Source organism: Prionailurus bengalensis, chromosome C1 (genome assembly GCF_016509475.1).
Source record: "Prionailurus bengalensis isolate Pbe53 chromosome C1, Fcat_Pben_1.1_paternal_pri, whole genome shotgun sequence".
Lineage (NCBI taxonomy): Eukaryota > Metazoa > Chordata > Mammalia > Carnivora > Felidae > Prionailurus > Prionailurus bengalensis.
The window spans coordinates 72310926-72455104 of record NC_057345.1 but is presented as its reverse complement, the minus strand read 5'-3'; the positions used below and the strand labels follow the sequence as shown (position 1 = coordinate 72455104).

Here is a 144179-nt window from a genome sequence, read left to right as displayed (position 1 = left end):
TTTTGTTTTGGGGGGGCTGGTTTTTTTTGTTTGTTTTGGTTTTTTTGAGAGAAAGAGCATGAATGGGGGAGGAGCAGACAAGAGAAAATCTGAAGGTGGCTCCACACTGTCAGCGCAGAGCCTGACACGGGGCTTGGACTCACGAACCATGAGATCATGACCTGAGCCACCCAATGCCCCAGTTATTAAATGTTTTTAATATCCTATTAATAATAAGAGTAATAGCTAACATGTATCAATAGCTTACAAAATACCAAGCATTATTCCAAGCACTTAAAGTGCTTGGATCAGCATTTAAGATTTCTCCCAACAGTCCAGTGAAGTAGATGTGACAGTAAAGCCCTGCTCTAAGTGGGGGCACAAAAAATTCCGTAACATGACATGGGTTTGCATTATTGCAGGCTGAAAGAAATGACAGGTGAGCTAGTATACCTAGCTGTCCAGGAATTCCTACTGTCTAACTTTTTTTTTTTTTGATGTTTATTTATTTTTGAGAGAGACAAAGACAGAATGCGAGTGGGTTAGGGGCAGAGAGAGAGGGAGACACAGAATCGGAAGCAGGCTCCAGGCTCTGAGCTGTCAGCACAGAGCCCGATGCGGGGCTCAAACCTGAGCTGAAGTCGGACACTCAACCGACTGAGCCACCCAGGCGCCCACTACTGTCTAACTTTGGAGTCCCAAGTCCATTCTGTAGTTTGGCACCATGTGGTGGCAGATGTCCACTCAGGCTAAAATGTCAATGAGACAGTTCTGAGTCAGTCCTGTATCTGACTTGTCCTTCTAGGATAACAGAATGAGTCCAAAAATCTAGGTAGTCAGTGCCTGTTTCATCAACCTTATGTGCGATTAACCTGCCCTCTGCTTCCCCACTTCTGAAACAGCCTGAATTTCTTCCCCAGCTTCACCTTCCCTCTCCTATTCTTCACCAAGAGTTAAGAATTTGAGCCCACATGGCCACTTTTGAACAGGGGCTAGGTGGAGAATGGAAGTGGTCATGTTGATAGCATTGCTGATGGGATTTACTGTAAATCCATTTTACAGTAATGGATTACTGTAAATGGAAAACCCAAGACTCAGAGGTTAAAGCTTATTCTTAGGTCAAATTGTTAAATGAGAAATGATAGAGTTTGGATATTTTCCTTCACTTGATTCCTCTCTGCACCTGGGATTATCTTTCTATTTAATTATTGCTGAAATTCTTCTAGCCTTAAAGGCCAAGTCTGTGGTTGATTATTGCATGAGAACATAAGCACAGTTTCAGTCATGAAGTAAGCCCTCAATAAAGACTGGGCATTGAGGGGCACCTGGGTGCTCAGTCAGTTAAGCTTGGGACTCTTCATTTCAGCTCAGGTCATGATCTCATAGTTTGTGAGTTCGAGCCCCAATCGGGCTCTGTTTAGACAGTGTGGAGCCTGCTTGGGTGTGGAGCCTGCTTGGGATTCTCCCTTCCCCTCTGCCTCTGCCTCTGCCTCTCCCCCTGTCCTGCTTGTGCTTTCTCTCTCTCTCTCTCTCTCTCTCTCTCTCTCTCTCAAAGTAAACATTTAAAAAAATACGTATTAAAAAAAAAAGATTGGGCATTGAGATGAGGTAGGAATAGGAAAGCACTCTAGGTTGAAAATTTTATAAAAATTTTTAATTTTTTAGATTGATCTCTTTCAATCTACAGCAAAAACCCTGACTGATAGGATGATAAATATTAAGAGCTAAAAACCTAGAATTTAGCATGAGCAAGGCACTATTGTAAACATAACTGTTAACATTGAATCCTCACAATCCTGAAATAGGTACTGCTGTATTTCTTTGACTCTAAAATGCATTAATGGTAAGATGTACATTTTATGTAACTTTAAGAAAGAAAAAAAAAATACTGCCAATTAAATTAATGACCTAATGCTTTTTAAAGAACTCAATTTAGAATGTTTATACTTACATAAAGAGCTCTTTTAGGCATTTGATTTCAACAAATCTAAGACTCCATCAATTTGTACGACACACTATTTTGTATACCACCAAGAACGAAAAACACAGCTTAATTAATTGTGTGACACATCCTGACTTGAGATGGTGAAATATGAAACAATAGTGTAGAATTGATGTAATGTGGTATTGAGATAAATTTTTATATCATTCTATGCTCATATGAAAAGATAAACGTAAGTGAAATTAACTGGGTAAGGCATCCTGAAGCTTCACGACAATCAGGACAATGATTTATGAACCAAAATATTGAAAGGCTGCAGTTGTCCATTTGTGCCACCAGAAACAGCCACCAAGTCCACATTTGCACAGGCAGTGACAACTGCATCGTGACTGTGGCCTGGCCAAAAGCTATTTTAAGACTAAAGAGTTCAGAGATGTTAAAGTGTGGGCTCTAGAGTCAATTAGGTGCATCACCATCATCCCCCTTTCGTATGATACAAGCAAGAAACAGATCCAAACACATTAGTCACATGAAGAGGAAATAGGTAAACAAGGATTCAAACCAGGGCCAGGTGGGCTTCAGAGGTCACATTCTTAACTTTTAGGCCACATAACCTCCATGGGCTCCGTCTGGGTGATCAGACTACTTTTAACATTTTTTGGAAAAGGACAGTTTCTTTACAATTTGTGAAACTGCTTTTCTTGGAGGTTTTTCTCCTCAATGATGGACAGCAGGCTAAGTTTCTCCCCATGTGTTTAATGCCTCTTGGGTATTTCATCCATGTTACTCACATATTTTGCTGGTTTGGGCATAAAAACTTCAATCGTTTCAGTTTGTTTCAAACCAGCTGTTCATGCTAATGCCGGTTTCTTTCAGTGGATTCCAGGGTCTGGGTATCAAGTCTGTTCTACTGTCCATTATGAATTGTGAATTGTACACTACTCATTTGAGCGCTGCTCAAAGCAGTTGTAGCAGACCTCAGAGAACGTGGCTCCCCAGGACTACCTGGGTAAGGGTCCCACGGGGAAAGGATGTAAGGACGCAAAGGCAACTGTCAATGATTATCACATTGACTTTATGTCAGGTTGCAGGGGGAGCATGTGCTGGGCGTGCTGGTGACTCCCAGCTGAGAGCTGTTGAGGCTTGCCTCTGGACAGGATAGACTTGGGGAGTCAGGACAACCACAGAGGAAGTATAATTTCGGGACCTGTTGGGAATTGGCTTCAGAAGTGGAAATGGGATGGTTGGAGGAAATCTGTGAACAGACCAGAGCAGCAAATGAAAGGCCTTGTAAACAGGGAAATGTGCATTTTAATTATTTTGTTTTGTTTTGTTTTTTCGTGTTAACTCTTAATTCCATAGAACTAAAGCCACTTTCCAAGGAGAGGGAAGTACATTAAACCATGTGATTTTTAAAAGGGAAATTTCTTACCTCCCGGAGGTAGATAATGCAGGGACTATCAAGTGGTGGTTTTGCTTTTTACTGCAGAAAAATGTCCCTTCTCCCAGGTTTCTGCTAAGCACTCTAAGTTATTTTTACTGTGAGAAGAGACTGTCACACCACCTCTTGGTATCATGATTTCTGTTGGCCCCTCAAACAGTCGATTCTAGGTTAAGCCCATATGGTATGAATCTGTGGTGAAGATGGTCTCCAAAGCCCAGTAACTTCTCATTTTTCCCAGAGCCCTGTGGTCCTGCTCCTGACTGCTGCTCTGTGTTCCTAAAGAAAAACAGTAGAGTCCAATCTCTGTTTTGAAGTTTCGGTGGTTGGTTGACCAGATGCTGTGATGCTGTGCTTCAGGGTCCCCGCCAACACAGAAGAGACAGCAACTTTTTCCATGTTCCTGACAGATTGGAAGGTGTTTTTTCACATTCTCTGCTTCAGATCTCTCCCTGGAAAGGTTGGTCGGTTGTTCAGCCAACATCTTTGGCCTCCGCAGCTACTGCAGCTTAGGAGCCTGTAAATAGTTCCTGCCACATTTGGACCCTCACAAACAAAACTTCTAAGCATTGGAAATGGAAAACTTGGGGTGGTGAGGAAAGCCAAGCGAGAGCGGGCATCCAGTCTTCCAGCTAATTAATTAATGGGACTCTGCAAGAAGGAAGCCACTGTTTGTGGCTGACCTGTGTATGGATAGTCGAAGGGAGAACAGGATCCAGATGTTCTTTTCTCACTTTCCTAAGTGGAAAGAGGAGCAGTTGTGAGGTTTGGTTTGTTTTTTTTTTCCCCTAAGCAATCAGATTCTCTTTTTCCTACCAAACTCAGGTGCCCCTTAGGAGTGAGAGGGCAAGCAAGTTCTTTCTTAGTTCCTTTCACAGATCAAAAAGTACTTGCTTTGAAATTCTATAATTGAGCCCACACAAAAGTACTTCATTATCATCTGTAATCTCCAGTAGTCCCATTTTGTCTTCCTCCAAAGAGCAGTAATGAATCTAGAAAGCTTAGGCCAAGTGATGGTACAAGTATGGATTATATTAAAAGGTATAGTGAAAATCTGTTGTTTGCTCCCCAACGTGCACCCCCCACTTCTTTCTGGTAACCATACCTTGAGTTCTTCTTGGAAACTACCAGCTCCCCTTTGTTCTCAGCCATCTGGTTTGGATGGGATTAAACCCAGCCCTAGCTCCTGGGTGGGTTTTCATCAGCCTAAAGAGATCAGAGTGCGATCGAATGTTTGGTTCCAACTGTGCAGGTGGCCTAAGCTGGTGCAATCTGAGGGAGCTACAGAACAGGCCGGGCATGGACTCTCCCGAGCTGTAAAAATGTAAGGCTAAAAGTGGGTTAGCCTGTTCTGCTTCCGTAAGGAGAGCCAGCCTGAAGCCAAGCCATCTATCCCTGTGGAGTGGTCAGATGCATTAGCCAATACATTCCTTTTCTGTTTCCTTATTCAAGTATTTGTAAGTTGGGTTTTCTGTCAACTATATCAGAATTTGAAACTAGGAAATGAAGTGTGGCAAGTTATAGGCCCTTGATTATGGAATTGGCTGAATCAAGACAGGAGAACCTCTATCCTAGGCTACAGTGTAAGGACTACATTGGTCCATAAAAGAAAAATAATCTTAACTTTCCCTTTAAAGATATTTTATAGCTGTTGCACACAGCACTTCTGTGACATCCTATTTGTAGAACTTGGCCCTGTGGCCACACCTAGTTACAAGGAAATGGAAGAAAGTATTTACTCTGAGTGGCGATGTGACTAACTAAAAATTGTGGATCTTTTTACTAAGGAGGAGAATTAAATGGGTATTGAAGGACATTGGGTATTGAAGGGTATTGAAGTCTCTTCTGTAGTTGGCCATTGGCAACTCTTTGTGGGACTGTAATAGTTGTCTAATGTCTATTGGGACCCTCAGTCCATATGTCTTCCTGGGCTGTAGCATTAAGGGACTTGAACAAAAAGTTCAGGCTGTAGGATGCACTGATTCTAGGTTGAAGCTTTGTAAATCTTACAAGAAAGAGATTTACTTTGAAACAAATGCCTCTGAAAATCAAGAAAGAATGAAATTCTTTGCTATAAGAAACACTTTCTGCTTGTGATGGGCAGACCAAGTATATGGAGCTCAGTAGTTTGGATTCTTGACTAAATGGAAAAGCCAGATTCCTTCCTACAGTTAAGTTAGTTTGAGCAAAACAAGGAGGAAAAGTGCGATAAAGTGCGATAATTACAGTCATCCCACACCTGTGCTGTAAATGAAACGCTATTAATCAACTAGATATCTACTTTTATTACTAACCCATGGAATTGACCAGTATATTAATCAGTGTTCTATAGAGAAACAGAACCAAAAGGGTATATCTAGATATAGATATAGATATAGAGATAGAGATAGAGATAGAGATAGAGATAGAGATAGAGATAGAGATATAGAGATATGTAGAGAGAGAAGTAAATTTATTATAAGGAATTGGCTCTTGTGATTATGGAGTCTGGCAATTCCAGATCTGCAAGGTGAGACAGCAAGCTAGAAACCCAGGAGAACTGATGTTTCTGTTCAAGTCTGAAGGAATGTTCCAGTTCAAAGGTGGTTAAGGAAGGGAAAATCTTAGAGGATTTTTGTTCCACTCTGGCCTTCATCTGTTTGGCTGAGACCCACCCACATTGGGAGAGCTATCTGCTTTACTCAGTCTTCTAATTTAAATGTTAATCTCATCCAAAAATACCCTTACAGAAACATCTAGAATAATGTTTGCCCAAATATCTGGGCACTCATGGCCCAGTCAAGTTGACACATAAAATTAACCATCACAACCAAAAACACACAGATGGGAGCCAACTAAACCCATGAAGATTTGTATCAGAGAAATCCCCAATGACAAAATCAATTGCCCAATCCCTAAATCAGTCCTCAGAACCCCATCCCCCACCACACACACACTCCAGTGTTACACCAGCCAGCAGTGGCTGCTAAAGCTGTGTGGTCCTCTAAAGAGGTTCTCTTACAGAAATAATGGACAAGGGAGATCTTCTTGGAGAATGAAATTAAAGCAACCCTGACCTTCACTTCACTGCAAAATATAGGGAGTCTTTGCCATTTCTGTCCCAAAAGATTATAATATGTTATGAGGACTGATGGCCATTGGATGTTTTACATTCTCTGCTTTGCAATTTGGAATTTTTATTGGAGTTCTGTTTTCTCTCTTCTATTATATATAGGGTGTGGTTAGGCTTATTATTTACCCACAGATCACTGAACCATGAAGAGGTACTTAACATGATTTGTACATTGACATAAATATTGGACTTGGATCTAGCTTTAGTAACTGGATGAGATTTTATATTATCTCCCTCCGGGAAGGGAATGTGGCCTGTAGGTGTGGAAGCTGTGGGATGATGTTAGGTGGCCAGAGGTTGGACTGTCCAAAACTGCTTAGTCCTTCTACCCAATACCCCACATTTCCTTCAAGAGCTTCTTTTCCTCACTCTCAGCTGTATGGTTTGGCTGGGATTGATACTCCTCCCCATTCCACCCTCTCAGCCAAAGTAATTGGCTCAGGAATGGGCATGTCAGTCCATCTCAGGATGAGCCCCTGGATTTGTACTAGGAATGCTAGAACTCAATCTCTCTTCCTCACTGGGCTAATTTATGGCATGTGCGCTTTAGAACAGCTGTACCCATGGTCCACAAGGGGAGCCAGCCTGAGAATCAAGCTAGAAGCAGAACTGAAGAATGATCCTACTAACGTTTACCTGTCATTTCTGCAGTCCTTCTGGAGTGCTTTCCTCTCATTTGCAACTGCCACAGTAACAAAAGTTTCCCAAGTGATAGAATGTGAGGAAGTTCAAATGTGCTTGACATCTTTTTGAAACAGCTTGACATCTTTTCCAAACCACTCTCCCCTGTAGTCACCTCCAATGTGTGACTGAAGTCTGCAGAACCACAGCATCTGGGGATCTGACACCCAAAAGGATTAGAGAGAGATCAATCCAAGGCCTTCCAAGATGACTTAGGGGGTAAGCAAGGTGACTTTTAGTTGACTCATGAATATTTTTATTTTCATAAATATAATGATAATGTGAATCCTAGTAAAATATAAATAGCATTTTCACATCAAACTTGTGATTTCACAGGTTTTATGTAACGCTTTTACTGAAGGGGAAATTGAAGCTTTGAGAGATTAATGGCTTTTTTAGGGATTGCCCAGATGGTGAATGAAGGGTGAGAGATATTAAGTGTGGAATCTTATAATTGGGAGGGATCCTGGAGATCATGGAGTCGCTTCCCCACCCTTGCCCACCTCTGATGTCTGAATTCCCTCCACACCATCTCTCACAAGTGGTCATTCAGCCTCTATTTGAATACCCCCATGGATGGGAAGCTTATCACCATTGGAGGCAGCACATTCCGTTTTGGCAGTTCTGAGAGAAAATTCTCCCTTATACTGAGCCACGATCAGCCCCTTGAAATTTCTTTCCATTTGGTTCCAGTTCTTTCCCCTGAATCCACTCCTTATGTTCAAATGTTCAAGTCAGTTACTCTGCCCCCACTCCACTTCTCCCTCAACACACACACACACACACACACACACACTACACACACACACTTCATGGAATGTGGTTTTGAATCACTCAATTATTTGCTCATCATTTTTGTTTTGATTTAACACTCAAATGTCTTTTTTGTTATTAAACCTGTGTGTCTAGAACATGACTTACTATGTGTGCAGTGTAGACTACATCAGAGTTATCCCACCTTTGTCCTGGACCTTATGTTTCTATTAAGGCAGCTTGAGATTACCACATCCCATGGTTGACCATTGAGTGACAGCATCCATCTTTTTTTTTTTTTTTTTTTTTTAACCATCATTCTGTAGTCAACAGGCTGACTAACTGAACCTTACTTAGTTCACGACCTATAGTTTATTCTTATACCTTTTCATTCCAGTCTATTGATGTTTTTATCTTGATTCTATCAGCAATTTATTAAAAAATAGAATACTAGAACATGAGGGCTTCCCTTGACACTTACCAAAAGTAGTTTCAGGATACATAAAAATGTAGCAAATGAATAAAATAATGAACTTATAGAATCTAATATCCAAGAGATTGATGTAGACTGTAAACATTAATGGATTTAACATAAATGAATGAATAACAAAGATTATTTAGATTATTCAACTTTTTAAATATAGTGGCCCAGCCTTGTCTACCTAATGTCCCTGCTGGTCAATATCAGAAGCAGGACATTGAGTTACACTAGTCAAAGGTCTCAACATGGAGTTTTTTCCTTGTTTCCTTGTTTCCTTTATTTCCCTGCTGCAGAAATAAACCTAGTTTGGGCCCTAGGAGCCAATCTAGTATACTGATTAAAGGAACTAGTTTGGGATTTCAAAAGAACTCATTTCAAACCCTGACTCTGTGTACTAGTTGTATATTCTCTCAGAAGCTATACAGCCTCTTTGAGCCTCAATTAACAAGGAAACAATATGGTACCCATCTCAGGCTTATCAGAACTATACAAAATAACACATATATAGCATCTGGCACATGATAAACATTCAGTACTGTGGCTATGGTTGTTTCTAAATCTGTTGATACACACAAAATAATTAGAAGAAATTGAAAGTAAAAATTATTTTCTCCATGAAGAAAGGAGCTGTCCATCATGACCACGAATGCTTTGGTTTGGTCAGTTTCTGTCCTGAGGTACTTCAATCAGGATACTCTATTAGTTTGGTAAAGAAAATTCCTAACCTTCTTAGGGCTTCCTGTTTGGGGAGCGTCGAGAGGTTTGGGGAGCAGCTTTGATGAAGGAGCCAGCAGAAACCAGCTGGAGCTGTTTGCTTCACAGCGGGCTAAACATAGTGCTATCTGGAAGGCACAGGAGTGTCTCCTCCATTAGGAGGCCACTCTGAGTGTCCTCTCCAGAAGTATCAAAGTCCTTCTAGAGTTGCCATTCTAAGGGCCTTTGAGGGACTAAAGGACTTAGGAATACAGAGACAGAATAGGAACAGTAGATGGGTGTGTCTCCCCTAATGTGGGGGTTTTTTTTGTTTGTTTTTTTCAACCTGCGATTTGCCATCCTACCTGAATGCAGTTTTGAATGTAAAGAAGTTGCTGGATGCATGTGTCTGGGCAGGCACAAGCGTCTAAGGATTGTGCTTTCAAACACTGATGGGGCTTACCAGAGTTGGGCGAGGGTGGCCTCATCTGATCTGAGGATTATTGTCAGGCAGGAGGGTTTTAAAAATTTAAATCCCAGTTTTTTAACATGCAGGAAAACACCTGGCTTCCTACCCTGTGAAATAGATGGCTTCAGTTGGCTTCCTTGTTTTTTTTTTTTTTTTTAAGAGTTTTTAGATGTAGTGGGTTATTTTCCTTCAGCAACAACAAAAGAGCAGTCAGTGCCTCTTTCCATCTATTGGCCCCACTGTTAAGACTGGCAAAGGCTCCCAGATTTATACCTTCTCGTGACCCCCTGATTTACGCCAACTCCCCCACTCGCTGCCATTCCTGTAGCATTCAGTGCTGCCTTCTTGAGACAAGGGTACTAACAGTTTTTTACTTGGAGGTTTTACAGTATTTAATTAGTCATTTATCTCTCGATATTCAAAGCTGGTGTGTGTGTGTGTGTGTGTGTGTGTGTGTGTGTTCACGCGCATGCACGGTTTTCCCTTTGCCACATTGTTGTGTTTCTTTTCCATTTGCACAAGGTCACATTCAGAGCTCTTCCTCCCCAAAGGGGAGGTTGCACATTCGTCACTTAATCTTCCTCTCATTTCCTTCTGTTAGGATCACATAGCCCTTCCTGAGGTATTACCATTTTTCCATTTCTTCTTTGCTCCCTCCTTTTAATAACTCTGGGAGACAGGGAGGTACCTTGTAAAGTTAATTTCCTCTGAAGCTTTCAAAGCAAAGGCATCTCTCAGCCCAGACACCACCATCCCTCTCCACCCCTCAGCGACGACACACTCCCCTCCTCAAAGCCTTAGTCACCCTGGGTTGTGCCCGCCGCTCAGGACTGTCCGTGCCCCGGCTTCGTCTCTGGGGCACAGTGAATTGCTCTGTGTAGTGGCTCTTTGGTCTGGGCGTGGGGACCCTAGTGGGAAGAATCTCCCCATTTATTCGCTCTGTTCCCTCCCCTTTTTTACCTCTTCACTGTGCCTCTCCTTCCCCTTCACTGCTTTCTGCTTTTCTCTGGTACTTTCAGGACTCAGGGGCTGGCTGCCTGCCTGTCCCAGGGATGGCATTTCCTCTTCAAAGGTCTGTGGCCTCAGCCACCCAGCTCTACCAAGCACACAAGCCTTTGGAATTGCTGTGGCTTTGCTGCCTGCCTACTTGGAAGGCAAGGGCAGTTTTTTAAACACCCCTTTGGTTTCTTGGGGTGAAGCTTTCCTCAATCCTATTTTATTTATGTGAACATGATCTGTGGCTTTTTAATGTTTGCTTTTGAATGTTTGTGTTAATGGACTCAACTGAAAGCGTTTCCTCTTACCGGAGAGAGGGCCGGCACACAGCTGGGGGCCAGGCCGCTCAACTCAGGCGAAACCGTCCCAAGAGGAACAAGTTACCAGCCAAGGAAGTCTGGAGGCTCCAAGAGGAATTCACTGAGGCCTTCATGGGCAACAGCGGTCAGAGCTGGGATCATAGGCTAGGCCAACAAGGTTCAAGCAATTCCTTGGATTCACGAGGGCTAGACTGGAGACCCCTATATTTTTGTAAATGCGTTTTTTAAATTGTGCACTTATTTACCACAACTGTGTGTGGTTTTCAAGATGATCTTTTGCCCATATTCCCAGCTTTCTGAGTCTCTTCTTGGTTGTATTAAGAACTCCAGGTTGATCCCTGAATCATCTGTCTATAGGTGACCTGTCATCTGAATGTGTAGCAGAATCCCAGCTCCGCCTAATGTGCTCCTGTGTATTTTTCTCTTCTTGTCTTGCTGGTACCTCAGACGGAAACAGAAACACAGACACAAAGGATCTGGTGGAATGCACAGTTTTTCCATATCCAGTGACTGGATAGCCCAGCCCTCACTGGAGTGAGGAAGGGAGGCAGGAGAGGGGTAACTGGGACCACACTGTGTGGAAGGAATTCAATCCTCAAATCTGCCGTGAGGACCAAAGAAAAGAGTAGCAGGGCGGGGCCTAGTCAGGGCTGGGCTGTCCTCAAGGGTGGACCCCACCATCCCACCACCACCAACCCATAGCCTGTATAGCCTTGGGTCCGTTGGCCCTGGAAATCTGTAAGCCCTTGAACCAAAGGTGGGCTACTTACCTGGACAATCTGTGTGAGGATATGGCATGATGAGGAACACTTCTGTCTCCAAACAAGCTGGAACTGAGCTGAGCCAAATGGCAGGTCTACCAGGAGTGTTGCCTAAGTTATTAATCTCCTCAAATGAAGGAGGTGGCTGTTGTCACACAGTAGAATAAACTGCAACAGAAAAGAATTGATGTGGTCCTCCACAGGACACAGAAGTGACAATTGAATCAAGCCAGGGTTTCTTTATTTAAACTATGAGTTCAATGTTGGTGACCCTCTCTGTTTAATTTACCCCCTCTCCTTGGGCAGCGTCTTCTAACTCCTTGACTTAATGCCCACCAGTAACTCCATATTCTGAATCTGCTGAGCTGCAAACCAGACAGCTAACTTGCCATGAGAATCACACATGTACTCAGTGTGACCCACAGCTTATTTGTCCTTTTCTCCACCTGCCTCCAGCCACCTCCTCCTGGGTTATCCATTGTCATCATCAGTCATCCAGTTGCTCATACCAGAAATAGAAGAGTTATCTTTGTCTCTTTCCTTTCTTAGAACCCTTCAATCACCTAATCCTGTTCATTCTACCTCCTAAATATCTCTTTACTTATTCTGTCCATATCTCTTTATCTCTTTGGCCACCAAACTAGTCCAGGCTATTGCTTTTTCTTATCTAGCTGCTTCCTTGGTCCTCTGTCTGTTGTCTTGACTTCTGGTCTTAACACTTGCAGCCCATTCTCTCTACATACCGTTTTAGAACGGTGTGTCTAAAATGTAATCTGAGGGGCGCCTGGGTGGCGCAGTCGGTTAAGCGTCCGACTTCAGCCAGGTCACGATCTCGCGGTCCGTGAGTTCGAGCCTCGCGTCAGGCTCTGGGCTGATGGCTCAGAGCCTGGAGCCTGTTTCCGATTCTGTGTCTCCCTCTCTCTCTGCCCCTCCCCCGTTCATGCTCTGTCTCTCTCTGTCCCAAAAATAAATAAACGTTGAAAAAAAAATTAAAAAAAAAAATGTAATTTGATGTTTCTTGCCTGCCCAAAACCTTTGAGTAACTTTCTGTTGCTTTTTAGATAAAGCCCAGAGTCCACGTTCCAACCTTGCTTACTCTTTCCCTCATCGGTTACCAGGACAGAGACCGTGTCTTTCCATTTCATTACTGTTCCCTCAGCACGTGGAACAATGTCTAACAAAAGGTTGCTCTCTATAAATAGTGATTGCTGGATGAATAAATGAGTAAACAGAATTTGTATATATTTAAGGATAACCCAGGGAGAAGGGAGAATGATAGATCAATATTAAAACCTCTCAGGATAATTGTTCTTATTCTAAGACTTAAATATTTTAATCCCAGGGCTGGAAAAAGGGAAAGTTCTTGAACAAGCATTGCACAAAGTATGAGGAATAGGATGGTCTCCTTTATTCTGCTCCAAGGGCTCCCCTTTTGGATGTGAGGAGCATACTGTCTGTCAGATTATCTGTAGTGACCGTGGGGACTGGGCAGATTCACAAGGTGAAGGGAAGAAACGGCAATTGTAAAGTTTAGTGTAGGGGATAGTTTTGTTTGTTTGGTTTTCAGCTGACTAGCATCCATTTCACTTCCTTACAGTACTACAGTTTCCTTTTGAAGAAGGGTCTCTTTCCTGTTAGATTCAGTCTGTTGGGACTATAATGAAGAGGCTTTCCTCCCTTGAGGCCCAAGTCAAGCCAATAAGATCCTTTCTCCCTAGAATTAGTCTCTTGAGCACAGAGATCAAGAAATTTGAAACATTGGCTGTATGGAGGTGACCTCCCAGCCATACCATGCTAGCTACGAAACCACTATGATATTCCTGGGGCCCAGTCGTCCATTAATTAGCTCAGTGGTGGGCTCCCAATAGTTGTCTAATAAATTATTTTTCCATAACTTGAACAGAGTTGTTTCTGTTACATGTACAAGTGTGATAATGGTGGTACAAGGGAACATTATCAGAATACAGTTCTGACATTTTTTAATGCTTTTGGCCAAAGCCATTACATGAATCCCAGAATAAACATCTGGTCCAATTTGACCTTGGGAGTTGAATTATGACCGACTTTCCTAACATGGAAACGTGGAACATTCATATGTGGATCTTTGCAGGGATCAGTAGCTCAAAATATCACTGTTTTGATTGGTTATCTCTATCTAAAAGAAATAAACCAAAAACCACACCTTCAACTTTGTCTTTTATTATAGCCATAGTAAAAGGAAAGACTAAAAATGATGATCAGCCTCACTACTGACCAAACACAAATCAAAATAGGTATCAAGCTCTTGTTAATCAGTTCTGCCAAAATTTTAAAAACTGGCAATATCCATTGTTGATGAGAATGTGAACAAAGGGCACTCTTTCATAGTTGCAGGAAGCACAGATTGGTCTTTCTTTCTGGAAGATAATTTGGCATTGCCTATCAATATTTAACGTGTACATATCCTTGACCCAGCAGTTCTCCTCTTAGAAAAAAAAAAAAAAAGCAAAAGTATACAAGTATAAGAATATTTACTATGACATTAATGTGTACTATCAAAATATTAGAAACAACCTAAATGTTCCTTAATTGGCTGAATATATGATGGTGTATTTGTACTAGGATTTCATGATTTATTCAGAAGCCATTATACAAAGAATGTGGTAGGTAGGTAGGTAGGTAATAGAAGTAGAACCCAAATATTTTAGTGATTGCAAAAAACAAGTTACAGAATAATGTGAATTTAAAAATGCTTTTAAAAAACATAAAGCTCGGGGCGCCTGGGTGGCGCAGTCGGTTAAGCATCCGACTTCAGCCAGGTCACGATCTCGCAGTCCGGGAGTTCGAGCCCCGCGTCAGGCTCTGGGCTGATGGCTCAGAGCCTGGAGCCTGTTTCCGATTCTGTGTCTCCCTCTCTCTCTGCCCCTCCCCTGTTCATGCTCTGTCTCTCTCTGTCCCAAAAATAAGTAAAAAACATAAAGCTATACATAGACTTTATGAGTGTATGTGTGTATATATATATGTAAATATGTCTGAATGTGCATAGAAAAGATCCAAAAGTGTCCATACTGAACAGTTACTGGCAGTTACGCTTGGTGAACTGGGGGAGAGAAGCAATGGAATAGGAGGGAGAGAAAGGGAAGTTTGATTTTATATTTTACATCTTTGGTGTTACCTGAATGTTCATTGCCTTTGCATTACTTTCATAACTTAAAGTTGGGTAACTTTGGCAATTTAAAAGAACAAAAAATGAATAAAAGCTACTAAAATGTAAAAAAAAAAAAAATCAGAAACCAAGCAAAGTAACCTTTCCAGAGATTTTGACCCACTTGTCTGGACAAGAGTGTGGTCGATCCTAGTAGGTAGAAGCTGAGGGACCAACCATACCCAGGATACAGCCAAGTTTCTGTAAGAGAACCACCCAGGCAGGCCAGAGGAGCTCCTGGCCTTACCCTGGGCTGGGTGGAAATCAACCCCTACAGGAATTGGAATTGCGCATTTGATTGTTTTTATTGGCCCTGCCCTTCTTGCCTTGAATACCTCCTTCTTTTGTTCGTGAACGTTTAATTTGTCATCTTGTTTATGGCTGAAGCAAGATTCCTGTCTATCTAATGAACTTAATGATTCTGACGTGAGTGTCTAACAGACAGTAATTAGAACCTCTTTGGCTCACTGAGATGTCATAATACCACCAGGTGCCTGCTTTTCATGCTGCCTTGTTTGGGCAGAAAGTTTATTTATTTGTATTGTACTTTATTCCAAAACACATTGTATGTGAAATACACTATTTTTTTTTTAATCAGAAAATGGGGAATGAAAGAAAAATAAGGATATAGAATCAAGATTGAGCCAGGAGTGAGGCTGCCACACAAGCTACATGCTACCTAATGATTTATGTACTTAATAAGTAAGGGTGGGGTGCAGATTTGGTTCTGAGTTTCCTAGCGGCCAATGCAAAGTGATCCTAATGGCCAGTGCACATGATCCGGTACAGAATTAAAGTAATAGTCTTGGTTTTCCTGAGCAATGAAAAAAGACAAATTTCTTAGAGTATAGATATATACATATACATACATATACATACATAGTGAGGACGTTGGCTGAGAAAAAAAGTATAGTCTATAGTCTCGTGAACTTCAAAGCTGAATCCTGACTAATGTCCATCAGCTTATGGACATTCCTCTTCCTCTTACTGTCCTCTTCCAAGGCTGCAGTAGTTTCCTTCTTTCAAGTGGAACCTTGAGTCACTTTGACCCCTTGAATTCTTGTCCCTCCTTTCCAGAGGGATGCTTGTCCCTTCCCCCAAAACCGTAAGCCTGGGAAGAATGCTACTTTGTTCAAGTTATTCTTGATTATTTTGGAACTTCCTAAAGCTCCTGTCATGTGGTTCCAAGTTGAACCATAGTCACTTTAGACATGGTTTTGTTTCCACAATGATGTGTGTCAGCAACCACAGAGTGAGCTTCTTGTATTTTTGTATCAATATGATACCCTTTGTTTATTTGTTCCTCAGAGGTTTCACTTTCGCTTATGTAATGGGCTATGGCATTTTTCAGTCATTACCTCATGCTGGGATCTCCTTTTTCTTTGTACCTCCTGATGCGTCATAGTCTTGACTCTGCTCCCTTGGATCTCTTAGATACAATGCTCTGAGCTAGTGGGTGGGAGTGGGTGGGAGCCAGATTATATGATGACTTTTCCACCCTTCCCTCTCACAAGAGCTGCCTGGGTTTGTCACCAAGCCTTTTCTCTGCTCAGTCTTTTGGCATCTTTCAGAAAGCATACTGGCTTAAAACTGTAGCCCCTACCAAAAGCAGTTGGTTTAGATGGGCCTGGAACACTCCAAGCTCTACTTCTGGGTTGGGCACTGGGCAGGCACATTCTCCTGAACTCTGGAGCTACAATGACTATTCCCACAGAGTCTGTAGCTGGAAGTGGTCAGTCTCCAGTGTGTACCCCTGTCCAAACCTATGTTACAGGAAGATCTTGAAGGTTTCAAAATGTCTCAAAATTCAACCAGTCCTTTGCTTGGGGCTCATTTTCCTGAACTCCATATTCTCATACACAGCTGTCTACTTAGAGGTGTAATAGGTATCTCAAGCTTAATATGCCCCAAACAGAACTCCTGCTTCGTGTTCCCACCTCACCCCCACCCAAGTGTTACTCTTCTACTCTTCTCCATCTTGGAAAATGGCACCACTCTTCACCTAGTTGCTCAATCCAAAAATAGGAATCCTGCCTGATTCTTCCTTTTCTTTCCTTCACCTTTAACATCACTTCAAATACACTGTTTCTACTTCCAAAAAATAGCTAAATCCAACCACTTTTCTCCATACACACAGCCATCATCCTGGTCCAAGTTTCTGTCATCTTTTGCCTGGACAACTGAAATCACTAAGTAGGCTCCTTGCTTCCATTCTTGCCCCCACTACACTCCATTCCCACACCACACAGTAGCCAAGGTGACAGACAACACTGCTCCTACACTTAAAACCTTCCAGTGTCTTCCTGCTGCTCTCAGGGAAAAAAAGGAAAAAATCCCATTCTCCTGCCCTCCTCTCAGATTACATCTCATACCATTCTCCATGTTACGCACTGATCCCAACACACTGGCTTCTTTCTCTTCCTTGAAAATGCCACATTATTCCTCACTCAGAGCCTTTGCACTTGCTATATACTTTGTTTAGGATGTGTTGTTTCACTTGACTTATCATTGAGGTCTCACTTCTTCGATGAAATCCAATCTCAAAATATTTATTAAATAGATATATTTACTTCCTTCATCTCACTTCTTATAATCAAAAAGTATTTTAAGTATTAATTTGTTTACTTATTTATTATTTGTCTTCTTCATCCAGAATGCAAGGTCAATAAAGACAAGAATTTTGTCTATTTTGTTCACAACTGTATCTCTGGTGAATTTTTTAAATAAAAACTGACATGTGTCTGTTCAACTTAACAAACATGTATTGGGCATGTACTAGATACCAGACAGTTGCCAGATGCCTTAGATTCAATGATTAAACAAGCCTACTTCTTTTCTTTAATTCTGGAAATATTTTAGCTATTTTCTCTAAATACTGCCTTTCTCAGATTCTATTTTTTTTTATTCCTGACCTCTTTAACATCTCATTTCCCATTTCTTTGCCTTCTCTTTTTTTGCGGTAGCCTGAGTAATGTCTTTAGATTTATCTTCCAGTTCTCTAATTCTCTCTGTATCGGTGTCTATTCTACTTGTACTCATTTACTGTTTCTAATTTTAATAATTACATTTTATTTTCAGAAGTAGCTAGTGTTTTTTGCAATTCTGCCTGGCTTTTTTGTTTTTATTTTTTTAATGTTTATTTATTTTGAGAGAGAGAGCACAAGCAGGGGAGGGGCAGAGAGAGGGGGAGAGAGAGAATCCCAAGCAGGCTCTGTGCTGTCAGTGCAGAACGCAACATGAGGCTCAATCCCATGAACCGTGAGAGCATGACCTGAGCCAAAATCAAGAGTCAGACACTTAACCGACTGAGTCATCCAGGCGCCCCTGGTCTTTAAAGAAAAATTTTTTTAATGTTTATTTTCTTTCTGAGGGAGAGAGAGACAGAGCACAAGCAGGGGAGGGGCAGAGAGAGGGAGATACAGAATCCGAAGCAGGCTCTAGGCCCTGAGCTGTCAGCACAGAGTCCGATGCGAGGCTCGAACTCACAAACCGTGAGATCATGACCTGAGCCGAAGTCAGACACCCAACTGAGGCACCCAGTCGCCCCACCCCTGGTCTTTTTAGATTGTGTTTATTCTTCTTTCGTTTCCCCTTTCTATTGCTTTAAACAGTTTAATCAATTTATATTTGGTATATGATAACTGTTATATAATGTCTAATTCTGTTCATTGTGATTTCTACTGGCTTTCACTCATGGTAGCCTGCCTCTTAGTGTGGTTTCTCATTTTAATTGTAATCTCATGTTCAGTAGGACTTTATCTGTTAGACTCCTGTGAAACCTTTGGAACTATCCCTCCACAGAAGATCTGTTTGTGCCAGTTACCCTGGTATGCTACAAATCTGGGGACAATTTAAACTAATTTTACAGCTGAAGTCTCCCAGACCATGGAGATAGTCTAAATTCATATCCTCCACTTGTGTGAAGGAAAGACTGTGTTTTAAAATCTTACGAGTTCGGGGCACCTGGGTGGCTCAGTCAGTTGAGCGTCCGACTTCGGCTCAGGTCATGATCTCACTACTTGTGGGTTCAAGCCCCGCGTCGGGCTCTGTGCTGACAGCTCAAAGCCTGGAGCCTGCTTCGGATTCTGTGTCCCACTCTCTCTCTGCCCCTCCATCGCTCATGCTCTGTCTCTCTCTCTCTCTCTCTGTCAAGAATAAATAAAACATTTAAAAAATTTTAAGGATTGTTTTAAAAAAATAAAATAAAATCTTACGAGTCCAGGCCAAGACAGATGAAGTTTCTCATTTTTCATTGTAGATAGGCAGGCTTTTTTCTCATCTATCCTTTTATTTCATATCTGTCCCTTTGTGAATCTCACTTGTATGCAGAATTCTCTATTCCAACACTCCCTCTTTTGAGAACACTAACTTTGGTCTCCTGGCTCCCATAAAGCCCCCAAAACCAAGCCTTAAAGTCACTTGGATAGGTAGACTTTCCAAAGCAGCAAAGATCCAGTGGCAGTGGACCACTTTGAATCCCAGTCATGGTGTGTGTGTGTGTGTGTGTGTGTGTGTGTGTGGTGTGTTGTGAGGACCTCCCTAATTTGCATGAGAGTTTGTACATCTAAAAGTATATTTGTTATATTTTATCTACGATATCCAGATGTTCTGTCTTATAGCTAGAAACACAATACTCTGCCTTCTATGAACTGTGATATAGTTCTGGGAGACAGAAACATCCATTCATCCAACCGTCAACATTTTTATTGGTTTTTCTGTGCCAGACACTAATAACCAGGTACACATAAAAATATGCTGAGAGGCATGCCCACAGTGATATGAGGATATAGAGGTAAGAGAGACCAATTCTAATGGGGGTTCTGGAAAGTCTGCAGATAAAAATGTGTTGGAGCTGGATAATAATAATAATACCTAACTTTTATCTCAGGCTTTGTCTGGACCAGGCACTGTGGCAAGTACTTAAATGTGTGGTCACATTATCCTTACAAGAAATCATCAAATACGTGCTATTCTTAGCATCTCGATTTTACAACTGAAACATAAAGATTTTGAGTCATGTCCCCAGTAATTGGCAGTGCCTGGATATGAATTCAAGCAGTTTGAGTCCTGATCCAGGGCTTTTAGCTCCTATGCTATATTGTGCTTGAACAGACAGGATTTGGGGGAGGGCGTTCCATCCATACACTGAAGAAAATAATGCCTATATCATAGACTGTTGTGAGGATTATTTGAGATACTGTAAGGAAAACCACATGGTAAGCACTCTGCAAATGCCTACTTAGTTTTCTCTTTAACTTTGTACCATCAACTTGTCATAAATTCCTTTAGGGAAAGGGCAATACTATATACATGAAGATAGCGTCACTCCCACAGAACCTAGTATTGATAAGTGATTAATCCCTTTACTGATTTATTAATTGAACTAATGTATTACTTTGATAGTAGCTTCAGTACTTAGAATTGAATTGCCATACTGTTCTCAAAGCACTTTTATATCTATCAGCTCAATTTATCAGCACGTCAATTCTTGGAGTTAGGGCAGATATCTGGCTTAGGTGATAAATGTGAGCTTTTCTGAGATGGGAGTAGCTTACTCTTGGGAGAAGAGTAAGTATGAACTATGTGCAACTGGATGAGAAAGAACCAGAAAAGACTCTGACTGTGGGGCTCTAGGCAGCCTCAGGAAGGAGGTACTGGCAGAAGGCCAGGCTTCAAATGATCTCTCTAGTTCTAATCCTGTCATCAGCCATCTGTGAGAGCCCAGATGTAAGGTATGCCCTCTCTTGGAGTCTTAGCTGCCTCACAATTCAGCCACTTGAATGCTTGAAGTGGTCTTGCCCATCACACGTTATCGTCGGTGTTCCTCTTTAGACTGAGCTCTGTAAGAGCAGAGAGTCCTCAATCGCTGGTTATAAAATCCAGCATCTAGAACATATCTGACACAGAAGGTGATCAAATATCTAGTACATAAATGATGTGTGAGTTATTTGGATAAAAAGGAAAGAAGAGAGGAGAAACGAGGTCAATGTCATAGATTCACATCTAGGGAGTGGAGAGAGGAAGCAAGCAGGAAACAATGAGAAGGCTGAGCCAGAGAGATGGTCCTGCCAGAACGGGGCACTCAGTGAGCTAAGTACGGTCAAGTCTGATTATGAAGCACTTTAAGAGCAGGGGGCTTCCCCACTGGCTTTAATCACAGCCTGTCCTTTCCTTTTGTTTAGCCCAACCTTATTTTAAAGGGAGCACAAACATAAAATGTAGCACTGGCCCTTCCCAAAGGAACACAAATTCCAGATAGCTGAGCAAGCTGAATTAGTGGAATGTCTACCAGTGAGATTTTATACTGGTGAGGAATTGCAGAGCACTTTGTGAACATGGCCCAAATCAGCTTTCATCTGCAAAATAAGCCTCCATTCCTCTGGGGTTGCCTTTCTATCTCTCTTCAAAGTCCTAGGTCAACGTTCACCCTCTACACTGGCTTGAACATCTATATGCATATCTAGCTTCACCTAAAGGGGCAGTTTGCCCCTCCTCTTCACCCTGTTACTTCCCTTTCCTTCTCCTTTGCTCAGGGTCAACTTCAGCAAACCCTCCACATACCAGAAAAGCCACAGGCCACCAGGAAATAGTCTGTTCTTTTGTCTGGAATATTACAATACAGGGCTAGATTTGGCCCAAGGAATGGCATGATTAGATCAGCAAGTCAACCCGAAAATTATAGAAACAGGATGTGCTTACCCCCCATTACAAAGGGATGCTGTGGTTCTTTCCACTTGGTCGGATGACCCACATTAAAGCTTTCAGATCCTGGGTGCAGGTAGAGTTTTTGGAACCGACAAGGATGGGGATCTGAATGCACATCCCAGCGGGGAACCAGCTACCAGCTATAGTTCATCTCACGTCTGTAGTGCATCTCAACGTCTCCTCACCCAGCTATGAAGATGACCTAATTGTGTACAGACAACAGCAGTTGTACAGGGAAAATAATACAGTAATGCAAATATTCAAACCAAATTGGAAAAGCAAAGCAAGAAGGAGCCAGAAAACATTAGATCATTCAAATTGCAACCTGGCCAAGACAGCATCTGGGCGTGCACCCTCTGTCCAGCTTTTGTTCACATCCCATCCCTAATGCTTCTTTGCATTTATAGAATAATAGCTCGGTATTTGCACAAAACCCTTTGTGTGACTACATTCTAAAGAACAAAGTTCTCACAGTGTGCCTTCAGAAGGGTCAGAGTATTCCCCAGTGGAATGCTTTAATAGGCTTCCAGGTCAGAAAGGGCCTTTCTCTCTCTGGAAGGAGGGGTGGGGGAGTGATGTACCTTTGGCCAGCATATATGTTTTAATTGTGTGACCAGGGCAGCCTGTGCTCATTTTCCTTCCTCACTGGGTCATTTCCACCTTAGTTCTGAAAACAAAAAACAATTGATTAAAAAAAGAGCCTTCCTGACTGGAACCTTGGATCCTCTCTTTGGATTTGGACAAGAAGCAGGGATGTTCCCACTCTCCCCACACACTCCCACTCCCTCTCCTCTCAACCCTCATCCACCCCCCTCCCACCCTTTTCCTATCGTAAACCTGGTTCAAGTTCTGCCTGAGAGTCTGAGGTATAACCTGGTCTCTCCTGGTGCACTTATTTGGGTATCTCCGGTGAGTGGTCCCCACCCCTTCTACGAGGAAGTCACTCCTGCACAGGCTCTGGAGTCTGAAGCCCTGGGCAGAACCTGGCTCTGCCACTGCAGGATCTTGGACAGGACAGACTACCTCTGAAAGCTTTGGATGTCTCGTGGGTTAGAGCAGAATAATACTAACTGCCCCCTGGGTCTGTGAGGATGAAATATTATAAAGAGCTTCTCAGAGCACCCAGCACCTACCAAGTATTCCAGAAGTGACAGGTGTTCTTGTTATCCCCACTTGGCTGTCCCTCAACCTCCTACCCACCGCCTTAGTAGACCATCAGGTACCTCAGCACGAGTCCAGTGAGGAAGCAGCCAAGGAACATTTCTTCAGGTTTTAGCACCCGGTCATAACGAGCTTCTCTGGTTCCTGAATGTGCAACCCGGAAAATGGCATTTACCTGGTGCATTCCTTCCCCCTTCAGCTAGTGAGTGCTGGACCTCCTATAGGAACAGGAGCAAATCACGGCACAACCCCACCTGACTAGTTGCTTGAGATGTCTCCGTCTCTGTGGCGTCTGCATTTGTCAGGACCTAGAAAGCCTTAAAAAAAAAAAAAGAAAAAAAAAAAGCCAGGGCTCTGGGGAGAAGAGAGAATCCGAAGGGAAAGCAGGGACGGCAGACAGACCGCCTTTACCTGAATCACTCCAGTGGATGCCTCCAAACCCAGCGGGTCCCCTGGAGGCGCAACCGGGGCGGAATAACCACACAGGTCACCACAGGCACATGGGTTCCCCAGCACCCTGGCAGCCAGGCGCCATGCGAGGTAGAGTAAAAGGAAACACAAGTCCTGGGTTCAAATCCCTCCGCTCTCCTTTTCCAGCCAGTCACTTAGGGCAAGTTGCTGTCTTCTGGGAGGGTGGAGGCTTTCATTTGTAAAATGGGGCGAATTTCACGTGCTGAAGGAGGCTCGGCCGGAGGATGGAATGGAACGCACCGCCCTGGGAGTGCGGAGGGAGCGCGGGGATGGCAGGGCTGGCCGCCCGCCTCGCCTCTCGTCCCCTGGCCCCGCACGGCAGAAACCGCCCTCTCCCCACAGTCACACGCTGTCCTGCGGGGAGCGTCGCGGGGACACGACCTGGCCTGGTCGCCAGAGCCACTCTGGGTTCCGCAAGGGTCCCCGCGTGGGTCAAGGGGCAGCAGCGGGAGATTCTGGACGGGGACTGGCGCTCACGCATGGGGCAGTGGCCATTGTCCCGCAGGAGGCCCGCGCCCAGGGCCCAAGGATCACTGAATCGGGCCCCTTCTTAGTCACAAGTGTTGCAACTCAGTTTGTGTTCTAAGAGCATTACAAAGGAAAGAGAAGAAAAAATTTAAAGGAAAGAACCGTGTGTAGGTTTGTATTTCTCACCGTGGGATTCGGTTCAACTGTGTACTGGTGAAGGGTTTTTTTTGTTTTGTTTTGGGGGTTATTTCGTTTTTTGCTTTTTTTTTTTTTAAATAACTTTTCAAGCTGTGTACTGCAGTGGATAAAGATTACACCATGTTTGTGTTGCAGTGTTGCTATGGAAGAGCATATGGTTTTATTTGGTGGAAATGTGCAGAGAAATTGAAGGAAGTCATACGCATGCACGGCAAATACTGGAATTAAGGAGGGCTCCTGACGATAACTGGGATACTGGTCCACCTGCTTGGGTGGTAACCCAGGAAGCAAGGGAAAGAGTCAGACAGCCAGAAGTTTAATCAGATCTGCCACTTGCTTGCCAGGTGACTTTGGGCAAGTTACTGGGCCCTGACTGACCTTGTTTTCTTCCCTGTCTCTGAAACAGAGAACATTACCCTTACTGTGCATTGCTCTTGCTAAGAGACAACAAGGTAACAGGTCATGAGCACCATAGTAACTGCTCAGTAAATGGTAGCCACCATTAGGGAGTGGTGAGGCAGTCGCATTTATGCCCCAAGGATATGGGTTCAGTGATCAAGCTATCTTTTGGCCTTTGAAGTTTGGAGCGCTTTGGGGAAGCCAGGGGTGTTCCGTGCTGGCCAGACTGGGGTTTGTGTACATTTGTCATCAGACTGGACAATTGCTGAAAAATGTATACCTCAGCTGTCAAGGGAATTAAAAAGGTCACCCCCTGCAAGCAGTAAGGTCTTCCTGAGTCTCAGCAAGTTGGCGACACTGTCGGGTGGAACAGTGCAGCCCTCTCAACATGTGGTTTTGAACCCCGCCCCCCACCTTCATGTTGTCAGCGCTGGTCAGCATAGGCCTCAGCACCTCTGAGAGACAGAAGACTCGTCTCCCAAGTGCTCACACCTGCTACCTACCCTGAATGAACCCTTTGGGAGGGAGGATGATTATAATTGTAATGTTTTAAAATCTTCCTTGAACTATTGAGGTTTAATTCATGTAGATCAAAATCTGCCAGGAAAATGCTCCACATGCACTTTGCATATGCATTCTGGAAGATTCACAGACCTGTTGAAAGGATGCCTCACACCATACCCCCAGCCCCTTTCTCGAGTACACGCACTAGAGGTTGGCAGAAGACGCTGAGAACCTGCGCGAACCTTTATCAAGTTACTGGATCTAACTGGGCCTCTTGTTTTCTGATCTGGAAAATGAAGATACTGGATTAGGTGATTGCCAAAGTCCTTCTAGACTCTAAATGGCTATGACAGTATATCATTCATGCGTCTTGAATAGAATACAAGAGGTTTCTTTCAGCATTCTAGACTGTTGATGTTCTAACCTACGTTAGGAAAGGATGAGAAAAAAGTCTGTATCCTCCCTCAACCTGAGTGTTCTAGTTTCTCTCAGCTCCTCGAAGGGCCTTCAAAAAGAAGCATCTAAAATACAGTGACTCACCCATGCTTTTCATGGGCATGGGGCCTTGCCCCAAGCCGGGGACTCCACAGTTGGGCAAACTGTTCCTCACCCTGTTAGGACATGTGTAGGGCTGATTGAATGGACTTTTGTCTTTGCCTCTTTCTTAACACCTTCATTATGACTGAAGTCACTTTTTTAAAAACGAATAAATGGTGGAAAAGGGAAGGGGGACCTAACCAATTTTGTTTTTAAACTACACACCATAAAACTGTGTCATCATTCTGTGTATAATTCAATTGAAGTGTTTTTTTCTAACAAAATTAAGGAACATATGTTCACTCATTCAGTGTACATAATAGAATGGTCAGGGTATGTGTTTAGACAGGAAATGTGTAAATCTCGTTTTATATATGTATTATTGCTAGAATCCTAAACGTGAAAAAAGTGTCTGGCAAATGGGTACTGTACCATCATTTCCTTAGTGCAATAAATATCGCCTCTCACATTAAAGACATTAGCAAGTTTAACTGGCTAATGATGTTCACTGTGTGTCTAATGGTAGGATTACTAATGGATCTCAAAGCTCATACCTTTTCCCCTTCTTTCTGACCCCCAACTATTTTGGTCTTGGGTTACACAACGGCTGAGGCAGGGGAATGAAAGTCAGCTCACCGGTTCTGCTCCCAACTGTGCCATCAACCAGGTGTGTAACTTTGGACCAGCTTTTTACCTCATCTGGACCTAGGTTTCCTCACATGAAACGCAAAGAACTCAGTCTGGAGCCATCTCTAAGATCGCTTCTGGCACTGACAGTCCAGGATTGTGCCATCCTCCAGCCTGGAGAGGTTATCTGCTGCCAGCTACTGTTGACTCTTGGAACTTCTGTTCCCAAGAAGCTGATTCCAGACTCTACCAGCTCTAAAAATCCTTGGCCCTTGCATTCTGTACTGTTCTTTCTAGAATCAAGAGTGCAGCTTTTGCTCAGACTTGGGTTCAAAACCACGGAGTCAGTAAGAACCTCCTCCCATTTCAAGATGAATTCAAGAACCAGAGTCCTTCCTAGGGTAGGTAGATCATATTTCTTTTGTGTTTGCTCTGTCACCTGCTGTTTGCTTATCTTCTGTTCAATCATTCGGGGTGAACATTCCATTTTTTGCCCTCTTCAGATTCCAGCCAGTTGAGCTTGTAGGCCCCTAAGAAAACTTTCCCTGTGGGCATTTCTCATCTCTATTCTCTTTTTTTAGAGAAGTTTCCAGGAAGGAATGTGGAATACAGCCAAACAGAGTGGTAGGTAGTTATTCGGGAGTGGCCTCCCCTGGCCCCTGGGCCAGAGAAACAGCAGCCCCTGGTGATATAGACTAAAAGTTGACTCTGGCCCTGGCGGACCATCCTTTGTCCTTAACTAGCTGAGGGAGTATGTGCTCCTCCTTTGTACCTTTCCCCTTTGTCTGCAGTGGGTATATAGCACCTTTCAATAAGTACCAGACTGAAAAGTCACTAGAAACATGCCTTATACAGTACTCTTACTCAGCAAAGAAAATCTTTACGAAGAAATTAAATGGAATATTCTTTCTGGACTTGGATAAGGTTTGTTTTCAACTTCTCCCATAAGCTCTTTACTCTTCTTTTATATGCTTATTCTCTCTTTCTCTCCTTCCATGTTCTAAGTGAAAGCCAGGGGATGATTTCTGGATTATCTTGAGTTTTGAGTAAATTTTTGCTGCTAAAATGACTAAATGAGATCGGGATACCCTGCAGCCACTAATTGCTTACAGGTTGTCAGGTAGAGACGAGCTCTTCTGGGAGGCCCATGCAGTGAAGCCTTCCAGAAGAAGGCCTTTGTGGGGAGAAGGAACGCAATGGGCCAAAGGGAGAAGCATGGTATTATTGTGGTAAAGCAGAGTCTGCCATAGGGCACATCCTTTCCTCCCCCTCTTCTGCTGGACCCACTGCAGGCAGCATGTGGTGCTTGGGAAAGGCCTTTCTGGAAAGGCGAACCACAAGAATGCAGTCCTGCATGTTGCCTCCTGGGCCACTCAGGGCAGTGATGATTGGCCGCACGCGAATGTGCCGATTGGTTCTGCTGCTTAACAGCTCATATCTGGAAATAGATACTCAGGTCATTGCCAAACTAAGGATGGGGGAAGGTGGAGGACTGATTTGACAGGGATTTCAAATTCGTAAGTGGGCAACTCAAGCTGAACAGTGCGTCCAACTTTGCCCCGTTAGTATGTTGTTCCTACCTTGTATGTGACATTTCCTTTCCCAAACTGGTATTTTGCCCTGAATCGTAGGGCATAAGAGTGCAAACAAACAGATGGTATACATTAGCTACATCTCTTTTCTTAGGCCCTTTGCTGATATTAGTTAAAGCTGCTTAGCTCTTTACTTGGAAGTAGTTTTGACTCCACTTTAGAAGTAACATTTGCAAAGGGAATGCAAACCAGTGCTTTGTCATGATTCCTCATGTTCGGGGAATTCGAGATTTGAGTTCTTGGCTGAGTGAAGGAGGCCTCAAAAAGCATGCCTTACCGAGCTGTGGCTGCAGAGATGCTGATCAGAGGGCAGGGCTCCTGGGCCTTTCTCCCCTCCGCTCGTTCCGATGCAACTTTCTGCACAGACCTCGACACGAGGCTGCTGGTTTTCATCACTTCTTCAGCTGGAGGTGAATTTTGGCTAGTTGCGGACTCTTTAAGGCATTTACAAAGCCACCGAGAGGAATTCAAGGGTCGTGAGGGAGAGCTAGAGAGACTGGGCACACCACACACAAGACCTCCAAGCAGCGGGGACCGTCTCAGCAGCAGCAGCAGGCCTTTAACTTATTCAAGGATATTGTTCCATGTCAGCTGCAGTTCAGTGACATGGATGAATCTCACCAGCATAAGGGGGCATGGAATGAGCCAGACACAAGAGTATGTGCAGTCTGATGCTTTTCATAAAAACTCTATATAAACAGAGGAACCTAGTCTGTTTAGAACCCAGAAAAGCGGATACCCTTGGTGAGGGGATGAGTAGTGTCTGGAAAGGAGCCGGAGAAGGATTTCCAGGGAACTGGTAATGTTCCATTTCTTGATCAGGGTGCTAGTTATCCAGGTGTGCTCAGTTTGTAAAAACTTACCCAGCTGTAAGCTTACAGTATATACACTTTTGTGTATGTGCATTATATTTCAATAAACAGAATTTACTAAGAAGCAGGTCTATGTACAGTGACGTGAAACTATCTCTAAGGTATATAGTTAAGTGGGAAATACGCAAAACAGCAATATGTAGGATATGCTATTCATGGTGTACAAAATGCATGTAGGCATAATTGTGTATGGAAGGATACTGGGAAGAGCGGCTGCCCTGTGGTGCCTGGAGACAGATGTAGGAGGAGAACTTGCTTTTTACTCTATGTCTTTTTGTGCCTTTTTGTATCATGTGTATGAGTATAACATTAAAATAGAGTTGAAAATTATTCATTAAAATATTAATTAAAGAAGCCATTATGCTAAGTGAAATAAGCCACAGAAGGACACGTGCTGTATGATTTCACTGAAATGAGGAACTTTAGAGTAATCCAATTCATAGAGACAGAAAATAGAATGGTGGTTGCCAGGGGCTGGAAGGAGGAGGGGGATGAAGAGTTTTTGTTTAATGGGTCCAGAGTTTCGGTTTGGGAAGATGAAAAAAAGTTCTGGAGATGGATGGTGGTGGCGGTTGCACAAGAAGGTGAATGTACTTAATGCAACTGAACTGTATACTTGAAAATGACTGGGGGCACTTGGGTGGCTCAGTCGGTTAAGCATCTGAGTGTTGGTTTTGGCTCAGGTCATGATCTTACGGTTCATGGGATCGAGCCCCGAGTCGGGCCCTGCGCTGTCAGCATGGAACCTGCTTGGAATTCTCTGTCTCTCCCCCTCTCTGCCCCTCCCCGACTGGTGCTCTCTCTTACTTTCAAAATAAATAAATAGACCTTTTTAAAATGGCCAAAACGGTAAATTTTATGTTGTGTGTATTAAAATTGAAAAATATATTAATTAAGGCTAAACAGTCATTTTTAAATGAAGGTAAATTTATATGTGCTGACTCAGTCATTTGCAAGCTGTGTGACCTTAAGAAGTTACCTCCCTGTGGCTCCATCTCTTAGTTTCCTATTCTAAGATAGTATTAGTGCCTATCTTATGGTGGTTGTAAGAACCACGTGAAAGAATACATGTAAAAAGCTTAGAATAGTTCTTGCAACATAAGTGCTTAAGAAATGTTATTATTATCATCATCATCATTTGTGGCAGGATTCTCTGTGTTATGCCTACCATCCCATTTATATTTTGGGGAAGAATCTGTACGTGCGCACACAGGTGCCCCTAATGTGTGCCTGCTTGCATCCATCACATATCTTTCAAATACCTTCATTGTGCTAAGGGTTGGGTAGACAGTGGTGAGCATAGACTGTTGGGGCAGGATGGTGGTGGTGACAGGATTCCTGTTTAACTAGAGAGGTCACAGGAAATCTGTGAGTAGGTGACAATTCTGAGCAGACATTAGCAGAATACTGAAGGGGCCAGCTTTCCAAAGACTAGAAGAGCTTAACTGACAAGGGGGAAGTAGACTATCACGAGATCCCAAGTTTGAAGGCCTCTTGTATAAGGCGGAAAGTAGTATGAGAGGAGATTGGAATGCACATAGAAAATTCTAGAAAAATGGGGATTAAACTGTTAAGAGTGGTTTCTGCTGAGGAGTGGGTCTCAGGAAGGTATGGGGAGGAGGGTGTGGAGTGGAGAAAAGGAATTGTACTTTTCACCTCATTTCCTTCTACACTGAATTATTTGCCATAAGCATGTATTTTATTATTTTTTTAAAGCTGGTTAATAAAAAATTAAGAAATTTTAATGATTAATAGTAAGGAATCTAATAACCTTTCTTCTTTCAAGAATCACCTCGTCTCAACTCTCCAGTTTCTTTTCATGAAATGAGAGAGTCATGTAATTTGTATCTGCTCATTGGTCTGAAAATAGGGCAGACGTGGCCTTCCCTTATCTATGCAGCCATCTTTTTCTTTGAACAGGGAATACTATTCTTCAGTGCCTTTCAGTGAAATCCTTGAATCATCTCTTCCGTTGGGAGTATTTTTACTTAAAAAAAAAAAAAAGGCTTCCAAATTCACGGAGGATTCTTACCTTGTGGTCACAGCAGTGACAGACTCACACGGAGGCAGGTGCCTGCCTTTTCCAACTGAGTGGAAGAGGAGAGGCAAAGAGGAGGACTAAGAGGCTGAAGTAGAAGGAGGAAATCAAGCACCGTGCCGGCCAGACATCCTCAAGGTCCCACAGGGCTGAGTGCTTTCCTGCCCTGTGGCTCACTCGGGGGCCCAGTGCCTTATTGAAGTTGGGCAGGAGTGAGAGTTCCCTGGGGTGCCTGGGTGATTCAGTCAGTTATGCATGCGACTCTTGACTTCAGCTCAGGTCATGATCTCACAGTTCATGAGTTTGAACCCCGAGTCGGGCTCTGTGCTGATAGCACAGGGCATGCCTGGGATTCTGTCTCCCTCTCTCTCTGCCCCCCCCCCTTCGCTTTCTCTCTCTCTCTCCCTCTGAAAATAAATAAAAATAAACTTAAAAAAAAAAAAAAAGAGTGAGAGTGAGTGTTTCCCTGAAGAGTGTTCTGAAAGATAGAGAGAGGTTCACCTGGTGCAAACAGAATTCCAGCAATGGAAACACTGCTTGGACTCAACTCTTTGAATCAAGGCAACTGGTGATGTGTTCCAGCTCCCAGGCAGTGTTGGTGGGAGTTTTTATCTGGAAGTCTCCTGACGTTTTCAGTCCTCTAGAGGGAACTGGAATCAGAAAAGAGGAAAACAGAGCATCTGATCTGTGCTTGGCTTGCCTTGCTGATAAATTTCATTGCCTACATGGCAGCGGGAAAAATAAGGTGGACAACCAATTTGGAACTTGGCACAGGACTATTTGTATGCCCAAATGCTCATGCTCCAGATGTCTCTTCTCTGTCCGCTGTGTTTATTCTCAGTGCATTTTGATACCCGTTTCCATCCTGGAGAAGTACTGTAGTTGAAACTTTGTCTTTGGCATCTGGCCAGGTGCAACACTTGAGTTCCTTCTCTTCCCAGTCTTGGCACTGCCCTTCCACTGTATGTCTACCATGTCCCAAGTCCTTTTCATCCAGACAACTCTATACACAGGAGAAGACGCCTTCCTTTCAGGTTTAGCTCATACAGTCCTATTCCAGGAAGACTTCCTCTGTCCCCCATCACCTTGTTTAGAAAACTCACTCTTTGCCTACCATGAGCAATAGTAGCAATAATAAACTGGTATTTATCAAGTGCCTATTGTGTGTTGGCAGTGTTCTAAGTACTTTACGTGGATTAACTCATCTAACCCTTCATCATGACTCTCTGAAGTAGGTTATTGTCCCTGTTTACAGATGAGGAAACCGAGGCACAGAGACAAAAGCACCCATGGCTTCCTTTCTGCCCAGGATCTCTACTCTCTGACAAAGCAAGCTATTCTCTGTGCATTTAGATGGCCCCTGCCAAAGGGGCTTGGCCCTTGATGAATGATCTTCCCTTGATCTCCTTTCACATCCTGGGCAAAAAATGTGTCCCCATATTCTTCCTGCCAGCTCCATCTGTGAAGCATGTGGGCCGATGTTTGAATAAGAATGACTAAAGGGGAAAGCGATTTTATGAACTTCAGACTGTGAACTCAAGGAAGAGAGTGAGTCAGGCCTCCACATTCCTGAAATACTTTCAGGAGGCTCAGTGACCTCAGACAATAAGAACCTGAGGCAGAGCTCTCTGGACATCCTTGGGAGGCCCTCCCACATGGTAGAACGTGAGGGGAGACACTGTGCACCTGGTTCCTATGTGCACTGTGTGGGGCTGAAGATCATTAGCCAGAGCAGCCCAAGGCTGTCCAGAGCACCTCCTCGCTTTTGCCCAGGCTGTTCCCTCTGCCTGGCATGCCTTTCCCTAAGCTCTTGTCAGCTTGTCCTCAAAGGCTCAGCTGATGTGTTGCCTCCTCTGACCGCTCCAGGCAGAAGTAGAGGCTGTGCGGTCTGGCTCCACAGGGCTTTGTGTGTACCTCTCAGCCCCGAACTCCTGGTGCCTAGAGGAAATGGCTTTCAACATGTCTACCCTATACATAGTCACACATACTGAGCTTGGTGACAGCTCCACGGTTGAGGAAAAAGTCCTGTCCTGGGAGGTGGGAGATGTGGGTTCTAGTCCCATCTCTGGCCTTGACCTTGCAGTGTGAACTTTCACACCTCACATTCCTCATGAATTAAAACTATTTGTTTTGATCTGTCTCTCCCACAGATGGTCACTTCCCAAAGTGCAGGGACCTTTAACCCCTGATTTTGTTCTCAGTGGGAAATATGCACAATAATCATGGACAAATCTTTCTCTTCCACCCCTTTCCGTACCAAGTTTAACCCCCTAGTTAGTATGGCGTACAAACTATCATCCACTAAATCAAAAAAAAGGTGATTTGGGGGTGTCTGGGTGGCTCAGTGGGTTAAGCTTCTGACTTTGACTCAGGTCATGATCTCGTGGTTTGTGGGTTCGAGCCCCATGTCCGGCTCTCTGCTATCAGTACAAGCCTGCTTTGGATCCTCTGTGCCCCTCCCCCACTTGCACACTCTCTCTGTCCCTCTCAAAATGAATAAATAAACTTAAATAAATAAAATTTTAAAAAGACGGGTCATTTCTTTGTGTGCACGTTTCGGGGGAACAGAGCATCCAGAAGCTGCACAAGTTATACCACACAAGTGAGTCGTGGAGAATGACTCAAGATGAACCACATGGTACTTCAGGAAGCCTTCCAAGATCTTTTGAGCAGAAAAGAGTAAAAAGGTTGTACCTGGAGCCCATCCTGTGGATGGAAAAGCTGAGAGAGTAGATCACAGGCACGAGAATTCCCTTAACAGCTGCACCCCTTTCCAAGAGGACCAGTCATTGAAGGATGGAATGAGAGCATCAAACTAAGTAGGCTGTGAGCCCTTGGCCTAAAGGCCAAGATTTAGATGCTCTAGTCCCTGATTCCTTGGGAGAAGTGCTTTCAACTGTTTCCCCACAACATTCATTAAACCTACGGAGATTGGCAACAGCACCAATGCCAAGGGAAAAGCCCTGTCTTAGAAGTCTCACCTCAGCTGTGACATGAGGAGATTGGGCTGGTAAAGAGGTTAGCTCAGGTCCTATGACTCCCAGCCACTTCTGCTCTTCTGTGTCATCTACATAAACATTTCTCCAGTGACCAATCTGGCACTTGCCCCAGCCTCTATTTTTGCCATTAACGAGGCTGTCACCTCATAGTTGCACTCTCCATGAGAGGAAGGAAAAAGTGTGGGCAAATGCAGGTACATATGACACATTTTCAATCAAGCAAATGGGATTTTTATTACCTAATGAGTTTAAAATCCATTTGCAAGCTAGACAAGGGAGGTCCTCTTCCCCATCCCATTCTTGCCTCCTTTCTTGCCCACTGGCCCATCCCCATCTCCTCCTGCCCCCATGATGGTCTTTCCCTCATTCTGGCTGACCAGCGGAAGCTGCCTCAGGAAGCTCAGCTCTGCATCCTTACTGGAGCTGCCCTGGTTCTCCTTGCTGCACCTGCCAGATGCCTTCCACAACCTCCCAGGTAGTTAATGATCTCCCCTTGGGCAGAAGAGCCCTTTAATAATTTACCAGAGTAGATAAAGAAAAAAGCATAGTTCTCTACTTGGAGGCCAGTTCAGACGGTATGGATGGGGTTAAGATTGACTTCAAGTTCAATCTCAGCTTTTTTGTGTAGGAACCCTGCCTTATAACCATGTATATAGAATCTTATCAAAACCTTCAATTAGATATTTAAACACCCCAGCCTTACCGTGTGATCGGCACTTTAGGGCTCCTTCAATTCTCAGGGGAATATGTGTGTGTGTGTGTGTGTGTGTGTGTGTGTGTGTGTATAGACACCGAAATACTCTGGGACAAAATGAGATTTAAACATTTAAGGAACTCTAGAGAAAGAAAAGTTATTTTGCATTTTCTGACTTCTTGGGTTCTTTATTAGAATTTGAAAATCATTTTTTGCAGGGAATTATATGTTTCACTGAGTCAAAAGTGCAGACTTTGAGAAACAGCATCGTACAGTGGTAAAAAACAAACAAACAAAAAAACGGCAACAACAACAAAAGAAAACACATGCTTCGGAATTAGAAACCTACCTTGAGGGGCGCCTGGGTGGCGCAGTTGGTTGAGCGTCCGACTTCAGCCAGGTCACGATCTCGTGGTCCGTGAGTTCGAGCCCCGCGTCAGGCTCTGGGCTGATGGCTCAGAGCCTGGAGCCTCTTTCAGATTCTGTGTCTCCCTCTCTCTCTGACCCTCCCCTGTTCATGCTCTGTCTCTCTCTGTCCCAAAAAAAAAAAAAAAAAAAAAAAAAAACGTTGAAAAGAAACCTACCTTGAAATCTTATCTTCAATTAAATGTGAAACCTTGAGGAAGTTATTGAGATTCTCTGAACTTCATTTTCCTTATCTCTAAAATGAAAATAATAATTCTGTCCTTGGGCTGTTTTTCGGGAATCATAAATTTGTAAAGAATAACCTGGCACACAATAGACAATAAATGATGAGTCCTCCTCTTCCTCCTCCTCCTCATTGCCTATATCCAGAAAAAGTCCGAATTTGTAAAGCCATGAAAAAAAAAAGAACTCCCTCTCAAAAGTATAACAATGAAACTTAATAAGGATAAATATAATAGACTGTAAGACTACGGATTCACTGGTGGCCCCCAGTGAATCACCTCCTGGTACCCAAGGAGGTGCAGTTCTCTCCTACATTGACTCTGGGTTTGACCATGTGACTTGTTTTGGCCAGTGCGACATTAGTGAGTCTGAAGTACTAGTGGGCTTAATAGGTGCTTGCACATCAGGACCATCCTCTTGGAACATCTCCTCTTAGAAGCCAACTGTTTGACTGTAAGGAAGCTCAGTCTAAACAACTGAACAATGGGGAAGCCACAAGATGAGAGCCCATCTTGGACGTTTCAGCCCCCACCCAAGCTCCTGGCTCAGTGAGTCACTGCATGAATAACCACCCAGCTGCACCTAGCCAACAGACAAAATTGTGACAAATAATAAGTCCTTGTTGTTTTAAGCCATCAAATTTTGGAAGGGTTACGCAAATGCCAAAGCCTAAATTTACATTAAGGAAAGGCAGTAACACAAGTAGAAGTGGTGGGTTATCCTTACAGAAGGTCATCTGAGGAGACCTTAAGATGTCAGTTAAAAATTATTATATTAATAAGTATTGACATACTGCCTAGAAATTAAATACAAGCTTAGCCTGCTTTCATTAAACCAATGAATCGGCTGATGGACCATACAGTTATTACAGCCTGGTTACCAGGCTCTGCGCTGGTATGTGGGGATACTAAGCAAGTGAAGACCCAATTCTCCTATATCATGTTGTCTCTCGGATTCTGAAACTTGTCTGCACTTGTGCTGGGGGCTGGAAAGGCTAGGGAAGAAGTGCTCACTATTTAGTAGGGAAAGTGGATTCGTGAATAAAAGTGCGCTTAGAGTCCTGAAGGGAGCTGATAGGCTTCCTGGCCTTGGCACTCGGGAGAGATCTAGAGGGCTCTGTGAATCCACCAATATCCCCTTTTTAGAGGGATCTTGACAAACTCAAGTGTATCTGGAAGCAAGCAACTAGAGAATGAAGACCCGAAGACTAGACCATGTGAGGAATAATTGTACCCACTGTAAATGTTTAAGGGAAAAACAAAAAAACAAACAAAGGAACAAATAGAAGAAAAGAAAAAAAAGGCTGGGAATGCAGGTAGGGATGGAGCACATAATTGAGAGGACCACATTCATTCCGAGGACTGCCAGGAGGACAACCATTAACCATTACTAAAAGTTATAGGGAGAAGGATTTCACATTAGTATTCAGAAGAACAGCTCACACTTCTGGAGGCAGAGCGGATACCACCTCTGTGAGTGAGAAAAGCATGGGTCACTCCTTGCCAAGTTATGTGGGGGAAAGGGTTCTGGGGGTAGGTGGAGCCAGGAACCTCCAAGTCGCTCCCAAGTGTAGCGTCCCCCAGTTCACCTCTGGAGTTCTGTCATTTTTCGTCTGACTGAATACTATTAAGTAAAACAGATGGTACGTGCCCACCATTAAGGAGGGGGAGAATTGTCCACCAGCGATGACAGGAGACTGTGCCCAGAGATTAGGAATATGAGAATTCAAGCCTCAGAAACCCATAGCCGCTGCCTCTGATGTCTCTCACCACTTTGAAGGGATTATGAGAACTTGTGTTTTCCGGGGATTATTTATCACACCCTGGGGGGAGACTCAGAGGAGCAGGTCAGGCAAATATGAGCCTGCAGATTTCGCAAGCATGTGACAGTTGAGGATGTACAAGTGAAGAGAACTAAGCAAGTATAAGGAAGCCATCTGGCATTTCTGACTGGGTAGTACAGCCTCGTTCCAGAACCACCACTGAAGAACCTAACTGGCTCTCTCCTGCTTCTCCCACCGTTAAGCCTACAAAACTATAGAGGAGAAGATCTTTTCAAGAATGTGGGTCCGATTTCCCATCAGTGGGTCCTGTGGGTCCTGTGGCACCAACAGCACCAGGACTAGAGGTTCATAGGTCTGTGGGAAACAGGAGATGTGGGCAGTCAAGTTTAGGATTGCCTGGAGGCCTTGCGATTATGGATCCAGTCCAGGGATGTCTTTCACCTTAGTGTCACCGGCTTTGGATGGGAATAAAAGGAGATACTTGCAGAGTGCCCTCTGACCAACAGTATCTTGGGTTCCCACGGTCTTGCACACCCGTGCCTTTGCACATGCTGTTCTCACTACTCAGCTTGCCTTTCTCCCTTCCCCTTTTCTTTTTTTGTTTTTTTTTTAATTTTTTTTCCCTTCCCCTTTTCTACCAAGACCTGACTTCCAGATTGTACTCCACGTAAAACCTTCTCCAACTCTCTGAGGCTGAGGCAGCCTCACACCTGCGTTGTTTTTCAGCACAGCTTACTGTAACTAGACCGTGAGGCCAGGGGCTGCGTCTTGTTCATCTCTTTGTTCCCCGAAAGAAGTAGCACAGAACCTGGAATGTCTCAGATACTTAGTACACAGGGGTCGGAGGTATGAAGCCCATTCCTCTCCCTCCGCACACATGTGGCATGCTCACATGTGCTGTGTTCTGTGCAGGGTTCATGCCTGTGTTATCATTGTGGCCCATGTCTCTAAAGTTGGAATGCAACTCTCTGGTCAGAAGTAACTTCATTCTAAAGTAAACAAAACAAAGGAAAATGTGATTTCCATTTGCTCCATCCACTGCAGCGAAGCCCTGGCCTCTGGGGGAGGGGATTGGTCTAACTGGGACCGCCCGAGCAGACCAGGAACCCTCAAGGGAAAGAGGCCCGTTGTAGCAAAAACGCTTCAAGCTACTGACCCAGCACAAAGACTCTACTGTGGGGAAACTCAATATAAGGGTGTGCCTTGCTCTACGGGAACGCGATACAGAAAAATACAAAGTCATAAAATAGATAAATCTGGGCCGGTTATTGACTTTACAAGAGAGAACTTGCCAGCAGGCTCCTCTAAATAGCCAGCTCCCATAGTCCACTTAAACTGTGATTTTATTTTCAGAAGTTTGATATTACACACCGGTTTTCAGGAGAAACATAAATAGGTCCCCAAGGAGCCTGGCGTCACAGCGTGTCTGGCCAGCAGCTCCTTGACCAGGGCTTAAGGTGATCGGATCTTGAGTAAGTGCTGTAAGTGCTAAAGGCTCCCCCTCCACGTCTGCTCGTTGAGTCTGACTGTTTCCAAAGTTGGGTGTAATAGGAAGAAGCAGACCCAATCTGGACCTTCTTACCTCTATTCAAGTGGGCTGACTGAATGCTGTGAGGGGGACGTAGAATTTGTCTCAGCTAGTCAATTCATTCATTCATTCATTCATTATCATCATTCATTTATTATCAAGTTTATTGTGCACTTTGTATGTGCATGACACTGTGCTAGACACAGCAAAGTAGAGAAGGACTATAAGATGTGTTCCTGTTGGGGCACGTGGGTGGCTCAGTCAGTTAAGCGTCTGACTCTGGCTCAGGTCATGGTCTTGCAGTTCTTGAGTTTGAGCCCCACATCGTGCTCTCTGCTGTCAGCACAGAGCCTACTTCAGATCCTCTCTCCCCTTCTCTCTTTGACCTGCCCCCACTCTCTCTCTCTCTCTCTCTCTCTCTCTCAAATAAATAAACATTTAAACAAATCTTGAAGAAAGATGTGTTCCTGCCCACTGAGAACTCACACACTACACTAGAACTAAGTCTAGTTAGACAAGCCCCTGGGTATCATCGATTCTAGAATGTACATATTTTTACGCTTTAACAGCTCTGTAATCAAGATACATTTGACTGCAAGCATGCAACTATGACATAGCTGGCCATAATTGGCTGGGTTTTTCTTAAAGGTATGTAAAATGATGTTGTGTCTTGCAGTCATCCATGTCTTAGATGATATAGGGTACGTGAAAGTGCTAAGTAATGGTTTAATACCACAGGACTCCAAGTGGAGTTTGATAGTTGAAGAATAAAATTGGGCCCCTGTGTGAGTATACCTCGTGGATTTCCCTTTGCAGAGAATGTATATCATAAGTTTAAAACAATGCCCCTTTTCCATGGTTCTCCAGGGAAGCTGGGCTGAAGTGGCCTTGCCCTCCCTCCATTCTGGGAGTGAGGCGTGTGTAGCAGCCTAGCCCCGATTCCCTTGCATGCAGGTCACAGGAAAACCAGAGGAGCAAAGTAGCAGGGACAGGTGTCGGTAGCAGCCCTTGAGGAATGAGGACACTCTTCTTGATCCCGTGATTCGTAGACGCAAGTCCTTAGTGAACTGTACCCTCCGGGACCCAGCACTACACCTGACCTATAACAAACAGGAATTATAAACCACAAGGCTGTGTGTGCGTGTGTGCAACAGACAGATATAAGTGTGTGTGCAGATATAGGTCAATGAATGAATTTCTGTTACTGAGGCCAAAAATGCAATACAAAAACACTTCAGTGTGACTGCTAATCTTGATTTTTTGGCCCAAATTCAGAACAGTTTCTTACAGTCTATCTAATGTTACAGGGGATTTCTTCCCTTTCTTTTTTTGGCGTCACCATTCCTCACCCAAAAAAAAAAAAAGCAGTGGCTCCTGTTGCTGGCCCTGTACACTTGCCATGTTCCATTTATTTCAATAGCTGTGTTCCCACAACATGCCAAGAGACCTAGTTTCTTCTGAGATTGTAGAGAATGTACAGCTTCTAGGCAGATGACGGGGAAGATGACTGCATGGGGGGGGGGGGGCTCAAGAAGTCCCTTGGTGCATATGCAAATACCCAGCATGCTTTAGACCAAATGCATCGACATAATAAAAAAATCCAAATCCTCTAATTCATTGATGCAGCACAGAACGACCATGAATTACTTATTCACACTTGCCTATACAGAATGTGAGGACTCCTGGCTGTTTAGTTAATGCCTTTTCTCGACATTCACTTTGATTGTGAGTGCAATTATGACAGTTCTTTCGTGTCTGGAGGAATAGATGAGGTTATGGAGCCAGCATGGAGCTGTCCCTGTGGCCTTTTGCTTGCATGTCACATTACCACAGCCTTTAAAATCCTGGACAAGAAGACTGTGCGCGGCTAGTGGTAAGGATGAGCATTATTCTAGGAGGAACCGGAAGCCATTAAGGGACTGGCCTCCTACTGGAATCTGACCTGTGGCACAAACACAAGAGCATCAGATGGCAGTAACCAAGTTTTCCAGGTCGCTTCTCTCTGGGCTTTTTGCCTTTGCCACCGGGTCCAAGTAGTCACTGGGGCTGCCTTGGGTGACCCACCGGTGGGTCAGGCCCAGGCTAGGTCCTGTCAGCCTGGGGTTATCCTGTCATATGGAGGCTGTTGTGTGGGGGAAGCAGACCGCTTTTGTCTCCTGGGGGTATGGTGCACTTCACCATTTCCAGCTCATATCTGGTGATGTCAGTGCTACCCCACCCTGTGCAGGCTGGCAGCTCTTATTACTGTGCGGGTGGGGGATTTCCAAAGGTAACACCCATGGAAGGGACAGGCGTGTCCCCATCACCAGGACAGGTCTCCTGTAGGTCCCTACTGAGGGCTGCTTTTCCTCTTCTCAGCCACAAGTGCAAAAGTGAAGATGCAAAGTGGCTTTTAGTGCTCAGGTCTTGTCTGAGGCTGTGCATTTGCTGACTCTGATAGTATTCGTAGGCTTTGAATACTTTGGTATTTTTCAACTTGGGACATAATTCCAAACAGACTCCTATTCATCCTTCAAAACTCTGTTCAGATACTGTGTCCTCTGTGAAGCTTTTTCTGACTACCATCTGAACTCTCATATTCCTAAGTTTCTGGCAGTTACAGTGCACTAGAATTACTTGTATATATTACTATCTCTGCTAGATGTGCTACCCTTGAGACCAGGGACCGTGTGTCATTATTTCCTTTTTGTTACCCATGTCTAGCTGAGCCATAGCCAATCAAGTGCATGTTTTTGGGTTTTTTTTTTAGTTTTTTTTTTAACGTTTATTTATTCTTGAGACAGAGAGAGACAGAGCATGAACAGGGGAGGGTCAGAGAGAGAGGGAGACACAGAATTCGAAACAGGCTCCAGGCTCTGAGCTGTCAGCACAAAGCCCGACACGGGACTCGAACCTGCGGACCATGAGATCATGACCTGAGCCGAAGTCGGTGGCTTAACCGACTGAGCCACCCAGGCGCCCCAGTGAATGTTAATAACTGAGTTATATTCCTGCCAAATATTTGTTTGTTGGTTTATTCATTCACATCTAAAAGTACTTTCTTCTCCTTTGGAAATGGTTATTGCTACATTATTTATAAAACTTACAGACATCAAAAAGGGCCAAGTATAAAATCATCAGTTAGGATGCTTTTAGCTGTAAGTAACATTTGGCTTAACAGAACCAGCTTAAACAGTAGGAGGTTTATCATCACACCAAGCAAGAGGTCTGCATTTCAGGTGAGCCCAGCTCTGGGTGATTCAGCAGCTTAGTGATCTCTTTAGAGACTCAGGGGCTTTTCACCTTTCTGCTTTGTCATCTTCAGTGTGTCAGTGATGCCTCCTCCCTGGGCTGGAGACAAGTTATGCCCAGGAAAGACAAAAGGCATTTCCTCTCCCAGTCTCTTTTTATTATCAAAGGCCCTTTTCTCAGAACCTTTCCCTACCCACACAGGATTTCTCCTTGAGGATCACCAATTAGGACCTATCACTGATAAGAGAATGAGACTCAAGTTGGCTGAAGCCAGTTCTGATGCAATCCCTCAGGTTAGAATGGCAACAGGGGATTTCCTTTCCTGGTCAAATGAGAGAGAGAAAACTTGAAAATGAATTATGGCACACGGTTCTTGGGATCCAGCCCTGTGTCCGGCTCCACACTGTCAGCGTGGAGCCTGCTTGGGATTCTCTCTCCTTTTCTCTACCCCTCCCTGCTTATGCTCGCTCTCTCTGTCTTTCTCTCTCAAAATAAATAAACTTAAATAAATGAATAAATAGATTGTGGCATATCAATAATACAAGGAAAATCTATAAAGCAATTATAGCGATTTTGGGAGAACTGCATATATCAACATTAATTGACTTTCAAGGTATAGTAAATGTAAAGCTCTATATATAGTCTAATCTTTTTTGTTCATAATAATAATATTAATAAATGCAAGTTAGTCACTCCCCCAAATCTGTGAATAATACACATCATGCACTTAAACGTATGTGTGTATGCATGTGCGTGGGTGCACGTGCATGTGTGTAAAGGGGAATGTTTCCTAGGGACCTTCATTTTTGACAGTCTGTATTTCTTACAATGTTCTTGCATAAGTATGCCTTCCTTTTGTTAAGAAAAAAACCCCAGACATTAAAGAGAACACTGTAAATAGCTAAGTATCATTCTGAATGCAAGAAGTCAATTAAAGACATAGGCTCCTTTCCAAGAACAAACTAATTTGGAATATAGGAAGGACCTCTCTCAAGTTTTGCTCATGAGCCCAGAGTTGAAACTCTCTCCATGAATGAGCAACGTTTTTTTTGTTTTTTGTTTTTTGTTTTTTTAGCTAGCAAATCTCCTTAACAGAAGATCCAAATTTTTACATGCTGAATCATTCTCTGTTTGCCGGAGAAGGGCGTCATCCTTGCAGCGGGATGCTGACGATCCTGACTCGCCTATAGAAAATCCATTGGCCCAAGTCTTCCCAGGAGCCACGTTGACACCAAAGAACCAGCCCCAACTTCCCTGTAACCCAAGTGCTTTGCTGTGTCCAAATGCCCCCGTCAGAGATAAGCCTGAAGAATAAATCCTCTGAGGTCCACCTTCCACTCTGCTACTGGCTAGCTAACTATAACTACTTAGACGTAAGTTCTCAGTCTCTCTGGAGTTTATTGAATGTCTCTGAAAAATGAGTATTATTTATGCGACAGCACTTGAAGGAAGGACTTTGAGTCTTTAAAAAAAAAAAAAAAATTCTAGAGCAAAATCCTGGCTATGGGTTGTGATTCCCCTTGGAAGGCTCTTTGGTCACTACAAAAATGGCTGGTTAAATTCAGCAGAGGTTCGGGATGCAGGGTATATCTCTGATCAACTCATCCGGTGTCGGTGGGAAAATGTGATATGATATTTTACGTGGAATGGGTATACTTCTACTCAAAAATACACAGACCATTACCGTAGAAGGAAGCTGGGAAGTGACGGCATGTTTATAGCCCCATGGCCATCTGAAATGAATGACGTGGCCTCTCTTTTTCCTGTGCTTATAGCACGGTTCCCGTGCTAAACATTACTTTTCTAAGCACTTCCAAGGAGTGTTCTGGGTTGTGCCAGTAAAGAAGGAACCTGTGTTTTTTAAAGATCGTCTCTTCCCCGCCCTTCACCTCCCCCAACCGCACACGGACACATACGTGTCTCTTCTCCTCAGTCTGTGCTGGTGAACAGCAGAGCACGCGCTCCGAGGAAGCTGGAACACTGCTCTCACCATGCAGAAGCTGCCATGTAGAGAATGCAGTCCACTGCTGCAGATCTACGAATTTTTCAAAAGAAGCCAGAAGTTTGGACTTCTTTAAAAAAACTTCTCAGCTTTCAAATATTGGCAACAAAGCTCAGTTTTTATAAACCCTGTGCCAGTTGAACAAAACATTGTCTATTGGCCCAATCCTGCCCAAGCCACCAGCTTGGGAATTCTGCCCTGGGGTGATTTAGAACAAACTTGCTTTCTCTTCTCCACGAAGATCTGGAGATGTTAGAACACAGTTCTCATACTCCTTCCAATTTATTCTTAGTTGGTACTCATTCATTGACCAAAACCCTTCAAGGAGCTTAAAATCTCATGGGAGCAGTTAAAGAACGAGTCACAATATAGTGGTGTCAGTGCTACAGTGAGGATTTGCATGAAGGGCCAGAAGAAGGAGTGCTCTTTGTCTCTCTCGGGGTGTGTGCAAGTGATGGATTGTGTCCTGCTGTATCCAGACAGATTTACAGAAAGCTTTTCTCTAGAGGTCTTATCAGGATCTCTCTCCACTCCCCCACCCTGAAGCCATCTTGACTAAAGTAGATCCTGCCAGTTCCGGAAGGACCTTGCGGTCAGTGTACCAGGAGCGTTTCTGAGAAGCCCACAAATCTGATTGATGTCAAATAAATGCTGGAGCCCTTCCCCACTCATGCATAGGCACAACGACAGGCCTGGGAACGTCTTGGGTATAACTAGCAAAGCTTTTCCCTTTTCTGACTCTGCTCAAATTCATCCCGTTTTATTTATTTATTTTTTAATCTTTATTTATTTTTGAGAGAGAGACAGAGTACGAGTGGGGGAGGAACAGAGAGAGAGGGAGACACAGAATCTGAAGCAGGCTCCACGCTCCGAACTGTCAGCACAGAGCCTGACACGGGGCTCGAACTCACGAACTGGGAAATCATGACCTGAGCTGAAGTCGGCTGCTTAACCAACTGAGCCACCCAGGTGCCCCATTCATTCCATTTTAGAGAGTGGACATGAGCTTCTTGCCCCCAAAAGGTTCTACTACACAGGTACTATGATGGCTAATTTTCTGTGTCGTCTTGGCTAGGCTATGATGCCCATTTGTTTGGTCAAACACCAGTCTCAATGTTGCTGTAATGGTATTTTAAAGATGTGATTGACTTTGAATAAAGCAGATTACCCTTCATTATGTGGGTGGGCCTCATGTAATGAGTTGAAAGCCTTAAGACAAAACACTGAGGTTTCCCAAAGAAGAAGGAATCTGGCCTCAAGACTGCACAATAGAAACCCTGCCTTGTTTCCAGCCTGCCTGGCCTGACCTATGGATTTAACTTTTACCTGAGTTTCCAGCCTGCTGGCTTCCCCTAAGGATTTTGGACTTGTCAGCCCCCATAATCGCATGAGCCAATTTCTTAAAATAAATCTCTCTTTCTCTTGATGTGTGTGTGTGTGTGTGTGTGTGCGTGCACACACATATACATGTATCCTATTGGTTCTGTTTCTCTGGAGAACATTAATATGGATAACCTCTTCATGATACGTCTGAACCCAAAGTAAGAATATAAGCTGTTTCAAACACTAATGATCTGTAAGACTCTGAACCCAGGTAGTGTGGGTGTCTTTGACTTCTCTTAATGGCTGAGATGAGAAAGGTATCACTGGTTATTTCAGAAATTTCCAACTCAAGCACCAAGGCCTTTGAATAGTTTCTGACCTATGTATCTTTGAAAAAACTACTGAGATGACCACTCCTCCAAGAAACCTCTCTCATCCCAGCTTCAGAGAGTTGGTAGCTTTCCCCTCAACCATCCTCTGTGCCCTATTCTACTTCGTATAATGTATTTTGTGCTATGTGGTATAGACTACTAGTTCTCCCCTCTGTAGTAATAGGATCTCTGATTTTTAGCTGGGGACGTGGCAACCCAGGATAGGAACTACACTTCCTAGCTTTCCTTGCAGCTAGGTGAGGTGAATTGGGGAACAGAGGCCACACATGGTGAAAAAGATAGCAGAAGCTTTGGTCCTCGAAAACTTAGGGCATCACATCAGCCCTGTACAGCCTACCTGGATTTTTCACATGACAGAGGAATAAACCTTTGTGTTATTTAAGCCATTTCTTATTTAGCTTTTTATTTGCAGCTGAACCTAACCTTAATTCATCTTTGCTTACATGTATGTCCCCAAAGTGAAGCAACCAGGCTTCTTCATCAACTAGTCCATAGCACTGTACGTGGAATATAGTGGTGCCAGGCAAGTGTCTATTGACTGGATGTATGAATAGAAGGACGGATGAATGAGGAACAACCTAGGGGAAAGCCCAAGGGGAGGTAGGAAGAAGACATTGTGCTAAGGGAGGGGTGCCTTCTACATAATGCAGTTTTAAGACAGCATTAATCTAAATTAATGAACATCTGCTTTATGCCAGGCACAGTATCAAGTGATGCTTTTGTAGTGGTGAAAAAGCCAAAAATCTCTCATCTCATAGAGGCTATTCTGGAAGGGGGAGACATAGTAAATAAATAATATCTGGTAGGCCTAAGGGCCGTGGTGAAAATAAAACTGCTTGATGTAATGAACTACTTTAGACTGGGTGGCAAGGGAAGGTCACTGAGAAGGTAACATTTATGCTGAGACCTGCATGACAAAAAGAAGTGTAGATTAAGGGACATTGAGGCAAGAGGGGCATTTGAGGCAGAGGAACAGCTAGTGCCGAGGCCCTGAAGAGGCACTGATGTGGCTTAGTTCAAAGAGGAAAAGGCAAGTGGGATTGTGGCAAGGGCGAGTGGGAAGAAATAGGGAGGGTCTAGGGCCTGTGTACTTAGTAAGGAGGGAGTTGAGTGTTATTCCAAGAGTAATGGGCAGCCATAGAGCTTTTAAGCCAAGGGTTGACGTGTTCTGATTCACATTTTTGAAGAATCACTCTGGTTCCCATAAGGAAAATGAATCTTTGCAGGAAACCAATGATGTTTGGGTTATGTATGCTATCCAACAAACAACACCCAAAACTTAGGGCCTTAAAATAACCGGTTAGTCTGCTCACTATTTTATGGGTCAGGAAATCTGGGAAGGACTCAAATGGCTATTTTATCTCTGATTCACAAGACATCAGCAACTGGAGCTGGACGATCTACTTCCAAGGTGGTTTCTTCGTGCACACGAAGATTCTCCCTGACCTTTCTCTTTCTCCTCATGTCTTCTTATCCTCTAGGGCCTGTCAGTGTGGTATGGGCTTCTCACAGCCTGCTGGTCTCAGGGTCATTGTGCTTCTTACATGGAAGCTCATTTCTAAGAGAAATGAAGTAAGAGCTTCTAGTCATCGCCACAGTTGGAACTAGCACCACAGTACATTGCTTCCTGGATATTCATTGGTTAAAGCAAAGAGCCCAACCAGATCCAAGAGGGTAGAATAAACCCCATCCATGCAGTAAGGTCACATTGCAGAAGCGACAAAGATTAATTTTGTGGGGTGGAAGATATTACTGCAGCCACCTTTAGGGAATACAGTATGTCACAAGTGAAGCCACTTAAGTAATTCAGGGAAGAGATGATGATGGCTTAGCTTTGGATGTTTGCACTGGGCATGTGAAAGGGGTGGATTCCGAATATGTGAGCAGAATATCTGAGCGTCGTAAAGCACTAACAAATGCGTCTGGGTACTTGCTTAATTGAATTGCACTTTATAAGATTAGGTGGATAAGCGTTGCCCACCACCAATAAAGCTAAGTTACAAATAAATTCGTTCTATCCATAGGACACATACATCATTGTCATGCTTCACAATGCGCCTTGTTTTGAAGAATGAGTTATTTAGGGCAGGGATTTAATGAGGCCCAGATATCGGGCTATGCAGGAAGATGAAAGCATGAACCTATAGGCTGAGATCCAGGGATTGCCACATCCTATAACCATGAGTACTTCAGAGACGAAGAAGGGTCAAATAACATTACGGTTTTCAAAGGCTTCCTGGAGATGAGTGCATTGTGCATTTGCCTACAGAAAGACCCAAGTAGCTTTCACTTCATACATTCAGTTGCTTGAGGAGATGAAGTTTTTAAGGTACGGAAGTCAGTGCACCAAAGAGAGCATATGAAAAAGAATATTTATGGTGGAAAAAAAACAGCTGGAAGCTATGGTTCCATTTTAAAACAGGAGAGATCCATCCAGACACTTGCCCAGAATCACCTAGTTAATTAATGGCAGAGCTGGTGCTAAAAGACTCCCAGTTCCAGTCTGGGATTCTTGCCCCTGCATCACCTGCCACCCTGCTCAGAACACAGCTTTGTTGTGTCCTGTGGTCCTACTGGACCCTTGCTGTGGCTCCACTGACTTACAAATAGGATCCAGAGGGCAGGAGAAAAGACAGTGTACGAAGCAAATCTAGTCTCTCTACTGGAAAAATAACTCTAAAATATACTTTGCTAATTTTGACTCTGTGGCATCTCTTTGTGGAGTGGATAACACATGTGTTTAAGTGAAGATCATCACAGTGAGACCACTTACGGTGCTAAATGTCCCATAGACTATTTCTTAAAATTCACTGAATTCCTGAGATTCTGAGGTCACCCTATGACTCTCAGTTCTTACATCTCTATTAAAAAAGAAAAAAAAGAAAAAAACAGCTCAAGACCACCAGGGTCTTTTGGATTGGAAAGTAAGAACACAAATCTTTACTGTATGTGGAGGGGCACATGTATATTATGATGCATGTTTATATATGTAACTTCTATTTCATATGTGCAAATGCCTGGTGTTGGATTTTGTTTTCTCAGTACTTGAAGTAGGCAGAGCTCCACACTGCACGTAGATAAAAGTTCCATGTTCTAATTTACATAATTTTATTCTCACCTACTTTGAATTTGTTTACTTTTTTTATAGCCAAATAAAATGGACATAATTTGTACCTATTTGTCTTCACTAATTGAGCACTAATTACCACTTTATGCATCACTCTTATTGTATTTACTACAATAAGGTTAAGGACCCAGAGATCCAGTATTTTCCCATGTCTGGTTTTGTTTCACGTTTGAGCTTATTTGTATACCTATTACATCCTTACGCTCTTAAAGGATCTATAAAATATTGCTCCTTGATCTCTATGTAAGAAGCAATTTGCTGGGCTTTAGTGTTGGAGGAAAAGACCTCAGGATTGGTGCCTGGGAATGTGAAAATCTTTCCCGTGAATTTGGATGTCTGCTCAACAAGATTGCACCACAAAAACCTCACACTTTTATTGTTTCGCGTGTTACATTGCACTGTTAAGTTTAACTGCATCGGAGAAGGCACAGGTGGTGTTTAAGTTCCCAAATACCTTAAAATTTCAATGCCGCGGGCAAGAAACAGACAACTGGGTAGGCACAAGTTGTAATATTTCAGGCAAGACATTGCCAAAATCAGAAGAGCCTTTGCCCATACATTTTACCGTCACATTTCTATGAACCTTTATGCATTTCAGTAAGGCTTTTAAATAGATTCTTAGGCAGTGCTTTCCTGTAGGTCTTCATTAAGGCATTGATATTAAACTGTTTTGAAAAATCACTTTTTACAGGATCCCAAGAGCTGTCCCCCTTCTCTTTTAAAGCACTTTCTCGATACCTAAAAATTCAAGTACTTTCTTAACCAAGTGCAGACTGAAATATTTCACTATGGATTTGAACAGAAGCCAAGAGCGTCGATGAAAGGAAAACTTCTCTATAAAAGGTTTATTGTCAGTGCTTTCTAAAGAGGTAGATTCTTCTAAAACAGGCTACCAGCATTTTCACAAACATTGACGCAGCCTTCTCAACCTCTCCTAGACCTAAGATTGAGGTCCTTTTCTTTTAGGAATGCTCTGCATCTAGCCTTTGACCTTCTGGATAGCCAACTCTATCTAACTGCTCCCTCCTCCAGCAGCATAACGTATATTATAAAAAGGAAAGGGGGGATGGGGTAGCTCGGTCCTCACGCTATTGGAAAAGTACTTGAAATTCCTTGCATTCCTTTGCATTTAACGGCATGTTTACCTAATCACTGGCTTATTAGGATTAACACAAGTCATTGCTTCAAGCTCATTCAGTGAAAACAAACTGACTCCTATAGACTCCAAGACTTTTTTTCTGCTCCCAACTAAGGGTGGATCGATCTTTCGGTAGTTCTCCTATGCTTTCAGAACAGTATTGGGAAAATATAAAGTTATAAACAAGTGACCTTCTATAACACATTATCCAACCAGACTTAATCTTGCCCATGAATTTAGATATGGGCAGCCTGGGTTATGGACTGTTTCATTCAAGTTCCTCTCTTCTTCCAAGGTGACAAGCATAATAACCTAGTAATTTAAATGATAAGTGACCCTACTATACCCACCTTACAATGATGGAGTGATGGAGACCCTTAGGCTTTGAATTCTTATGAAAATAAAGCATTATTATTTTTTTTAATTTTTTCAATGTTTATTTTTGAGAGAGAGAGAGTATGAGCAGGAGAGGGACAGAGAGAGAGAGAGGGATACACAGAATCAGAAGCAGGATCCAGGCTCTGAGCTACCAGCACAGAGCCCAACGCGGGGCTCAAACCCAGGAACCATGAGATCATGACCTGAGCCCAAGCCCGATGCTTATCCAACTGAGCCACCCAGGCGCCCCATAAAGCATTACTATTTAAATCACAAATTTAGCTTCAGATTCCTTGTGCTTCCTAGGATGCCTAGTGTTCAACATGTTTTAAAAACAGATTACTTTACATGCAGAGATTTTTCTCAACTGAAGATAAAAGCAGTCATTGTCTTACTTTTGTAGGTTAGTTCCCTGCTCTTATCCCAAGCTCCTAGAACAGTTCCTGGCACAAAGTAGGCACTCAAGTAGTCCTGGTTGAATAATCGAAAGAATGCATAATACACTAAGCTTTTGCCAATGACTTTGGATAGTCTCTGAAAATATCGAATGCCACACACTCAGATATTAGGTAAATATTTCTTTATTAAATGATTAATTCCATAAATAAATTCTTTTCACTGAATATAAAATTAAAATCATTTACAAATTATTCCAGTATTACATTTCCCTTCCCTCCCCAAAAGCTACATTTCGATAAATAAAAACATTCAGTCTTAAAACACCTGATTTCTGTTTGCAGTTTAGAGTGCAGATAGCTGCCTCTCACGGTCACTCACAGAGTGTCCCCTTCAGGAAGGGATGGCACCCCCTCCCATTTACTTCTTTCAAAAGATGAAGGCTTTAACTGATCAACTAATCTTTTTTTTTTTTTTAACAATTGTAGAACCAAAAGGAAAAAAAGCCTAGAGAAAAATATGCTTACCAAATAATTTACAAACAGAAAACAGAACGTCATCAACAGCACAAGCTCCAAAATGAAGCAGTAACGTGGGCTCCAATATTATGAAGCAAAGTATTCTCCCATCGTGGCTGCATTAGTGTCCGTCCATCTGCACCAGCACACCTGGCAGTTTCAAAATACCTTAATACTACTCAAGAATGAGCAATGCATCCCTTCTACAATGAGTCCCTCACCCCCACCGCCCCCACCCATATCTCTGTGATTCTGGCACTCTTCTCCCCCCTCGTTTGTTCACCCTCACGCTGGAAACCCAGGTGGCATTTAGTCCCTAAATTTGTGAATGTCATTGAACAGCCTGTAGAAGGGAAACACCGCCTCGTTGGCATGCGGGCAGTTGTAGTTGCACTTGCAGGACTGGATCATCATGACGTTCTTGGAAAACGTCTCCCCATCTTCGCAACGGAAGCGCATCTTCACAGTCCTGGTCTGCTGGGGCGTGCAGCAGCGGCCGTCCACGCACGAGCCGCAATACTTGGGCCGGTATTTCTTCACACTCGAACATCCAGCATAAGTGAACTTGACTGGTTCGGGGGATTTCTTGGTCTTGCTGCATTTCTTGCCCTTCTGTAAGAAAGAGGAAAGAAGGAGAGTTAGGAACAGTGTTTCTCTGTCTCGGAAGAGAGGTTCACATCTCGCCCAGCTGCCAGGCAACAGTCTCCAACAAGCACCACCGGAACTTACTTTCAGGCTGCTGTACATCTGCTGTCCACAAGGCCGCACTTCACAAATCCGGGTTTCCTTCACCAGGCGGCATTCAAGGTTGTCATTGGTAACTCGTGTGGAGATACCAGTTCCACAGGTCTTGGAGCACTGGGACCATGAAGTTGTTTGAACGATACATTTCTGGCCATGTAAAGAAGGGTTGTATAGGATTCGAGGTTCCATTCCAAACGCTAGAGACAAACAAGAGGGAAAATTTCTCAGAGGCATAATGACACCAACAGACTCAAGGAGTCGTTTCTACAAAGCTTCAAACTAGGAATGTATTTCAGTACAAGGTCTTTCAGGCTCAGTCTCAACTTACCTGGGAGTCGCTTCAGGGAGCCGCCTTTTCCAACTGCAATTAATTCATTGTTCCTGGTTAACTCCACCTCCGAGGCATCAAATGCCAGCCCCTTGCCCAGGAGGCCATCCCGGTCGTCCGCGGGGTCCTTGGCACCATCCTCGTCACAGACCCATTCCTCACAGCACTGCCCGGTAACTTTGACTAGCCGGGGGTTGGGACAGCCCAAGTTGGGGAGAGAGAGTTCTTGGGGACACAGAGGAATGCAGCCCACAGCGCCGTCGATACATGTGCACTGATGTTTACAGTTGGGCTGGAAACTTTCCCCATTCTGGTAGATTCTGGAGTTATATTCACAGGGTCTGCCCTCTGATTGAGCTGCAAAGAGCACCGAAAGAGAAAGGGAAAAGAGGATAAAGTTAAGATTCCCAACCACGGCCTGAAACTCATACATATTTTCTGCTGTTAAATTCAATTTATGGTAAAGTTCCCTACAATTCCTCGGGGACTCCAGACCAGAACAATAAGTTAGTCAGGAATCACTTTTCCGTATGCGCTTTTCGTTGGGCCCAGACACACTGAATTGCATTCCAGACTGCTGAAATCATGTGCCTTTCTGCCAAGCTACCAACAACAAAGCATCACCATACATGGTCTCAAAATTACTAAACTTCTGGACTACGGGGACTATTATTTTTTTAAAGGGGCCAAACCACAAGCATCTTACCTCTGCAGATCCCCTTCGGAGCGGTGGAACTGGCGCCGAAATTGCATTCCAGCCCCTTGGTGTGGTCGCAGGGCTGCATTTTGCTGCAGTCCTCGTTGAGCTGCTTGGCGCAGACCTTACAGCAGCCGCAGCCGTCCCGGACCAGCCCGACTCCCGGGGCGCACTTGGGCGCCTCCTGGGGGCAGTGGCAGGCGGCGGGGCAGGTGGAGAGCGCCTGGAGGGGGGTGGGGGGACAAGGCACGCGTGAGACTCGGCGCGGTGAGCAGACGAGCCCAGAGAAGGGAGGGTTCCTCCGACCCTGTCCGCAGGGGGTCTCTGATCCCGTCCAACCCGGCCACCCTTGGCGGCTGCGGCTGCCAGCAGGCCCCCCGACGCGTCTCCAGGGGGGTTTGAAGAAAGAGCTAACCCGAAACGCCCCCGAACTTTTTAGTTTAGTTTTCTCTGCGGGGTGCAATCTGGGGAAAGGGGAAGGGCCTGGAAGAGCGGATGGGGAAGCGGAGGCAAAAGAACTCACCAGCCTGGCCAAGTGGAGAAGGGTGACGGCGAAGGCGAGCGTCCTGGCGGTGCGGGAGCTCATTGTGGCGCGCAGGAGTCCGGACGAGCGCGGAAGCAAAGACGCCGATACACGGGTGCGCAGCAGTCGAGGTCTGGTGCGTGGATCCGGGAGACGGGACAGGCTCCGGCCCGTGCGGCGGGGTGGCGGGCCCGGTGGCAGGAGGGCGAGGGCTTGGGCGGCGAGCGGGCTGCAAGCGTCCTTCTCTTGAGGTCCTTCCCGAGGAGGCGCGAAGGGCGCGGGTGCTGCTCGGGGGCGCTCTCGCTCGCGGTCTGCCCAAGCGTCCAGAGCCCGCCTTTTATACGGGCCGGCCGCGGCGCCGCGTGTTGCAGTGACGTCGGCTCTGTCTGCGCGTTCCAGAATTCTCAAACATCTCAGGAATGCTGGTTGGCGCGGGCTGCTGCCAAGCGCCTCCCCTGGCTCCGTTGCACCTTTTTTTTTTTTCTTTTTTTTTTTTTTTTGTCCTGGACCCGTCTAGAAAACAATCTACCGTTTTTTCCACTTTAAATAATGACTTCGATTGGGAGGGCTCTTTCTGGCGTGATGGTGGTGATGGTGGTGGAAGGGGCAAGGGGGGGCGAGTTCAAAACTTTGCCTGGACTGGGAGGGTGGGAGGACCTGGGAGGGAGGAACAAAAGTAGTTTTGTTTGGTGATGCCGAGTTGACCGGGCAGCCTTGGAAGCCCTCACCCGGGAAGGCAGCGAGCTGTTTGCTTGTTTACAAAGAAGGTGAGAGTCAAGTTATCTACGGAGAGGCGAACGGGGAGGGGGAGTGTGTCTGTGAGCCAGGAGTCTATTTGTGGATTTCATAGAGGCATGCTCGAATCAAGTCCCAGCTTTGGTATGGTGTTTATTAGCCAAGTTAAGTGTATTGCAAATTAATACCCGCAGTGGCATTTATGAATGGGGGGGGGGGTGGAATCAGCTTCCCCCACCGTCTGGCAGATTCCCAGGCAGAGGTCTTCCCCCTTCCGCCCCCCCTCCCTTTTTTGGTATGTCGTACTTGTTTGTTTTTGGAGGTTCCCACTTTAGTTCCAGCCCACTGCCTGGGTTGGAAGTCCGAGAGGAAACAAACGCAGGGAGTTCTCCGGGAGGCTGACTTCTACTTCCTCACGGATGCGGGAGACAGGGTAAGCCCTTCCAGCCTCCCTCCCCGGTCGGGAGGCGTTGCTAACTAAGCAGCCAGCCAAAAGCCGAGGGGACCACCTTGCAGTAATTTGTCCTGAGATCATCACCTGTATATACTGCAATGCCAAACTAGATTCCAGCACCATTGGGCCCATTGGGTCTAAAGCTAAAAGTTTCGTGGGGTTTTTAACACTTTTCCTTGGGACCACTTAGAAGCCTCCCATTTCAAATGGATTGCAATGCTTTTCTAGCCAAGTACCGAGGAATACGAGATTTTCGGATATACTGTTCTGTAATAAAACTGTTAGCAGAATTTAAGATCCTGTTTTACCTGCAACACATGCCGTAGAAGACCCCCCACACTGTTTGCTTTAACATTATCAGTATCATTAGTGTTACTGATAAATTCTCCCTCAAAGTTTCAAAAACTATATTCTTGTGCAATGTTAATAAAAACACAAAATTATGCCAGTCTTTTATATGTGCTCTAGAACTTTTCGTCCTTTCTAATGTGTTAGGGCTGTTCTTCACAATTTAGCAGTCTTGCTTAAGAAGTCCCTCAGTGCCAACTTTTCTGTGAATTACTCTGATAAGTACAATGAGAAGCTATTGCAATGAAAACATTATCCAATAAAGAGAACTGTGGCAGGAAAGAGTTAAGTTTCATTCATTCAAAAGTGCCCTTTCATAAGTCTAAGAGGCTTTGGCTTGTGGGAGTAGGATCTCTAAGGCTTTGTTGGAGGGTTTGGGGTGCATGGCTTACTTTTCAGGACTTGTCAGGTGTTATGCAAATAAAGAGGAAAATCTGGGCCCTACTTGGTACTCAAGACAGTCCATCCATTATTACTTAGAAAACGTTTTTTTCTTGCGTTAAAGCTTCATTATCGTTTCCCTCTTAATGAAGTGACTGGGGATGGGGGTGAGTAGGCGCAGTACAGGGTGGGAGGAGGTCGTGGGGAGAGAATGGAGAGGAGTGTTCCTGGCTTCTGTTGTGGAGTCTTTTCTATTTGACTTCATGGTTGTAAGTATTTCCAGATGGTGAATCAGACACCAGACGTAACAATATTTCCATATTTGGGTATAGCAGTAGCCTGCGTTTTTAACATTTTTCTGCCTCTGTTATCCAACCACAAAGCATTCTTGACAGCTTCAAATGTTGTTAAATATAGACTTAACTTCTGTTCCCAAAGCAGGAAATTCTTTGGAATTCCTTGTTTTTCACGCAATCTGTCTATCATGATTTAAAATAAAATTACAATGGATGATCCAACTGGCCAGTGTATATACCTTGCTTGCTCCTTTATTGAGGGGGACGGGAGATATGCAAAGAGATTCAGTCTGCCGCACAGCTTTGAAACACAGGCCATTCCAGAGATTCCTTTAAAAATCAGATTAAAGTTTTCTAACAAGGGTGTGTGGGTTTGTGTCTGGGCTTCAGTTGGGGAATCTTGGAGGATGAGTTTGCCCTGGAGGAGAAACTTAGAGAACCTTACCATCAGCCGCCCATTTAAAGCTGCGAGTATGTTGGGGTGGGGGGGTGGGGGGGGAGCTGGAGCAAACCGGGCCAGGAGGTGGGGGAGAGGGAGAGACTGGAGCAACCTATGTGCACAGCCTTTCCATATACTGTGTCCTGGTGCGCCTGCTAGTAAACGACGGCATCGGACCAGAGGAACAGCAGCTCCTCACGTCCGGCTTCAGGACGGTCCAGAAACCCCAGACGTCCCGTCGCCTTCTCGCCTTCTTCGCTCAGGGCTGCAGATCAGTTCACGTTGACAGATTAGAGGAAAATGTGCAAATGTTTATGGGTAAGTGTCTTCGGATGCTAATTCTGCATGTTTCTTTTGCTCTTTTTCCTCACTGCCTCCCTGCATGCGTGCCCCATGATGGAATAACGGGCCGCCTTGTTTCCTTGTGCTGCAAGGCACAGAGAAGGAGCTGCTTGTTGTCTTCAGCAGCTCCCAGGTTTGAGCTGAGTGATGGGGACATCTCTCACTCGCTGCTGCCAGGGAATTTTAGGTCACCAAAAGAAGGGCTCACTGTCTGGCGGCAACTGAGAATAAGAATCACCCTAAAACTGACGACTCCGGTTTCCTAGCCCTAGACCAGTGGTTCTCAAACTTTGGCGTGTCTCAGAATCACCTGGTGGACTGATTAAAAGACTGATTGCTGGGCCCTACCCCAGAATTTCTTATTAGCTACATTTCTAACAAGTACGCAGGTGATGCTGCGGCTGGTGGTCCTGAGAACCACAGCCTTGGACGGTTAGGAGTGCTTCTAATAGCCGTGTACATGTGCGTGCGTGTGCTCTCCTAGTCAGGTGCTCTCGCCCGCAAACCCAGACTCACAACTTACACCTGTTACAGCCACTTGAATGAACAGGACAATTTGTGGTGACGACGAAAGGCCGGCTTTAAGGTGGCGCCGCCGGGCCATCCCTTCCACCCCGCCGCGTTTCCCCACCCCCACCCTGGGGAGTGATGGCAGGGAGCGCCACAGGTAATCCGGCTGACCGCGGGAACTGGACGGCTGGCGCGCGGGGAGGGCCTCGGCTGCCCCGTGGGACCGCTGCGGAGACCGGGTGCGGGGTCCACGCGGCTGGGGGACCCGGGCTGGGGCGGTCCGCGCACCAGGCCGCTCGCTGCCCGCCGCCCCCTGCCGGCTGCCCGGCCCGCGCGCCCTGAGTCGCCGCGGTGGGCAGGACTCGAGGTTTCCGGCGCGCGCCGCCGCAGGACGTTTCCAGCCCCGGCCCATATTTGGTGAAAGTCTTTCAGGACTCCGTCATCCAGCTCCGGGGGGCGGCGGCGGCGGCATTGGGAGCGGGTCCGGCGACGGCGCGGCCGCCGCGCTGCTGCTGAGTGCCTGGGCCTCCGGCCGCGGGGTCTCAGGCGCGGCGGCCGCGGGATCGAGCGCGCGTGGGAGACGGCCGCGGCCCAGGCCCAGCCCCAGCCCGCACCCCGGCGAGGGCCGAGGCCCAGCCCGCGCTGCGTGGGAGGCTGGCGCAGAGGGCGCCGCGGCCGGATTATGTCACTTTTCCCGTCCACCCCACTGTTGACTCTTCCTCCCAGCGGGGCAGCGAGTTGCTGCGTTGTGCCAGACTTAGAGGGTACGCCCAGGCGCGGGGGTGTGGGCTTGTGTGTCAGAGGGTGGCGTTTGCTCAGGCTTCGAGCCCACCCGAGAGCAGAGACGTGGAATCGACTCTGGAGAGAAGTCCGAAAGGCCTGGGTCCTATTATCTCTAGAAAGGAAGGTAGCTGGAGCTCGCCTCTCGGTTTCTTTGGGTCTTCCACAGCCCCTTCCTCTCTTCCTCGTCAGTAAATTCCTAGGCGGGGGGGTTGGGGGTGGGGTGGGGGGCGGATCCCTGGAGGGGAAGTCCTGGCTCTGGCGTCCACTAGCCTGCAGCCTTCGGTAAGCTGTCCATCCTTTCTAGACCTCGTACCCTTCATCAGTATAAATTGGGAAAGGAGACCAGTAGGTGGTAGAACGGGAGCAACCCCTTTCAGAGCTAAATCTCTTGCCATTCTCTCCTAGTAATGACAGAAGCAAACAGTACCACTCTAAGTCAGGCACCGTTTTGAATGACTCCTGTATGTTGACTCATTTAATTCACCAGTGCCCCATTGAAGCAGATCTTCTTGTTAACACCATTTTCTCTCTAAAGAAATGGAGGCACAGAAGGTAAGTGACTCACCAAGACACTCACCTGGGAGGTAGCAGAATTGGGCCCAGGCGTCTTGGTTCCAACAAGCCTTGTACTTAAACATTGTGCATACTGCCTGTTCCCCATCACTTCCTTCAGGCATTCAGGCCTGTCCCCTTTCCTAGAACTTTACCTTTATTTAACTCTATCACAACTTACCCAGATATTCCAGGATAAATGCATCGGATAGAAAAATAGTTGATAAATTAACTGAAGCTATGGTAACCTCTGAGGAGGGGAGGGGAAGGGGTGTTGCATTTTAATGGGAGAAGCCTTAATGCACATACGTTCATGTAGTACGCTTTTAAGCACCTTGGCAGGCTAGTGGGAAAGACATCTAGGACCTTTGGGGTTCTTCTGATATCTCACAAGCCACATTGATCGAGGAGTCTCAACGTCTGGAAGAAGGCTTTCGCTGGTAGAAATTGCATTTGTCACAGAGATAAAGTTTTCAAGGTCACTTACTTGATTGTTCATCAGTCTGAGTGTTCCTTATGGGCTGAATATGCTATGAACCTGTTTTTTGCATTATACATCATGAGTATATTTATCTATATATCTGAGGACAAATTGTTTATTTCCATTGAACCCTGGATTTATTCAGAGCTCATGATGTGTCATGGCACTGTGGTAGGAATTAGTGACATCAAAAAGAACACTTTAACATTGATGTTCCCCTGGAGGATTCTGCAGTCTGTTGCTGAAGTAGGTACAAAGTACTGTGTGGACACGTCTCTGCATGGGGAGTGAGGGTGGAAATACTTGGAGTCTGAAAGGATGAGCAAGAATCTGTATATGTGCTGCCGAAGCGAGCACAAGATGAGCAAGAATCTGAAGGACATTTGAGACAGAGGGAACAGGGTCTTGACCATGCATGACGATGGTACACCTAGTGTGTCTGGACTACAGGATTCCTTTGGGGAACTGGCAGCAGGTCTGCTGGGACCTTCTACAAATGGCCTTACCTGTTATAACACTGGGACTCTGGCAGTCAGGAGCCATGTGAGGCTTTGCCTTGGTTTCATCATCTATAAAATAATGGGGTTGCCCTGGCTCAGGGTATGTGCACTAAAGGGCTCACAGGGATCAGCCAGGTAAAAAAAATGATGTTTCAGGGATTTGTGGTAGCTGATACTTGGCCTCAGCGTCGAGGAACCATGGTGATAGTGGGGACCAACCTTGGGTCCCCTTGGGGGTGCTGAGAAGTTGATAGGTGAAAATGTAGGTCCAGTGTTTGCCCATTTTCTCATTTTTTAAAAGATACCAGGGATCTGGATTTTTCTGTAAAGTCCTTTAATTTTTTACATGTTGGCAATTAATTAAAACAGTTAATCTAAGTTAAAACTCCGTCTAAGTTAATCCTAGGCAAATCAAGGAAGGCAATGTCTGGGCCCTGCCAGTTGTGATCTCTAAGATGAATGACCCTAGAGCCTGTCCTGCTCCAGCATTCTGTTACCCCCAGCCATTCAAAAAAACATCAGAGAATAGCACCCTGGGCTCCATTAATTGTTAGACTGACTGGACTTTCATTTACTTAAAAAATAAGGGCTGCCACTTAACTCAGTTGTAGGAGTTTATACTTTATCAACAAAATTGGAATGTGTCTTTTTCTTATTTTCTACTTTACTTCCAAACACTACTGGATCTCCCTTTCTTCTCCCCCTGAATTTATGTTGTAAGCCGCTGGCATTGCCTTGGCAGCATAATAGGAAACACTTTTTTTTTTTAGGGCATCTGTATCCAATGGGAACTATATCTGTTTATTTCTTCCACCTGGCGTCTGTCCACAGGAAGCCAGGCATTTCTAACCCCCTTACCTTACAGAACTTATTTTGTGGTAACACAGAAACATTTTGTTGGAACGGACTAGAAGGCACCTCTCCCACTCCACCCTGCAACCCATCTTCTAAACATGATTGAGCAATATGATATGTATTATAAATCACTATCAAATGGCTCCAGATTTAGGTGATTAAGAATTAACCTTCTCCTCTTGTGTTTTATTTCCAGAGATAACCTTGTCTCCTAATTACCCACTTAAAACCGCACATACCACATTCAGAATTTAGAAAAGGTTTGATTTGGGCACAGTACTTGAGCACACAGATAGATCCTACAGAGAAATTGAAGCAATTTATTCTTGCCAACTTTTTGCAGGTCCAAAGATTAAATGAAAAGGAGCATTCTGGCTGTGGGGCTGATTATGTGAAATAAGACGTAAGACATGTTTAATGCTCAGCAGGATGCTTGGCACATAGTAAGTGCCTAATAAATTCCAATTACTGCTACTGCTAAGCCCCATCATTACCTTCACTTTTACTACAATTAGCATAGAATGAGCTAGTCTTATTCCCTAGAGAATATTCTGCATTCTTTGAACTAGATGAACTCAAGCTGTAAAAACATTTGATAAGTGGTATATAGATGAAGTGATTTAAAAAAAACCCATGCAGCCCAGTTTTCTGGCTTGCACTGGAGCCCCAGTGACCATTTAAGAAAGCGCCCAGGCTTTGCCTATCATGGAATTGCAAATTTGCCTACAGGCGATAGTGAGCTGAGGGGCTTTTGGCCTTGGTTTCCTCTCCTATAAAAAATAATGGGATTGCCCCAGCTCAGGAATCGTGCACTCAAGTGGTCCAGGGACCAGCCAGATACAAAACACCATGCCTGAGGAGTAATGCCAGCTGACACTTGGCCTCAGCATACAGGAGCCATGGGGATAGTTATACCTATGGGTCTGGGTTTTACCTGCCAAACACTAGGGAGTTGATACATATAGCTGAGTTAGTGATTTTATCTAATGTTTATAACCTTGTTGGCTATAGTATTCCATCTTAGGTCCGTTTAAATGATGAGAAAACTGAGGCTTAGCTAGAGTCAGTAACTGGTGCAAGGGCACAGAGCTATCGAGGGAGAGCAGAGTGTCTGTTTCTAAAGGCTTTTCTTTTGAGGGAGAACATGGGGTTTGCCTTCTGTGAAACCCACCTAAAAGTGTAGAAACTTGCCCTCAACTTCTTGACTTCCCATTAACAACTGACTGTGGTTGTTACTTAAATGTATTTCTTTTCTTTTTTTTTTTTTTAATGTTTATTTATTTCTGAGACAGAGAGACAGAGCATGAGTGGGGGAGGGGCAGAGAGAGGGAGACACAGAATCCGAAGCAGGCTCCAGGTTCTGAGCTGTCAGCACAGAGCCCGACGTGGGGCTCAAACTCACAAACTGTGAGATCATGACCTGAGCCGAAGTCAGTCGCTCAACCGACTGAGCCACCCAGGCGCCCCTTTAAATGTATTTCTAAGTGTGTCTTGGGTTTATTTGGTTTTCAGTAATTGTGGGCCCCAGTTTCTTCATGAGAGGCTGGTGATGAATGAGTTAAACAATAAAAGAGGGTTCCCTCCACACACAGCCCCTTGCCTAAGCTTGCTCCTATTTCCTCTGAAGAAAAAGAGATGTGTCAGGACAAAGGAGGAACTCAGAGATTGAGAGATATTTCTACTGTAACTTAGTCATCACCATCAGTTTTGTTACTGGAGGCAGACAGACCTGCTCCCGCTCACAACCATTGGTCACCCTCCAACAGTTACTAAGCACAGAGCCCTCCAGGCACCCACTGCGAACACCCTGTATCTCTGAGACTTGCACAAAGTGTCTCTCAGCCTTGGATATGAGGGTGGGGTGGGGTGCCAAACATTATGACAATAAGTAAAAAGCAAAGAGCAGTTTGACGCTAGTCCTAGGCATTTAACAAAAAATCTTGAACCCCCTTTCCTTTGAGTAGGCTTTAGCTTTCAAAAAACAAAAACAAGACAAAACAACAAGAAACCCCACTGTTTTTCAACAATCTTTTTTGTAGTTTCTTTTTTCTTTCATTCTTTTAAAACTGAGATACAATTGACGTATGGCTTTATATTAGTTTCAGGTGTACAACATAAAGATTCAATATTTGTATATATTGGGAAATGATCACCACAACATATATGTATAGGTAACACCCACCAACACATATAGTTACAGTTTTCTTTCTTGTGAGGTAAGCTTGTAAGATCTCTCTTAGCAACTTTGAAATATACAACACGGTAGTATTAACTATAGTTACCATGCTGTACATGATATCTCCAGGATTTATTTATTTTATAACTGGGAGTTTGTACTTTGATCACCTAAACAGTCAATTCTTAATGGACAAAGATAATATGTGTTCAGTGCTTGAATTTCTGAGACTCTGGGAAAGACCACTGGGGAATTAGAAGGTGTAGACTATATACCGAAACACTGCAGATCCAGAAGATTGATAGTTCAGGTCAATCCTATGCATGGTATGCATGCCAGACTTTGTGCTAGGTGGCGATACAAAGAAGAAGAATATCTAGACTTTGTCATCATGGCTCTCACAGCCTGGGAGAGATGTGGATGTTTATGCAAATAATACAATACATTGATTGGGGCCTCTGGATGGCTCAGTGGGTTAAATGTCCGACTTCAGCTCAGGTCATGATCTCACAGTCTGTGAGTTCGAGCCCTGCATCAGTCTGTGTGCTGACAGCTCAGAGCCTGGAGCCTGCTTCAGATTCTATCCCCTCTCTCTCTGTACCCCTCCCTTGCTCATGCGCTCTCTCTCTCTCTCTCTCAAAAATAATAAACATTAAAAAAAGTAATACAATACAGTGATTGGTGCTCTAGGTACAGTGCACCCAAATTCCTTTGGGGATACAAACAAGGGATGTCTAATTTAGAATCCCACCCTTTAAAGATGTGAGGACTTGTTCAGTCTGTAAATTTTCATGGCTGGGAGGGATCAGGCACAGTTATGCACAGGCACTAACATCCACATTCCCTTTGAAGCTGGCAATTGCAGAAAACATGCACATCTTCGTGAGACATTAGCTAACACCTAAAAGTGGGAACCTGAAGATGAGCCTCTTAAAATGCATTGATTACAAACAAGAGCAACCCTTTGGGTGCTGTTAGATATTCTTATCACTATGAATCTTTTTTTCTGAGAGGGGAGGGAAGGGAACTGACATTTACAGGACACCTGACAGGAGCCAACTGCCTTAAAGGTTATCTCATTTAATGTTCAAGAAAATCCTCTAAGGTGAACATTTTAACATCTTTCTAAGCTTAGTAAGTGGGCGTTCAGAGAAGTTAAGCAACTTGCCCAAGATCAGGCAGTTAGGATGTGACCAAACAAGCATTCTGACCCAGTCCTGTGTGACTCCAAAACCTGTACCGTTTCTACATTTCTGCTGCACTGTCCTGACTCCCTGAATTTCCATTCCCTGTATGAGTGTTTGCTCCTTCTCTGTTTTCTTATATTATTACTACCTCCCCTTCATAGAGCCAGCCTTTCCCTTTCTCTTAGCACTTTCATGTTTATTGATGTTGAAGTCTTTGAGCCACTGGTGAGTCTAGCTTCTAAAAGGAGGTACAGACTAAAGTGAACGAGATCATTACCATCTTGTCGACATTAACACCACATCGTTAAAATCAGAGAGCAAGCATGGTGACATTAACCTTCACGTACATTTGCTTCCCTGCTTAGCACTGTGTAGAATGATTTAGAGGTATGTGATATGTGATTTCTCCTATCTGGGGACAGATGACAAGTTCCAAAGGATGTGTGTGGAGTTTAATGAGAAATAATGATGGAAGTATGATTTAGGGATTCTGTCTTTGAGAGACAGAGGGAGGTCACCTGCATGGTTCAGTGGGTTAAGTGTCTGACTTCAGCTCAGGTCATGATCTCGTGGTCTGGGAGTTTGAGCCCCGCTAAAAGCTCTGTGCTGACAGCTCAGAGCCTGGAGCCTGCTTCATGTTCTATGTGTGTCTCTCTCTCTGCCCCTCCCGGGCTCACGCTCTGTCTGTCTTGCTCTCTTAAAAAGAAACATTAAAAAAATTTTTTTAAAGACAGAAGAGAAGTGCCATGGCAAAGGCTGCAATACAGTGCAATACAGGCTCCGTAAAGGCAAGATGGTAACAATAAAAGGTAACAGAAAGAACAAATACAAAGAGAGTGGAAACTCAGAAGGAAGCTAGATGACTATATGAAGAAGGTCCTGGGCCAATACACTGAGGCATATTTGCGCACACACATTCACGTGCTCCTGTGTTGGGGAAGGTAAGGATGGGAGAGTTGAAATGAGAAAATCATAGTGAATTATGACATTCCCATGGATTCATTTTCTTTTCCTGTTACCACAATTAATCTGGATTTCATTCACCTTTCTTTCCTCTGGGCTTTCTCCACCTTCTAGGTCATCTTTCTGCTATTTTGAATAGAGAAATGCTTTACTCTCAGTCCAGGAAAGGTGACCAGAAAGGACCTACTTTCACAGCTGGGCTGTTTGTTTGCAAGGGCTTCAACCCTGAAAGCACGGGCCACAGAGGGAGGTAGGGATGAGGATGGGAATGGGGGCAAACTCAGGGAAGACTTCTGAAGTGGCATAAATAAGAATTGAGACAATTTCCACTTGAAGTCACCTCTCCACTTATGAGTCATTAACCATCTGGAACCAAGTGCAGTTAATTTAGCACCACGCTGGAAAGCTTATAACGTGAACCACATTCCAGGGCCCGGGCATCCAGGTTTTAATCCTTTGTAAACGCCTCTCTTTTGGAACACAATTTGGTGTCAGTACATAGGAACTAAGAATTGTGCCAACTGGTGAGTCATCGCTCTCTGCTTTCTTCCAGAGCACTGTGGGAAAAGGATGGGCAGACTGGGTCAGATAAAACCCAGTCCCACCCAACCTCTCACTGAAGGCTGGAAACAAATCCATTTTTTAAATGTTTTTAAAATCTAATTGGACTCAGAAAAGAGATAATAAGCCTCTGTCCTTTGGTTTCAACTTGGATCTGAAGCCTTGTTTTGTTTTCTAAGTCTCTAGGCTATCACACTGGGTTATAACTTTTTTGTTTGTGCTTGCCTTTTAAAGGACATTTATTGGGGCAGTTGGGTGGCTCAGTCGGTTGAGCCTCTGACTCTTGATTTCAGCTAGGATCATGATCCCAGGATCGTGGAATCCAGCCCCAAGTTGAGCTCTGTGTTGAGCGTGGAGCATGCTTGGGATTCTCTCCCTCTCCCCTGCTTGTGCTCTAAATAAATAAATAAGCAAATAAATAAATAAATGGACATTTATTAAATCATTAATGATCGATTGCACTGTGGTAGGTTTTGGGGATACAAAAGCGTGGTTCCTGACTTTGAGGACAATACAGGCTAGAGCTGTGAGGGCATGCCTAAATATTGTGTGTGTAAATACTATGTAGTAAGTCTTTTCTTGAAGGTACAATGGGCACAATCTCTTCTGGATCTCTGTCTGAACATGGACCCATGCTAGGGATGAGGTTTTCTTATTGCACTGGACGGTGTTGCTCTTGGAATTCCCAGTGCTTCCTCTGCAAACTTGGAAGAACAAACTATATTTTTCTCTGCTTGAACTTAATTGACTATGCTTATGATATAGTATCAGCATAAGCCTTGGGAGTCCCCTAACACTCTCTCCTTAACAAAGGGTTGGATATTTTTGTCTTGAATACCTTTCCACTTTTGGTTGGTAAGCTGTCCAGGTGTTTATAGCCTTTTGCGTAAACTTGTGTCTTCTAGTGTTCTAATGATAACAAGTGGATATGTAAATTAATTCTTGGTCTTGGCTGAAATGGTGCATGGTGAATCTAAAGATTTCTGTTACATAGTTTGAAACATAAGGCCAGTTCTTTGAAGCCTTTTTCTTAGGCAGTTGACCACAATGGGAGTGGACAAGAAGGGAGGGCATATTGGGTAAGAGGACTGTACTCCAGGATTCTATTACATTTGGTGACATTTTAGAAAACTGTTTAATTTGATTCCACTATTGTTTGTGACTTGCCATCTGGCATTATTTCCTTTCTTCTGTTTTCTTTGGCTTTAGTTTTCTCTTATTTGTCAAGTTTCTTAATGTGGAGGCTGAGGTCACTGATCTAAAGATTTTTTTTTTCTTTCTATTGTAAGCATTTAGCACTCTAGATTTCTCTCTAATCCCGCTTCAGCTGCATCCCACAAATTTTGATATGTTGTGCTGTTATCTTCATTCAGTTCAAAGGACTTTCTAATTTCCTTTTTGATTTCTTTTTGACTTCTGGGTTATTTAAAAGTGTTACCCAACTATTTGGATATTTTTCAAGTAATATTATGTTACTTATTTTGAGTTTAGTTTAATTGTAGTCAGAAAATAAACTATGTTTAAGACTTGAATGTTCTTAAATATTTTGAGACTAGTTTTTGGCCCAGAATATAGTCTATCTTGAAAAGAATACCTATGCTGCTGTGGACAGAGTGTTCCATAAATGTCAATTAGGTTATGTGGTGTGATAGTGATGTGCAAGTGTTCTATAATCACACTGATTTTTGTCTACCTACTCTTTGGGTAATTAAAAGAAGAGTATTGAAATCACCAACTGCACTTATGGATTTTCTGTCAGGTTTTGTTTGATGTATTTTACACATCTGTTATTAGGTGCATAAACATTAAGGATTGCTAAATGCTCTTGATAAATTGACCCCTCTCTAATTATGAAATGACCTTCTGTGATAGTTAATTTTATGTATCAACTTGATTAAGCCATGGAGTTCCCAGATATTTGGTCAAACATTATTCTGGGTGTCTGTGAAGGTGTTTTTGGATATGAGTAACATTTGAATTGGTAGACGGAGTAAAGCAGATTGTTCTCCCCAGTGTGCGTGGGGTTCATCCAATCCCTTGAAGGTCTAAATGGGACCAAAGGCTGAGTAAGAAGAAATTCCTCCTACTACCTGAGTGCCTTTAAGCTGGGAATATCTTTTTTTTTTTTTTTCCTGTCTTTGGACTTGAACTGAAACATCTGTTCTCCCTGGCTCTTGAGCCTGCTGGCCTTAGGAGCAGAACTCCACCATCAGCTCTCCTGGGGCTCCAGCTTGCCAACTGCAGATCTTGGGACTTGTCAGCCTCCATACTCCTATGAGCCAATTTCTTATAATATACTTTATTATATATTTTATATACACTTCTTTTTCATACATATTTATGTAATGTATATTACAATTATTACATCTTCTATCTGTACCTATTTATATGTATATCTCCTCTTGGTTTGGTCTCTCTGGAGAACACTAATACATTCTCTTTATCCCTAATAATATTCTTTGCTCTGAAATCTACTCCCAACTCCAGCCTTCTTTTCATTAGTTGTTAGCATGCTATATTTTTTCATCTCTTACTTTTAATCCATGTGTGTCTTTACATTTAAAGTGGGTTTCTTGTTTTGCTTGTTTATCCAATGTAGCAGGTATCTATCTTTTATTATTTTTTTAATGTTTATTTCATTTTTGAGAGAGAGAGAGAGAGCACTAGCAGGGGAGGGGCAGAGAGAGAGGAAGACACGGAATCTGAAGCAGGCTCCAGGCTCAGAGCTGTCAGCACAGAGCCCAACGCGGGGCTCCAACCCATGAACTATGAGATCATGACCGGAGCCAAAGTCAGACACTTAACTGACTGTGCCACCAGGTGCCCCTGAGGTCTCTATCTTTTAATTGAGGTGTTTAGACCATTCACACTTAATGTGATTATTAATACAGTTGGGATTAATCTGTCATCTTGCTCTTCTCTACGTGTCCCATCTATTCTTTGTCTTTATTTTCAACTTTTTCTTCCTTTTTCAGACTAAATTTTTTTAGATAATTCTACTTTACTCCTTTCATTGGCTTATGGGCTATAACTTTTTGTTGTTTTATTTCAGTGGTTGCTTTTGGGATCACAGTATATGTTTTAAATTTATCACAGTCTACCTTCAAGTGATTTGATACTGTTTCGCATACAGCATAAGTACCTTATGACATTGCAGCAGTTCTCCCTGAAGCACTTCTTTTAATGTTTCTTGTGCAGGTGTGCTGGTGATCAAGTCTCTCAGCTTTTGTGTATCTAAAAAAGAAGTTGTTGAATTTTCATTTTCTTAGCTTTTTTATTTTGAAATAATGTCGACTCCAGGAAATTGCAAAAATAGTACTAGAGTGAGTCCCATGAACTTTTTACTGAGCTTTCTCCAATGGTGGCAGCTTATAACTGGAGTACAATAAAACCAGGAAATTCACATGAATACAGTACTGTTAACTAGACTACTGACCTTACTCAGTTTTTACCAGTTGTTTCATGTACTCATTTGTGTATTTTACCTTCATGTTTGAAAGTTATTTGCACTGGATATTGGACTTCTATGTTGGCAGTCTTTTCTTTCATTAAAAGATATCTCATTGCTGTGGCTTGTGTTGTTTCTGATGAGAAGTCTTCTGACATTCTTATCTTTATTCTTCTCTATGTAATGTATCATTGCTGTGGCTGCTTTTACGAATTTTCTGTTTATCACTAGTTTTAAGCAATTTGTAAGGTGCCTTGTGTAGTTTTCTTATGTTTCTTGTGCTTGGATTTCTTGGATCTGTGCATTTATAATTTTCATTAAATTTGGAAAAATTTTTCAGCCATTATTTCCTCAAATATTTTTTTGGTGTCACCACACTCCCCCTCTGCATTTAGGAGACTCCATATTACGTCACTTGAATTTTTTACCAACTCAGTGGAAGTCTATTTTATTTTAGTCTTTTATTCCTCTGTGTGTTTCATTCTAGATATTTTTTAATGCTATATGTCAAGTTTGTTAATGTTTCCTGAAAGACATATAATCTGTTAATCACATTTTTGTATTATTTTTACATTTATTGTACTTTTCATCTGAGACATTCTATTTTCAGTTCTAGAAGCTTGATTTGGGTCTTTTAAAATATCTTCCATGTAGCTACAGAGCATAGTTAACCTTTTTGTGACCTGACCTTGTTGAATATATGGGATGTAGTTATAACTCTTTTAATGTTCTTCTCTATGAATTCTATCATTATGTGTCATTCCTGGGTCTGTTTCTACTGAATTATTTTTCTCTTCAACACAGATCCTATTTTCCTGCTTATTTGAAAGCCTGACAATTTTTGATTGGATGTCAGGCATTGTGAATTTTATCTTCTTGGATGCTAAATATATTTATATTCCTAAAAATATTCTCAGATTTTGTTCTAGACCATAGATTACTTGGAAACAATTGGATCCTTTCAAGTCTTGTTTGTAAGCTTTGTTAGGGATGAGAGCTGCATTTAGGCTAGGCTGAATTTGTCTCCACCACTGAAGCTAACCCTTTCTGTGTACTTCAACTGATGTCCCCTGACAAGAAGTTTTTCACTCTAGCTGGTAAAAACAGAAACTATTCCCAGTTCTATGTTTGTTCCCATAATTGTTCCTTCCACTCCTTTTAGGCAGTTCTTTCCCCAGCCTTGGAATAGTTTCCTCACCTGAATGCACCATTCAGTACTTGGTTGATGACACCAAGGCTGTGCTTTTCAGATCTCTGAGGCTTTCTCTGTGCAGCTCTTCCCTGTCCAATGCTCTGCACTATATTCTCTAGACACTTTGGCTTCCCTATACACCTACCTCTGTCTGATCAACTCAGGGAGACTGCTGGACTCTGACTGGGTTCCCCTGCCAGTCTGGATATTCTTTTTAGGCAGTTAGCTGGGTTGATTATAGGTCTCATCTCTTATTTTCCCACTCTAAACAATCACTAGACTGTACTGTTTGATGTCCAATGTCTACAAAATGTTGTTTCATCATACATTTTGTCTAGTTTTATTATCTGTTGCAGGTAGTAAATATGGCCATTGTTTCTCCATTTTAGCACAAAATGGAAGTTCTGCAGCTGGAATTTTGCTGAAGAAACTTTATTGGTTCCCTAGGGCTGCTGTAGCAGAGTATCATAAACTAGATGACTTAAAACAATATAAATTTATTCTCTCACAGTTCTGTAGGCTTGAAGTCCAAAACCAAGGGGTCAGCAGTGCCATGCTCCTTCCAAAGACTCTTCCTTGCCTCTTCTAGCTTTTGGTGGTTGGCTGCAATCCTCACTGTTCCTCAGCTTTAGATGCATAACCCCAATCTCTGCTTTCATCTTCACATGGCTTCTCCCCGGTGTGCCTATGTCTGTGTCCAAATTTCCTCTTCTTATAAAGGTACCAGTCATTGCATTAGGGTCCACCCTAATCCAGTATAATCTCATTTTAACTTGATTACATCTGTGTCTTAGTTCAGGGTGCTGTAACAGAATATCATAGACAGGGTAGCTTAAAAACAAACATTTATTAATCACAGTTCTGGAGGCTAGGAATTCCAAGTTGAAGGTCCCAAGAGACCCAGTGTCTGGTGAGAGCACCATTCCTGGTTTGCAGATAACTGTCTTCACTGTATCCTCCCAGCAAAGAGAGCAGGAAGGTATTCATCTCTCATCTCTTCTTATAAGGGCACTGATCCCATTCATGAGGTCTCCACCTTTATGGCTTAGTTCCCTCCCATTGGCCCCATTTCCCAATATCACCCACATTGGCAATCTAGGCTTCAACATGAATTTGTGGGGATGGGGGACATAAACATTCAAGAATTCAGTCCATAGCACTCTGTAATCACCCCACATCAAATAAGGTCACATTCACAGGTACCAGGAGCTAGCGTTTTAACATATCCTTTGGGGGGACACAATTCAATCCATAACAGAAACATTTCTTCTTCTTCATTTATATATATATATACATATACATATATATATGTGTGTGTGTGTGTGTGTATACACATATATATATTTTTTAATGATATATACACATATATGTGTATATATATATAATACATATATAATAATATATATTATATATAATTTAATGATATATATACACATATGTATATATATGTGTATATATCATTAAATTTTATATATTTATATTTATATATTTATATATACATATATATTTACATGTATATATACATATATATTTATATATATATACATATATATTTTTTTTAATGTTTGAGACAGAGACAGACTGAGAGACAGAGCATAAGCATGAGCAGAGCGGGAGGAGGGGGTGCAGGGAAGAGAGGGAGACACAGAATCCGAAGCAGGTTCCAGGCTCTGAGCTGTCACCACAGAGCCCATCATGGGGCTGGAAATCATGAACCATGAGATCATGACCTGAGCTGAAGTTGGATGCTTAACTGACTGATCCACCCAGGTGCCCCAATATCTTTTTTTTTTTTTAAAGTAAGCTGTATGCCCAATGTGGGGCTTGAACTCACAACCCAAAGATCAAGAATCGCGTGCCGTACCAACTAAGCCAGCCAGGTGCCCCCTTCTTCATTTTTTAAAATGATATTTTAAATTTTATTAAGTTTTTTTTTTAATTTTTTAACATTTATTTATTTTTGAGAGACAGAAAGAGACAGAGCACAAGTAGGGGAGGGGCAGAGAGAGAGAGGGAGACACAGAATTCCAAGCAGGCTCCAGGCTCTTAGCTGTCAGCACAGAGCCGACACGGGGCTCGGCTGGAACTCACAAACCGTGAGATCATGACCTGAGGCGAAGTTGGATGCTTAACTGACTGAGCCACCCAGGCACCCCCCCACCCTGTTCTTATTTTGATTAAAGCATATTTTAGATAAAACAAAGATGATTGATCTTTGTGGAAAACTGTTAAAATACTCTGCATTGTTAGTTTATTTTTGGATGTCCTCAAGTATTTATGATAGTTTCTAAATCAACTCCATATTTATCTTTTCTTAAATATGATTTAATACAATGAAATTATTGCTTTAAAACTTCTAATATTGGCTTTAAAAAAAAAAAAGAAAGAAAGTCATTATATATTTTTTGGCCTTCTGTTTCACCCTGAATCAAAGTGATTATTAGAGATTAAAAGGGTTCAAACTGGAAATTGTAGGAAGTCACTGCTGTGATGTTATCTTAAAAGTAGCTTCTTGCTTGAGGATTAAAATGTGTAGTCAATTAAGTTTTCATTATCTGGAGGGATTAGAAGAAATGCTGTCAAATAGGCTGACCCTTGATTCCATTTACAACTTCTTTTTAAAGGAAATCCAGAAAGGAATCACTCACATACTCATCCAGTCTCTAATAAAGTTTAATTCCATGAGCTAATATCATCAATGACAGAACCATGATCAAAATTAGAACAGGACTTATAAAGGTCTACACTGTAAATGGACTTTCCTTAGGGTAATAATCAGTGTTTAATCCATGTGCCCATGGATCCATAGGTTTTCTGAAGTGGAAGGGAATTCTGAGATCTCCATCATCATGCTTAATATGTTATACTATTTTAATTGTCTATGTGACTTTCTCCCCCATAAGAACCTTGAGAGAACAAATACCTTGGTACTTAACACAGTGTAATGTACTAGGTTTTCAGTAAATATTTGTTCAAGACAACAGGAAATAAGAAAGGAAGGACCAAACAAGTGAATGAATAAGGCCCAAAGAAGTTTAGCATCATGTCTATGGCCACATAAATAATGATAAGGTAGAACTAAAACTTGCTCTCCTGGTTCTCAAGTAGTTTTCTTTACAACATCTCCTGTATTTATTATCTCTTTGAATATTAGTTCTTTGTCTGCATTTTACAAATTTTCATGAATAATAATAGCACTCTTACAATACTTAATATCTTCCTGGTATTTTTCTTTTTCTTATTTTCTTTATTTTCTTTTTTTTTTTTTTAAGAGAGAGAGGGAGAGAGAGTGCAGGTGCACTCATGCACCTGCACTTGCACATAAGCAAACGGGGGAGAGGCAGAGGGCGAGGGAGGGCAAGAGTCTTAAGCCAGCTCCATGCCCAGTGAAGAGGCCTACACGGGCTCCATTTCAAGACAGATTCTGACCCGAGCCAAAATCAAGAGTCAGACACTTAACTGACTGAATCACCCACGTGGCCCACTCCTGGTATTTTTCTAAGTGCTTTCAATGTATTAAAGTCATTTGTTCTTTATAACAACTCTATAAGATAGGCATTATTTTCCCTACATTAGAGGAAACTGAAATACAAAACACTTAAGTAATATGCTCACGGTCTCATGTCTAGTAATTGGTAAAGCTGAAATTAGAACCCAGGCAGTCAAGCACTAGAGTCTATGTATAAACCAAACCACTATGATATGGTCCTTGAAATAGAGTCCCATTTATCTTTTTGTTAAACTTGTGTGAGGAAAAGTAAAAGAATACCTAATACAGAATAGCATAATACAAATTTTATTGTACAAAGAACGTATTTTTTTTAATTTGTTTTTATATTCAAGATGCTCATTTTTTAAAAATTTCCACTGAAAGATACAAAAACAATAGAAAAAAGGTTTATAAACTAATACTGAGAAGCAAATTAAGTATTCCATGGATAGTAGTTTGACAGAGTTTTTATAAACAATTTTCTAAAAGTCAGAATTGATTTTTTGTTTCTCCAAGGGAGTTAAGACTTACTCTTCTTAGGAGCACGTGGGTGGCTTAGTCAGTTAAGCGTCCTACTTTTTATTTCAGCTCAGGTCATGATCTCATGATCCAGTCCTCCAAGGGCTCTGCACTAGGCACAGAGCTGCTAAAGATTCTCTCTCTCCCTCTGTTCCTCTCCTCCTGCATGTGCACGTGCTCTCTCTCTCTCTCTCTCTCTCAAAAAAAAAAAAGTTGTTTTTTTTTTAAACAAAGACTTGGGGCACCCAGGTGGCTCAGTCGGTTGAGCATCCAACTCTTGATTTTGGCTCAGGTCATGGTTTCATGTCATGGGATCAAGCCCCACATGGGGCTCTGCACTGAGCATGGAATCTGCTTGGGATTCTCTCTCTCTCTTCCTCTGCCCCTCCTCTCCTCTCCCCACTTGTGCTCTCTCTCTCTTTAAAATAAATAAAAAACAAATAGGTTTTTTAAAAAAGACATTCTTTTTAACCTTTTCTGCATAGTTCTAAAGTAAAAGCCATTCTAGTGCTATTCATTTTTTTTTAATTGCTTGCTCTAGGGTTTGCAATATACATTGTTAAACTTACCACAGTCTTTCTTCAAATAATGTTACACAGCTTCATGCATAATGTAAAAACCTTACAACAGTGTATTTCCATTTCCCTCTCTGATATTTGTGCTATTGTATTATATGTTTTATGTCTATATATGTTTTAAGCTCCACAATGCCTTGTAATTCTTTTTGCTTCAATCCACTATCTTTTAAAGAAATTTTAAAATTAGAATAAAAGTATTTCATATTTACTCATGTATTTATCATTTCCAATACTCATTATTCCTTTGTGTAGATCCAGATTTCCATTTGATATGATTTTCCTTTTGCTGGAGAAACTTCCTTAAACATAATTTTATAGCTCAGGTATGTTGATGATAATTTCTTTCTGCTCATGTTTATCTAAAACAGTTTTTATTTTGCCTTCATTTTTGAAAACTATTTTTGGCAGATTTGGAATTACAAGTTAACAGGCTTCCCCCTCTTTAATGCTTTAAAGATCTTATTCCATTGGCTTTTGGCTTGCGTGTTTCTGAAAAGAAGTCAGCTGTAATTCTTATTTTTGTTGCTCTCTAATCAGTCTTTTTTTTTTTTAATGTTTATTTTTGAGAGAGAGAGAGAAAGAGACAGTGTGCACAAAAAGGGGAGGGTAGAGAGAAGGAGAGACACAATCCCAAGACACAATCCTCTGCACTGATGGCGCAGAGCCTGATGTGGGGCTCAGTCTCACGAACCGTGAGATCATGACCTGAGCCAAAAGTAAGACTCAGATGCTCAACCAACTGGGCCACCCAGGCACCCTTCCCCCTAGGTCATCAGTCTTTCCCTCTGGCTGTTTTTCATATTTTCTCTTTATCATTGGTTTTCAACAGTTTGGTAATCATGTACCTTGGTGCTGTTTATTTTTTGTTGTTGTTTTTAGCCTGCTTGAGATTCATTAAATTTCTTGGGTCTATGAGTTTTTAGGTTTGGTCAAATTTGGGAAATTTCTCACTATCAGGACTTCATATGTTTTTCTTTTTTCCTACTCCTGTCCTGAGACTTCAGTTTTACAGCTAATAGACTGCTTGCTATTATTCCAAAAATCATGGAGGTTCTGTTCATTTTTTTCTTTTTTTAGTCTTTTTTTTCTTTCTGTGCTTAATTTTGAATATATTCTAAATTGCTAAACCCTCAAATTCACTAATTGTTTTCTTCTTCAGTGTCTTATTGTTAACCTCATCAGTGAAATTTTTATTTCAGGCACTATATTCTTTATTCCCAGAAGTTCTATTAATTATTTAAAAAATATCTTCAACTCTCATTATATTTATGTTTTCTTTTAAATAATTGTATATCGCTGCAGTAGTTGTTTTAAATTTTTTTAATGTCTATTTTTGATAGGGAGAGGGAGAGAGAGAGAGAGAGAGAGAGAGACAGACAAAGTGTGAGTGGGGAAGGGGTAGAGAGAGAGGGAGACACAGAATCCGAAGCAGCTCAGGCTGAGTTGACAGCACAAAGCCTGACATGGTGCTAAAACTCAGGGACTGCAAGATCATGACCTGAGCGGAAGTCGGACATTCAACTGACTGACCCATCTAAGTGCCCCTATAATAATTATTTTAATGTTATCTGCCTAGGATCATTATCTCTGTCACCTTTTTTTAGTTTATTTATTTATTTTTGAGAAAGAGAGAGAGAGAGAGAGAGAGAGAGAGAGAGAGAGAATGCACGTGCATGTGGGGGAGGGGAGAGAGAGAGAGGGAGGAGAATCCCAAGCAGTCTCCATGCTGTCAGCATGGAACCCAGCTTGGGGCCCAATCTCATGAACTGTGAGATCATGACCTGAGCCAAAATCAAGAGTTGGATGCCCAACCATCTGAGTCACACAGCCACCCCTCTGTCCTTTTTAGAAAGTCTGTTTCTAATGATTATTTTTTCTCTTTATTCTGAATTACACTTTCCCCTTCTTGGTATGTCTGAGTGTTATAGATGTTATATTGTTCAGTTTCTGTATTTGTTGTCTTTCTTTGAATAGTGAGGCTTTGTTTTGGCAAGTAGTTAAATTACATGCAGATAAGTTTGACCCATTTAAGACCTTATACTTTTCTTTTTTTAACGTCAGCTCTGTCAGCACAGAGCCCATTACGGGGCTTGAACTCACAGACCGTGAGACCATGACCTGAGCGGAAATCGGACGTTTAACCGACTGAGCCATCCAGGCTCCCCAAGACCTTATACTTTTCTAAAGCAGGTATAGAGTAGCCTTCTACTAAGATGTGACTCTACTAGTGTCTATACTGAATGATCTAGAATGTCACTGAGGTCTCTCTATTAATCAAAATCAAAAGTCAGAGAGGCAAATCAAAAGGAATTGGCCAGGATGGCTTCACTGAGAAGGTAATGGTTTACACATAAGTGCTTTTCTTTTACTTTTCTTTATTGGATCAATGGGTGTGAATTATTCTAATAATATTGATATATAATGTCAAACTGCTTTGCAGGTCATAACATTTTATACTTTCACCAGTAGTTTAGGAGAATGCCTGCCTCACAATATCATTGACAGTATTGAGTATTATGTTCAGTAAATTATAGTATAATCTCTTGGAAGTAATATCATGCAGTCATTAGAATCATGTTTTTTGAAAACTAATGACTTGGAGGAAGAGCTCTTAAAACTGGTAATTGAACAAAAGCAGGATAAAAAAAATTACATACATTGAGATCTCACTATTAAATAAAGATCATTTATATTATTTGTTTATAGCATTTATCTGTGGATAATAGGATTATGAGAGATTTTTATATCCTCATTTTTTTAGTATTACCTTGATACTAAAAACTACTTTAAAACATGAGGTATCTGGTAAATGGGTTACTCCAAACATGGAAATACTTGACAGCAAGAAAGTCTATACACATAGAAACTATATACCCACCACAATCTATAACTGGAGTCACATCTTTCAGTCTCTGTATTCATCAGGAATCTTCTAAGAATGGAGCTGTCTGGGCCATCAAAAGGACTGTCCTAGGGTACATGGGTGGCTCAGCTAGTAAGGGGTCCAACTTCAGCTCAGGTCATGATCTCATGGTTTGTGAGTTTGAGCCCTGCATGGGCTCTGTGCTAACAGCTCAGAGCCTGGAGCTTGCTTTGGATTCTGTTTCTCCCTCTCTCTCTGCCCTTCCCCTACTCATGCTGTGTCTTTCTCCCTCTCAAAAATAGATAAACGTTAAAAAAAAAATTTTTTTTTTTTAAAAAAAAGGGCTGTCCTGACAGCATCTCCCACCTAATTGTGAATTTATAAAAGTTATGTAACTGGTCAACTCCCTGTTTTGGGTTGGTTTTATTTGTTTTGACTAATGTGGACCAAATGCATTTTCCTTGTCTCCCATTTTACACTTTAACACTGAGTGTATTAGTTTCCTAGGACTGCCATAACACAAGGTCACAGATTACTTGGTTTAAACTACAGAAATTTATTCTCTTACAATTCTGGAGGCTAAAGTCTAAGATCAATGTATTCCCGGGGTTTGTTTCTTCTGAGACATCTTCGCATGGATTGCAGATGGCCATCTTCTCCCTGAGTCTTCATATGGTCTTTCCTTTGTACGTGCCTCTGTCCAAGTTTCTTCTCATGAGGACCCCAGACATATTGGATTAGGGCTCACCCTAAAGACCTCATATTAAATTAATTACCTCTTCAATTACCGCTTTATATTTCTAAATATCGTCATCTTATGCGTAGTGGTTAGGACATCAACATATGAATTTCGAGGGGGTACAATTCAGCCCACGATACTCAGTAAGTTTAGCTCTTCAAGCTCCTCATGGATGTAGCAGAGGCAGAAAACCCATTTCTTTACTCTCCAGGCATAATTTCTAGACCCCAAAGTGCCTGGTGGTGAATTCTGGCCCTCTCACTTAAGAGCAGTTATTTGATGTGGGACAAGACATCTAGGCTCTTTATACTTTGGTATCTTCATCTCTCAACGGGGGACAATACAAGCACATACTCATAGGTTTATTGTAGCATTCAGTGATTTAACTTATGTAGATCTTGAAGAACAGTGCTTGTCACAGAGCTGTGACAAGCACACACTAAGTGCTCAAAAAAGATTAGCTCTTACTATATTATTATATCAAATTATCTTATTGATGTAGCCATTTAACACTATATTTGATATAGGAGGTATAGTGATGAACACAAAACTACTGCCTTCACTGAGGAGGGCTTTTTCTCCTGGATCTATGTGTTATTCTTATTTCTGGCGGGGCAACTTTTGTTCTTCTTTTAAAAATTCTGTGTAGAAATGTTTTTCTGAAGGATACCAAACAGGGAAAGCCTGCTTGATCTCTGCCCTTCCCTCACTGTGGGCACTGACTCTTATATATGATATACGGTTTGTAGGTTAAGGGAGAAGTAAAGTCTGAAAAAGAAACCTGTGGAGATAAATCCTGTATTTGCTTTATGATTATCTCCTTTTTCTCTACCCCTTAACCACACACACACACACACACACACACACACACACACACACACTTATAACCTGTTAACTGTGCTGGATACATTTTCTAAATCCACGTGCTCAGGTTCTGCACCTAGATAATACTGTCTTATGAGGCTGTAGTATCTACTCCATTAAGCAGTCCTTCTAGAATGCTTTGATGACTAAAAATATGGATGATGTATCTGTCTTTCGTACACCAGCGCTCGCACCCTTCTGTGGGAACATGTGCTTTGGGTACTTTTTCAAGCAAGGACTTGTACTGATCTACCTCATACATTAATTCTAGCTGGAATAATACTTGGGGAAAGGAATATGATCCCAAAAATAACCACAAGGAGAAGTGTGTCATGAAAGGTCATGGCACTGGGGCAGAGGATATTGGACAGAAGAGTTCTAAAAATAGGAATCGAGAGATCAAAGAACCAGCAGCAGTGAGGAACTTTTTTTGGCCTTGATTCACAGGAGGAGGCAACACCCCCCAGCCCGCTCGTGCCTTCTGCTCCACCTGTCACTCACACCTCACTTGTGGAACTGAGGGGGCGGGAGGATGAGGAGCGTATTTTTCTCTCCTGGGAGCTGACTGCCTTTAAATCATGATGGAAAGTGTATTTAAATAATACTTTAAAACGTGTCAAAATAACTAACATTTTGGAGGATTTTACATTACATATTCCTTATATTGCAAGGAAAGTCGAAGCATTCTGATCAAGACTTAATTTTAGCTTTCTCCTGGACCAGATCTTTGGGTTTTACAAGTTAACTTCAATTTTTTATCACCTCCCTACACTATACCTGATGATTAATTGTTTGCAAAGCCAAGCACCAGATTTTATGTGCATGCACTACAAATTGGGTAAGTAGAGGGGCACCTGGGTGACCCAGTTGATCAAGCGTCTGACTTCAGCTCAGGTCATGTCTCTTGGTTTAGAGACAGTATATGTGTGGAGGTGTTTGCAAACTACAAGTACAAATGTTTCAGGTCGTGGGTTCAAGCTCCGTGTTGGGCTCAGTGCTAACAGCTCAGAGCCTGAAGCCTGGTTCGGATTCTGTGTCTCCCTCTGTCTTTGCCCCTCCCCCACTCTCACTCTGTTTCTCTCTCTCTCAAAAATAAATAAACATTAAAAAAATTGTAAAAAAAAAAAAAAAGTTTGGGTAAGTAGGTTCGACCACGTCAGATTTCATCAGCCACTGTTCGTGTTCTGTGAGAATGAGGCATGGGCGTATCTGGCTGCAAGTGAAGAAACTGAAATTTTAGATGTGCAGTCCGATGCCCTCCCCTTGTAAATATAGCTTTGACAATAATGAGGTGGGTAGGTTAAGACAGGTTAAAGACATGGAGCTCTTTGAATGAACTTTGACAGATGATTGTATTTGTGGTGGTAAGAATCAGAAAATTTGGGATAAGTCCCATAATCTTTCTAAAGGTCAATTTACTCAACAGTGAAATGAGCTTATTGGTTGGCACTTGGTTTAGAGACAGTATATGTGTGGAGGTGTTTGCAAACTACAAGTACAAATGTTCCTTTTAAACCTTTTAAATTCTTTGTCAAAGAATCAGTCTGTGCATTCAGGTGGAATCCACCCTTCCCTATTCAAAGAGCTTCTTTTTATTCATTTCAAAACTATTTACTTCACTCTAGTGTGCAAGGCACTGTGCCAGGCACCAAGATGCATTCAGAGATGAATCATACCCAGAGGCTGCCCTCAAGGAATTCAGGGTACAAGGAGGCAGATAAACCACTGGAAAATGCACTGCTTGATTTTTAAAATTTAGCTTCAAATGACAGCATAATTGAGCATAATACCACATTTTATCATATAAAAAATTTCTTAGGTTTTTATTTATTTAAAGAAAAGAGAGAGAGAGAGAGAGCACGACAGGGGAGGGACAGAGAAAGAAAAAGAGATAGAATCCCTGGCAGGCTCCACACAGCATGGAGCCTCTTGTGGGGCTCAAACCCACTGAGTCTGACACTTAACCAAGTGAGCCACCCAGGTGCCCCATAATACCACATTTTAAAAGTGATTTAGCCATCCCTCTTAAATATTTAATAGTAATGTACATGGTAATCAACATATATTTGTCTGTTAATAGACTAACACGTATGCCATTAGTCAAGAATATTGAAAAATGCATGTGAAAACAAAGTATCTTGACTCAAGACAGGCAGTTTGGGCTACTAACTGGCAATGCACTGGCCAGTTAGTGATTGATGATGAATGGCAATACACTAATCCCAGCCTTTGTTGAGAGATCAGTCTTCATTAGGCTCCCCAAACCAAAACTGACCCGAAAACAATCGATTCTGTCTGCTCCTAAAGCCAATATCTCCATTTTGTTTTGATTCAAGCCTTTTTTAGCCCGAATCCATGAGTGAAAGGCCCTTTTGTTTACCATTTTACTTGCAGTTAACAAATCTCTGACTTAATTCAAAAAAAAGAGCGAGAGAGCGAGAGAGAGAGAGAAAGAGGAAAGTTGAGATTTCTCCAGGAGACTGGGATTCCTAATATTTGTGTGAGGGAAATATAGTTATGATCCTGAAAATTATGTCATTTGTTTGGATTTAATGAAAACATGATATTTGGCTAATACAATTTCCAGCTATTTGAAAACCATCACAAAATCTGACTTTTGTAAAAGCCTAGCTTAAAACACATTCTCAATCAGAATTATGACTTCAAAAATATCCTTTGAATAAGAGTATGATAGATCTTCTGAAAATACAGGACATGGTTCTGATCTCCTAATAGAAGAAAGCTGCTTCAGGGATCAGAAATCTCACTATTTCCCTTTCAGGGTAACTATGAGGGCCTGTACATTGGTCTGGAGTTGGCCTCTCCTTCAGGGATTTAATAGGTTTAAATCAGTGTGAGAGATCTTAAATATGGTCTTTAGGAAAAAGAAGCTATTGTAAGCTCAGAAAAGAGGAATGTTTCATTTAGTGCTCAGAATAATGGTTGAAAACTATTTTAAATAGGGGGATCTGTGGGTGTTAGCACTTAGCTAATGAGTTCCACAGAATGGTGGGAAGAGAAATAGAAGTACTGTGTGGGCAACAAGTGTAACCTTCAAGTGAAGATGCTTGTGGTATAGGCGCAGAGGCCTGGGTTATATGACGAGGACAAGACATACAAATCCCAGCCAGAATCTTCAGAAAGCCCCTTCACAGAGAGTCCAGCAGGCTGGGCCCGGCTCTCCAACCTGCAAGCCTCTGACTCAAATGTCTCAAAAAGAGAGCCCAGATCTATATCACATTTCCAATGATAGGCCATTATGGAGACCTGTGATGCTTCAATTGCCCATTGCCTCTCAGTAAACAGCCCCACCAGTAATGCTGCCAGTCCCTGGATTCAGTCAATCTCATGCCTCCACCTTCCACTTTGGGTTTTGATAAAGTGCAATGAGCTTCTGCAGACCTTGATGGAATACTTTCTACTGGTCAGATCAGCAACGCAGCCCTTAGCTGGTAGCCTCTGGGCCCCCAGTGGCTTCTGGCCTCATGTTCACAGGTAAGACCCGAGTCACTCAGTGGTTCTCACCAAGCACCCTAAATGTTTCTGGGAATCCCTAGAAGCTTTCATCTTGAATTGGCCAGTGATTATCACTCTTTCAGGAGACTTACCAGCTTTAGGAATAAAAAGCAGTGTGAAGATTCATTCCCTGGCTTTTCTGGTATTTATTACTATGTACCAAATGGCTCTAAAATTTAGTAAGTTAAAACAGTTCCCATTACACCTGAAACTAATATTACACTGTATGTTAACTAACTGGAATTTAAATGAAAACATAAAACAAAAACAAATTAAAAAAAAAAACAAACCAGTACCCATTCAATTATGTTTCAGATTCTGTGAGTCAGGAATTTGAACAGGGCTTAGCTGGGAGATTTTTATGCCCCTGATGAGACGGCTGAAGTTACTCATTGGTACTCAGCTGGCAGATGGGCTGGTTGAGAGGGTCTAGGAGGACTTTCCTTATATGCCTGGCACCTTGGTGGGAATGGTTGGAAGTATGGGATCAGCTGGGACTGTCTACTGGAACATGTACATGGGGTGTTTCACTTCTCAGGGTGGTTGGAAATCTTACATGGAGGTTGAGCCAGCATCCCAAAAGAATCAGGAGGAAGCTGCATGGCTTTTCCTGACCTAGCCTCAGAAGCATTACCTCTGCAGCATTCTCTTGGTTGCAAGTGAGTCATAAGGCCATCCCAGATTCGAGGAGAGGGAAATGGGCTCCCCCCTTTTTTTAAATATATTTTTTATAATTTTTAAAATGTTTATTTATTTTTGAGAGAGGGAGATCACGAGTGGGGAAGGGCAGAGAGAGAGGGAGAGAGAGGATCCCAAGCAGGCTCCACACTGTCAGCACAGAGCCCGACACGGGGCTCGATCTCATGAACCTTGAGATCATGACCTGAGCCAAAATCAAGAGTCAGATGCTTAACCGACTGAGCCACCCAGGCGCTCCTGGGCTCCCTTTCTTGATGACAGGCCACTTTGTAGGAGAGCTTGGAAATATTTTTGCAGCCCACCTTTGGAAAATGCAGTCTTCCACCTTAACCTCTAACTGTGTCTCATTTATTGCTGAACTGCCTTTGAATACCTGATACTGGTCCAGGAGTCAGTTACTATATCTATCCAGATGCCAACCTTCTTCTGACCCTTCTTTTTCTTCTCTCTAGTCAAGATGCCCACTCCAAAGAAACTTCCCAAAGAGCATCTAAAAGACAAGGCAGAGTAAACTGGTGCTTAGTTGGAACAGCAAGATGATATGGGTCAAAAAGGGAGGAAGAATCATGATGAGAAGAATTAAAAGAGGCTTCATTGAGGAGGTAGCCCTTATGCTGGACTTTGATAGAAAATAGCATTTTAACAGATTGAGAACAGCAGAGAAAGGCATGTCATTCCCACCTGAACAAAAGCACGGAAGTGTAGAAAGGTATGTTGTATGAGGAAAAGCTAAGACTGCTAAAGAATTTGAGTTTCAGATTCTATAGCTGTGTTTTAGGAAGCTGTGTTTTAAGCTGTGTTTTATGAATATGACTCTGGCAGCAGTGTGGAGGATGCATTGGAGAGGTGAGATTTGGTTGGTGAGGTGGAAAGATGGCCAGTGTGTGTACAGTAGTATTCTACCGTGTATAAATAGTATCCTTTCAAAAGGAAAGGAGATGGCTTTTTTTTTCTCCTGATCTATGAGAGAAACAGTAACAGTGACTCTCCAGAAATGATGGCTTAAACTGGTACAGTTCATCACTATGCTTGGACTTTCTGTCTGCAAATGCTTGTCTAGATGTGTCTGGATTGGATACTTGGTGAGACTAGTCATCCCCTTGGGATTCATCCCACTCACCCTCCCCCATCCCAGTGAATTTATGCCTCAGCAGCCCTGCAAACCTGCCTTCAGTTCCCATGATCACTTCACACCCTTGCCCTAGCTAAGAAGAGCTAAACTTTTCTGCTGCTTCTTCCATCATCCCCTCAAACTCGAGGCTGCAACCACACAGAACTTATCATTCCCTGGAATGCCATGGCCTATCTCAATGCCACATCTCTGTATATGATTTTCTCTCTGCCTAAAGAATTCTTTCTATCACCCTTTTTCCACCAGGCAAATTCCCTAGTCATCAGTTTATACCCAATTGAAACATCACCTCTGTGAAGCATGATGCACTAGGCTGCTACCTTCTGGTCTCCACAATGCTTATAACATCTGTCTCTTTATAGTGTCGTGTGCATTTCATGTATGTTTTGTAGATTAGATTGAGATCTTTGAAGAAACAGACCATGCCTTATCTTTGTATCACTAGCATCCCTCATAGGATTAGGTAGTCAATATATGTTACATGAAGGAAGGAATGAAAGTAGGAACTTCATCTGTCACTTGTTAATGTAAATGTTGTAAATGTTGGTCTGTGTTTCTGATCTAGAAATCCAAATCCCAACACTGAATGAGGAAATAGTTGGTACCATTCTATGCAGAACAGTGGTATTTAAGTTTGTTCATAAGAAGCTAGGTTTCTGTTGGCATAAGGTTACCGAGGTAATCTAGAAAATCAACCAGTGAAAACCAGCAGGTCCCAGAGTAGTAGAGCTCTATTCACAAACCTTGTTTATTTCTTACAAATAGTTTCCCAGAGGTATCATGAACAGCCCAATTGCGGTGCCTCTCACATCCCAGTAACTAGTAACACTGGCAATTTCTTGCCTGATTTCAGAGCTTTGGAGCAGCCTGGATTCATCAGTAACATTCTTTTCGCTGAAAGGCTGATACTCACAGGTACCGTAGGTCATTGTCAACTTCTGCGGCCTCCCTTAAAAACCTAAGGTCACACATTCATAAAATTCTTCCTGACATAGTGTGGATAATAGTGGGGAACTCAGCTTACACATATACTAAGCCCTAAAGAATGCTCTGTGGGCAGAGCTCAGCTTACTTGGGAGAACTTTGTTTGCACAGGGTTTCAGAGCCTGGGTAGTTTCCGAGCCAGGGTAGATGGATGTTTTCCCTTTCACCATTACCCTGCCATGAACTGCTTTCTATAAGCACAGTAGTGCTCGCAAGTTGTTGGTGCTGTCTTCACTCTGGCTAGTGCTGCGTGTGCCTTCTTAAACCTCAGGTGAATGTAAAGGTACTCTTAGAGAACCTTTACATTATACCTTCTTTATTACACCCTTGGGTTGTTTGCTGGGCTTATTAAACAACAATCTGTAAGCTGTAACATTTTTTATCCTTCTTAGTAAAACATTTTGATTTAATTTTATCCATTAGTTAGTGCCCTCCCTGCCTCTCTCCCTTAATTTGATGTTTTCAAATTGTGTTTTCGCTTCTAAGGTGACACATATGTGAAAATGATCATTTTAAGGCTTCTGGATTATGGGTAATTCATCCCAACACCAAATAATTCTCCCTTACAGTTGTCCTTTAAGGAAGGAGCTCCCCTATGCCATCGAAGGATCACTAGGGATTTGAAGCAGAGCAGTTGGTGAGGGGCACTGAAGGGAGAGGGGACTCTGGATTAGTCTCCTTGGCTTATGTCCTAATGCTGCCAGTTAACCATGTGACTGGACCCTTTCTGGGCCTTGACTTTTCTTGGAATCAGTTCCTCATCAGAGGTTTGATATAGATGAAATGAGGTAGCCCGTAGAAGATGTGCAGTAAAGATTGGTTTCTGTCCTTTCTTCCTTGACAGGTAGGTAGGGCTGGAGAGGGCAAACGAATCAGAAACCTCACACTGAAGAGTTAGAAAACAGTGTCAGTTGGGCACATCTAAAATTAGAATCTATAAATATGTAAATAGGATCCAACTGACAATTATTTGACTTGCAATTTTCGAGGCACACATCTATTATACCAGGCAGTGCCAATTTTGTGATTCTGTAGCTATACTTATAATCACCATTATTTCAAAAGACCCCTTGACTCTAAAGCTTCATTAGCATCATAAAAATTTCTATTCTAGAAATTAAAGGTCTAGACATAAAGGTCTGCAGGTTCCAGTGAATGGATCCCAAGCCCAAGTGTCAGTGATGTAAAACTTACCTATATTTATAAAATACTTCTTTGGCACTCCTCCAAGGAGATGAGGAAGAGTTCACGCTACTGAAATTTAATGTATATAATTAAATAAGAAAATAAGATTTCACTCTTAAATATATTAATATCTTCTATTAAAGCTTGATCAAAGATATTACTTTCCTAACTCCTGTCTTCCATCATTGATTCCCGAAGCTTTTGAAACTTGCGAGTGGAAAATGTGAAGTACAAAGAAAACACCATAAACATTTGGCTAAATACTCAGGAGTCAAACTTAGAGAAACAAGAGAAAAGATGACAGCTCTTGATGATAGAAGCAGAAATCAAACATCTTTCATGTTCTACTTCAAGATCTAAGTCTAATAGAAGAGGTTAGATGAGTGGTATAGTCCCCAGACCAGCAACATTGGCACCACCCGGGAACTTGTTAGTCCTGTAAATTCTTCAGCCTCATTCCAGATCTACTGAATGAGAAATTCTGAGGTAGACTCGGCAATCCTTGTTTTAACACTCTCCAGGTGATTCTGCTCATGGTAAAGTTTGAGAATCATTAGACTAGATTTTGAAGAATAAAAGAACATAATCTTCAGAATGTCATTATAAAAATTTTACTGCATGCTTGAAGAGAAAAAATTACAGGGCTATATGGTCCTTAGCTAAATATACCTTTAGACTAATAGCTTTCTGGAAGCCAACACCACTATAGAATGATAGTTTGGGGAGGATTCAAAGGTCACCTTTTACAGCCTACCTCATTAATACAGAAATGCTTTAGCTGCCAAAGTGAGGTTATAACCTATGAATAGTCTGTGAAACTAGTTCCATGACATAGTTATGTACAGAGGAGATTGATGCCCAAGTATTTTTAGGGTACTCTGGGTTACACAAAATGAAAACGTTTTCCTTGTTAAGTGTTACAAGAAGTGAACGTGTTTAATTTTGTTTAAGCCAGTGCTCTGCAGGACTTCTCAGAGCTTTTAATATGTGATGGTATAATTGTAGATTTCCAAAAGAAGATAGCCTCTTTTGTCTATGAATGGTTCTTCAGTTTATGGTGTTTCTCAAACTGGTGGACTGTGGAAAACTTTTTCTATAGAGCATCCCTTGGGACCAGAGTTGTGCAGAATCTATTTTGGGAAACGCTGATCTGAATTATAGAATGATAGAATTTCTTGCTTGGAGCTGTCTCAACCACTTGGTATCAACCAATTGAATCCCTCAGTTCTAAACACCTGGCTTGCCTAGAGTCACAGGACTAATTATCCTGGAGCTACTTTTAACTTCCTTTTTGTGCTGTTACCAACCTTCACAGATATGGGAATCTTTTTGTAAACATCAAAGTTCATGGATAAACACCCACCTCCTACATGGAAGAAAATAGGTATAATATTTTATACCCGTCAGTTAGATAGTGGCCTAACAATGGGTAAAACCACAAGCTTTGGAGTCCCAATTCCAGTTCCATTATTGACTACCGGTAAAACCAAAGGATGAGTTACTCAAACTCTACAAATCTGTTTCTTATGCATAAAATGGGGATAACTATTGTACCTCCCTTCTGGGCGGTAATAAGAGGCAAACAACATAATTTTTATAACATGGTTAGCACTGTGCTTGCCACACTGTAAATGCTCAATAAATATTAGCCACTGTTTCACTGGTTGATTGAAAATAAATATAATGGACAGAAGTTACAACTAAATCCACAAGGCCTTTATAGAATTTGTGTTTTATGAAATCAAAACGGACTGTACATGCCTTTGGGGGAAAATATTGTATAGAGGTACAAAGACATTATTTACAAAGTTTGATGTGCAAATCAATTTGCAGATTCTTTGGAGTAATTCTACAACATTTGGGGTTTACAGACTACACATTAGGAACCAATGGCCCGTGCCACCCTATTTTTATCTAAAAATAGACCGTCTATTTTTAAAATATTTACATGAGGAGAGAACCCTCGGCCTTCTTTGTTCTATTATCCTATGTTTAAATTGCCTTGCAGTTAATTTTTTATGTGTCTCTTTGGGCTTGTTCAAAACCCATTTCTTCTGGTCTAATCTTCTGCAGACCTGAACCGCTGGTCAGCATCTTCCTCACAGTGACATTTTACTCAGAGTAAAACCTCTTCCTAAAGAAACCACTCTAGGGGCGCCTGGGTGGCGCAGTCAGTTAAGCGTCCGACTTCGGCCAGGTCACGATCTCGCAGTCCGTGAGTTCGAGTCCCGCGTCGGGCTCTGGGCTGATGGCTTGGAGCCTGTTTCCGATTCTGTGTCTCCCTCTCTCTCTGCCCCTCCCCCGTTCATGCTCTGTCTCTCTCTGTCCCAAAAATAAATAAAAACGTTGAAAAAAAAATTTTTTTTTAAGAAACCACTCTAGGGGTGCCTGGGTGGCTCAGTCGGTTAAGTATCCGACTTCGGCTCAGGTCATGATCTTGCAGTCCATGAGTTCGAGCCCCGCGTCAGGCTTTGTGCTGACAGCTCAGAGCCTGGAGCCTGCTTCAGATTCTGTGTCTCCCTCTCTCTCTGACCCTCCCCCGTTCATGCTGTCTCTCCCTGTCTCAAAAATAAATAAACGATAACAAAAAAATTAAAAAAAAAAAAAAAGAAACCACTCTATCAGTCAGTTAACAATATTATATGCCCAGCACTTGAGCAGACACCTTTGGACAGATAGAAGACATTTGAAACCTCTTCTGTCACTTCAGGGAGCTTACTATATAGCGGAGGGAACAAATTTATCATTTGAGAGTATCCATGTGTTATACTGCTAATAAAGGCTGAAAATGCAGTTGATGTTCAGAAAAGGGCAAAATCAATGTGGGAAAATACTTGCAAAGCTCTGTGGAAGCAGAAGCTGTGTTTAGTGTGAAAATGCTAAATTGAGAATTGGGATTTAGGTTCTAATTACAGGCTTTGAAATGAAATGTGACCTAGAGCTAGATCTTAACATCTCTAGATTTATCCATAAAATGGACAACTGGATTAGGCTCTGCCTGCTGCCACTTAATGATGGGAGACCTTTATTCCCAATGCACATTTTCACACTGAATGCTCACACAGACTCTGGGATAGGTACTGTTAGTAGTCCCATTTTTCACTTAAGGACACTGAGGCTCAGCAAGGTTATGTAACCTACAACTGTGTAGCTATATGTGGTTCCAGTACTCCTACCCAAATTTGATGTACTCTGTCTGCTTTTTGCTTAATCACAGGGCCAACCTTCCCTTTTGAGGGGATGAGAAAGGGTTTAAGTTGGACCTTCTGAGAGGGGGGAGGGCAGAGATTGAGTTTCACTGTGGGTCTAACTCAATGCCCAGAGTACATGGTAATTTATAGTACAACTCCCTCCCTGACCCCAGAAAACCTATAATATGAGGTTATTTCTGTCTCCAAACAGCAGCATTATTATGAAGATCAGCTGAACATGAAGTGAGTTTGTTGCTTATTCATTAACCTTTTCCTTTGGAGGTATTTTTCTCTTTTTTCTTTTTTTAGTTCTTCATTTTGACATTGCGTTCTTAATTTCTTTTTTTTTTTTCTTTTAGAGAGTGAGAGAGAGTGTGAGCAGGGGAGAGGGGCAGAGGGAGAGAAAGAGAGAAAGAGAGAGTGTTAAGCAGGCTCTGAGCTGAGCGTGGACACAGGGTTCCATCCCATGACCCTGGGATCATGACCTGAGCCGAAATCAAGAGTCAGATACTCAACCCACTGAGCCACCCGGGCGTGCCTCTAAGTTCTTAATTTCTTATGTAAAGCTCTTCCTATCACCATGTATACAGACAGACCATTTTCTCCCCACCTCTTACATATCATTAGCCTGTAAATAATCACAAGCATAGTATCACATTTAGACTTTTAATAAAAGAATAACTACATTGATTTTCATTTGCTTCTGCCGCATTAGGAGTTCAGAATTCTGTGACTTTTTCAATCTCTATATTAGGGTTTTTTGCCTTTTGTCTTTGCTTGAATCTGACCATTTAGAGGTGAAAGAGCCCTTGACAGTCATCCTGAATTTCTACTGAGTGCTCATGCTGTTTCAGCTGTGTATTGTATTTGATCTGCTGAAAACCCCCAAAAGTTAGGAACCACTAATTGTCCCATTTTACAAGTAAGGATATTGAGTTGAAAGTCATTTGTCCAAAGTTGCATATTCATTCAGCAGAGTCAAGATTCAAACTCAGAGTTTGGCACCAAAACCTAAGCCTTTAAACTTGAGATTACACTTTTGCCTCTTCCAAAGGAAAGAAGTGGGACATATGTAGGATTGGTTACCTTTTCTCCTCCTCCTCCTCCTCCTCCTTCTTTAGCTTGAGCTGATTTAGGTGGAGCTTATTTGAGCAATATAGGAAGATTAATTATTTAGGCTAGGCAGCAAGGGAAGGAAATTAAGAGAGGGAACATTTTGGATCTATACTTACGTCTCACACACACCTCTTTCCCGAAAGGAGAGTTGTTTCCTGACCAATTTTCCTAGTGAAAGAGGTCATTCACAGCTGGGAAAAGCAGGCCCCATGGCTGGCAGGATTCAACTGCCACTGTGATCCCAGTTAGTAGTAAGTTGGAGGAATGAATAGCTTTCTGTCATTTTTAACGTATTTTCATAATTGACAGGATGAAAATTAACCCTTATCTTTATAATCTTCAGGAAATTACTCCATTTTGTCACCTCCACTTTCTCTTCTTGTCGTGCTAAAATCACTTGTCTGATATTTTCTTTTCCTTTGCTAATAGTAAGCCTTTAAATTATTAAAGAAAAAGAATGTTAAGGCTTCTGCTTTGCTGCTTCCTCTCTGCTGTGAGAGTTGGTTCACTTTTTGAGGTTCCCTCTCTCTTCCTTGGAAAGGTTCATTTTCTGTTGGGAGTCACTCCCAGCCCTGCTGTGTGCCTGTGAACTTGAAGGCAGAGTTTGGGCCACTGAATGAAGCAGAGGAATGATTGGGTGGCAGGGGAAGGAGGCTGTTGACTTCACTTAAAATATTTTTTGAAAATACCTCATATAATGTTAGGTTTTGTAATGCCCCTAGCTCATCTCTGACACCCCCCCCCTTTCAAATAAACATGAAGAATTATAGCATGTACAGAGGAAGTTAGAAAATGAACCCCACTGTTCCTATCTCCACAGGCATCTGTGCGGGTGTGACAGCGTGAATGGGCCCTTTGGGAATTCTAAGGGGAATCCTCTAGAGCCAGATTCTTCAACAGGGCAAACTTCCGTCAGCTGTGTAAATAGTGTGGCAATGTGTGGAAGCCACAGGCAGTTTCCTGATAGTCAGCTACTGTGCCCAGGTAGTTAAAAGGATTCGTGTTCCATCCTGAGGCTTGGAAGATGTGAGTTGAGTCTTGTAGTCCCTGATGAGTGGGTGGGTAGAAATTTCCTCTTCACTTCATCCAGTGCGAAGGAAGGCAGTCTGATTAAGGTAGGTAGGGCTGGCTGCTAAAACCACACCTAAAAGAAAGCTTCTGGGTGTCTGACTGGAAAAAACTATAACTGCAGACTGAGGACAAAATCGGGCACACACTGTCAGAGGGTGTTGTGCTCTGAGGACATTGTGCTCTGAGGTTGTATATTTAGCTGCTCTTTAGAATGTGAATTTAGCACGACTGAGTGACTCAGTCACTTAAGAGACTTGATCTCAGTTTGGGTCTCAATCTCAGGGTCATGAGTTTAAGCCCTTCACTGGGCTCCCCACTGGGCCGGAAGCCTACTTAAAAAAAAAAAAAAGTGAACTTAAATGTAAATGCAATTCATGTATCTAGTTTCTTTTCCCCACAACATCTGAAAGCAAGCAGCAATCCTGACAGCCTTCTGTCCATCAAGCAGTGCCACCTGCCTGTGCCTGAGCCCCTGCTGGAGGCTGGTTTGCAGCTGCACTGATCTCGGCCCTTCCCCATGCAGAAGTTGGGATGTTTGCTCCAGCTCCTGAATCTGAAGTTGCTTGGGTTTTTGTGTACATGTTCTGCAGCCTTCACCACTCTGATGTCCAATTTTTGTTTGTTTGTTTTTTGTTTAGGTTAAACAAATGGGCATAGAGACAAAACAACTAGGTACAGGTAGTTTTCTATGTACATCTGTACATAATGCATTCCTGCAAATAGGTATAAATCTGCAAGACTCAAATAATAGGTTTACCTATTGTAAACAGCATCTTGGGACCAAAAAACTAAAAGTGCTATAAAATCCCTGAATACATCTTGTATTTAGAAATAATCTTTAATTGTGTGTTTCTAGAATTTGGTTTGTGCTCTCTCATTTAATTCTTTCCCTTCACCACTGGATACCTGGAGTCCTGGCTGAAGTCCAACTATCATCCAACTGAGGCAAAGGTTTCTCTGCTTTTGACTTGGCCACTGTTTTCCCATTTTCATCTTAATTGTATTAATTCTTTGAGATTTATCCTTCTTATCATAGTATCAGTATGTATTTTTCCATTGTCAGCCCCACTTTTATGAATGTGTATGGATAAAACCCATAAAAATGCTCAAATAATTACTTAGACAAGTACTCTTATGCAAAGATGGAAGCACCGTGCCCAAAGACCAACTATACCCTCTGTCATCCAGTTTCACCATAAGCAATTGAAGTGCTAAGTTTCTCCTTTCTTTAGTGTCCTCTCAACTTGCCTAAACCAATCTGGGAATTACTAGAAAACAAGATTGCATGTTGTTGTGGGTATGTTTTCTTGAAGTGATCAACTTTTTGGTCTTGGTGAGTGGTCTAGAACCACAGGAATTGATGAAAGACAGGTTTAGAGGTTTAGTGAGCATGATGAACAAGTTGGCCTTGTACCAGTCTAGGAGAAGTCTGTCACTCAGATCTCAGAGTATCCTTGATATATTGTTGTTTTCTTCAAAATAACAGAATGTTTGAATTGTTGTTGTTTTGTCATTTTTAAGGTTCAGTGTGTTAGACATGTAGATACAGTGTTGTGACTAAGAATTTAAGAGTAACTCCAGAGAGGAGGGAGGAAATGGAAACCAGTGTGTGAGGGAGTATGGGTCATTCGTTGTCTTTTGTTACCACATTTATTGGATCCTTGTAAGGACAATCTGGTGAAGTATTATATTGAACTTCATCTCTATCTTAATATCACATAAAAAAAATAGATCTGAGAAGGAGTGTAGTAGAATCATTAACAACACAGACTTGGAAGAAAGAGAGTTTGGATCTCAACTTCAACACTTTCTAGTTGTGTGATCTTGGGTGAATATTTAACCTTGCTGACCCTTAGCATCCTCATTCATAAAATGGGGATAGGTATGCCCATCTCTTTAGATCCTTATAAAGATTAAACATATTTCATACATTTTTGTGAAATTACCCAGCGTTAGCCAATGAACATCAGTTTGTTTCAAAGATTGTCTTGGTGTCATCTGAAAACTTGTGTTTCCCCATTTCATTTTTAACAATTATTAGCCAAATAACAATCCTAATCTTGGTAAACAGAGAATGGAGGATGGCTGGAGGGCGCACAAGTATACTTTGGGGTTAGACAAGGTGGGCCTGAGTATTGGTGCCATCATTTTCTCCCTGGCTGTGGGTGGCTTTTCATAAATCAATATGTTGGTTGAGGGTATAGATAGAGAACTGTTTCCTTTGAAAGATTGGGAAAACATTGATCTAGCCCTTGGATTCTCACATCTTATCACCATTTACCTGGATTTGTGATATTGAAAGATTTTCAGAAATTGAGCTATGAGGTTAACATAAATTGCCTATTTTCTTGCGACACAAATTCCAGCCAGATGGCTGGAAACAGGAGAACTTGAAGAGATTTTTTTTAAGTTTATTTATTTATTTTGACAGAGAGAAAGCGGGGGAGGACAGAAAGAGAGGGAGAAAGAGAATCCCAAGATGGCTCTGTGCAGACAGCACAGAGCCTGACGTGGGGCTCAAACTCACAAACAGTGAGATCATGACTTGAGCCGAAATTGAAGGTCTGACACGTAACTGACTGAGACACCCAGCACCCCGTAAAAGAGATTTGAGAGGATAGAGAATTCTGATTTCCTCAGAATCTGAGCAGTCATGGGCTGAGGTAACATTTTAAAGTCACACAGATTCCTGCATGCCCACACTTAGGCTTTCAGAATCATTCATTCTTGGTGTGTTTTCAAAGGTCAGGGCATACCAGCACTTTGTCAGACTCTTTCATAAACGGTCTCCTATTTAAAAACACCAGTTTCTCATCTGAGCTCCCTTGTACAATTATGAATAATGTTCAAGGTCTGGAATAAGGAGATCTGTATTCAACCCTAACCTCTGCCATTATTATCTATATGACCTTGGGCGAAAGTATTCTTTAACAATGCTGAGCCTCAATTGATCCATTCCAACAATGTGTATATTAATACCTACATCAAGTTGTTTTGAGAACTAAATAAGAAAATGCGGTTAAAATTGTTAGCAAGCTCTACTACTGAAATGATGAGTTTTATGGTAGATGGTCACAGGATTCTGCTATATCCTGTAAAACACAAACAAACATGGGTGCCTGGGTGGCTCAGTTGGTTGAGCATCCAACTCTTGGTTTTGGCTGAGGTCAGAGTCTCACAGTTTGTGGGTTCGAGCCCTGCATCGGGCTCAGTGCTGACAGCCAGGAGCCTGCTGAGGATTCTCTCTCCCTTTTTCTCTGCCCCTCTCCTGCACACGCACTCTCTCTTTCTCTCTCAAAATAAATAAACACAAATCTATACAAAATCACTTACCAATTTTTGAGACGGTAACAATCAGGAATGCAAACAAATGCCTATGAAATACTTTTTTTACCTGTAATACTTTCCTATGAAATGCCAAGGCAAGGGCCAAGAGCACAAAATATTTAGGTTTCCCACAACAACTTCCCCTCCAGGCAATGGCAAGAACAAAATGACAGTAAATTTCTACTTCAGCACACAAGCATTTCTTCTTGTGTTTTTTTGTTTTGTTTTGTTTTGTTTTGTTTTGTGTGTGTGTGTGTGTGTGTGTGTGTTTACTTAGAAAGATTGTATATTTTTTAAAGGAAGGTTGGTTTAGCCTAAGTTCTGCAGAGCCTCCTTCAAAAAAGAGTTTTAATCTTAGAGAAATAAAAAGGCTATCACTTAGAAAAAGTGCAGCTGGGTAGGCCTTTCAAGTTGTGACTTGATTATGGCAGGAGAATTAACTTTTCTTGAAGTACCAAACCTCCTAACTTGGCTGGGTAGTGGCAAAATGCTTGGGGACCATCAGTCTTCATTTGATCATAATGAATGATAAAGGGAAAATCACAAATGTGCTCTGATTAGTCGTCCAGTCGATAAATATTTTCTAAGAGCCTATCATATGCAAGAAGTTGCTGGTTTTTGTAGGGAGGACAGGAGGATGTCTTTGGGGGTAATTGTTTAAAGATACAGGAGTTACAGTCTGGATCTCAACGAAACTTCCATTCTAGTAGAGAGATAAAAGTACACATAGCCCAATCACAAGGTACCAAGAGTAGTTTCATAGGAGAGGATAAAATGTATGATCGTTCAGAAGAATAAGAGGATGTTCTCATTTAGGGAATCAGGAAAGAGTTAATGGAGGAGAGGTGGTGTGAACCAGGCTGCATGGACATATGGAATAAGGAGGAATGAAATTCCTGGTACAGGAGAAATGAAGGTCAAGGTGTACGAGTGGGTAGACGGAAGGAACCTAAAGACAAAAGAGGGAAATAAGACTAAAAAGTCGAACCCTAGGCTTAGAAAAAGGGGGCCATAGTAAATTGGAAAGAGCATTGGCTTGGCATAAACTGGAATAGTGGTATATTTCCTTTTTTTCAAAGGGTCACATTTTTTTCTTATTTTAATGTTTTTGAAATCAAGAAAAACCTAACAGTCAATATGTATATTTAGTGTAATACTTCTTTATCACCTAAAAGAGGTTATTGAATCAATGGTATATCCACAATTGGTAGAAATATTTTAATATTCCATGACTGTAATTCTCTACTTCATGCACAAACACTCTATAAGCTTTTTGGAGAAATAAGAAAATGACACATGCAAAATACTTGTCATACAGTGTGCTCAGTAAACTGACTATTTTTACAAAAACAGGGTTGAACTAAGTTTGACAGGCAAGGGAGAAGTCCAGAAGGATTTCAAAAAGGGAGAGACAGGAAGAATCAAACTTTGACATCAAAATCACCTTCCAATATTTTCAAGAACCAGTTAGGGATGGAACGAACCTTCTTGGGACCCTATTCCAATAGTCTAGGCAAGAGGTAATGAAGGGTTAATCAAGGAGTGAACCAGTGACAGTAAGTGTGACCTTTGCCTTGCCTGAGAGATGTTATCACCAGGACTTGCCAACGGGTGGGGTGCATCACAAGGAGAGGTAGTCGTGATTGAGAGGATTGTACTATTAGCAGAAATAGAAGACATGGGATATGATATTGTACTTTGTAAGGAAAAATATGTGTTTGGTCATTTAGATAACCAAATATCTATTTCTCATATAGTTGGTCTTCACAGTTCCTGACTCATACCTCCCCAAACCTTTGGGATTTCCTGTGTTGAGAGAGACAAAGGTGTCTCTTGTTATGTTAATGAAATGACTTTTCTGTTTCACCTAAGGAGTGGGACTGGTTGCCAGGAGAATCAACCTTGTGATTGGAGGCTTGGAACTTTCAATCCCACCCCCAACCTCTGGGGAGGGGGAAGCCTGGAGGTTGAAGCAGTCGCCAGCTGTCAGTGATTTAATCAATCATGGCTATGTAATGAAGCCTCCGTAAAATCCAAAGAGGAGAGGGTTCAGAGAGCTTCTGGCTTGGTGAACACTTGGGTGTCTGGAAGAGTGCACACCAGGAGAGGACGTGGAAGTTCCTCGCCCTGTACTCATACCTTGCCCTACCCATCTCTTCTGTCTGGCTGTTCCAGAATTATATCCTTTTATAGTAAACCTGTAATCTAGTAAGTAAAATGTATCTTGAGTTCTGTGAGCCACTCTAGCAAATTAATGGAACCCGAGGAGGAGGTTGTGGGAACCTCTGATTTAGAGCCCATTGGTCGGAAGTGCAGATAACAATCTGGACTTGTGTTTCGCATCTGAAGTCCAAGGTGGGGGCCAAGGGAACTTCCAATCTATAACTGGTTGGTCAGAAGCACAGGTAACCTGGGCTTGCAACTGACTTCTGAACTGGTGGGGGATGGAGGGAGGGCAGTGTTGTAGGACTGAGCCCTTACCCTGCGGAATCTGATGCTGTCTCTGGGTAGATAGTGTATGAATTGAGTCAAATTGTAGGACACCCAACTGGCATCCAAGAATTGCTTGACAGCATTGGGGGAAACCCCTGCACCCACACACATGGTGAAATTGGTGATCTAGAACATTTTATGGGAGAAGCAGCAAGTGCGGAAGCAAAGCTGATATGTTTGATTTGAGACCCCTTGAACCCAGCTCCAGATGGAGATGTCCAGGGAGCATTTAGAAATTCGTAATTTCATTTTGGAAAACAGAGACTAAAGATGTCATTTTAGAATCATATTCATTCAGGTGATGGTTGAATCCATGGAGGCAGATAAGATTTGTAAGGAAGGGAATATACAAGAAAAAGAGAAGAAAATTAAAGAATGGAGACTTTAAACAGGAACCAGAGAAAGAAGAATTTGAGCATTTGGAGAAGAACTGGAACAGGACCATGAACCTGAATCCAAAGAGAAACAGTGCTAAACATGAGCATACATTCACAGACAAATTGGTATGAATAGACACTTTTTTTCTCTTTCTTTTTCTTTTTGTAATTGAGATATAATTGACATATAACATATTGGTTCCAAGCATATGGGTGTGGTTTGTGGTGTGGTGACTATATTAATACTATATTGTATATTTGAGAGTTGCTAAGCAAATAGATACTAAAAGCTTCCATCACAAGACATGCCTCTTTGCACACCTGACTTGTCTTTGAGTATCTCTTGGCGTTTGGCTGTCATCTTTTTCCTGCTTTCACTTCTTTCCTTTTGCTTCGATTCCTGAGCCCTTTTCATTTTGACCTGCATTTCTGTGGTTGCTTTAGTAGCTTTGAGGGGTTTTATTTTATTTTTTTTCCCTCTTGCTCATATGCTTGTGGCAAAATGCAGAGCACAGACTTTCTAAGGCAGACCCTTAGGGTAATCCAATACTGATGCTTAAGAATGTCAGAGAAAAATAAAACTAAGCCCACCTGGGCAAAATCATGGAGTCAAGCCTCCGGTGTTCCTCTTTTATGGCAATTCAACACTAATAATAATAATAATAATATGACCATCTGGTTTAGGATCCAAGCACAGACCTACCTAAATTCACTTTAAAATTTCCTGGAAAAGATACTCTTGCTTGTCACACAGAACCTTCCCACTCCTCTTCAGTTCGTCCCATTGTGTTGATAGTTCTACTTCCATGTTGTTTTATACAGTAATCAGTTCTTTCTTTACCTTGCCATTCAGGGTCCTTTAAATAAGTACATATCCACAGAACCCATTTGAAGTTTTGAGAAAGCTACCCCATAGCTTATGTTGAATACATTATAATATAGCCAAATGTACTTGCAGAAAGTGCTAGTCTATATCTGCCATAAAGTTTTATACATCAATAGCCTGTTGGCAGAGCATTTAGTTCTAGTGTTGGAAACTTGTAGGCATGGAGTAGGTTTGGTTTTGATTTTCCAGCTAATGGGAATTGTGATGTGAGTGTTCAGTGCAGCACCAAATATGTGACTCTGTTAATGTGTCAGTTTTAACAGCAAAAGCAGAATTGGCTTTACCAAAGGGAAAAAGAACACACATTTATTTTCTGTGTGTTTTTTGTTTTGTTTGTTTTTTCTAATTTTAACAATGGTTTTGATAGCTTTAAAAAATGCTCTTGTTGGGGCACCTGGGTGGCTCAGTCGGTTGAGCGTCTGTCCAACTTCGGCTCAGGTCACTATCTCATGGTTCGAGCACTGCATCAGGCTCTGTGCTGACAGCTCAGAGCCTGGAGCCTGCTTCAGATTCTGTGTCTCCCTCTCTCTCTGCCCCTTCCCCGCTCATGCTCTGTCCCTCAAGAATGAATAAACGTTAAAAAAAATTTTTTTTAATGCTCTAGTTGACTAAACCAAATTAAGACTTTTGAATGAGAGCAATGAAAAGATGTCAGGCCCTTAAGATTATAATTTACTGAGTCTGGGCCAAGATTGGGGCATCTTATTTCTAAGAAACTTCCCTAATTTTCTGATACACACTAAAGTTTGATGATCCTTCTTTTTCTGAAATAAGTTCTAGACTAAGGTACAAAAACCTGAATGCAAGTAGGGAACTAGCCAGTAAAAATAATAATAATAATAATTATTATTATATATATTTAAATTAGCTATATATACTAAAACCTCCAATTATTTGTAGCTTATATAGATATGCACTAAAATAATTGAGTAAATCCTGTAAAAGAAGGACATGTTTTTGTGAAAATTTGTGGAAGAATGGAGAACTTTCAGAAAACTGAAAGAGAGCCAATATCCTATCTAAATAGTTTTGAAGGAATAGACGAGATCCAGCCAACTGCAGGCTGTGTGTTTAATTTCCATTGCTGAAAAGAACACACAGCACTGGGAATATTGTCATAATGTTGGTTTGGTAAGTGAGCAACTGTTCTTTAACCCGACTTAGGCAGAGCAGAAGGAAGTGGACTGAAACCAGAACGTGAGGGATTTAGGTTAGAAGGTAAGTTTTATGACTGGGAGGAATATTGGAACAACTTCCTAAGAAGCATTGTGCAACCTCTTTCTCTAGAGGTCTTTAAAAATAGGACAGATTTTTGTGTCTGATTTAAATCTGGTGCTGCCCAAAGCTGAAGGAAAGCCAAAGAGCTTTATTTTATGCCTCATATATATTTTGAAGACCTTTTAAAATCTATTTCCTCATTTCAAATATTGGAAACTAAGGATTTGTGTTATAGTATGACATCATTGATTTTTAAAATATTCTTCCACCTTGAGTAAAGTTTGCTATACAAAGATATATGTCTTTGTGTCACCTATCTATCTATCTATCTATATGGATTTAGATAAATATCTCATATATATGGCTTCCATCTCATTTCCATGGGGAAAGAAAAAATTGCTAAGCACATCCACTCCCACCCCACCTCCTTTTTTTCTTTTGCTTTGGCACACTATGTTGTGTATACATGTGACCAAAAACAGAGTTCAAATGAGTAGTCACAGCAACCTTTTCTGGCAGGCTTTGGCAAATCAAGTATATGCTATATAATGTACAATAATTATACATGAAGAAAAGAGGCAGAGGGCCCAGAAGCTCTTGGCAGCTGTGCTGTCTGGTTAGAAAAGGAAGCAAGTTACAGAGTTTGGACATTCAGTTCTGAGACGTTATTCCTGAGTCAACAGGATTTTAATTATGTATGTGGCTTAGAAGAGACATTTACGCAAGAGGAACATATTGTTGTCGAATGTGTTTGTGATTTTGCTCCTGGTTCAGAATTGGAAGGAAGCAGAAAGTAATTTCTGAAGGTACATAACTGAATTGAAGGAACATAGAATAACGGATACCTCTCGTACTGGCAGGAAAACAGCCAATATCCTGGCTTTCCCTTCCTATTCACTCACTCAACACCGTACCTTGTCTTTTATAGTTACCCTTTTGCAAAAAGCAACAACAATTAAAAAATACACATATTATCACAAGACACTTATATATTTCAAGTCATACTAGTTAGAAATAAAGGGTGTGTTAAATATAACCTCATCTTTGAACATCTTTTTCTTCTGTCATAATGTTGAGGTCACTTAAAGTGTTTATAAGTTCATTGTGTCCTCATGTTTATTTTAGTCTAGTTTTGGAAAAAGTTGAAAATGTACTGCACTGAAACTGAAATGCTGCATGGGGAATAGGAAGAGTATTCTGAGTTATGTGGATAAGTTCTCTTACGGATAGAGTAGAGAGGAGCAAGGAGCCTGCAGAAGACAAAGATTTTAGCTTTTCTGAAAGTTAAGCGTTGCTTCCTGTGACTCTGTTCACTGATTCATTCACTGATTGGTTGATTGATTGATTTGGTCATTCAGTATTTAGTGAGCACCTACAATACGTCAATTCTATCATTTAGGCTTATAGCAGTAGACCTATGATTATCCTTGGTTTTTTTTTTTTAACTTACCTTCTCCACGCCCATTCATGTGTGCAGTAATGATAATGACATTTTCTGCTTTTAATAGCTAACAGTTCTTGAGCAATTACCAGACATTGTCCTACGGGCATTTTATAAATTACCTTACTTAATTTTCACAGCAAGCAATCTTATGAGATGGGTTTTGTTAACAACCTCATTTAAATAGGAAGGGCCTAAATACGGGGAGGATAGGTGTCTTGCACAAGGTTATATACCTGATGAGTGAACCAGGGCTTTTGGACTCCGAGCCTTTTTTTTTAACCACCATCCTGTACTGCCTCCCAGGATTATTTATGCTATGATTTTTTTTGCCATAGAGATTTTCTTTAAGTACACATTCTCAAGGCTGCCTCTACGCCTCACTGAAGGACCATTTTTACCTTCTGTTCTCATCTCTTTTACATCATTGAAAATCCGTCTGTAATTTTTTAAATTAAAACTTTTTTTAATGTTTATTTTTGAGAGAGACAGAGAGTGTGAGTGGGGGAGGGGCAGAGAGAGAGGGAGACACCGAATCCAAAGCAGGTTCCCGGCTCTGAGCTGTCAGCACAGAGTCCAACATGGGGCCTGAACCCACAACCTGTGAGATCATGACCTGAGCCGAAGTGGGATGCTTAACCAACTGAGCCACCCAGGTGCCCCCATTTGAGGATGTTTTTAAAGAAAAAACAATAAACTGTGTGAGTTCCCGATTGTTTTAGATTTTTCAGCACTTAATGCAGTCTCGGTTCTCTCTTAAAACCTTACAAGGTAACCAAATCAATGTGGCATATGTGTAAAGGTTAATGTAAAGTAAATGACTTTAGAATAAAAAGTGACGTTTTCCTCAAATGTCCATATAGAAAAAAGCAATCCTTGCTTTGAGTGTGAGTAACTAAAAATCCTAAAACCTTGTGAGCTTCTTTGGGAAAGGGAAGAAAAGTGCAGAATGTATCTCTGTGTATACGGTATTGGTTTCCTCCAACTTAGTAAGAGATTATAAGATAGCCTTCAGCTAACCTAGAAATGACAACTATGATTTTATAAGCATGAGAACTCGAATCATGTTTCTTTAATACCATATTATTCAGTTATACCTTCCAAAAAAAACATCCTTTTAAGATGAGCCAGATATGCCAAAGCAACATATCATCTTAGAGCAATTGAAGGTTTTAGGGTTTCCCCCACTGGAATCCTATTTCCAGTTGACAGATTTTGAAGGTTCCCCCAGGGTTTTAGTAGATGTTATGTACCTTTTAATGTAGGGCTTGCAAACAGCAAATGATCACTTTGTTAGAACCTGGGGGGTTCATACTTGGCTTTGCTCTGTGCACCCCAGACTTAACATGTAAAATGGCTGGGGAACATTTAAAAACCAGGTTCTCTATTTCATATCCTGGCTCCACCACCTGCTAGATGGTTGTGTGATACTGAGCATACTACTTAAACTAGTGCCTTGGGTTTTGCTTCTCTAGGTTGAGAGTTACATCAGGATTTATCTCATAAAGTTGTTGCCAAATAAGATAATCTGTGGAAAGCACATGGCAGAGTGCCTGGCCCATAATAAATACCCAATAAATGTTCGATTTTAGCCATCCCAGCAGTGGTGAGATTGAAGGTGATGTGTTGAACTCAGTTTTTTGTTTTGTTTTGTTTTTTTTACAAGACCTTCATAGAATTATTTGATATTCACACTGTAATTTGTAGCTTCACGGCACTAAAAACCTCAAGGGTTTTTGGTATTTTTAGTTGCTCAAAGAAGAAAAGATTGTTTTTCTCTATATGGACATTGGAAGTAAAAGTCACTTTATAATCTAAAATAATTTATTTTACATTAACCTTTACAATGATGCTATCTTGATTTGGTCATATTACAAAGCTTTTAGAGAGAATCAAGAGTGCAAATGGATAGTTTTGGACATCTAGCCTCTGCAGCTAGGAGATTTGGTTAGTGAGGTATGCAGATGGAGACTGTGGGGTGTTTAAGCACATCAGTGAATGGCATGGACTCTGGATTGGGAAAGGTTAGAGCGTCCTGGATCAAGAGGAAGGAGACAGACCTGTGATTTTTCCCAAATTGTTAACAGGTGTGGCCTACAAATGACTCCCTAGTCAAACAAGTATGGAAAATCCCGGGTTAAATGTGGTTAAATGGCTTTCTTTATTGTAGAACCAATCAATAATCAGCCTTAACCTGGATTCCAGCCCCGTCTCTTGAGACCTGTGTGACCGAAGCAAGTTGGTTAACTTCTTCTGTTTCCCCAGTTGCAAAATGGGGACCGTAATAGCACCTTCATTGGTTTATTATGAGTTAAATGAGTTAAAACTTGGTGCCTGGCTTATAGGAAGCTCTATATAAGTGTCAAGTCTTATTAATGTGTGGAAGGAGCATAGGAACTGGTATCATTAAATCCCAGCTGTGGACTTTGGGCCACAAAATTTAACATCTTCGAGGCACTAAAGAGTGCAAAATGAAGGAGCAAAAATACCTCCTTCCTCAGCTCATTGTGAGCAGGGTCATATACACAAGAGATATTGAATATATAAACTATAATACAGTGTGACATGGTAGGTATACCATAATTGGCAGGTCTCTATTGGTTTCATTGACTAAAATACATAAACACTGGGTTGATGGCATCGAAGATCTGCATAAATCAGTAGAAAGCAACTTGTGCATTAACATGCAACTTTTGCACTAACATGTGGAGTATCCTGAGCTTCTGTCTTTTCCCCATTGTTCAGACACGTGAGAAGTTGAAATGGATCTCTGTCAGTGTTGACTATGTAGTGGCTTCGGGCCTTAGGAGTCAGGGTTGGGAGAGGCCAGAAGTGCCTGGATTGTGGGGCAGAAATAGCCCCTCTAACTGCAAACTGTTAACTGTAATATTCGGCATTACATTCAAATAAGATTTCACTGGTCAAATAAATTTGGAATGTCCTGGATTAAACATGGGTAAATAACTTTATCGTAGAACCATTCCAATGCTTTGCTGTGCTAATCTGATTGTTGGATACAAATTTGGAAATGTTAGAAAAGGAATGCTGTTTGCAGCATTTCCTAAATCAATCCTTTTCTTCTTTCCCCATAAAATGTCTTGTGAGACTGAAGAGCCTTAGAATGCACTTGGGAAGAACTGACCTGGGCAGTCCTGGGGCCATTGTGTCCACTTCAGTCCGCAGAGGTGGCTAATGGCCTGGAATGTCATTCAGGCTTTGTTGTTATCAGCAGGATTCAGCCTCAATTTGTTTCTAGTAATGAGGCAGCAGCCCATTTAAACCTGTAATAGGTTGAACTATATGATGATGATATTTGCTTGTCTTTGACCTACTAAAATAACAGTTTCATATAATTCAAACTCATAGGATAGTGACTTCCCTTTATGTCCACCTGGTTCAGAACCTTTCCTAACCATACCAGAAGGAGAGTAGTTAGTGTCTAGGAACTGGATTCTCCTGCTTTGTACCTTCATTTAATAAATCTTCATGGAAAGCCTTTTACAGTTGACCTTGAACAACACAGGTTTGAAATAATTGGGTCCACTTACACACAGATTTTTTTTTTATAAATATAGTACAGTATTGTAAATGTATTTTCTCTTTCTTACCGTTTTTTTCAAGTTTATTTTAAGTTTATTTATCATGCACGCATGCACACGTTGGGGGTAGGGGCAGAGAAAGAGGAAGAGTGAGAATCCCAGCACAGAGCCTGATTTTGGGGGGGGGGGAGCTGAACGGGGGGAGGGCTTCATCTCAGGAACCATGAGATCAAGAGTCGGACACTTAACTGACTGAGCCACCTAGGCGCCCCACTTTCTTACAATTCTCTTAATAACATATTCTTTTCTCTAGCTTACTTCATTGTAAGAATACAGTATGTAATACTGTAACATACAAAATGTGTTCATCTATGTTATCCAAGAGGCCATGGTCAACAGTAGGCTATTAGTACTTAAGTTTTTGGGGTATCAAACATATGTGGATTTTTGACTGTGCAGAAGGTCTGCGCCCCTAACCTCCATGTTGGTAAGAGTCAGCTGTGTACGTTTCAGTGCTGTCCATAGCAACTTATCTATAAAATATTAGCTTCCTCCCTCTTATTTTAGCTGGAAGGGGCTAGAGGCCTCCTGGAAGGGAACTGCCTGCTGGCTTTGGAGATAGTGAGCTGCCCTGAAGAGTGATTGGCACTTGCTTCACACTAGTCTGGCTATATAGAGAAGGCTGACTCTTGGAGGGGGCTACAAGTTAAAGTGGGTGATTAATTTAAAATTCATTTAGTCATCTCTTCTTTACCTCATTCCTTTGTTATGAAGTACCCAATGTGCCTAGTTCACTGTGCTAGTTTGGAGATGCAACAGTGGACAGGAGAACACCCCTGCCTGCCTTTTGCACCAAGAGGCTAGAGGGAGGCAGAGGTCAACAGGCATTGGGTGTGGTGGGCAAATCAGGGGAGGCCCTGTGAAGAAAGCCAGGTGGGGACGGAGGATGGAAAGGCATGTTGAGAGCTCTGTAGTCATAATTCTCTGCTCTGGGTGGGGACGAAGTTTATAGTGTTTCCACCTCACCTGCCACTAATGAGAAGTCCCATTCAGTAAGGTAATTGTCAAAGGGTCACTCTTATCAAAAGAGTCTGTCCGTCTTGATGTCCAGGGAATCCACCTTGTGGTATTTGGGGTTTTAATATACCTCTCTCTCAACACCAATTTGTTGACTCTATAGGCAACATCAAGAAAAAGTACCAGTAGGGTCCATTTTAATTCACATTACGCAAAAATCTCAATTTACAAATCAGATAGGTTAAAGGGAAACATACAGTCTTTTCAGTGTTGTCAGCTTACTGGATTCTGACCAGTCCATCAATTTTATTGACAAGTACTGGACCTCCATATTAGGGAATCATCAAACACACTACAGACAGAATCTCCATATTCACACATAGTCACCACAAAATTTCTTTAATTATTATCCTTTTTGGGTAACTAATGTCTGCTCTTGTCTTCAAAAGTCAAATTTATAGATCAATTCTAAAGAATCCTCAAGGGCTCAGAGCCATACTCTGCATTTATCCTTATGCTGGATATGGCCTTTTCATAATTCTAAATGAGCTAGTAGAAATCTGTTATAATAAAGGCTAGACTTACTCTTAATTTTTTATTCTATTAAATATCATTATCTTTTTTTTAACATTTTTACTTATTTTTGAGAGATATAGTGAGAATGAGTGCAAGTAGAGGAGGGGCAGAAAGAGACACACACACACACACACACACACACACACACACACACAGAATCTGAAGCAGGCCCCAGGCTCTGAGCTGTCAGCACAGAGCCAGACGTGGGGCTCAAACCCACGAACCGTGAGATCATGAGCTGAGCCAAAGTCGATGCTCAACCAACTGAGACACCCAGGCGCCCCTGTCTTTTCTTTAAAAAAAAAAAATGGGGAGTAGGGAGGGGTCAGAAGCCTAAAGAAAAGAGGTAACTTAATTTTTAAGTTTGAAAGGTTGTAAAGAATCTTATTCAAAAAGAAGAAAGGGATTGCATACTATTCTCATTTTTAAAAAGGTAATGTGCTTCAAAATATAACATGATAATGATCATATTAACTTAAAGATACAGTCATTTTATTAGCACTCACTTATTTCCTTGATTCATCTCAAATTGATACCTGTATTATTGCCTTACAACATTTTATTTTCTTTAATAGAATTATGAAATTATTTGAAGGGCCAAGTAAAATAGTATTTCTCAAACTCCAGGTTATGACCCATAAATGGGTAGGGAGGGAAATGAATAAAATGAGTCATAATTGATATTTTATACAAATTAAGAAATAGAAGAGAAAATACCAGAAATGCATTCACTTTGTAAGGGTAGGTTTTGTTTTGTGAAATTTTGTCTAGTGCATGTGTATGGATACACACATATGTATGTGTGTATATATGTGTATGTATATACACATACACATACATAGACATATACACATACACATACATAGACATGTACACATACATACACACATGTATATACATTTGCACATATATGTGTATATAAATACCATATAAACATATACATGTGAGTGTACTGAATGAAAATTTTAAATGTATCTCTTATTGTGGAATGCACACAAAAAGTTTCAGAGAAATCCTGTGGTGAAGAATATTCAAAATAAAAAGTAAAAAAAAGAAAATGACCATGGTACCCTACCCACTAAATATGATTTTAAATGCTAAATATCTTTATTAAAGCAATGTCTTCAGCCTTAGCAAGTTTACAGTTCTAATAAAAAAAGGCATTCAGGCAAAATGTATTTTCATCTATGGGTATGTGTATGCATGCATACAGGCACCTACCTATAAATAGAATTTCTAAAACCTTCAAATATATTTAAAACTTTTAAAACATATTTAGAAATAGGACTTCCTGATTCTATGAATAACTGTCGTTAATAATGTAAAGTCAAAGGTGCAGTTATGCTGATATTTTAACAACATTCACACACTAAGCTAAAGGCCAGTATGAAAACAAATTGCAGGTAGTTGCTACTTTTTTCGTTGAAAATTTACAGCCTATTTAGCACCTACCCTGTCACTTTAGCCTGGAACGATAGTAGGTGGTCTGTGTGATGCAGTTGGAATCCAGAGAGAAATTCTGAAACTGAATTTAATGGTTGAGAAGAGACAGTCTTATCCTTCCTCTTAATGATTTCCCCCCCTGATCTGAACTGGTCTTCCTGAACGTTGTAATACTGCTCTGCCCGTTCTTCATCATGGACCATATAGGCTTCCCGGGAACTCTCAGGACGAAAAACATTCCAGACATTCCTTAACACAACGTTCCTCAAAAGGTTGGTTTCTTAGGATCCTGTGGAAGCGCTGCCCGCGTGGTTCACAGAGGCCGCCGCACAGGCCTCTTTCAGGAGCAGATGGGCCAGACAGCGGCAGCTGTCTCTGCTCTGAAAGACTCGCCTTGCTCAACTGGAGCCCATCAGACTCGCCTTTAGAGGGGTAAATGAGGACACTGGGATTCTCGGTAGACAAGAACCAGTCAGTGGGGCCGAGTTTCCAGCAGCACAAGGAAGCTACACATAGATTGTATATCTTGGTGTGATGTGTGTTTTCTTTGGAAAGAGGAATTTAAATGAAGTTTCCTATAGCAAAGTCTTGGCCCCCCAAATCCAAGAGTCTCAGAGTTACTTTTAATGAATTCAAGAACCGGTAATTCTACACTGGAACTCTTCTTAGCTGCCTTTCTTACACAAATAATTACAGGACACACCATTTCCTTCTTTTTCCCTATTAATAATTACAACTCTGCCTCTCCCTCCACCCTCCCTCCCTCCCTCTCTCTCTCCTCCCTATGCCTCTCATACACTTCCTTTGAAGTTGTCCAAGTCTCCTTTTAGACCAGGGACAAATTGATATCAAATGTTCCAGGGTTGAAGGTTTCTAAGGATGAAAAGACAAACCCAAAAAACATCTTTTACCTATGACTGGGTCCCTTCACATTCTTTCCACCTGACTGACTGTTCACGGCAACCCCTGGGGGGGTTGATTTGCCTATAACTCTCCTCACCCAACTCAGCCCCTCTTGGTTTCCACATTCCTTGATAATTGCAGCCAAACCCAGCATCTTTCTCAGAAACACAAAACCCTAGTGCAACATCTTACACACAATTCTTCCATGAAATACGAGTTTGTGAGTGTTACAGGATGCGCTCACATACCTGGACCTGAGTGATCTGACCAGCGGAGTTTGTCCTGAGGCTCTATTCTTTCTCAGTGACCCATGAGATGCTGAACAAATTAGAGGTGTTCTATATTCAGCATATGATTGACTGCCGATGAAATATGACTCAGAGCCCAGAGGTTCAGTACAGAACGGGATGATTAAGAAGCTGAAGGATCATTTCACATTCCAAATGTATAGTATGATAGCTGGAGGAAATTGTATCAGCTTCAGTATAAGTATTTTTCTCTTCTCTTGTCTTCCCTCCATGCAGTTGTGGGCTAAGGCTCCTGGAACATGTTGCTACAATGAGAGTAAGGTGGGCAGTACTGTTTTCCTGTAGCACGTATAAGATACACATTTCCATCTTCTTTGTTTCCATATTTGTTAATCACTTTCCTGGGTCATTTACCAGAAGGCCTCCTGACTTTGGAATCTGTGGCAGAATTTTCAGCTGCCAGCTCTAAAACAAAGAAACCCACCTAGACAAATCCTGTAAGATGTCATCATCTAAAAATACCCCTTAGTGGGTTATTGAGAGCAGGAAATGAAGCACAGATAGCAAGTTCACACTGACTTGTTGAAGTCACTATGGAGCGTTTACAAGGATCCCACAGATGACTAAAATTAGTTTATTCTGCACAGCATTATCCACTGCTGACTCAAGATGGTGATACAAGCAGTGTTAAGCTGTGAGCTCACCAGGAAGCTCATTCCCTAAAATTATTCTCTGGCTGGGAAAGACCCCTAGGTCACATCAGTGGTTGGAAGATGGGACATTAATAGCAACTTGTTCTGCCATCACTCAGAAACTGTGTTTTCCTGTTGTCTCCCGTTCTCTGTTTCTTGCAGACGTAGAAGCCTCCTGATCAGCCTGTTGTCTCTCCATGCTCAAGGGTATGGGATGTGCATGTGTGTGTGTTTGTATGTGTGAGTATCATTCTTTTAGTTGTGTAATACAATAATTAGAAAACACGGAGGCTAAGTGATCTGGGAAGGACCATCCAGCAACTCACCAATACTCAAAACTGAGTGTCCTATAATTTCAGTCCTGTAATTTTCAAAGACTTTTAGACATACTGAGCCTTTGCTGTTTCTCCTATAAAGCAAAATGCAGGCTCTAAGAGTTGCCTTAATGTAGGTGGTCAACTGATTAGAAACATGTTCAGGTAGGTGTAGGCAGAAAATATACAGACACATGTGCTGTTGGGGTGGTTTTTCTGTTGTGAGAAAAGGTTTTCTGTTTAAGGGCAAACTTATTAAAATGAAGCTGCATCCACACTCTACTAAAAGTTACCATCTTTGTTGATTCACTCAAGAGGTCGGTTCAATTAAAGAAAAAAAAAAGTCCTACAAATCAACTCTTTGAATTGGCTAATCAATCTTTTTTTTTTTTTTTTTTTTTTTAAGTAGCTCTGGCATTTCTATATCAGCCCATACCCTGTTATGTTCTCTCTTCATGGCTGATTTTATATTTCTTTTCATACGGATTTTTTATCGTGTTCATTTCAGGACCCAAATAGGTATTCTTTAGTGTGTACCAGAGTCATTTTGGTTCTAAATCATTCTATTTCTCTGTAGGTGCTCATTCTCGGCCACTGATAACTTCGCCCCATCTGTTTAATCCATTTTCTGGTTTATTAAGTACTGGGATTATTTCTTTGGTGACAAAGCCCTCAAACTATGCATCACTGATTTTCTATTTTTGAAGCCCTGGAATTTTCCTTGTTGGGACATTGAGTGCTTCATTTCTAATTAGGCTTTCCTTCTTACTCATATTTGGCTTTGCTTTATCAATAAATTACACAACCAATAATTGGGAACAGGATTTCAGAGTGTGCTGCAAACATGAGTCCCAGTGATTTGTGGGAAAGAAGGAGCATTCAGGGAGAAATGGGATTGGATTGCATTGCAGGCAACAGGGCTATCACATTGGAGAATGTAATGGGAAGTTGTTAATTTTTTAAGCAACAGCTGGACTCAGGTTGGTAGTAGTTGTATTTTGTAGCCAGACGAAAGTTTTTAGTAGAAACTTTCCCATTTTGTTGGCTATTTCCTTTAAAATAACCTTTTGTGGGGCGCCTGGGTGGCGCAGTAGGTTAAGCGTCCGACTTCAGCCAGGTCATGATCTCGCGGTCCGTGAGTTCGAGCCCCGCGTCGGGCTCTGGGCTGATGGCTCAGAGCCTGGAGCCTGTTTCCGATTCTGTGTCTTCCTCTCTCTCTGCCCCTCCCCTGTTCATGCTCTGTCTCTCTCTGTCCCAAAAATAAATAAACGTTGAATAAAAAAATTTTTTTAATAAAATAACCTTTTGTATGAAAAAGCATCTTTAGAAAAAGCCATTGGACCCGTTCAGTTGTAAAACCAGGGTTAAGCATAACACTCCAGAAGTGTTTTCCAAGATCCAGTCCTTGTTTGAGAGAGAGAGAGAGAGAGAGAGAGAGAGAATGAGTGAGAGGGTGGGGGGAGGGGCAGAGAGAGTCTCAATCAGGCTCCACATGCATGGAACCCGACATGGGTCTTGATCTCGTGACTCTGAGATAATGATCTGAGCCAAAATCGAGAGTCAGACGCTTAACTGACTGAGCCACCCAGGCGCCCCCAAGATCCTGTTCTAATACTTCCACCTCCATGAAGTTTTTCCTGATCCCCCAGCTCAGAACCATGATTCCATCCTCTCAGCTCCCAGGCACTCAGAGATAATCCCAGTAAGACATTTAGCACAGAGCATGGTATAAAGAAAGCATTCAGCAGGTTTTCATTATTACTGTCTCTGCTTCTTTGTAGCATGTATCACCTTCTGCTGGAAGGTCCAAATCATCATTTTATCCTCAATGTGATTTGCACTTTCTGGATACTTGCTAAGCATGTATTGAATGAATAACAGATTTTCAGACCTACTCAGGTATCTTTGTATGCCCAGGCCTGATATTCAGTAAACACATTTCACTAAGTGTGGTGATAATGAATGTTCAATGAATGGTTATAAACAGAAACTTCCATTGTAAGTTTTGAAAGGCAGCCAAAGTTCAGTCTTTGTGTTCACAGGGTTAACTTTTCTAATCTCCTTTTAGTGCCAAAGACATTAAACAACAGCTTTACTTCTGGGCCCAGTCCTATAAATAACGTGCTGGTTATTTAAATAACTGGCTTCATCGGCACTTCCCATGGGTAGAGTACAATAATTATGGCTAATACTTATTGGGCATTTGTTTTGTGCCAAGCTATGTCCTGAGTACTTTATATACAGTCACTCATTTCCTTCTGCAAATTGTTCTAAAGGTGAGGCACTGAGGCACAGTGAGGTGAAATCCCTTGCCCCAGGTCACGCTCTTGCCAAATACGGAATTACAGCCAGAGAGCTGGGCTGTAGTTGGAAAGTTATGGCTTTGATGGCACATATCACCCTGTTTCCTGCAAAATGCTAAAATCAGAGCAAATGCCAGAATCAGTCCAGCCAAGATGCTGCTGCACAGAAATTTAATGTCTCTTTCAAATATATTTGAACTTTCAGCTATCTTCTTTCTGGCAGGTGTCCCAAGGAGAGAGGGGAAGGAGGGCCACAGACGCAGTTGCTTTTAGAGTCTCAGACCCCATATCTTTGCAGATATCTGCTCTACTCCATCAGTAAGCACCATCCTGCCTTATCTTCTTCCACATCCCCTTGTCATCTCATCTCTGCCAGCTCTTCCCTGGGCTGTGAATTTTCTACTTTTCTCCCCTCTTTCAACTGTTTGGGCCCTAGAAATCATTTGAGATGCAACTTGGATGGCAGTTCTTGCTAGAAGCCCTCCCTAACCATCCCAGACAGGTGTCAGAGCCACAGCAACTCTCTGAGTACCACCTGTCCTGGCTTCTTGTTCTGTATTATAAAATTGTTTTAATGTTTATTTTTGAGACAGAGAGAGAGACAGAGTGCTAATAGGGGAGGGTCAGAGAGAGAGGGAGACACAGAAGCTGAAGCAGGCTCCAGGTTCCGAGCTGTCAGCACAGAGCCCAACATGGGGCTTGAACTCCCCAACCGTGAGATCATGACCTGAGCCGAAATCGGACGCTTACTGACTGAGCCACCCAGGTGCCCCTTGTTCTATGTTATAATTGTTAGCTTAATAGTCTCTGCTACTAGACTGTGAACTCGTCAGGGTGGGGACCTGTCTTGTTCACTGGTATCCTGAGAACCCAGCACAATTCTGGGCGCATATGTGTTTGTTGAATGAACAAATAAATGAGTAAATAAAAGTGTTCCTTTGCATGTCCACTCCACTCTGAAGTATTCCATAAAACAACTACAGGGACCATGCATTTCCACATTCAGATGCCCAAGACTGGCTGGAAGGACACAGCCAAGAAGAACAAGTTAGAAATGTTATTTCTCTGTCCCTACGTATCAGAGAAAAAAAATCTCTCACTGCCATCCAACCTAAGTCCATAGGAGTAAATGATCTTTAATCGGGGGGCCGGGGGGGAGATGCCTGAAAAAGTTGTGGCCTGAAAAAAATGTTTCAAACAGCATTTTTATTAGTCTCCACTGTGGGCTTATTGTGTAAATTATGTGTGAGACAAATGTATGATAGACTCAGTGGTAATTACTTGTTCTCAAATGTTCAGTTAACCACGCCTCTTAATCCTACATACAGTAGCTTAGCACAGAATTAAATTCTGCCCTTTAGGCAGGATTAGCATTTGGAATTTCTTGTTTCTGTAGTTTAAATGTTTTTATCCCAATATTTGTACTTTTCCATTTAGAATAAATGCACTGAGTGTGTGTGGGGAAATATAAATAGCATGGAATTTTTATGATTCAACTCATCATCCTTATTGGTTTGCAGTTGATTTTTATGGATACTAATTTTTTTAAATTACTCATCTGTAATTAGTTACAGAAACAGAGAAAGAATTGCTAGACCACTCTCTTTCTAATGAATCTAGCATCATTTCTTTGCCAATAATCAAGATCTTTAATTTTATGAAGGAAAAAAAATGTCTTTCAGCCTTTGCTCTCAAAATGCAGAAACTTTATGGGACAGTGTTATATAACATAATTAGGGAGAAAGGTTTTTCCCTGCTGTCATCTATAGCAGGAATGGGAGAAAAAATGTTGACCTAGTTAACGGGAATCTCTACCCCATATCAGTGGTAGTACTAATCTATTTATTCAACATCCATTAATGTTCACTGTGTGCCTAGAATGTACTAGAAGTTGCTATTTACTAACCATGTAAAAAAACTAAGACATGGTCTCTATCTTCAAGGAGCTTAATAAACAATTGCAATCAAACAGGAAAAGTCTTATGTGAAAGTCTACAAAAAGCATAGCAAGGCTTTAGGAGAAGAGTGTGAACTCGCTGGGGAAGTCAAGACTGTGGATTCCCATCTGAGCTGAGACCTTCAGGAACAGGAGTCTGCCAGACATCAGAGCCAGTGACTGAGCGATGGGGGAAGGTATTCTAGACACAGAGCTAAGACAAATGCCTCACTGGAATCTTTGGGGCTTTATTATCAGTAATACATGGCCTATGACCCACCTCACAACTCACAGAGACGTCAGTGTGAGGCAACCCCACTGTGAGTCCAACTTTAAGCATAGCAGGAATCTGTTCAGATTGTCAGAGCAAGAGAGAGGAGGAGGTCACTGTGGCCACAGTATGGTGGGGAGACTATGGGAAAGCTGCCACAGTATTTGGGCAAACTGGGATGAGGCCAGATCTGGAACAACGGTAGAGGGAATCAGGATGTGAGCAGTGATGAGGAGGCAGGGGCAGCAGGACCTGGGGATTGACCAGATGGGTCATGGGGCACCCTCTGTACTGTAAGCTACAAATCAGGACTGACTCAAATTTTCTGTTATGGTCATAGCCATCTACATCCCCTCCAATAAAAATTAGGTTGAGCCTTTCATTCAAATTAGGCAGAAAGCTGAATGTAACCCAACAGTAGAATATTTTATGGCATTAAGCAGAATATTTTCAAAATAGATTGTCCTTTTGGAGGGGAGGATATTTGTCCATGTTAATCTATTAAATAATTACGTCTAACCCTAAAGAGATAACTCCACTTCCACTAACACTTCCAACAGAGAATGAAGGGAAGCTCACTCCTGGTCTCCATCAGCATTCCCTTTTTCTCTTTCAAAGCACTTCATAAATACTGGCTTCATACTTTACATTTTTACCAAGTCTCCATTGGAGCCAGCAAATATAGGGGAAAAGGTGATTATCACAGTCAGTGTAAATCTGTGATGTCAAATCTATTTTCCTGGTAGCCTAAATTCTATTTAATTGTGTATTGACATTTTTCTGTGCATATGTTCATGTAAATATCTACATCTGTTTTCCTAGCTCTTCAGAATTTGGAGAAGGAACTTCTGCTCCAACCACCTTATTCTACCACTGTTCCCCACATTCTGCTGACGAGGCCTCTTCTATGTGCCTCATATAGGCCATTTTCTTATTTGAATTATTCCTTCTTAGACATTTATGAACCTCTCCTCCTTCAGAATCTGTCTCAAAATTAAATTTCTCTCTGAAATGTAATCACTTTTCTGATTACTTCTTTGTTTCTTGACAACATTTATGGACTGTGTTAAATTTGCATACATGTTTCTGCTTAAGTCTTCTTAAACATTTTCATACATATTTTAGGCATTTTATTATTTTTTCTTTTTTAAGTTTATTTATTTTGAGGGCGAGAGTGAGCGTGCACACTAGTGGGAGAGAGGCAGAGAAAGAAGGAGAGAATCTCTCTGTCAGCACAGAGCCCCATGTGGGGCCTGAACTCATGAATTGCAAGATCATGACCTGAGCTGAAGTGGGATGCTTAACCAACTGAGCCACCCAGGCACCCCTGAGCCTTTTCAAACAATATTATCCTTAGCCTATTATGAGTGTTCAATAGGTGCTAACTGATGGACAGAAAGTAGAAATACATTTTCATCTGTTTACCTATAAAACCTTAGATTGTTTTTTCTAGAACACAAAATACATGTACCATCAGGACAGCATCCCTATTTCTGACTTCTCCATGAAGTTGTTTAAAAAAATTTTTAAACATTTTATATACACAGAGAAGTAAAGAATATAACAAACCAGAACTTTAAAAGGCACATATCCTGGAGTACCTGGCTGGCTCAGTCAGTGGAGTGTGCAACTCTTGATCTTGAGATCATGAGTTCGAGCCCCACATCGGGAATAGAGATTACTTAAAAAAAAAAAAAGGCAAACATCCTGTCATATATGTCTCAGACATTTATTTATACCAGAAAGAAAATATTACAGATATAATTACTATCCCTTTACAACCCTTTTTTGGCATCCATCCATTTTCCCCCATGTAAGTACAAATAACAAGTATTTATCTTTTTACTTTTTTTCTTCTTTAAAAAAAAATGGTTATACTGTACACTTCTATAGCTGACTTTTCTCAAATACATCATTTGAACATCTTTCTATGTCCGTAATATGGCTCTATCTCTTTTTCACTGGCTACATAGCAGTGGTAGTGATAGCTAACATTTCCTGAGTGATTACAATGTGCCAAGAGTCTGTCACATCTTTAGTTTACAAGAACCACATGTGGAAGAAGCTCCATTTTGGAAATGAGGAATCTGAGGCTTAGAGAGGTGTGACAGGTAAAATAATGGCCCCCCCAAGATGTCTATATCTAAATCCCCGGAAACCGTAATGTATTACCTTACATGGCAAAATGGACTTTGTAGATGGGATTAAGGTTGAGACCTTGAGATGGGGAGATTGGTCTGGACTGTCTGGGTGGGCCCAGTTAAATCACTTGGGTCTCTAAAAGTGGAACCTTTCTTGGTTTGAGTTAGAGTGAGAGATGATGACAGAAGCAGGGTCAGATGACACCACAAGCGATTCCATGCTCTGTGGCTGTTTTTGAGATGTAGGGGTCTATGTGCAAGGACCAGCAAGAAGACTCTAGGAGCCAGGGGCAGGCCTCTGCCAACAGCAAGCAAGGAAGCCAAGACCTCAATCCTACAATCACACGCATGGGACTGAGCTCTGCCAATACCTGAATAAGCAAGGAAAGGGATTCCCTCCTAGACTCTATAAGAAGGCCCCAACACTGTCAACACACTGCTTTTAGCCCAGTGAGACCCATATAGGAATTCTAACCTGTCAGACTATAAGATAATAAGTTTGTGTTGCTTTACACCTCTAAGTCTGTGGCAACTTATTATAGCAGCAATAGAAAATAAATATAAATGGCCACAACCAGTAAGTTGTAGTAAAATGGGAACTCAGGTAATCTGACTCCAGGGTGTCTGTATATATAGCTGAATCAGTATTTATTTATTTAATCAGCTCATGTTAGTGGACATTTAGATTGCTTTCAATTTACAGTATTTCAGACAATGGGATAGTAGATTTCTTCATATCTAAGTAAGCTCTACTCACAACGTGGGGCTTGAACTCACAACCCCAAGATCAAGAGCTGCATGCTATACTGACCGAGCCAGCCAGGCACCTCAAAAGATTTTTTTTTAAGTAAGCCCTTGGCCCAGTGTTGGGCTTGAACTCATGACCCTGAGATCAAGAGTCACGTGCTCTACTGACTGAGCCAGCCAGGCACCCCAATTTCCTCATGTCTGTATTTTCAAACACTTTAATTAGAATTCCTATAGGAAAATTTCCTACAAGTGAAATTATTGGGTCAAAAGATAATCATATTAAATATTTTTCTAAATACTGCCAAATTGCCTTACAGAATGTTCCCAGTGCAGTTCTTAGACAAGAACTGAAATCAGCAGGAAAAGAGTGAACAAAAAATAGGAATGGATCTGGCTTATTGTAACGATTTCAGCAAAGAACTGATGAAGGGACCACGTAACTGAAAATGCCTTTCTCCTTCATTTTAAGCAGAGAACCTATCTGTTCCAGAAGAGTCCCTCTGGCTCTTTCTTTTTCATGTGTATTATGGATAAATTCATTTTGTGCTTTTATTTCTGGGTCTTGCTTTGGCCTTTGAGGCAATAAAGATTGACGACAAAAATAAATAGCCTTTTTAGTAAGTATCTCTTGTTCTAATGATCTATTTTAAAATGCTCTATTACTTCAGTTGAGGCTAGAGTTTCCCTTGTGCACAAATAGATACTTGAAAACAGTAATCGCATTTCATCAATTTTAAATGATAGGCTTCCCAGCAGGGTCCTGGAATCCAACTTTTAGAAAAAATTACTGATTAAAGAAAATTAACATAGCAACCTGTTCAAGTGTGTGGGCTCTGTGATTAGCTGATATGTTATGGGAGTCACTGCAGCAGGGCCCCGTCAGGATTTAATGGTCAGTTCCTCATGTGATTCTATGTGAGAAAAAACCTCTTCACATTTTTCACATTAAAGGATCCTGGACTCTGAAAAATAAGTCTTTTTTGCTGGAGATAACTTTTACTTTCTTCGGCATCTTAATTCCATTCTTTTATCTGGAAAGTGGTCTCTGTCACTCTTGGCTGGTACCAATGCTTTTGTGGAGTTTATAGGTGGCATAACACCCTTTCTTCCTCCCCACCCTTCTTTTGTCTCAGAACTTTGTTTTCTCTTGCAGATTTTGGTTTTCTCCTTAGGCTGTGATTTTTTATCTTCAAAGTTGTGAAATAATTTGACTCAATTGTTATGTTTGTTTTTTTGCCCTTGTGCCCAGCTGCTAGATCCTGGGGCATTGTAATAAACATCCTCTTGGCTGTGAAATGGAAAGATGTCTAACTATTGATGTTCGTTTATTTACTCATTTATTTTTGATTCATTTTTGCCTAGGAAACCAGAAAGGAAAATCTGAATTCTGATAAATGTTAGGGTATTGTAATGAACAATAACACCTCTTATTTGTTGAACACTTACCATGTGCCTAACGCTACTCATTTTTTTGTAAATGTGTTAAAGTCCTCAGGGCCATTCTGTGAGGTAGGTGCTATTATTATCCGCATTCCATTGTTGAGGAAATTGAGGCTTTAAGCAGTTAGACAACCCGCTGAAGGCTATATAGTAGTGAATGATAAAGCTGAGACTCAAACACAGGTTTGTTTGACCAGTCTGGGTTCTTAACCACTATACCAGAATGTTCTTTGGCATTTCAAATTATTTGTAAGCAATGCTTCCAAGAATGTTTTAAAACCAAAAAACCATAGCAAAAGAGCTACTTACTTTGTGGTGAAGTAGAAAGAGTATTGGGATAGGAGTCAAAAGGTTGTGTCCTTACTAGCTGAGCAAGTCCACAGGCAGGTCCTCAAGTCTTTCTCTAGCTCCTCCTTTGGCCTTTGTTTTCCCATCTGTAAAAGCACCAATCTTCTAGCATCCTAAAAAAAAAAAAAAAAAATCAACTTCCTCTTTAATTTCCCCTTTTCTTTTTTTTTTTTAAATTTTTTTTTTCAATGTTTATTTATTTTTGGGACAGAGAGAGACAGAGCATGAACGGGGGAGGGGCAGAGAGAGAGGGACACACAGAATCGGAAACAGGCTCCAGGCTCTGAGCCATCAGCCCAGAGCCCGACGCGGGGCTCGAACTCCCGGACCGTGAGATCGTGACCTGGCTGAAGTCGGACGCTTAACCGACTGCGCCACCCAGGCGCCCCAAATTTCCCCTTTTCTAAGATAGATGAAACCTGCCGCTCCGTCATTTGTGACAGTTAAGGCTGGTATCGGATGAGTCATTCGGCACAGGGCTACTTGTCCTGAAAAAGAAGGAAAAAGCAATGATTAAATGCCCTCCCCTCCACCTCAGCAGAGAGCAAAGCTAAGCATAATGACTCAAATTCAAAGCCTAGAAAATCTTGGCGGAAACAGGGTGGATATGTTCTGTCTCCAATTTTCTCTGTATATCCATTGTTGACCATAGAAATGTGGGTGAATGTGTGGCTCATCGTGTAATCATCAGCTTAAACTTGCTCAAGCTGTTGTCGAGTAATAATGCTACCAAGTTGTCTCTGTCCAGTAAGAAATGAGACCTAGCCATAGAGAAGACTTCCTAACTTTCTCAAACATGTATCATCACATAGCTTTTTTCTACCCTATGTGTTATGGGCTGAATTGTGTTCTCTTCAAATTCATATTTTGATGTCTGAAGCCCAATTTGTTACTGCCTTTGGGAAACAGGGCCTTTAAAGAGGTAATTAAGGTAAAATGAGGTCCTATGGGCTCTACTGCAGTGTGACCAGTGTCCTTATAAGAAGAGATTGGGACACACAAATACAGATGAAGGCATGAATGACCATGTAAGGGCACAGGGAGAAAGTGGCCATCAGCAAGCCAAGGAGAGAGGACTCAGAAGAAAACAAACCTGTTAACACCTTACTCCTTGGACTACTAGCCTCCAGACTGTGAGACAATAACGTTCTGTTCCTAAAGCCACCCAATCTGTGGTATTTTGTTATGGCAGCACTAGCAAACTAACACAGGATATTTTTAATGTTTATTTATTTTTGAGACAGAGACAGAGCATGAACGGGGAGGGTCAGAGAGAGAGGGAGACACAGAATCAGAAACAGGCTCCAGGCTCCGAGCCATCAGCCCAGAGCCTGACGCGGGGCTCGAACTCACGGACCGCGAGATCGTGACCTGGCTGATGTCAGACGCTTAACGGACTGCGCCACCCAGGGGCCCCAAACACAGGATATTTTAAATCCAGGACTGTTTTTAAGGTTTCTCCTTTACTTCTCAGAATATCTTCACCTTTATGTTTTTCTTTCTTTCCTCCTTTGCTTGAGTTCAATTTGCTTACCCTAATAAGTCATACTTAGGTATCAAGCTTCATCCATGAACTGGGGTACAGACATTTCACAGATGTTAACAGTGTTTGAAGAATACTTAGTGTTAGATTACTCTTGACTGGTACTCTGAATATAGCTTACATTTCTACACCTATGTGAAATCCTTGACGCTGACTCACCTGTGTGTGTCACTTCTTAAGCAGATTATTTAATTTTACAACTAATATAATAAAACACTGAACTATGTACAATTGAGTTCTCATCCCTCACCCATAGCCCAGGAGTGTTTCCATTTTTTCTTACTTCCTATCTCGGTAAGATGGCAGCAGCAGTGCCATCCATCTAAACTCAGATTCTCAATCTAAGAATTTAGGGAGTCCTTGTTCTTTCTTTTCCTTACCTCACACGTGCAACTCCTTATCCGCTTCTATTCATCCATCCTTTAAAATATCTAATGGGAAAGTATTTGTCATATTAAATTATAATATTAAATTTTAATGAAAAATATCAGTATGGACTCATGAATTAAAAATATACATGCATACAGCACCACTATCTGTCCATCCTGGTTTTGTCTACTAGAAGAATATAGAAGCAATGATACCCCTTGAACAATAAATACATCTAGACCCACATTTTGGTTTCCATCGTTAACCTACTAAAAAGAACAATGATCTTTGGAGAAATCGCTGATTCTAGTTGTTGAGCAGGGAAACTACACGGTGAACTTAGGATATCCTGTTATCCTAGGAACTAAGGAAATGCTCAGTGATTTATGGGGGCATGTTAAAGGGACACAAGAGCTAGTTTTAAAGGGCTTCCACTAGACACATTTGGACAATTTGAAGATGACTGTAGTTAACTGCAAAACATTGAAAATATAAAAATCCATGAGTGTATAGTGATACCCAAAAAGTAATGGAAAGAAGAAGAAAAACATTTACATCATTAGAAGTAACAAATCCTTGCTCTGAAATTGATAGTAAAAGGGAAAGAACTAAACATTTACTTTGTCTTTTTGGGAGAAATATGTATATCATCATCCTAGTTGATGATGGAATCTTACCTTTAGAAAAGAATGCTGTAGAAGAAGTGATATTTGAAAGTCACTATTTTGCAACCCCCAATGAAATAATATTTCAGAACAGGATATTCACACAATGACAAAGTATCATCACACAGGTGACTTACCAATTGCAAAGGAGCAATCTGGTGGGTCACTAATTTGGCTATACCAATAATATGGGATAGCCTTGAATTGTATTCCTTTTGATGTGATCATTCACAGAATGATTCCATCTGTGATGCAGATGAAATTCACAAAATCATTTATGAACTATTCTTGCCAAAAGTGTTAAACTCAATCTAAGCCTTTAGACCTAATTTCAAATATATAGGAATTACAGGAAATCAAAGAACAATGAAATTACAGGAGACCTACAGAGGAATCTGTAAAGTGAGATATTCTATAAGACAACTTTTTTGGATTCTTCCAAAAGTCATTATCATCAGGGAGAGAGAGTAAGAAGACCTAACAACCAAATACAATATATGAACCTTGATTGACTCTTGCCTTGATAAAAACAGCTAAACATTTTGGGGACAATTGGAGAAAATTTCCATATGAGTTATATATTAAATGACATGATATGTGATATTAAAAAACTAATATTAGTTTTCTTAGATGTGATAATGATATTGTGGTGATATACAAGAAAACTCTTATTTTTAGGTGATGCATATTTGAGTTATTTGGGTGTGAAGTATCATGCTATCTATGACTTTCTTTCAAAATACATACACACACACATACACACACCTACACACACGTGCACACACACACATATATATACATATATACACGTATATGTGCATACTGTTATCATTTTGCCATATTTGCTTTATTTTTACACACACACGTATACGTGTATACACGTATATGTGTGTATATGTGTGTGTGTGTGTGTGTGTGTGTGTGTGTGTGTGTAAAAATAAAGCAAATATGGCAAAATGATAACAGTTGTTAAGTTGATGTTGAATCTGGGTAGCGGTTGGTATTCATTGTACTATTCTTTCAATTTTTCTGGATGTTTAAACATTTTTATAAACAGTTTGGGAACATGTTTAAACCTCAGCTCCTTTTATGCCTCTGCCCCTTGCCTCAGTCTTCCTCACCACTCTTCCTACTGCAAGTCTTCATCATGTCTTTCCTGAACTATTGTGGTGGCCTCCTGAGTAGTGCCATAATTCGGTCTAAATGCCTCCAAGTTATCTGCCAAAGAGAGTCTCCTAAAAATCAGCTCTCACTAATTTCCTACCCTGTTTCACTCTCCCCCATCACCCACATGGTAAAGTCTGAAAACACTTGGCAAGCAAGATTCCAGACTTCTCATACCACATTCTCGTTCAAGGCATTTTCCTGCCACCTCGTATCCTGTGCTCTGTCAGGGGTCACAACCACAAATGCCCATAGGGAGGGCTGGGAATAACACAATAGAGGGTGTGGGGTTTGGGGTGGGCTAGGGAGAAGAATCTCCCTCTAAAGGAGGTAGCTATTATTCAAGATCAGTTGAATGTGGGCCCAGTGTTGCTAAATCTTTACGTTTCCAGTAAGTCAAAAATAAAGGTTTGTGTACAAATTCTCCCCATTTTAAACATGGACAAGTAGTTTTTTAAAAAACATTCTGCAGACTTAAAAAAAAAAAATTGTGGGCTGCCGGGCATGACTCCTGCATGACTGAATGCTCACTTTTTGGCATCGACCTCTGTGTTATTCTTCGTTCTCCTTTGTCTAGAATACTTTCTCCATCCTTTGTCATCGAAATCCTGTGTATCTTCCAAAACCCAGCAAGCAAGGCCATTCACCTTCCCTCACTCCCCCAGGCAGAGCCACTGCTCCTTCTATAGAGTGACCTTTTGTACAAACCGCCATTCTAGGACTTGTAATGGAATTACATATTTGATTGTCTGTCTTCTTCCACTGGGTTCTGAACCCTCATGATTAACAGCCACGTTTTACTTATTGTCTCCCTAGTGTTGCTCCTGGAGTCCTATATATTTCAGCATCTGATGAGCATCTGTTGGTTGAGTTGCCTCTTAAAAGTAATGCTGTAGAAGAATTTAGGACATAGCTTCTACGGCATCCAGTTGGAAATGTACTTAAGGATGTCTATGAATCAATAAAAGAAAAATTATTGTTATATCCCAAGTAAGGCTGTCTTCTGAGATCATTTGTCTATTGCAGGAAATCAGGTAAACACATTTAGTTTTTTTTTTAAAAAAATTCTGAAAACAGGATTCTTTCTGACTTTTTAACCCAAGAGAATGATAATAGGGTTTTGTTTTAAGGATTGCCTTTCAAAGGCAATCTTGGCTAAGATCAGGCCAATGAGTCTAGGCAGCTTTGGTAACCTATAAATGCTCCAAACCTGCTCGAATTCTTGTAAGAACTGAGTGGTGAGGTGTGTGCTGAATCAAGTCACCGCCTCGTCTTGGGACATCAATTTTTATCAGTGCCCTACATACCCAATTCTCTCCTTCTTGTCTCTTTCATGGCTTTCTTTCCTGCAATGCTTGCTTACTTTTATTCAGCATTCCTTTCAAAATCCAGCTGAAAACTTACTTCTTCCAAGGAGTCTCTGATAAGTGCCCCCAGCCTTAATTGTTCCATTATGTTATATTCTCCATTTATTCTTTATGTTGGGTATGTCATATTCCACTGTAGACTATATAATTAGAAAAATTATGTTAAGAATAATATAGTAAGAGTCATTTGAAGACCATTGTTAAAATAATAGCTTCCTAGACTCTTCCCTGGAGATTCTGATTTGGGGGACCAGGCATGGAGATAAGTACAGGTAATTTGTATTTTTAACAATGGCCACAGCTAATTCTTAACATCAGGCAACTTTGGGAAGCATTAGCCTCATCTTTATAAGGTTGGATTTGGAGTCAGACTGTTCAGGATTTCAGGCTGGGCTTTTAGCCTTGTAGCTCTGTGCAACATTAGACAAGTTACCGTGTCCAACAGCCATGTATTTTTAATCCACAAAATGGGAATGATAATCATTATTATAGTCCTGTTCTGGAAGAATCAAATGATTCATGTAGAACATTAGCACAGTGCCTGGAACATTCTAAGAGCTCAGTAAATATTGACAATTATGGTTATATTTGCTTTTAATTTGCCTGGTTATGTAAATAGGAGTCAAGGTTTGGATGATGGTTTCTTTGGTTCTTCTGTAACACTGTGGTGATTTAGGGTAGGGTGACCCAAAAGATTTTATACTACCCAAAGACTGTTGTCAAGAGCCTGCCAATTTTTATTGCCCCAGCAAGGTATCACCCTTTGTTCTCTAATTTTACCTGTCATCTCCATTAAATTATAGAAAGGTCTTTGAGGCCATTGACCTTGTCATCTACTTTTATCACATAGTAGATCCAGATCCTGCACGATGGGCTATCAACAGAGAGAATTATCTAATAGAACACACACTTATTTCCTGGAATTATAGAACCATCATTTCTTATGTTACAACAGCTCCTAGTATGTCTTGGGGTCTTCTACTCCTGCTCCTTTATGATTAGTCCCTACACAGCAGCCAAAGTGATCACTTAATAGTGTGATCACAGAATGTCATTCCCTTTTGAAATTTCCCAGTACTTCCCACTGTATTTAGAATAAAATCCAAACTCCTTACTGTAGCTTTGAAAACACTACCCGACCTGGGCTGGGTTTTCTGTCTGACCTCATTTCCTGTCATTCATTACCTGGGTTATTACGTCCCTATAAATTTGCTGTCCCCCTGCCTGGACTGTCTTTTTCCCTAGATCTCCATGTCATTCAGCTGAGATGTCACTTTCTCAGAGACCTTCCTGTACCTCCCTATCCAATATTTTTCCTCTCATTAGTTTCTGTCCCATTATCCTGCTTTATTTTCTTCAGATTACTCACTACTATCTGATATTGTACTTACTAGTAACTGTTATTATTTGTTTATTGTAGCCTCTGTGAGATCAGGCATCTTGTCTATCTTATATTTTTAGCACTGGGGACAGAACCTGGTACATTTCATGTTCTCAGTATATATTTGGCAAATCAATTAGTGAGACCTAAAGAACATCTATAGAGTTCAGTAGACTTCAACTTTTTAAAGCAGAGGACTCGTACCAAAGCATAATATTTGGTTTTAAATTATTAAACTGTGTGTTTATTTAGTTCTTTCCTGACAAGCAATAGGATTCTATACACACAGCAAGTTCTAGCAAATACTTAGCAGTTTAATGAATCTTTGTTCAACAAGAGCTACCACCAGGGGGAAATCAATCCTCTGACCAGTAGCTGTAGATGGTGAGAAAATCTGGCTGGAGGAGAAACAGGCCCAACCTCAGGGGACAAGGGCAGGCAGGAGGCCCTGGGTGTTCTGGCAGCCCAGCATCTCCAGGGCTTCCCCTCAGCTCTGCAGAGAGAAGCAGTAGGAAGCAGGAGAGGTAGGGCCATCATTTGGAGCATCCAGAGGAGAAGCAACAAGATAGGGCTCTTTAATGCCGGCCTGGACTGCGGAGAAAAGCTGGAGCAGCCCTGGGCCAGTGGCAACAGCACTGAAGAAAATATGGCAGCAGTGGTGGTACCATAAGGACAATATCTCAGAGAGGTACTGACCTGTGAGGCTGCCTCCCACCAGGATTAAGCCATAAAGGATTGGGAAGGAGGCAATGAATGCAAGTGGCAGTGAGGAGGGCACTTGACCCCTCACCCTTTCCCAGGTGACAGGAAAGGGTTCGGGTACTTGGCATTCCAATAGTTAAGTATGTGTGATCTCTGACAGAACTATTGGTTTTGTTTTTATTTGGGTTTTATTTATCTTTCAGTATCATCTTCAGGGATTAAACATATGCAGAGATGACAGAAATGTTAGGGTTAACAAGCAAGGACTTTAAAATAGTTTTTATAAATATGTTTAAGGATTTAAAAGAAAATAAAGACTCAACTGAATAGAGGAAAAGTCTCACTAGAGAAATGGAAACTATAAAAGAAAACTAACTAGAAATTCTAGAACTGAAAGTTATCTGAAATGAAAAAATATCACTAGATGAGCTTAACAGTAAATTCCATTCTAGACACAGAAAAAAATTGTGAACTTAAAGACAGCAATATAAACTATTCAAACTGAAGCACATATAGAGAAAAAAGACTAGAAATAAATGAGCAGAGTCTCATTGACTTGTAGGGTAATATGAGGTGGCCTAACATCTGTGAAACTGGAGTCTCAGAAAGAGAGGAGAGGGTAACTGGGATAAAAGATAGATAGATAGATAGATAGATAGATAGATAGATAGATAGATATAGATACATATATCTATATAGATATATATATATCAAGAAAAAGCTGGAAAAAATCCAAATTTGATGAAAAATATTAGCCCGTGAGTTTTATAAGCTCAGTGAGCTATAAGGAGGATAGAAATAAAGAAAACCCCTTCTAGGTACATCATAGTCAAATATCTAAAACCAAGGACCAAAGAGAAACATCTTAATAGCAGCCGGCGGCGGGGGGGGGAACTCCTTCTGCACAAGAAGGGGAACAGTATCTGACTTTTCCACAAGCCAGAAGACAATGCAATAACATCTTTAAAGTGCTGAAAGGAATAAAACCTGTTAACCTGGAATTAGAAACCTAGTGAAAAGATCCTTGAAAAATGAAGGGAATAATAACAGTGAGAGCAAGAGCAAGAAAGAAAAAAAAAAGGAAGTAAAGGGAAAGAAAGAGGGAGGAAGAAAGAATGAATGAAAAAGAAAAACATTGCCAAATAAAAGCTGAGGGAATTTGTCAACAGTAGACATGTACTTTAAGAAATGTTAATGTCTTCAGGGTGAAGGAAGTGATACCAGATGGAAACTCAGATCAACGTGGAAAATGAAGAGTGTTGGAAATAGTAAATATGTGGATCAATAGAAATTTCTTTTTTCCTTGCCTATTATTGAATGAGTGTCACTCTTAATTATACAGCTAAGTTCTTAGTGGACATTGCAGTTGTCTGGGAATCAGGAAATCTAGGGCCTGGTTCATTTCTATGACCTTAAGTAAGTTGCTTAATCTCTTACCTTGCTTGGATCATGAATCAAGTAGAATTCTAATACTTGATATTTTTCTCTTTTTGGTAAGCATGCAATAAATAATTCCTTTTATCGCTGCGAAACACCTCCAAAGGGCTATCTACCCATTGCTTCTCAAATTTAGTGTGCATATGAATTACCTGGGAATCTTATTAAATTCAACTACAATTGATAAACTCATTGTGGTATTGGTAAAAGGACAAATAGGTCAATGCTATAGAATAGAAATATATTCTTTTTTCCCCTTTTACTTCTAACCTGTTATTCTTTATACTTATACCTTATATTTAAAGCTTTTCTTTTACAAACTGTACATCTGTATATAAACAGAGATGTTTATATACACCTGTCTTATAAACTCATTTTTTGTCTTTTTATTCACTTTTATAATCTCTGCCTTTTTTTTAAATTTTTTAAACGTTTTTTTAATTTATTTTTGAGACAGAGAGAGAGCATGAACAGGGAAAGGGCAGAGAGAGAGGGAGACACAGAATGGAAAGCAGGCTCCAGGCTCTGAGCCATCAGCCCAGAGCCCGACGCGGGGATCGAACTCTCGGACCGCGAGATCGTGACCTGAACCGAAGTTGGACGCCCAACCGACTGAGCCACCCAGGCGCCCCTATAATCCCTGCCTTTTAATTGGAGTGGTTAGTCTAATTATATTTAATATCATTGTGGATGTTGAACTTGTATCTGCCATCTTGCTATTTGCCCCCTTCCATCTGTTTGTTTTGTCCCATCTGTTTTTACATTCCTTTGTTTCCTCCTTCCTCCTTTTGGATTTGCTGAGAATTTTTAAGTATTCTACTTTATCTCCTCTATTGGCCTAAAAGCTGTACGTCTTTGTTTTATTTTTTGGTGGCTGATCCTTAACAGAGTCTACTATGATTTCACATTATATCACTACACATGTAATATAACAAACTCATGAAAGAATACTTCTTGTTCCCCAGCTTGTCCTTTGCACTATTGTTACATGTCATACTCCTTCATATGTGAAAGCCCCACAGTTGTTACTGTTTTCGATTTACATAGTCAATCATCTTTTAAAGAAATTAAATAATGTCAATATTAGAGCAGTCCTGGGAAACCTTCTAAGTTTACCCTCTGCTTGCTGCATTTTCCAAATGTGGTGTGTAAAGTCCTCTACAGCCCCTACCCGCTGGGTTCAGGTGAAGTGACCCTTCAGTGAAGTCACCTCTGCTGACTTCTGAGGGTCTGTTCCTCAGAATCTCTTCAATATTCACAGTAGGAAAAGAGGACAGCAGGGTGCTTAAGAGGAGGGTGAATACTGACCAGGAGATGGAGAGGATAAAACCCCATTAAGTCTGTATCTTAAAATCTCATTAATCTTCACTTTTTATGAAGTATAATTTGAAGAGATATATTTCTTTTCAGAAAGCAAGTTGTGAGGCACTTGGGGGTTAGTTAGTTCACCGGGCGGGGGGGGGGGGGGGGGGATGCTGAAAATCATACTTGAATTGTCAGTAATTCCAGAAAGCAAAATTCAGGTACTAAAGAGTGAGTGGGTAATTGAAGTCCCTGGGCAAAGAAAGATCTTTGCTTCTTCCCAAGCTCATCTGGTATGGGAGTAAGAGGGTTTGAAGAAAATGTGTCATTGATGATTTAATAATATTTGACGTGAGAGATTACATTTCTCTAATTTCATTTTTTTTTACATAGAAAACCCAGACTGCCTTAAACCTGCTAGTGATATATGTGGGTTAAAATTGCATTGAACAACATTGCATACACTTTCTAATCACCTCAACGTTTTTGAGTACTGTGTATCTCCATTAAAATATATATTTACATTATGTTTTAGATTTATATCTCCTCTTGACACTCTCATGTTTTGTAAGAATAGAAATCTTGTCTAAGGCTTCTCTTTAATGGGAATAGAAACCTTGCTAACATCTGAATCACGCTGAGCATAAAAAAGAAAAGTGGGGCCATCTCCACACTCAGTCCCCTTTCCTGGCATAGAATGACAGAGTATTGATGTAAAAAGGACTGCTTTTTTTTTTTTAATATTCAAAGTGTTACTAAGTGCCGTGGTCCTTCATCTTTGGAAATATTGTGGCTTTCAGGGTCACTGGCTGTGTGTCATATTCCAGCAGAGAGCACAATGCATCAGCTGTGGATTTTCTTTGTATTCTCAGTGTTGTTCGTGGCTGTTTCTTTACATAATGGGCTGTATGACACCCTTCATTTTAAAAAAGCCCTTATGTTTATGATCACTGTGTCAAGTTTTTGGGTCTGTGGCTAGCCTTGCACAGTCACCGGCTTGAGCTCACAGGAAAGTGGGCATAGTTGTCAGTGCCATGATGCTGTTCTGTTAGGTTAAATAAAATGTAGAAACTGGTGGTATCCAAAAAACTTCTGGTAAAAGCATTATCTTGGCAGCAGGGAGCTCCTGGGTGGCTCAGTCAGTTGAGCATCCAGCTCTTGATTTCGGCTCAGGTCATGATCTCCTGGTTTGTGGGATCGAACCCTGCATTGGGCTGACAGCATGGAGCTGCCTTGGGATTCTCTCTCTCCTTCTTTCTCTGCCCCTCCCCCCTCTCAAAATACACAAACATTAAAACAAATTTTCTTATATGAATTAATGAAGAAGGAAATATATGCTGTGAATAATGACTGTTAAATAGCCTTGGTTTTTCTGTAAGGAATGTCCTCAATGTTAGCACCTGCAGTAGGATAGCATGTGTCATATTGGTTTTATAATATTAGTATTTGTACAGAACGATGGCAGGAAGACAAAGTGGGTTTTATTCCTTACCGGTTATTATTGGCTGATGATACTCCTGTGAAGGCTTATGGTATTAGGTGAAACCATGTGAAATCATTGTTTATGTAGGCAATTTTATATGGCTCTAGGAAATAAGAAGTATTTTAATTAGTTTTCTCCGTATCATTGTGAGTCTGCTGCAAATATTTTAAATGAATACATATATTTAAACTTGAAGGCAAGATTTCTTTGTTCTCACTCTTGCTGTGTTTTTACTCTTTGTCAGTGCCTTCTTGCTCTCCAGGAAATGGAGACTCTGTATACAGAAAATCTGACATTTGCCATTCTGTAGCCCTCTTGAAAGGTAAACAAGTAAAAATACGAATATTACTTACTCAGTTGTGGGTTAAAGCCATCTTCAGATCCTTCTAACAATAATTTAAACTTCTGGCAGTTCCTTTATGAATTCTTTTTTCTGTAGAAAAGACAATTTCGTCACAGGAATATATTACAAGTATTAAGATATCTTTCCCCTCCCCCCTGCACCCATATTTCTCCATTTTCAGTTTCACCTATACAAAACAGGAGCTCTGGTAGCCTCTGCTGAGACTTTTCGGTAGAAAATGCTTTGAAAAAGAAAAGAAAAGAGAGAAGCAGCTATTTTGAAGACTGACTTTCTAAAATTATATTTAGGTAAGCTAAATTTTTGATGTCATCCCTTATAGCTGAAAGTACACACATTTGATTTAATCATGTTAATCAAAATGTATTTGCATTCAAGTGCTCTTATATATCAGTGCTTCTGGATGGATTTAAATTATATTGACAGAAAACATCCATTTCCTCACATTTTCAAATACCAAGCAGGTTTCAGAACCTTGGTCTACAGCATGGTTGTTTTTGGGGAAAAAAATGTAATTCAGCCAAAGCTGATCTTGTTTTTCCTTTATTCTTTAAGCCAGAAGCAATTACTTTTCATTTCAGGATTAAGCGGCTGTAACATTGCCATTCGTCGCCGAGGCTCCTGGTTTCAGCACGTCTCCTTGGTTCCCAGCCAGTCCTGGGTGTTCAGGTAGCAGCTGTGGCTGGGAGTGCCTCTCCAGCCCGCATTCCTTGGCTATGAATTCTGCAGCCCTGTTTATCTGATGAAGACCTCCCCATAGCGAGTTGCTCATGACACTGTCACACAGACCTTAATGGATGATATGGAAAGATACTGAATTTTTTTCCTCCAGGAATGCCAGCCAGTCCTGAATGCCAACCAGTCCCTTCACTTTGGCTGATCACTGCAGAGGCCTGGTGCTGAGGTCTGATGAGACCTGTTCCACATAAACCAAATTCTAACAGGATGCCTGCAAGTCCTCTCTATGAGGCTGTCACGCAAGCCTGTTCAGAGAATTTTCGGCAATTACACTTGCTCAGACATTGATTCTCACTTCTCTGCACTAATTATTTACTTCAATTTTTACTTTCAATCTATAAATGTTAGCACTGTCAGCACTCATAGACCTGTCTTCTTTCTCTTGAAACCATGACTTTACTTGGGATAGCTTGGGATGCTTTAGAGCATGGCTTTCTCACTATGTCATGTGTCTTCATTTTGCTTTCCCAAACCAGACTGTAAACTCCCTGAGAGAGGAGACTCTGAAAAGTGGTAATATCTTATATAGACAGATACACAACAAATAACAAGAACAACATTTGGACAAAAAGACTGTTGTTGCTCTTAGTAGTGGAGAAAATTTGCCTTAACATGTTCAGAAGACTCTCGATCGGCTGCTACAACATATGTCTCTTCTCCTTTCCCCTGCCTGCCCTCTGCTGGAACTGCTAATGAGCAATAAGAGGGCCAAAGCAGGACGTGGTGTGGGAAACATGGGAAAATAGGGGCTTGTCTGACTGAAAAGCAAGTTGAATAACTGTGATTTGTCAATTCACAACCTAGATCTTTGAAGCTCCTCCTTACTTGCCTTTGGGCAGCTAGCAGTCTCATTACAAGACCCTTTATTGGTTCAGCTGTGCGTGGGAATGTGATTCTACCTAATGGCATGAGATGGACCAAATGACCTTGTATGTCTTCCACTCTTCTTTGCTTGTTTCACCTCTCTGTCTTGCAGTCATCCAATAGATGGCAGATAGCTGAGCCAGATAGTGCCCCATCCCAAACATAAATGCCCTCCTGTTTGCCAAACCCTCAAAACCTTCACCACCTTCACATATAACAGGCTTTTACGAGGATCTGGCAAGACTGCCGCTTCGGTAATGCAATGCCGAAGGTAAGCTTGAAACTCTAGACTGGTTTCCTGTTTCGAAGGGCAGCAGGATGTGACAGCTGCGGAGGCAGCCCATTTGCCCTTGGAGAGAAGCAGGAGTGTCTGATCACTAGATGACCTCTCCCTCCTGCTGGCTCAGGGATGGTGTGAGCAGTCCCACTCTCCCTCCTGCCCTTGGTCAGATGGTGAGATGTTATGAAAAAAGGGAGGAAAACATGTTTTTTTGCTTTTGTTTTATTATTAAAAGAGGCACTCTCTGAAGAGGCAGAATCCATTAGCTGAATCCATTTCAGTGTCTATGGTTAATTAATTTAGGCAGCTTTAATCCACTTTTATTATGTAGCCTTTAAGAGCAATTGTGGTAAATGTCCATCCCATAAATACTAGCACTACTTTATATGTATGATACCCTTTTTTGGAAGGGTGAATCTGAATTATTATCCAGATATTAACTTGCACACAACTCTGTCTAGACAATGCAAAAATGCTTCCTCAGGGGCGCCTGGGTGGCGCAGTCGGTTAAGCGTCTGACTTCAGCCAGGTCATGATCTCGCGGTCCATGAGTTCGACCCCCGCGTCAGGCTCTGTCTGGGCTGATGGCTCAGAGCCTGGAGCCTGTTTCCGATTCTGTGTCTCCCTCTCTCTCTGCCCCTCCCCCGTTCATGCTCTGTCTCTCTCTGTCCCAAAAATAAATAAACGTTGAAAAAAAAATGCTTCCTCATAGTTTGAACATTGTTCAATACATTTTGAAGTGGGGAAAACGGCTCAGATATGAGACTTCACATTTTAAGTCAGTGAATAAGTCAGTCTGTTTGCTTCCCGAAACATAACTCTGAAAATCAGTCTTATCATACTATGAACTGAATAATTGATTTCCGCATTTCATTCTGTAAATTAAACGCTAGACTTTGAGTTACTAGAAGAAATAGCACAGTTAGCCAATAAGGCTTTCTTATAAAATGACAGCATTTTAATTTAGTGTATGCATTAGCATTTATTCATGGCTAAGATTTCATCAATCAATTTTCCATTTAAAAAAGATGTCTTTGAAAACAACAGTAGAGAAATGCTGAGTTCCAAAAGCAATGTTGTGAAAGGCAGCAGCTCTAGCATTTTGGGCATGTGTTTAACTTAATTATAGTCAATACTTATGTAGCTCCAAGCATAAACCCACATTTTTAAAATTTATTTATTTTGAGGGGGGGGCGGTGGTGGAGAGAGAGAATCCCAAGGAGGCTCTGCTCTCTCAGCACAGAGCCCAACGCAGGGCTCCCTCTCATGAACCGTGAGATCATGTCCTGAGCTGAAATCAAGAGTCAGACACTCAACCAACTGAGCCACCCAGGTGCCCCTAAACCCACATATTTTTTTAAGTTTATTTATTTATTTTGAGAGAGAGAAGGAGAGTGCAAGCAGGGGAGGGACAGAGAGGGAGGGAGAGAGAGAATCTCAAGACACAGGGCTTGATCTATAAACCCCAAGGTCATGACCTGAGCCAAAACCAAGAGTCACAGGCTTAACCGACTGAGCCACCCAGGTGCCCCTAAACCCCCATTTTTTAAGCATCTGCCTTATGAACTGACTTTCTTGGAATGTCAGAGTTTATAAAAGAAAATAGTTAAAGTTTAATGAGAGGTGTGTTGTATTTGTTCAAAATTATAACAATGTCTGATATTTAAAATATTTATTTTGCTACTTTCTATGCTACTTTTGGTTTTTAAATTTGTTTACAGTAGTATGTCAGTAGTTGGCTTCAGATTAAATGAATATTAGTACTTTTTGATAATTTTATTATTTGCTTTTTGAAAATATTTTAAACTGAAAGTGACTTCAAAATAGAAGCTTTAAGAATTCCTACCAGCAGTCAAATACTAATTTTAAATCATTTATTCATTTCATTCATTCAACCAAATTGTATTTAACACATAACAGGACTGACTTACCCATATGCAAGATAGGCATAGCACCTGGAGCCCACAGGACTTTTAGGGGCCCATGCAAATGTTTTAACTTCCTTTAAAATCAGAAGGAAAAAAAAAAAAGAAATTTTAGGTCAAAGAAAATGTTTAAATATGTAGAACTAATCTATTCATCTTTTTTACCAATATGGTCATAAAATACAATTTTCAATATTTTTTATGGTGGAAGAAGTTCATGCAGGCTAACATTCCCAGGACCCACAGAAATACTACTGCAACGTGTGCCAAATTCTACCTATACTAGATTCTAGAGATAAAAAGATGAGTAAGACACAATTTCTACGCCCAAAGCGGTATAGTCTAATGAAGAAAATGGGCATATAGCAGACAGTTCATAAAATGGTTTCCTTGAATTTGTTTGAAATAGTTGTTACAGCTTGAGGAACACAGGCATTTTTCTACAAAATGTCATTTAACATGTAGCCCTGGTCTTAACCTTCTTTCAGTTAACTTCTACAAAAATAGGATTTGCATACTTCAACGATACATAGACACCATGACTATATGTTTGTTTCTTTTAAACACTAGTGATACCACCATCTGGATCTGTAAGCGAAAATATTCATATTTTACTAGCAACTTCATTAACAGGGCCACGAAGGAAATGCCAGGTCCTCCATATTGATGGTTCAGTGAGGAAATTAGAAATGTCTCCCTAGCATAGCAAAGCTAACTTAGCTTATATCTTTTAGAGTTTTATTGAGGCTTCAAAAATGGAGCTGAATCTTGGCTATACTTTCTGTCTTCATAAAATGTCTCATTTATATAAGATTCAGCTTTTATTTTTTCAATTACTACTTCTAATGCCATAATTGGAGTAGTCAGAATGTTCTAAGCCTAAATCTTCCTTGCTAATATTTGGGCCCACTTCCACATTTTTTTTGTTGCCAATTGGAGAACGAGTTTTGATCACTCTTTATTTTTAGGGCAATTTTACCTGCATTATCTTATTATACACATGCAAATGCTTTTTGAATAAGTAGGGCATCATAGGACATTGGAAAGAGCACAGACTCTGACAGACCTGGCTATGGATCAGAATTCTGTCACTCAAGCTATATGACCTTGGTCAATTCATTTCACCTCATTGAATCTCAGCTTTCCCGTCTGTAAAATGGGGATTGTTATGCATGTGTTACAAAGTTGCATTAGGAACTAGACTAATGTATGTTAAGCATTAGGCCAGTACTTGGAATAGAGTGGATGCTAGATAAGTAGCTGCTATTATTATTTTCCATGTTTTACAGATTAGGAAGCTGAAACACAGACATATTAAATGGCCTTGGCCAGCTTTGGGGGGATAAGGTTCACAGTTATTATCGGAAAATTGCAGCCTGACTTTTGATCAAGCCTCACTGAGAATGAGGTTGTAGGACACACAGAAAAGTTCAGAAGCAAAAAGTATAGAAAAATCAGTAACACCAAAGCAAGCAAATCATCAACATGTATTTATTGAGCACCTTGTAAGCATATGGTATTCTGTGCACAAGTTGGGGTACTTTGGATTGCAAATGGCCAAATCCCAACTTGCACACACAAAAAGGAAAACTTATTGGCTGGTGTAACCCAAACACAGGTTGTAGGGAACTGATCATAGAGATGTCTGAATTCAATGTCAGGAACACTTTTAGGGCTTACACTCTCTATTTCTGACAAGAGTTTCTATTTCTATTTCTGACAAGGTTATCTTTGCAGATAGCTGTCTGTATGCCATGGGGAACACGGCTTCCAATAACTTTGGTCTCTCATCTTTTCCTAGAAGCTCTTCTACCAGCAAAGAAAGAGGATTTCTTACCATTTGGCTCCAGCCTGGAAACAATCCCAAGAATGACTTGTATTGGATCAATGGAGGTTGCATACTCCCTCCCAAACCGCACACCAAGCCAGGAAGATGGGGTAATATGATTGGTCCAATCAGGAGTTCATGTCAACCCTTATCATTAAGGTGTTGGTTTTATTTTTTTCTCTTCATGGAAGGAAGTTTATTGGAGCAAGCAAAGATAGTAACCTTTATCTTATATGAGATGTAATAAAGAAATTAATATTTTAATGGTAGAGTTGGTTTAAAGAGCCAAAAGACTAGAATCTCAGGATGTCTAGCTAAGATACTACAGGGCCCAGGTAGACATGTCATGTGGATTTTTCAGCCAACAAGGGAAACTTACCATATTTTTTGCCTCCCAATGTATTAGCTCATAGAGTACAGACTTAAATTTATTTCTTAACATGCATGTCTTTTAATGGAGAAAGTTACAGACACTTGGGTAGTATCTTAGAAAAAGCAGAACTCTTAGGGGCACGTGGGTGGCTCAGTCATTTAAGTGACTGACTCCTAATTGATTCTGGCTCCTATTGATTTTGGCTTAGGTCATGATCTCACAGTTGTGAGACTGAGCCCTGATTTGGGCTCTGCAATGAGCATGGAGCCTGCTTGGGATATTTTCTCTCTCTCTCTCTCTCTCTCTCTCTCTCTCTCTCTCTCTCTCTTTCTCTCTCTCAATCTCTCTCTCTCTCTCCCCCTCTCCCTCCCTTCCTCCCTCCCCCTCTCTCAAATAAATAAATAAACTAGAAAGAAAAGAAAAGAAAAAGCACAACTCTCTAGAGGGTGGCTGGAGGCTGGACCACAGACTGACTTCCTGTCCTTTGAAAAAGTCCTGGGGGAAATGCATTATTCTAACAGCTTGCTTAATGCTTTTGCTTCCTGTGGAGAGGGGTTGGGGGTAGGAACTCAAAGCAGACTTATAAATTGAGTTCTATAGTGGAGGGACTTCTCCAAAACTCTCGGCTGGGTTTATTTAAGACACTGAACTGTTTGCTGTTGGCTCCAGTATTTCAGTGTCCACTCACTATTTCATTCATAGGAGAACATGGTATTATATTAGAGATATGGGGAGATCATGACTGGGGGAAGAGACTGTTTTGACTTTCTATGCCAAAATCAACATTCCCCGCTCATGTCACAGGAGCCCCAGAGCCTCCTGTCATCTGGGCTCTCCATTCAAGGTTACCTTGATTACTTTCAAGGCTTTAGTCATGAATCTTTCTTAACTATTTTTACCTCAAAATAGTGTCTTTAACAACTCACTGTTGCTTTTTTCTGTGTCAAAATTAGAAGTATCCCAACTGTTTTCCAGCACCAAATTCTTTCCTCTTTCACCTCTCTGGGAAACTAACTCCATCCATTATGCCAACTTCTGTTTACATCTTCGATTACCCCTTTGCTGCACCTTTCCCCACACATCTACCTACAGGACTGTCCCCTTGAGATATCATCAAAAGAGATAATGAATGTGGATGTACTCTATGACTGTAAAGTGTAATATAAATATGGAATAACATAATTATCCTATCTTTCTTAACAGTCATCTCAAAAAATTATCAATGTAATGTATTTCTTGACTTTACTTTCTCTCTATCAACTCATTACTTAATGTCTTAAAATCTGATGTGTCGTAATGTGTTGAGGATGGGAGGGCGGGGGCAGTGTCCATATCTTTGAGTCTTCTTCCAGTATGTGGCACATTCAGTGTCTGTAACTCACTGCTTTGGTTCACCTCTCTGAGTACTCTTCTCTCTCCTTTAATGCCCATCTTTTTCCTTCTGCCTCTGAATGGGAGTTGTCTCTATCATTCTGTTCTTGCTCCTACTTACCCTGCCCCCTCTCTTTTGTTCTCATAAATACTTGTTAAAACAAATCTCATCTCTGTCTCTTCCCTTCAACCTGTTAAATGCCCACTGTAATTTTAACCTACATATCTCACTAGCCCCAAACATGAGGTATATAAAATAAACTCTTACCCCATGCTAAATATCTTCCACCCTATCTCAGCCAACAGTGTTACTTTTTAGTCACCTAGGCTTGAAACCTTGGTTCCTGTTTTGATTCCTTGCTCTCTTATCCCTGAATCCAATTTAAGCTATATTTTAAGAACATATTATTCTGTTCACCTGTCTTCACTCTGTCTCTGCCTTCTGCCTTCTCTTTCTTCAGGCAGTGATAGTTCAGGCTGCTGGGATAGCACACAGTCATAGTTTGCTTTTGGTAAGGTTGTCTAGCAGTATTTTGTGGCCATACTTTTTTTCTCTTCCTCATTCTGGATTCTTTCCCTTTTCTGAACTGAATAACCATTTGAACTTTATTCATAAAGATCACTAAATCTTTTTCTACACTAATACCTTTCTCAAAACCTAAATATATACTAACATGTTTAGAATGGCCTGTATAACATGTCTAGTTAAGTAACAGGTGTAAGCTGACCATTGTTTATAAGCATTGACATGAAAAAATACATTTCATAGCTATGTTTTATTAGTATAATTTGACATCTTCAAATGCAGTCAGTAACTTCATATTAGGATATCATTTCAACCATATTTAATTTAGAAAGCTAAAGTTTGGAAGATCTAATGATGGGCTAGTAAATGTATATTAAACATATTGCTTAAGTTTTTATACATTTCTAGCAATCATCAGCATATAATTCCAGTTTATGTGTAAACTCATCAGAAATATCACTTCAATCTCTAGGACTCGTATCCTCTTACTTTATTTCTGCATATCCTATTAATAAGGAATGATTAAGGACAGCTTTAGTTTTCTCAGTTTCAACCTTAAAGATGTATATGGTAACAATAGCATACTGTGTAACTGTTAAAAAAAAAAAAATCGAGAAGCTCCTTATGTGTTTATATGGAAAGACCTCTGTTATAAACTGGGTGTGTCTCCCCATCCCCCCAATTCCTGTGTTGTTGAAGGCTTAAACCTGAATGTTATGGTGTTTGGGGAGTAATTGGGGTTAGATGAGGTCATAAAGATGGGATCGCATCAGGGTGGGATCACTGCTTTTATAATAACAGACCTGGAAGACATACTGTTTCTCTCTCCCTAGTGAGGACACAGTGAGAAGGTGGCCATCTGCAAGCCAGGGAGACAGCTCTCACCAGAACCCAACCATACTGCCACCCTGACCTCAGATTTCCAGTCTCCAGAACTGTGAGAAAATAAACTTCTGTTGTTTAAGCCGCATAATCTATGGGGTTTTCTTATGGTCGCCCAAGCTTATTGATACAATCTCCAAGATTTATTTCTAGGTAGGGAAAAGGGGGTGCCAAAAGAGTGTACCGTTGGGATGAAAAAAAAAGAAAAGAGTGTATACTTGTACTGGTTTGTATATCCATTCTAAACGTCCTGGGAATAAATGAGAAACTAATAATGTTGTTTACTTTTTTGTGGGGCTATAGGAACTTGACAGAGGACGGGGTGGAAAGGAAACTTTGCTGTATATCCTTCTCTATCTTTTGATGTTTGAACTATGTGTATGTGCCACCACTTCAGAAAACTAAATAAATAAAATTCATTTAAAAATAATAATAAAACCACTTGGAAAAACAATATTATATTGAAATAAGGAAAATATGGATTATATTGAAAGAAAATTATTGATTAGCAGAATAATTACGGTGAGGTTGACGTTTGAAGATGAAGGAATATGAGCAGTTATATTAAATTGCTTTCTTGGGCCGTTATTTAACAATTGCTGTGATCATGTAGACAGTTCTGTCTACTGCCCTTTCCTGGGATCTGCATTGCTGACAACAACAGAGCTTGAAGTACCCCATGTAACATGCATTTGATTGGAAGATGTTGGCCATGGGTTCTCAAGTACTCTCTTGGTCGTCTGTCTGGGAGTAAAGCCTTCTTCAGCTTCCCTCAATTGGTGGTCCAGTATTCAAGGACAACTCCTGAGAGAAGGACCAACCCATTCATTTGAAAGAGGCCAGTGTCTCTTCTGTGGACAAAGATGTAACATCTCTCACAACTTACCTTGGCCAATTAAACATCCAGTTGTTCTAGAGACATTACATCATGCTACTCCTAAGTGTTGTCCTTAAATATAATGGAATTCTGGTCATTGCTTTTAACTTCGATCAAAGATTTCTTCTCCACTGGTCATCTGGCCTATCTCTTTATCCCCATTGACTGTTTTTTAAGTAAACTCTATGCCCAACATGAAGCTTGAACTCATGACCATGAGATTGAGTCACATGCTTTACTGCCTGAGCCAGCCAGGCACCTCCCCCCCACATTGACTCATTTTGAGCTGTTCTGCCATGACCCCAAAGTACCTTTATTTCTGTCCCCACACCTTCATAAATGTCATTTCCATTGCCTGAACTACCCTTCTATTTGTTTCTGTTAATGAAGTTCCCCTAAATGGAGTTGACTGTTTTTCTTGACATCACCCTAAATTTTTGAACAGCAATAATATTCTCTATGTGCTTTTTACTTCTTGTCAGATTCAAGAAGTTTGGGGGCCATAGCATATTCATTTTGCATCCCCAATGCTGGCATCCAGTGGGCATGTGATGGTTGAATGAATGAATAAATATACACTCTGGCCGAAATGTTAAAGACAAAAATGTCATAGTAGCCTATAATAAAATCCCAACCAATGCTTAGGGAAAATGTCTCACAGGAGGATTCTAACTCTCTGCACTGCGATTGTGTTATTCAGGTCCTGATTGACTTATAAGAGCTGAATTCTGTTAGGACCATTTTTCCATTAGCCTTTTGCAGGGGGTTGGGGGGCTTTCAATTTTGTGGATATTTTGTGCATGTTTTGAAAACTCTGCTGGGCATCCCCCTACTAAGGCATCTCTTTGAGGATTTCCTCTGTTTAAGAGCATTTTATTTCTAACATTTTAAAGTATAGATGGCAGCTCTCATTCCAGTGGATTTTCATCCTTATCTCCAGAAAACCATATTTTGTATGCTTTGTGGCAAAGTAAGTTATGCATCTATAGAAGTCACCCCGTGGAAGTGAGCCTTTGGATAGAAGGCTCAGCTCCACATTTGCTTGCCAGAGAGTAAGAGTGACAGCAAGGTGATCTCTGTCACTTTGTAGTAGGTATCTTTCTCATGTAATTTTCTCAAAGATGCTCTTTTAAAATATTGAGATATTTGCAGAAAACAAATCATGAATATTTTCTAGCTAAAAGAAAATATTCTTTTGCTACCTTTTGGAGGGTTTCAGCTGTGTCAATATGGTACTAGGGAGACAGATATTAGAATTAGGCCCATTATCTTTTGTTAATTCAGTTTACCCTGGACAAAGTAAATTAAATGCTTGAACTCCAGCTATTGAGACATGCTTGTATAAACATGGCCTCATAATAATTTGCTCTCAAAGTTCATTGACTTTTAAGTGTCTTACTGATGCTGCTAAAATGTGTCCATTTATATATCTAATGTATTAGCATTTATTTTCTATATTATCTTGAAATCTCGTGTATAGCATGATGAGTGTAGTTAACAAAACTTTATTGTATACTGGAAATTTGCTAAGAGAGTAGATTTCAGGTGTTCTTGCCACACACACACAAAAGAAAATGTGTTTGGGGTTGCCTGGTGACTCAGTCAGTTGAGCGTCTGACTTCGGCTCAGGTCATGATCTCAAGGTTCATGAGTTGGAGCCCAGCATCGGGCTCTGTGCTGACAGCTCAGAGCCTGGAGCCTGCTTCGAATTCTGTGTCTCCCTCTCTCTCTGCCCCTCCCCTGCTTGCTCTCTCTCTCTCAAAAATAAATAAACATTTTTAAAATTTTATTAAAAGAAAATGTGTTTGGAGATGAACATGTTTTTTAGGTTAACTATAATTATCTCACTATGTATATTTATATCAAACATCACGTTGTACTCTTTAAATATATACAATCATTATTATTATTCTTTTTTAGAGAGAGAGAGAAAGAGAACATGAGCAGGATAGAGGAGCAGAAAGTGGGGGGGGAGAGAATCTTATGCAGGCTCCATGCTCAGTGCAGAGTTCAACACAGGACTTGATCCCACAACCCTGGGATCATGACCTGAGCCAAAATCAAGAGACTGAAACTAAACCAATTGAGCCACCCACTCACCCCTATACAATTGTTATTTTTTAAAAAACAAGATTTGCAATAGATTGCAGAAGATAGAGGAATCCAGCTGTCCTCCATTTGCAAAAATGTAAAATAATGCCACTCAGTATATATTTTTTGTTTTGGAGATTATGGTTACTTTTTCATAAAAATACATTATTTGTGTTCACTTAAAAAATCCAAAACATTTTCTATAGTAATGAGCACCATTGAAGTCTGAGTCCGATATACATTTGAGCACAATCCTTACACTTTTCTCCATATAAATAGCACATTTGTTCTTAGTGACATGTGGCTGAAGGCAAAACTTAAATCCAACAGAATTTGCTGGATCTTAGTTCTGATGCCATTTCTTGCAACCTTTGGATATAAAAATGACAGAAGTCTTGGAATATTTCTCCCACTCCAGAATTTTAGTTATTTTGCAGTCACAAATCTGCAAAATCTCCAGATTTTCCCTCCTCCAGGAAAGAGAGTCTTAATTAAATAATTAATTAAGCCTTTTAAAAAACAAGCAGCTCCCTGTGGATTGCTTTTATAATTGCCTCTACACTCCTCAACTAAAGGTCTACCTAAGCGAACTGCCTCATTTGTTCTCAATATAACATTTTACCAATTTAATTCATCCCATTGTTTACTATAAAGCTCATGTGTCTCTGTTGTCATCATCTGTTCAAAGCCATAAGGTCCCAGAAGAACCAAGTATCCTTAATTTATTTTCTGTGGGGCCTAACCAGGATTATGTGATATTAAACAGGTAATAATTATGTTTAATGTGATGGTGATAAAGACAGGAATCTATAGTAGGCTGATAAAATATGAATTTAACATGAAAACAGACACTTATTAAAGCTCTAGTGCTTTTTATAGCACACAGTAGTCTATCAGTGGCTCAGAAGAATTTAGTATGATGTGAAAACATGGATGAAAAGGTGCAAAATACCCAACTTCCAATGACTCATAGGGTACATGTGTCCCTTAAGTTGCTCACCTGCCTTTGCCCTATGGCCATGTTTCCATTTTTATGATTCCAGCCAGAGAAGGCATAGAGGAGGTCAAATCAGTGAATTCTCTAAATAGTGATAGTTCTGGTAATAACGTTACTCCAAGAGGGGCACCTGGGTGACACAGTTGGTTAAACATCCGACTTTGGCTCAGGTCATGATCTTGCAGTTCATGAGTTTGAGCCCCGTGTTAGGTTCTGTGCTGACAGCTCAGAGCCCGGAGCCTGCTTCAGATTCTGTGTCTCCCTCTCTCTCTGCCCATCCCCCACTCAAGCTCTGTCTCTCTTTCTCTCTCAAAAATAAATAAACATTAAAAAAATAATGTTACTTGAAGAGAAGGTGGTAATGACTGCTAAATCATTATTTTGAGGGATTATTGTAGAATTAGATCTTGATGGAATTAGATCTGGCATTAATAAATCAACATTCATTGAATGTTTAGTTGGTAGAAACATGGAGGAATTCCTTTTTCTGTCAGAGGCTCTGTATGGCAAGTCTGACTGTGGAAGATCTTGTATCCATGGGAGAAAGTCAAATGGTTGATCTTCATGAACTAGCTGAGCTTGGAGGAGCAAGCCTGAAAGACAAAGTAGTTTTCTAAAAATGAAGGATTTAACCTTTGTTCTAGTCCTTTCTGTCAGCAAGAAAACTGTCAAGGTTGATTTCAAATAAATCATCATCCTTGGCATTTCCCCCCCAAAACTGCCTCTCTGTCACTTCATAGAAATCGCTACTTGTCCTCAGTTGTATGTAGTATTAGCTCAGACATTGCACACAATTCATTATACCACAGAAATTGAAAAAAAACCACATCATATATTATAACATTATAATATAATATAATATAATATAATATAATATAATATAATATAATATATTTCCCCTGAACTGGCTATGTATCAATAAACTCAGGAGTATTAGAGTTAAGGTCTGAAACCACAGCCACTTTGTCACTTAGCGGTCAGTGTTCTTCCAAGAGAGATTAGGAAGT

At 41.4% G+C, this 144179-nt stretch overlaps 2 protein-coding genes and 1 long non-coding RNA gene across 17 annotated transcripts; 2 read left to right on the top strand and 1 right to left on the bottom strand.

The window, feature by feature from the left end:
* Nucleotides 1–50192: 50192 nt before the first annotated feature.
* Nucleotides 50193–53203, bottom strand: CCN1 (cellular communication network factor 1). The gene is made up of 5 exons (XM_043575473.1): nt 52834–53203; nt 52320–52533; nt 51614–51970; nt 51271–51482; nt 50193–51153 (listed from the first exon to the last, which is right to left on the bottom strand). Exons 1-5 carry the CDS (start codon nt 52894–52896, stop codon nt 50851–50853), a joined length of 1149 nt encoding a protein of 382 aa, XP_043431408.1. The 5' UTR covers nt 52897–53203; the 3' UTR covers nt 50193–50850.
* Nucleotides 53204–53437: 234 nt separating this feature from the next.
* Nucleotides 53438–139637, top strand: LOC122480722. 15 transcript variants are annotated; one of them, XR_006296640.1, is made up of 6 exons: nt 53444–55518; nt 55646–55804; nt 130584–130710; nt 131002–132293; nt 136029–136214; nt 139159–139637. XR_006296640.1 is itself a non-coding variant. In XM_043575474.1 (4 exons), the coding sequence occupies exons 1-4, from the start codon at nt 55257–55259 to the stop codon at nt 138423–138425; spliced, it is 723 nt and encodes a 240-aa protein (XP_043431409.1). In that variant the 5' UTR covers nt 53457–55256; the 3' UTR covers nt 138426–139150. The 15 variants fall into 15 exon arrangements, 3 of the variants coding, with proteins under 3 accessions (XP_043431409.1, XP_043431411.1, XP_043431410.1); XR_006296644.1 differs by having other exon boundaries at nt 53472–54001; nt 131002–131089; XR_006296642.1 differs by having other exon boundaries at nt 54946–55518; nt 131002–131089; nt 136032–136165.
* LOC122480723 lies at nt 88002–126874 on the top strand. Its single transcript, XR_006296646.1, has 2 exons — nt 88002–97306; nt 123204–126874. It is a non-coding gene; the product is annotated as an uncharacterized LOC122480723 (long non-coding RNA).
* Nucleotides 139638–144179: the final 4542 nt, after the last annotated feature.

Bases quoted from the DNA above. Each gene is read 5' to 3' on its own strand.
- CCN1 (XM_043575473.1), bottom strand. From the start codon at position 52,896: ATGAGCTCCCGCACCGCCAGGACGCTCGCCTTCGCCGTCACCCTTCTC. The intron at 51,483-51,613 runs GTAAGTTGAGAC...GTTTGTCTCTAG, and splicing joins CTCCCTGAAGCGACTCCCAG to CGTTTGGAATGGAACCTCGA. The intron at 51,154-51,270 runs GTAAGTTCCGGT...TCTTTCTTACAG, and splicing joins AGATGTACAGCAGCCTGAAA to AAGGGCAAGAAATGCAGCAA.
- LOC122480722 (XM_043575474.1), top strand. From the start codon at position 55,257: ATGGATGATCCAACTGGCCAGTGTATATACCTTGCTTGCTCCTTTATT. The intron at 55,519-55,645 runs GTATGTTGGGGT...TGCGCCTGCTAG, and splicing joins CCGCCCATTTAAAGCTGCGA to TAAACGACGGCATCGGACCA. The intron at 55,805-136,028 runs GTAAGTGTCTTC...ATCTTTTCCTAG, and splicing joins AAATGTGCAAATGTTTATGG to AAGCTCTTCTACCAGCAAAG.